The 144,179-nt window shown below is 37.3% G+C and overlaps 1 protein-coding gene, 1 long non-coding RNA gene, 2 pseudogenes and 8 gene segments (V, D, J or C); 1 reads left to right on the top strand and 11 right to left on the bottom strand.

Annotated features, from left to right (window-relative positions):
• Positions 1-37,035: 37,035 nt before the first annotated feature.
• LOC124107282 (T cell receptor alpha variable 18-like) lies at positions 37,036-37,621 on the bottom strand. The segment is given in 2 exon segments: positions 37,036-37,460; positions 37,576-37,621. Coding segments are annotated over 2 exon segments (471 nt in total).
• A 10,238-nt stretch (positions 37,622-47,859) lies between these two features.
• Positions 47,860-49,909, bottom strand: LOC124107281 (T cell receptor alpha variable 19-like). The segment is given in 3 exon segments: positions 47,860-47,898; positions 49,168-49,562; positions 49,766-49,909. Coding segments are annotated over 3 exon segments (483 nt in total).
• Positions 49,910-60,578: 10,669 nt separating this feature from the next.
• Positions 60,579-61,178, bottom strand: LOC124107271 (uncharacterized). Its single transcript, XR_006856352.1, has 2 exons — positions 61,007-61,178; positions 60,579-60,862 (listed from the first exon to the last, which is right to left on the bottom strand). It is a non-coding gene; the product is annotated as an uncharacterized LOC124107271 (long non-coding RNA).
• Positions 61,179-68,045: 6,867 nt separating this feature from the next.
• On the bottom strand, positions 68,046-68,681 carry LOC124107280 (T cell receptor alpha variable 16-like). The segment is given in 2 exon segments: positions 68,046-68,419; positions 68,541-68,681. Coding segments are annotated over 2 exon segments (471 nt in total).
• Positions 68,682-74,657: 5,976 nt separating this feature from the next.
• LOC124107267 (T cell receptor alpha variable 8-4-like) lies at positions 74,658-75,476 on the bottom strand. The segment is given in 2 exon segments: positions 74,658-75,030; positions 75,385-75,476. Coding segments are annotated over 2 exon segments (465 nt in total).
• Positions 75,477-75,543: 67 nt separating this feature from the next.
• On the top strand, positions 75,544-76,431 carry LOC124107279 (proteasome subunit alpha type-6-like; annotated as a pseudogene).
• Positions 76,432-83,644: 7,213 nt separating this feature from the next.
• Positions 83,645-84,530, bottom strand: LOC124107265 (T cell receptor alpha variable 12-2-like). The segment is given in 2 exon segments: positions 83,645-84,056; positions 84,368-84,530. Coding segments are annotated over 2 exon segments (444 nt in total).
• Positions 84,531-103,105: 18,575 nt separating this feature from the next.
• LOC124107277 (T cell receptor alpha variable 9-2-like) lies at positions 103,106-108,377 on the bottom strand (annotated as a pseudogene).
• A 326-nt stretch (positions 108,378-108,703) lies between these two features.
• On the bottom strand, positions 108,704-109,548 carry LOC124107276 (T cell receptor alpha variable 14/delta variable 4-like). The segment is given in 2 exon segments: positions 108,704-109,227; positions 109,395-109,548. Coding segments are annotated over 2 exon segments (573 nt in total).
• A 6,179-nt stretch (positions 109,549-115,727) lies between these two features.
• Positions 115,728-122,046, bottom strand: LOC131424985 (M1-specific T cell receptor alpha chain-like). The gene is made up of 3 exons (XM_058585781.1): positions 121,819-122,046; positions 121,337-121,619; positions 115,728-116,070 (listed from the first exon to the last, which is right to left on the bottom strand). The coding sequence occupies exons 1-3, from the start codon at positions 121,868-121,870 to the stop codon at positions 115,728-115,730; spliced, it is 678 nt and encodes a 225-aa protein (XP_058441764.1). The 5' UTR covers positions 121,871-122,046.
• Positions 122,047-128,196: 6,150 nt separating this feature from the next.
• Positions 128,197-129,000, bottom strand: LOC124107269 (T cell receptor alpha variable 9-1-like). The segment is given in 2 exon segments: positions 128,197-128,740; positions 128,880-129,000. Coding segments are annotated over 2 exon segments (381 nt in total).
• Positions 129,001-139,968: 10,968 nt separating this feature from the next.
• LOC124107273 (T cell receptor alpha variable 8-3-like) lies at positions 139,969-140,820 on the bottom strand. The segment is given in 2 exon segments: positions 139,969-140,500; positions 140,627-140,820. Coding segments are annotated over 2 exon segments (513 nt in total).
• Between the last annotated feature and the right edge of the window lie 3,359 nt (positions 140,821-144,179).

The raw sequence follows: 144,179 nt of genomic DNA, 5'->3' as shown, positions 1-144,179 counted from the left end.
GTTGAGAAATGTTAGGTACTACCATTGAATTCTGCTACCTCAGTTGTTAATGTCTCATCCTACTTGTGTATTATAAGTTTGATCCCCACAAATGTTCACATTTTCTGAGCACCCAGAAAGAAGTTAATGAAAGGCTTAAAAGATCTGACTGGTAAAGACATTTCATACTAAAGGGAAAAGATAAACACAGGTAAGGGATCCAGTTTAGACAGAGTGCATGTTATGACAGCTGTGGGCAGTGAAACAAGCAAATTGTACTTGGGGCAATTAGGGAGGTGGGATATAATTTTAAATACTCAAAAGTGGCTGACTGTTCTGACTTTATGTTAAGGGCTCAAACACTTGTTAATAGGTCACTAGCAACAGAAAGGCAAAATGGTGTGATGTAGAATAATTAGTATGAGTTTGAAATCTGTGAAATCTTGGTAGCCAACTCCTAAATATACAATAAAATGGCTGGGTCACATGAATAAATCTAACTAAATCCATATGAAATGCAACTCACATTCAAATTCATCTTAGCCGGATCTCCAATAGCCTTGTGACTACTTTATAACCACCTCACAAAAGTAGAATAGTAAGAGGGGAAATTTGTAGAGGAAAAGCAAGGGTCTTAACCAATCATAGTTAAAATATCTTATCTTATATAATAGTTGAAGACATTTGAGTAGCTGAAATTTCCTGTAAACAGTGTTCAGTCTGAGTAGAGACAAAGGCCTACGGCTAGAATAATGCTAACTGTGGGGATGGTGAAAAAAGCATAGGATAAAAAAGACACTGTAAGGCATCTCCCAGACTTGGATTTAAAAACGACAGTGCAGAGTCTCAGGGAGATAAAGTGTTCAAAACAGGGAGTGAAAAACACTGCAGAAGTCTGGCAACTCTAATGTGCTCTGCAAATGAGTAGCACTGGCATTTCTTTCTTTGTTTTTAAATTCGTTTTAATTAGCTATACATGACAGTAGAATGCACTTATATACTTTGATATATCATACATAGATGGGATATAATTTCTCATTTTTCTGAGTATACATATTGTAGAATCACATTGGTCATACAGTCACATACATACATACAATAATAATGTCTGTTTCATTCTACTATTTTTCTTATCCCCATACCGCTGCCTTCCCCTCTTTCACTTTCCTCTACCTAATCTAAGGTAACCTTTTTTTTTTTGCATTTCAATTAATTTTGCATTTCAATTAATACACATAAATACCACACTTTTTGTAAAACTGGGTATGGAACCACCATTTGACCCAGCTATTCCTCTCCTCAGACTATACCCAAAGGACTTAAAAACAGCATACTACAGGGACACAGCCACATCAATGTTTATAGCAGCACAATTCACAATAGCTAAACTGTGGAGCCAACCTAGATGCCCTTTATTGGATGAATGGATAAAAAAATGTGGCATATATACCCAATAGAGTTTTACTCAGCATTAAAAAAGAACAAAACCATGGCATTTGCAGGTAAATGGATGGCATAGGAGAAGATAATACTAAGTGAAGTTAGCCAATCCCCAAAAAACAGATACCAAATGTTTTCTATGATATAGGGAGGTTAACTCATACTGGGATTGGGAGAGAGAGCATGGGAGGAATAGATGAAATCTAGATAGGGAAGAGGGATGGGAGGGAAAGGGAGGGGGTAGGGGAGAAACAAGGATGGTGGAATGTGATGGACATCATTATACAAAGTACATGTATAAAGGCTTGAATTGGGTGGCAGCACTGGCATTTCTGGGGAGCTAGTCTGAGATGTGGACTCTCAAACCCTACCGTCGCTTCCCAAGTTATAATCTGCATTTTCAAATGATTCTTATGCACATTAAAATTTGAGAAACATTTGTCTGATGATGTAACTTAAAAATGTCTTTTAGATTTGGCGACAAAGAAGTCATGGATGACTTCTGCGATAACACACTCAAAGAATACAGCCTTTTAAACAAAATGCTTAAATAAAACCCATAGTTGCCTATCACGATATTCAAAATATTCTACTTCAATTAGAAAATTATTGGTCAGAGCAAGAACAAGCAAAATTGCAGCTTGAATGAGAAATCCAATCAACAGACACCAACACCTAGATGACCCAGATGTTAGAATAGCCTGACAAGGGGTTCAAAACAGACATAACTTAAAAATATTTTAACAGGCAATTATAAAAATGTTCAAAGTAAATCTAAAAATAGGATGTCTCAGTGTAGAAATAGAAGATATAAGAAGGAAATAAATGGAAATTTTAGAAGTGAGATTAAAATACTCAGAGTAAAAATTCAGTGGATGAACTCAATAGTAAAATAAATGGGCCAAGATAAACATCAATAAACTGGAAGTTATAACAATAGAAACTGCTCAATAGAAATTGAGCAACAGAAAGAAAATAGATTAAAAAAATGACCAGAGCCTCAGGGACCTGTAGTACTAGAACAGAAAGTCTAATATTTGTGTTATAAAGATCCAAAGTGAAGAATAAAAAAAAAAAAAAAGAGGCCAAGCCTGGTGGCATACATGTATGATCCCAGCAATTCAGGAGGCTGAGGCAGGAGGGTCACCACTTTCAAGGCCAGCTCAGCAACTTACCAAGGCCCTGTCTCAGAAAATTAAAATTTATAAAGAAGGGCCGTGACCTTCTGTGGCTCAGTGGTTAAGCACCTACATTGAATCCCCAGTACTCCCCAACAGAAAGAAGAAAGAATGGCTGAAATCTTCCAAATTTGGACAGTCATAAACATATAGGTTCAGGAAGTTGAAGGCAACCTAATGAGAAAATACTTAACGTAGTGGCACTCCCTCCTCCACAAAAAGTCTCAACTAAGCTTCTCTACAAATCTTCACCATATTTGATGTTAAGACTATAAGCAAAATAGTCTCTACACAAAAGTTCAATATAGCTAACCCTCCTATTTTCCTGTGTTCTATTTCACTTGGCCACTGTCCAGGAAGAAATCAGCACTCCAGGTGCTGAATGCCCCTTTACTTGTTTTTCACAAACATGTATCCAGAATAGTAATTTGTAGAAGTGTGTTTGCAAATGAAAAATGTGATAAAAAAACGACAAATCTTTTAGCAAAGCCTCTGGCCTTGAGCTAGAGCTTCACAGAGATGTCTACATTTCTAAAATAAGAGAAGTTACCAATTGGGCTCCATGGTAACAGCTGGCAGGGGGAGGAAAGAAAGGAGAGAAGAAGCTCTTCCCTTCTCAGGTGTTGTCCTTGAGGGGTTAGCTTGCCCAGAACAGTGAAAGGAAAAGCTGCTTTTATGTGAACTTCTGCAGACTGTGAACTTCTGAGCCCCTCCCCTTCCATGCTGGGTATAAAATTCTGAAACTACCTGAACTCAGGGTTCAGGGAATTGATTGACTACAGCAAAAGCTGTGCCCTCTGAACCTGGATGCATCCAAATAAAACTGTTTCCTGCTGTCTTCAGTTCCTTGCCTCGTCTGTCCCCTACAACAAACGCACTTCATGGCAACATACAGTATAGAAAAATTCTGAAAACTAAAATAGTAAAAAATTCCAAAGGCAGCCAAAGAGCAATGGTATCTTAGCCAAGGGGAAATATAATTACAATGACAGTGGATTTCTCAACAAAAGCCTGGGAGGCCAGAAGGAAGTGGCTCAGTGCTTTTTGAGTGCTGAAAGAGAACTGTCAATCAGAAGAATATAAATATGAAACTCTCCTGAAGGAATAAAGATTAAAAAAATCAAAAAACTAAGAAACATAGTCACCAAGGGACTTATCCTAAAAGAATATCAAAAGAAAGCTCTCTAAACTTAGAGAAAATGATAAAGAGGAACATTAGAATATCAGGAAAGATGAAAGAACAAAGTAAGCAAAAATGTGGATAATTTAAGTAGATTTTCCCTTTCCTCATGAATTTCCTAAATTATATGTGATGGATCAAGAAAGGCTAATATTGTCTGATGAAAGTAGCAACATATATAACAGGACATATTTAAATAGGTGTATTATGAACAGAGGAAGCTAAGTGGATGTGAAAGGAGGCAGTGTTTTTATACTTCATTCAAATGGATGAAATGAAGCACTAGTACCCTGTGATATGTGTATATAATGTAACTCTTAAAGCAACCTCTAAAAAATATAAACAGATGTATTGACAATATTACAAATTGAAATAGAATTCTGAAATATGCCAAACAACTCACAAGAAGTCAGGATGAAAAAAAAAAACAATACAAGGGGAAACCAAAAAATGCAAAGAACAAACAATAACAACAAAAAGGAAGATTTCACCCTAAAGTATGATTTAAAGTAAATACAAAGTATCTATATACTCCAATCATGATACAGATTTTCTTCTACATATACCAATGAAAAGATGGGCAGATTAAAAAACATGACTCAACTACAGCTGTTTACAAGAAACTCATCTCTAAAATTATGACATAAGTATGTTGAAAGCAAAAGATAAATTATGCAAACATTAATAAAAGGAAATTAGGATTAGCTGTATCAACATCAGACTCCCAAGAAAGAAAATTACCAGACTCAGTAAGAAATATTTTATGTTGTTTAAATATCCCAAGAAGATATAGCAATTGTAAGTGTGTTTGCATCAACTAACAGGGCTGAAAAATAAGAACAAGAAAAAACTGATAGAATTGAAAGGAGAAATAAACAAATTGAGATTTATAGACAGAAACTTCAATACTCCTCTCTCCACAACTGACAGAACAACTACATGAAGAACTCTACAATGCTGCCAACCAACAGGATATAATAGTCATTTATAGAATGTTCTCTGCAACAGCAGCAACAGAATTAGCTCTCTTTTCAAATGTTAATGGAGCATATTCCAAGTAAGATAATATCCAGGGCCATAAAGCAAATCTCAACAGATTTAATGTAAGAGAATTGAAGTTATAAAGAGTGTGTTCTCCAATCTCAGTGGAAAAAAAACTATAAATTAATAACACAAAGATAACAAGAGAATCTCCAATTACACTGAAACTAAAAAACATACTTCTTAATGATCCATGTCAAACAGGATATCTCAAGGGAAGTCAATCATAAATCAATCTTAGTGGAAATGAAAATACAATGAATAAATATTTGTAGGAAATAGCAAAAGGAGTACTGAGGTAAAATTTATAATACTAGATGCAAATATTGGAAAAAAGAACAATTTCAAATTATAATCTATGCTCTCATCTCAAGAACCTAGAAAAAGAAGAGAAAGATTTGCCCAAAGCAAGCCTAAGAAAGGAAATAATGAAGATAAAATGGAAATCAATGCAGTTGAAAATATAAATCAATAGAGAAAAAAAAGTCAGTTCTTTTCTAAGCTCAGTAAAATTTACAAAACTTCTAGCAAAACAGGCAAAGAAAAGAACAGAAACACAAATTATAAATGTCAGGGATGAAACAAGGAAGTTACTGTAAACCTTGCAGACATAAAAAGGACATTAGACAAAAAATTAAGGAAATGTGAATGAACTGTGGGCGTTTGTTAATTTTAATAAAGAAAAACCAAAGAAGTTTTTTGTCAATGGCTCTTAGAGAAATGTAAATGGAAAATATAATGAAATTTTGCTATGCACCTATTAGAATAGCTAAAACAAAGCCAGGTAGGAATGGGGCAGCAGATGGAAATGGGACAGATATGTGGGTGTTGCTGTAAGAAGGAAACTCGGGATCATACAGAGAGGGAAAGGTTCTGAACCTTGACTTTATTAGCATTCACATCCTGGTTCAGATGACTCTGTGGTTTTGCAAAGATGATCTAACCCTGGAGGAAGCTGGATGAAGGACACATGGGGCATCTCTATATTTAATCCATGTGTAGTGAAGAAAACTGTATCACTAGAGAGCCTCAAAGTAACTAGTTTATTAGATCCAAAATAACATACTTGAATTAACTATGTTTATTAAATAGTAATGAATAAAAATGTGAAATTTGAAGCTTATGTGTCTACATACACACATACACACACATATACACATACACACACACAGAGCAGTTATGTAGGACTTTGACCAGCAAACTTTTTTTTCCAGGAAGTATTATTATATCTCTGACAGTTTAGAATGACTGGCATACAAAAAGCAGACACTAATTGCCTGATAATAAAAAGCAGATTGTTTTTTAATCACCTTCACTATTGTTTTTAAAATCTCTTCCAGCAAGTCCTACTAGCGGCAACTGGGACAGACCTTTCTCGACCATTGTCCCACCCTAGGGATGTCTTTGTTAGGATGTAGGTCATTGGGTTGATTGTGAAAATCACATAGGAATAAACTGTGGAGCTGGGAAGTCAAGGACTGAGGAGGTGCAGTGTGGGTTCTGCATGTGGCCACTGAATTTCCCAGTCACTCCACACTCCATACAACCCAGCTCTCACCATCACCTTGTCCTCACAGCTGCTCTTAACAAAATCACCAATGATATCCATGATGCAAAACCCAGAGTGCCTGCTTTTCAGGCCTCATCTTACTTATACTCCACAAATCCTCCCTACAGTCTTCACTCTATTCTCCTCAACGCTCTTTACTATCATGGAAACACACATCTCTCTTTGTCTTCTGACCGTGCTCTCTGCTCCTTCTCAACTCATTTTACTGGCTCATTTCCCTCTATCTGATCTTGATTCTAAATCACCTCCCTGTCCAACTTTGTGTGCTTTCCATTAGAGAATTTCCTGCTCTCTCATGGTCTTTAAATTCCTAAAAGATCATGATTCCCAAATTTTTGTTTATATATAGGATCATTCTGTAATACAAATGTATTCAAATGTTTCATGTAATGTCAACATATATTCAAATCTCAAGCAAATTTTGAATCTCAAGCACATATCAAAGTAGAACATTTGATTTTCCCTTTCACGCCTTCCCTTTCCCATTATTATTCCCATGGGAAATGGTCCTTTGGTCTACCAGCCTGCCTGTCTCATCCCTCTTTGTGCATTCTGCAAGTCTAATATATCACAAAGTCCTATCAAATTCAGCTCCAAAAACTAGTTTGACTCTACCCATTTATACCCATTTACCACCTGCCTGCATATGGTCAATGACCTCTCCCTTCGAAAGAATCCAAACTTGGCTGAGACTCAAAACACTCCTTGGCTGGAGTCTTAGCTTGGCTAATGCCTGTCTTTCTGACATATCTCACTGTAATTGTTTTCCCAGAGAAGTTTTCTTGGACAACCAGCAACACAATCCCCACCCTACCAAAGTGGACCAGCTTCCAATTTTATAATCCTTTATGACATCCATTTTAAATTTATATTCCTTTTCATGTGTTGAAATTGTATGGTCATTTGAATTGCTTTATTGTGTGTCCATTTGCCTGATAAAACTGTGTTGCTCACTGCTGTATTAACAACAGGAAAATGTTGACAGCCTCAGATGCTGCAGTCACATGTGTAGGAGAATGTAATGCCTTTCAAACATGAATTTCCCCCTTTCTTCTTGTAATAGGGTTCATTCATTTTCATTAGCAATAGAGGTTCATTTAGACCGTTGCAAATAATCAATAGTAAAGTACTGCTTGTTAAGCTCCTTTCTATCTCACATGGCTGATTGTATGATTTATCTGCAACCTATTTTGGAAAAAAAGTGTGGAAGAAAGGTGCTTTGTATTGATGATACAACTTGGGATCTAAATGTTGAGATCTGCTCCATGAAGTCTGTCCTCAAACTTTCCTAAGTCATACTTCTGATTACCTAGGCATCCTGCTCTAGCTGAATGGAGACCCAGCTGCCTCCAGCTTTAACTTTCCTATGATCAAATCTTTCATTTATGGGAAAATTCATTTTGTGTTTTTTTTTCACCTGCACAGAGAGATTGATGACAAAGTTATGACTTGGTCAAGAAGAAGAATTAACTAGTTTTTGAAGGGATATGTTTATCTGTTTATTCAGAATGTGCTACAGAAAAGGAGTCAGCTACCAGTACTTGGGTCTTGACAGAGGCTCAAAAACACAGGAGTGGGAAAGCTTATGGTAGCAGAAAAAGAAGGAAGGAAGGGAGAAAGGGAGAGAAATATGTCATGTATGGGGAGAGTTGCATGAGAAAGGTATAGGCAGCTAATCGGAAGTGACATATCCCACGGTTAGAAGTGCATGTTTGATTTTCTCTTATTTTCTAAGTTGGATAAACCTCTAAAAATTAGTGAGAGAAGCCATACACCAAAGGCCCCATATGATATGATTCCATTTATATGAATGTACGGAATAGCAAATCCATGGAGGCCGAAAGCAGGCCTGTGCTCACCACAGCCTAAGCAGAGGTAAGAAGCTGTTTCATAAGCGTATAGTTGCTATTTGGGGTTTTGAGATTGTCTCTTGAGGTGGTTGCACTTGAAAAGGTGAACTATATGTTATATGAATTAATCTACATAATTTAAAGCTCATAAAAATTTATAGAGTAAAGAATTCACCATATAACTTTGTATAATTATATCAAGTTTTCCATATTTAATTGCTTCTACCTGGAGAGAGAGTCAATTTGGAAAAACCGCTTAATGGAAGTGCTTCCACAGCCACAGGCTAGACTGTGTGTCTGGAGCCCAGCAGAGGAATGCGGGGACCCGCTACAGATGCCTGTGGTGTACCGTGCCTAGAAGCACAGAGGTAGATGGCTGAGTCGTCAAGCTGGGAAGTGTTAATATCTAAAGTATCATGTCTTGTAAAACCATGAGGCTTTAAGACTTCCATTTGTTTGTTCCCTCTGATGTGACTGAATTAACAGCAAAGCATGGTACCTTTCCCACAGTCCTTCCTAAGCCACTGAAGAGAGTAGATGGCACTCTGAGTGTGACTACAGTTGGAAGTAAGCTATCCCCTGCTCAGGTACACAGGGCTCAGACTTCGCCTCACCTCCTGTTCACTGCTCACCCCTGTCCCAAAAGAGAACCGCAGAGAGGAGACTCCTTAGAGGTGATGATTCTTTGGAGATTTATTTTGCATTTATTTTTGTTACTCCAATCCCATCCACAACTCCCTGCCTTTCTCTCCCCTCCCTGGGAGGAACATCCCAGAGTCTGCCTGCCTTTAGCCCATTTCCAGATCCCTCTGACTCACAGTCTGGTAGTCACAGCCCAAGCAGGCTCCTCGTCTTTCCTTTACTCAGAAAGTTGGGTGATTCTTTGTTTGTCACTTCCAAAAAAGGAGACACAGTCAGAAAAAAGGAAATAAAGAAGCATTATCTACAATTTATTTAAAAGTTTCTGCCCCCATACAGATGAAAGCATGTGACATGAATTTTAGATTTAGGAGATGATACAGGTTATAAACATGGTCTAATACAAGTCTTCCTCCTGATCTAAATAAACATTTTATACATGGAGCCAGGGGAGAGAAAAGAGCATCAAAGAGGCTTATGTGTCCTGGGTCTTTTGAAGGAAGCCTGCACCTTCTTTCCTTAGAGATGTCTGGAAAGGAGAACCCCAAAGCCCCTGGCCACTTCCAGTTATGGGATAAATTCTAGTGCAGCCTGTGTGAGCTCCAATCTTCACTCTCTCTCTGTTCTCCCCACTTTGGGCCTGACCCTGGTCACAGTGAGGTTGAGTGGCCTGCTCTGTTCTCTGCCTCCCCCCTTTTTCTTTTGTTCCTACTTCCTCAGGGTTAGGTAGAAAGGAAAAGGTGAAGGAACAAACAGCAACACCTTCTTTCTGAATGGGCGCCATTCGTTGCTGCCTTCCTGGCAGATCACTGCTGACCTCTGCATATCCAGAGTTCCTGTGAGGGACTTGCAGGCCTCCCCAGGGCAAGAGTCTCCCTTCCTGTCACTCCACTCAGGAGGACCTGCCTTTCCTCCCCTCCCACGTGGAGTGCTGGCAGGACAGCTGGGCTTGTTGCACTCGGAGGCACCATGCGCCCCCAAATATTTGCTCCTCAGACCTTGCCCAGTGGAGGTATCTAAGCAGCCCATCTCCGTCTCTGTGCTCTGCACCACTCTCTGCTTTGTCTTCCTCCCAAGCAAAAGTGCATCAAAATCTCCTTCTAAAGCAGATATGCAAAGACAAAGTGCCAAGCAATTTTCCTTTTTATTCAGCAGATCTCTGTCTTTGTAAGTAACTACTTTGGGGTGTTGAACTCTCAAGTGGCTGTGAAAAATAGAAACAGTGATCATATTCCTCTCTTGACTCCCATCCATAGTTATCTCCCCACATCAGGTAAGGGAAAAGGGATATTAGTGGTGGCAGAGCCTGTTCAGTTATTTCTTCATAAACCCCAGAGGGAGTATCTGTCCAGGAACCATTCTTAGAGGAAAATGGTGGGTGCTTACTGCATTTTGGTCCCTAGCATTGGATCCTAATCACCCAATTCAAGACAACAGAAATTCTTCACAGCATATTCTATTCATCTTAATGGAAAATACTAACTGTTTGGTTCCAAAAGGGATTCTAAAATTTTTTTTTAATCTGCCAAGACAAAACAAAAACATATGCATGTATTCCCAAAAAATCACATATTATGTAATAGATAAGTAAACATGAATATATAATATGTGACATAGAGCATACACATAAAGATATAAAGAGATAGGTATGCTAATACTATTAGGTGCACTTTAGGGACAAATCAATATTAGGCTTCATATTAACCAGAATTCCCAAATATTAGGAAAAGCAAGCCCAGCTATAGGGATGGGGCAGAAGAGTAACATAGCAAGAAGTAATCATGAGTATCATTGTGGCCTCTACTGGCTATTACTATGAAATTTATAAAATGTTTTTTTATAAACACTTTTTTCTAACTCATTTAGTTAGCAAAACAAGTTTTTTTAACTTGTTTAGTTAGAAAACTATTGTGTTATGTCCTGCAAAGCAGAGCTTTATCCGTTTTGCATCCAGCTTCATCCAATATAAAGTTAAAATATTGTATAGAATTCAGAGTAGAAGTGCAAAAGAGAAATTAAATTAATTGAATAAAAGATGTTTAAACCTTAGAACAGAAGAGAAAATATTAAGGGATAATTGACTTTTGTCTTTAAAATATAAAGAAGTTTTATTTTTAATTAAAACTAAAGAATGAAACAATTTTTCATTCATAGCAGAAAATTGAAAAAATTTGTTCTGGTTAATAAATCCATAGCTAAAAGATTTGTCTCACTCTACTCCTTTCTGCTGCCTTTCAAGTCATAGATAAATTTCCCTTTGTTTATGTTGAAAACAAAAATCATTCGGAAACTCATTCGGAAACCTAAACACCATGTAATGGTATTAGGAGATGGCTGTTGGGAGGTGATTAGGTCCTGGGGCAGGACCCTCAGAAGTAGTATTGGTGTCCTTATTAAGGAGGCCCCACCAGAGCTTCCGGTCCTTCTGCCATGTGAGGGTCAGCCAGGCTAGAAGATAAGCTCTCACAGAACACAGAATCTGCCTGTGCCTTGATGTGAACTTCCCAGCCTCCAGAACTGTGGGAAATGTTTCTGTTAAAAGCTATCCAGTTTGTCATGTTTTGTTACAAGCAGACAAGATACTGCTTTTATTATTAAAACAAGAAATGTTTTTACTAATCAAATTAGGGTATGTTTTAATCAGAAACAAGAAGTTACCTGCATGGAAGCATCCCCAGGTAGGTTTTGGGTTCCCTAAGCACCTCTTATCTAAGTTAACACACAATCAATGCCTGGTCTGTACTGTCCATTGGGAAAAGCAGCAGTCTCCCAATTTCAGTGCTTTTTAAGGGAAGCTGTCCCAGTGACTTGAGCCAAAATCATCCATTCATTCACTAAACAAAAGAGACTCCTGGCCTTCTTCCACACCTATTAAATGTATGGGACTGAGGTCATTTTTAAAAATAAAGTTTTCAAATGATTCTCAAGTATACAGTAAAATTTGAGAATTTCTGTCCTAACCTGTAGTTTTTAATTTTCTAATCTCATTTCATCAAGCCTGCATCATTACTTTACCTCAAAATGTCCCTCATCTCAAAACTTACTTAAACCACAGGTTCTTATCTGAGAAACAGGTTAATATTTCACAGGTTTGAGATCATTTAATGAGTAGGTAAAGTGCTGAGTAAAGAACCTAGCCTATCATAAGTATCCCACAAAGACTAATAAGAACACTTTCGGAGACAATGATTATGGTGAAGTGCAGGAGGTAAAAACAAGAATCTTGTGATGATTTCCTTATTTCTTCCCTTAAATACATTGAACAGAGTGCAAGGCTGTCAACTCAAAGGATTAAATAGAACAAAACCAGGTGATGTGGGTAAAAGAACACTTGCATCTTTCCCTAAATCAGGAAGTTTCCGCCCCTGCTTGCCTTCTTTCCAGGCCTTCCTCATCTCCTTCCATAGAGGAGGGTTGGAGAGAGCCATTTATGAGATTAATCATTAGACTGACTTAAAAGCTAGTAATCTAGACTCCACTCCCCTCCTCCATGTCTCTTGCATTTTTAAGTTCTTACCTCCTTCTGATAATAAGGAGATCTAAATAGAGTTAATTAGTTCCCTATGATTGGCTACCTCTTTTTTTTTGTTTGTTTGTTTTCTATTTCACTCAGATGCCTAAGACTAAATCAACTGATGGCTCAGTTGTGGGAGATTTGCTCTGACACATGCTTCCCACTATTGGCATCTGTTATCCTCACCAGAAGCCCAAAGACATGGAACTGGTTGTTCTTGGACTGGAAACTCCAGAACTATCAGCAAAATAACCAATGTATTTTGTTGTAGTAATGCAAAACTGACTAGTAAGCCCCATTTAGACCTTAACTTCAGTAACATTTCCCATGTTAGAAGTAATCAAATGCTGGTTTAACTAGAAGTCCTACTTTGCGTTCTGTTTGCTTTATTGTAAATACCTTCCTCAGAAATCTTAGTAGTATTTGGATAAGATATTGAATGCTTTACTCTTGAGTTTGAGAATAATAAAAATGCTATTCAATGTTTTATAGGAGATTCTAAGCCAGTAAATAGGGCATGCTACATAATTTGTGACACTCAATGCAAAAAAAAAAAAAAAAGAAAAGAAAAGAAAGAAAGAATAGAAGGATAGAAGGAAGGCAGGCAAGGTCCAAGATGGGGCATGGAATTCAGTCTTCCACTCTTACTAGTCTGCCGCCCCAAGGGAAAACAAACTTCATGCCAGGTTGACAAACATGACACACTTAGTACATAGATGGGTGTGTAAAAAGGCCCTCTGGGAGTTGCCTAATAAAAGGGAAGGGGTGCTGTGACCTTGCCTACTCCAGAGACTCCCTGAACCACCCCATACAACCCTCCTGCTCAGGTCCCTACTGGGAGAGGAGGATACTAGGGACACACTGATAATGAGAAGCTGAGGGTAGAGTTCCAGGAGCAGCAGAAAATCCCTGGAGGAAGACAGGAAGAAGTGTAGGAAGGCACTGTGAGCTGAGGCTCCAACCCTGGGCATAGGCTCCATTATTCCATCACTCTTCATTTACAAAATATAAATTCAAAATAAAATTAAGAATTTCAACACAGTGACCTCAGAATATTAAACCCAAGTGGGGACTCTTCAGAATGTGAGGCTCTGTGAATGCACTGGTTATGTACCCATAAAGTAAGCCCTGCTACTAAGGCTGGCCAGTAGTGTAAGGGAATTAAATAAGATATAAAGATGTAAAAAAAGAACGAACCTTTCTTCATTTTTAGGTGGCATGATTTTGAGTGTTGAAAATCTGAAGGTATTCCAAAACAAATGATTAAAACGAGCTACTACATGTAGAAATTTCAATGAATACAAAGTCCAACTGGATTTCCATTCACTAGCAACAATTGGAAAATATAATTTTAACAATTTCATGTTATCACTATACATTTTGATATGGGATGTGCTAGATCACTATTCTGAGAAATAAAATCATTGGTTAGAGAAATTAAGGTGGCCCCCCAAAATGGAGAGATCATTTTTATTTTTTAAATGATTCAGTATTTTCAAGTATATATTATTACCATATCAATCCATAGATTTAATTCAATACCAATCAAAATTGCAACAGAAAATTTTATAGATATTGAAAAGGATTTAGAATTTAGAAATTGATCCTAAAATTTGCAGGGATTTGCAAAATACATAGAATAGGTAAAATAATATGGAGAAGGAGAAAGTTGAAGGGAAAACGGATGAATTTCAAATCCTACTATAAAACTAGATCAATGAGCACATTATGAAAAGGATAGAACAATAGATTAATAGATGAAATAAAACTGAGACTGCAGAACACACGTGTTCAATCAGCATCTTCATTCTTCAGGGAAAGCAAATTTGGTAAATCACTAAATCACTCTGACAAAAATGGCATTATAATTCAATGGGGGAAAGGATGGTTTTTTAATTAAATGGAACCTTGACATATTGCACATCATTACAAAAATGGTTTAAGGTGGAAGTAGGCAAAGATTTCTCAACAAGGCACACAATATACTAACATTTAAAGAAAAACATCATTAGTTATCCTTCATTAAAACTAGGAACTTCTGCATATCAAAGGATATGATGATGAAAGTGAGGAGTCCAACGATAGACTGGAGAGAGTTCACAGTACATGGTTTTGACAGGGGCTCATGGCCAGAGTATATATTTTAAAAATACCTACACATAAATACTAGACAAATGATCAAAAGACTTGAACAGGTACTGAATAGAAAAGACTATCCAGATGGTAACGGCCATATGAAAATGTGTTCAGCATCTTTATTCTTCAGGGAAAGCAAACTTTAATGACAATTTTATGAGACACCACTTCACATCACCAGAATGGCTTAGATTTAAAAACAAGCAAAGAAGAAACTGCTACCATTTCTTGGTGAGGATATACAGTAACTGGAACTCCCATATGTTGCTCAGGAGAGTGTAAAGTGGCTCAACCCTTTAGAAAAACGTTTGTCAATAAACACTATCCTAAACATATGCCTACTTCAAGATCTAGGAAGTCCATTCTGTTGGGATTACCCAAAAGTTCACGTGTCCACCAAAATACATTGAAAATATTAGTTGCTACTTCTTTCACAATGATACCAAACTGTAAATAATCCAAACAACACAAATGTGTATTTCAAGAAGTTTGAATTAAGAAGTGTGTATTCATCTGGAGGAACTCTGCATATCAATAAAAAAGAGCGAACAACTGACACAGATAGCAGCACTAATGAACACAGAGATTATGTCGTGTGAAGGAAGCCAGACATGGGAGCCTACGCTGTCCGACAGTGTCTGATCCAGTCATATGAAGTCCAAGAACAGGTGGTGGAAGTCAGAATAGTGGTTACTTAGATGGAGAGATTGGGGAGGGCATCTAAATCGGAAATGGCATGTGGAAATCTTCTGGAGTGATGGAAATTGTCCACCTGTATTGCCAACTGGTACTACATGGATATAAAAAAAAAAGCATAAAATTTCATTTAACTGTGTGCTTAACTTTTGCGTACTTTATTATATGTGTTGTAGCTGTTTTTGAAAAAAAAAGAAGAAAAAGAATAGAAATGGCTTTTTAAACAACTGAAATAGCCGTCAGAAGCATTACCTGAGAATTAAAAGCAGTTCCATCATCAGGGAGACCTGATTGGGTATGTGCAGGGCTGCTGCTAAAAGCACATTGCTGTTTGATTTTATAAGTGTGTGTGTCTATTTTAATTTGATAAAGATAGAATTTTAAAAGAAGGGAGGAAGAATTGCTGAAAGGATTGCTGAAAACCAGACAAGATGGACACTGAAAACCATCTGTTGGTCTTAACAGTCTCAAAGCCACTGGTGATACAGTGAGAGCTTCTCTTGGAGTGATGCATACAGTGGTGAGATTCAAGTGCAGGTGAAGAACAGGAACTGAGAAAATGGAAAGAATTGGTATAAAAATTCTTTCAATTAATTTTATTATGATTTAGAGGTAGGAGTGGTTGGTAATGTGGATTTCAAGAAGACTATATTAAAATGGAAAATATTCACTTATAATCACATGACCAGATTATTATGAGAAATAAAATTATTTGTTGGGAATAGTGTGTTCACCTGTGCAGCTTCTTTCCAAGTAGTCCCAGACAGACATCATGACTCTCCATATCAGAGCTATCCTTTCTGAATTTGTGTGAGGACGCTCTGGGTTATCGTAAACAACAGGTTGACCCATGAACACCCACAGGCAACTCTATGGATGCTTGAATAGTAATATCTCCCTCTCTGGCTATGTCCCAAGGCTTCGTTCTCAATTAGACAACTTGGAAAGAGGTTATACATTCTGAGCAAATACTCCTTCCAGGGGGAAAAACAGCAGAAATGCCTCTGACCTTATTCCAGAGCCCCAGATGCAGGTTTTTGATGTAGGATACAGTATCCTGGGGAGAACTGGGCACCCACAGCACAGAGGTAAGTGGCTGAGTCTTCAGGTTTAGGGGCATTGAGGTACACAGAACTTTCCTTCTTTAATAATGTAGCTCTCAATCTGTTTTTCTGCTTTTCTTCCCCAATTGAATATAGACTGAAGAGGAATCTGGGGCCTTTCCCAAGATCTTGCCTATACTCATGTAGTCCTTTAAAACTGATGTCTCTATAACTGCAGTTGCTGCTGCTACTCTCTCCTTCCTGGAGTCTCAGGGTCTCAGGACTTTGCTCCATTTGGTCTTCTCCATGCAGCCCTGCTCAGGAAAACAGAATCAGAAATGATACAAAGCCTTTAGTTCAGCAGTTTAGAAAAATCCTAGCAAGGAAATATGGGGTGACCTGGGACTAAACCCCTAACCCTCCTGAGTCTGGATGAATGTGCCATAGGGTTCTTATCTCTTAAGCTCCTACTTACAGCCAAATTGAAGCCACAAGACTAGGAAGGCACATGGCAACTTGTTCTCCATCCTGATCTCTCAGTCTTGGGAAAATTTGTAATGATTCCAAAACTTCTCTTCTCAGAGGAGCTACTTCATCTCAGATCTTGTTCTCTGATGCTTGAGAGATCTTTCTGTTGTCTGTTCAGCCAATGGAATGCAAGTCCTCTAGTTAACTTTCATGCTTTGGAACTCTATGACACTTGTGGAAGGAGGGGAGTGGAGCCACTGCCCCCTTGTGGCCACAACTGCAGTATCACAGTACTTACCTCCTGCCATCAGCCATGAAATCCACTGGGAAAAGGACAGTGTTCCTATTTGGCAAACTTAGTGAAGAAGAGATTTGAAGTCATAGTTGGAAAAACCTTCTCTTGTTTGTACTATTTAATCATGTCATTGTCCTTGGAGCAGCCTTTAAAGCTGAGCTACTACCAGAGGTTACAAGATTTAAATCCAAGTGGCAGGTGTAGTAGATAAAGTTTCTCTTTAAAATACACAAGAATATTAGAACTTTTTTTCCTAGTTCTTTGAGAATGTTGTTGGTATTTTCATGGGGATTGAATTGAATCTGTAGATGGCTTTTGGTAGTATGGTCATTCTGACAATGTTAATTCAGCCAACCAAGGAACATGGGAGGTCTTTCCATCTTCTAGGGTCTTCTTTAATGTATTTCTTCAGTTTGTTCTATAGTTTTCACTGTAGAGGTCTTTCACCTCTTTGAGTAGATTTACTTCTACTTTTTTTTGAGACTACTGTGAATAAAATTGTTTTTCTGATTTCTCTTTCAGTGGATTCATCATTGGTGTATAGAAAAGCTATTGATATTTTTAAGTTGATTATGTATCCTGCTACACTGTCAAATTTGATTATCGACTCTTGCAGCCTTCTGGTGGGTTTTTTTTTTTGTGTGTGAGGGCTTTCTAGATCATATCATCTGCAAACAGAGATTTGATTTCACCTTTTCCTGTTGGAATCCCTTCAATTTCCTTCTCTTGCCTAAGTGCTCTAGCTAAAATTTCAAGTACTATATTGAATGGGAGCAACAAGACATCCTTGTCTTGTTTTACAAGAAATACTTTTAATTTTTTCTTGTTCAATATGATGTTGGCTTTGCATTTATCACATATAGCCTTTAAAATGTTAAGGTGAGTTCCTTCTATCCCTACTTTCTTCAGTATTTTTAACATGAATGGGTGTTTAACCTTATCAAGGACCTTTTCTGCTTCTGTTGAGACGATCATGTGATTTTTATCCTTAATTCTATTTATGTGATGAATTGCACTTAGTGATTTGCATATGTTAAACCAACCTTGCAACCCTTGGATGAAACCAACTTGATCATGGTGTACAATCCTCTTAGTGTTATTTTAAAGGTAGACTGCTAATATTTTAAAGATTTTTACACTTATGTTCATCAGGGATATTGGACTACAGTTTTATTCCTTGATATGCCCTTATTGATGTTGGCATCAGGGTGAAACTAGCTACATAAAATGAATTTGGGAGTGTTTCCTCCTTTATATTCCATGGGATAACTTGAGGAAGCTTGGCATTAGTTCTTTAAATGTCTGGTAGAATTCAGCAGAGAATCCATCTAGTCCTGGGCTTTTCTTCACTGGGAGACTTTTCATTAATGTTTTAATATCATTGCTTGTTATTGATCTCTTTAGGTTTTCCCTCTCCTATGGGTTTAATTTAGGTAGGTTATATGTGTATAGAAATTGGTTCTAAAATTCACATGGAAGAGTAAAAGACCCAGAATAGCAAGCAAAAGCAATACTGAGTGATAAGAGTGATGCTGGAGGCATCACAATACCTGATCTTAAATTATACTACAGAGCTATAGTAACAAAGGTGGTATAGTATTGCATCAAAACATACATATAGACCAATAAAATAGAATAGAGGAAAAGAAGCAAATCCACATAGATATAACCATACGACCCTTGACAAAGGTGTCAAAAACACATGTCAAAGACAATCTTTTTCAATGAATGATGCTGGGATAACTGGATGTCAATATATAGAAGAATGAAACTATATTCCTATCTCTTACCCCACAGAAAAGTCAAGTCAAAGTGGATCAAAGACCAGAAATTAAAGACTTTGCATCTACTAGAAGAAAACATAGGGTCAACACATAACATTTAAATGCAGGCATTCACATCCTTTATTAGACTCCTAAAACTCGAGAAACCAAGAATCCATAAGAGGGATGCCATTGAATTAAAAAGTTCTGCATATAAAAAGAAATAAATAAGAGGATGAAGAGAGAGTCTTAAGACTGGGAGAAAATATTGGCCAGCTACTCTTTTGAAGGAGATTAATATCTAGAATATATAAAGAACTCAAATAGTTTATATCAAAAAATAAATAACCCCATCAGTAAATAGGCAAATAAACTTTACAGATATATCTCAAAAGAAAAAAATGGTCAAGAAATATATTTTAAAATATTTAACATCTTTAGGGCAGTGCAATTCAAAACTACACTGAGATTTCATCTCATTTATTTCAATGACAGCTGCCAAGGGCTGGGGTAGTAGCTCAGTGGTAGAGCATTTGCCTAGCACATGTGAGGCACTGGGTTCAATCCTCAGCATCACATAAAATTAAATGAATAAAAGAAAGGTATTGTGTCCATTTACAACTAATTTTTTTTAAAAAAAGAATAACAGCCACAAGAATGTAAATAACAATAAATGCTGTCAATGATGTGGGGGGAAAGATACACTGTTGATAGGAATGGAAATTAGTATAGCCAGTATGGAAATCAGCAAGGAGGTTCCTCAAAAGAATAAGAATGGAGCCACCATAAAACTCTCCTATTCCACTCCTTGGAATTTATCAAAAAGAACTAAATTCCACGTACTATAGCAATACATGCATATGCATATTTATAGCAGCATAATTCACAATAGTCAAGTTGTGGAACTAGCCTAAGTGCCCATCAACAAATGAAAGCATTAAGAAATATACCCAGTGGAGTTCTACTCAGCATAAGGAAGAATGAAATTATATCATTTATTGGTAAGTAGATGGAACAGGAGAACATCAAGCTAAATAAAGCAGACTCAGAAAATCAATGTTCAAATGTTCTTTCTCATATGGAAATTATAGGTAAAAAAAGAAAACAACAAAAATCTCATAAAAATAGGAGAGAGACCAGTGGGGGGAGGAAAAGGGAAAGGGGGAGGTACTGGGAAATGAAATTGATCCAATTTATGTCATGTGCAAGTGCTAATATGTCACAGTGATTCCCACTTGTATGTATAATTACAATGTACCAATAAACACATTTAAAAAATCTCACATAACAATTTCCTTCCTGTCCTATGTTCATTTGATGTTTTCAAGCCTTGCACATATACATATATTTCTTTAACAAAGTTTGCAATTAATATTATTTAAGACTGAAGAAATTCAGATAAGACGCTTTCAACAGGATGTTTACTACCAATGAACTGATGCCAACTGTTGTCTTGGGTCTCCAAGACCAAGGAATTTTGTGTCCAAGCACCCCCCACCCAAAACAAAACAAAAAGCAAACAATAAAACAAACAACAACAACAACAACAAAAACACAATAACTGAGCAGAAAAATATAAAATCTTAACAGAACTGGAGCTCTAAAAAAAGGGGGAATTCAAGTAATTTGAGGATTTGTCTAGAAAGCTCTTTTTGCAATATGCAGAGTCTTGGAAATATAAGTCAAGAATAATTTCTTTAAATAATTTTATGCATGGCTACATGGACTGAGGCCAAATATGCTTCAAAGTCAGGGTTGCAAACCTGACACATCTTAGGAGGGGAGAAGGGAAAAGCATGACAGAAGATACAAAGAGCTCTGAATTTCTGGACTTCACCATGTTTGTGTAGGTAGGGGGCTGAGAATTATCCACGCAGATTTTGTCTCACACAATATAAGTAGTGCACAATAAATGCCTTCTTTCTCATTGTCCCTCAGTATCACAGTGTTCATCATAGCAGCAACTATTCCTGTCTGTCTCTCACACACACTCAAACATTTTCAGACAAACCTATCCACACCAGTCTGTTTTCTTTAATTTTCATGCCTCAGTTTCCACTTGTACAACGGCAATATATTATATTTCAGTTTCATAATTTCAATATATTTGCAGTATTTTCCTAACACAGATTACACTGAATGAATGGTCTCATACAAAAATCTTGGCCAACTGGAACAAGTACATCCATAAGAATTACTGAAAATACTAAAACTGTGACAAAGGATCCATGCAATTTTCACATAACGAATATGTCAGAGGGTCTGCTTTTCCACTCTCTGGTCAACATATTATGTTGTCATTTTTTTTAAATCTTTTGTAATTTAATAGGTGAAAAGTGCTAATTATGAGTAACATTTTTGATTTCTCTATCATTTGTGAAGCTTAGATTTTAAAAATTTTGAATCTATTCAGAACATCTCTCTTTGAAGTCTATTCGAAATTCTGTGTTAGTTTTAGAGACAAATTTCTAGGGATCAAATATCATCTCTATGGCTTATTTTCTGTGTGATTTTAAACAAGGAGTTCAGTAACTGTGACTTTGTTTCCTCAAATGAGTAAAGGAAAAAGAACAGTGTATACCTTATAGAATTGCTACAAGCCAAATTTAAAATGTTGATTAAAACACAGATATAGAAAGATATAGATTGAATCTTTATAAACACACATTTTTATACTTATGTATAGTCAATGCATAGTGATGGCTAAACATAGCAAACAATTACTATCAGCTAATATATTATTAGTATAATTGTCCTTTGGACAGTTTATTTTCTTGTTGCTTTATGAAACCTCTTTACAAATTAAAGTCATACTTTCCTTGGGTTTTGAAACTATTTTCCATTTTGATTTTGGCTTTTTTATGGTGTATTTTCTTTTTATGTTGTTGTTGTGTTGTTCATATTAAAAGGTTTCCTAACATATACTCATTATCTATTCAAATGTAGTAACTTTTATTATGCCTTCTGAAGTTCAGGCCTTACTTATAAAGTCTGACTCACTTTAAGATTACAGAAAAAGATCTTGAAATTTTCTAGTATGTTTTATATTTAATCTTTTAAGTATACCATTTGGAATAACTTTGATCTAAGAAGTAAGAAGTCAATTCTTTTTCAAGTGTCTACCCAACAAGACTAATAGTGTCTGCTGAATTACCCATTGTTTCCCATGGTTATATTAATTTTTTAGTGATTTCCTAAGTGAAATTTGTTTCTACATCTGTCTTCTGTGTTCTCATTTACCAGTCTCAATGGTTCAGTTATGCTTTTGCTAATACAAACTACTTTTAACTATCTCAGTTTTATATTATTTAGTATATGATACAACTTGTCTCCTCTCCACTAGTATCATTCTTATGTTCCAAAATTGCTTATTATTCTGTATATTTTGTCTTCAAAATAATTTAGCATATTAATTTCAAATAAATATAAAAAACTTCAAGGTGATATTATTTTGGACAATATCAATTTACTAAGAAGATAACTACTGAGTTTAAAGAGTAGTTACCTTATGAAAATTAACCTCAATAATATTTTGGTTTAGATCTCAAGCTGTTTTTCCAAGAATCTTGAAATTAAGTAACACATGGCAAAATTACTCTTGCCTAATTTGTTTCATTTTATAGCATGCTACTGGATTTTGCAATTGAACATGTATGTAAATTTTATCACTTCACTCTGTGGAGTTAGCCATAATTTGTATCCATTCTCCCTGGACTTGTGCCAGTGGCACTCACCACCCCCATTAGCAACATCCCAGATAGAGGACATCAACTCTCAGATGTACTGCTTTGCACAGAGGATTTCCATGTATTCCTCACTCAGGTTCCCCATAGGTAGTATCCTTCTTAACTACAGTGTAACATCTAAACCAAGAAGTCAGCATTGGTACAATCCATGGAGCTCATTTAGATTCCCACAGTTTGACGTGTGTGTGTGTGTGTGTGTGTTTTTCCTTTGGTGTCAGATCTAAGAACTCGTTACCTAGCCCCTTGCAAAATAAGCTGCAGAGACTTCATTATACAACAGCATAAACACATTGTTCTTTTGTTTTAGCTTTGAGAATAAGATAATTTCTCGGATATCTACAAATCATTACATTAACTTATATACAATTTATCATTCATTCATTTTATTTAATCTTGCCATACTGCAAGCTCTGAGCCTTACAAACTGTTTTTAAATGGCAGTTTTTCTCTGTATAAATATGTGTACCCTAGATTATGTATAAATATGTGTACAAGGGCAAATGCAAGATTAGTACTATTTTCAGGGTAGGAATTAGAGAGCCAAGGAGTCACATGTGTAATGGGTAATGAATCCAAAGGGCTGATTCACAGTTTTGAGTTTTATGCAAAATTAAAAAATATTTTTCTCAAAAAATATTTTTAAGTGTTAGTTTTTATTTTGAATTATAGATTCATAGAGTTTATAAGAAAATGCACAGAGGAGTTCCATGTACTTTTCATTCAGATTCCCCATAGGTAGTATCTTTCTTAACTACAGTGTAACATCTAAATTAGGAAGTCAGCATTGGTACAATCCATGGAGCTCATTTAGATTCCCACAGTTTGATGTGTGTGTGTGTGTATGTGTGTGTCTGTGTGTGTGTGTGTCCTTTGTCTGGGATATTGCTAATGGTGGTGGTGAGTACCACTGGTACAAGTCCAGGGAGAATGGATACAAATTATGGCTAACTTCATAACTTTGTGTGTGTGTGTGTGTGTGTGTGTGTGTGTGTGTGATCAAAGAACTCCTTAACCTAGCCCCAAGAACTGAAGATTTTCTCCCAGTTTTTTAAAACAGATTTCATGGTTTTACTTTTTACATTTAAGTCCATGATCCATTTTGAATAATTTTAGTAATATTTATTTTTCAAAGATTTTTTAATGGTGAGTGACTACCCTCATTTTTAGATTTTGATATCTGTTGTAATCAAGTAACTATCCCAGCATAGCAAAATGAATATGTAGCCTGCAGGCTTCTCATAAAAGAGTCAAAACCTTTTATATTTTGAGCCTACAAATTTCCCTTACTATACTTACTACAATTTGTCTATCTCAAAAATAAGTATAAAAATACAAGACCCAAACGAAATGCTTCCTAGCCATCACTGTCTGAAATCCCTTATCATGTATCACAGGGCAATTTTCTACTATGGATTTGGAAAATGTGACATCCACCTTACAAGCATAAGTAATCCTTCCTAGCATTCTTTTAAACTTTAAAACTAAAAAAAATTAAAAAAATTGCCCATCTTTCTTGAAGTCATCAAACTAAACTAGAGGTGAGATTCTCCTTTCTTATACACAAATTCCTTTCTGATCCTTTGCACATGTTTTTCAAAGAAAAATAATCCTCTCAAAATTGTCTTAAGAATGAGAATGCCTTCTTGGAATAACTTTTTCTAGAATTGTGTATTTCCAACTGCCTTGTCTTCACAATCACATTTCCAAGGTCAAATGGTTCAGTTCCCACGATATAGTCAGGCTTCTCCTTACTGTCCCAGGGACAGAATTCAGTTTTTGCTCTCTTGGGTGAATTTTGAAAAGACCAACATTACAATTGAGGATAATACTTTGTAAAAGTCTTCTTAAGGCTCAAGAGTATGAAAGCTTTAAAAAGTTTCTTTATTGAAATAATTAAGCCTTTGGAACCAGAGTCAGAAAATTGCAAAAAAAAATCTCATTTTTCTTAAGTCCTAGGTTGCAACTTTCAGTAGTTGGAAGATCTAACCTAAAGTCAAGTAATTAAGTAGGCCAGTAAACATGAAAGAAAAAAATGCACAAAGAAGCAAAGCAAGTCTTGACAACAGTAAGACAAACAGAAAGCTTGACCTCATCTGATTATGCACTAGGACAACATCTAGTATGCAGAGCAACCCACAAGATAGGGGTCATTCCATTTGTACTCCAAAGATTAAGATAAAAAGGGAAAGATCAGGGACACAAAGAGAATTGAGGAAACTATGATTTTTTCTCTAGCCAGCCCCCCACACTACCATCCTTAACTTTAATGACTCATCTCCAGCGACAGTAACTAAATGCTTGAGACTCATATCCTAAGATAAAATCTGGAGACAAAGCCAGAGAAGAGAAGAGACAGAGGAATCCCATCCATGGGTGAAGCAAAGAAGCAATGGCATACATGCATCATAAGAGAGACTTTCAATGCATTTATTGCTTTGGAAAGAACCACACTGATAGAGAAAATCATGGCAGAGGAATAAATTACATTTTAAAAGGCCAGGGAAAGTTGGTAGAGAAGCTTGGTACAGAGATATAAATATGTGAATCATACAGGTTCAAACAAAATGAGAGAGAGAGAGAGAGAGAGAGAGAGAGAGAGAGAGAGAGAGAGAGAGGAGATGTCCCTCAAGGGTGAACTTTGCAGGTCTCCAACTGTGACAAGAAAGGAGATTAGAGTATATTCAATAGTCAGAGGGCCAATGGGCTGAGAAGTAGGTGAAAACACCAGAGAATAGTCAGAGAAGCCCAAGGAGGAGAGGTTTTTAGCAAAATAGTCACAGTTCACGTCAAAAGTTTCTGAGAGGACAATTGTGATGAGAACTTAAAATTTCTGTTTGTTTTCAACCCTTTTCTTTTGAAGGCATTGTTAGTAGAGAAATTAAAGCCAGTATCAATATACCTGATCTTTGATCCAGAAATTCTAAGGATATATGATCAATAGAACTGAGAGTGTATGTTCACCAAAGAACATGTATAAGAATATTCACATCAACACTGTAATTATAGCCAAAGTCCAAAGAAGTAAAAATGACCATTTAGCTAGATGGCTAAATAAGCAGTGATATATTCATATACCAATGGGAATAAAAAACTAAACGATCCACAATATGGATGAATCTTGGAAATATTGAGAGAAAGTCACAGGAAAGAATCCAAACTATGAAGTTCAAAAATGGACAAAATGAGTCTATCTACGAGACTGCAGTTTTCCAAGAAGGGTAGGTAGTGACCAGAGGAGAGGGTAAGGGGATGTCTGGAGAACAAAAATGGAAACAAGAAAATGCAGCAGCCCTGGTGATCTCTGAGAGGCCCCGAATTCTTTGGTTGAGCTTCCTAAAGCCCTTTTCAACAGCAGGGTATATTTGGGGTGCACATGTCCAACCAACTGTGGAAGTCCAGGTTGGAACATTCAGGTCTGGAATTTCCAGGTTTTGTAACTTTACAGATAATGTACCTAAAGATCTTACATGAATAACTCCCATTATCTAATCACATTTATCCATGTCCATAAATTCTAGTTTATTTGCAATGGATTATCTATATAAATACCCTGTATGTCTTGCTAAGTTATCCTGGATAAGTAATACAGAAAAACATATAAGAACTTTCCTGACATTTCAGATAGTAAGTCTCATCACTGTGTCCACAAGGAGTTCAACTTGGGGGCATAGAAAGCCTCAGGTGTCAAAAGAGGCAGTGAGCAAGATGCAGGCACACTATCAGTGCACTCCTGCCTAGATGGCATCTATTTATTGGAAAAATGATTTGATGGAAATATTAAAATAATTAGAGGTATGAGACCACTGAGAAAATACTATTGTGACAAGAAAGAGAACTAACTCATTGATTAAGGAAACAGGATGTGGTTTGAGGCTGTAATGGTTTGAGGAAAGATTACTGACCAAGATTTTAGGTTGCAGTTAAAACTGGTATGAAATTTTCTTAGAAAAGTTTTAGAGGACTCCTTACAGGCAAAGAACAAATAGATTAGAAGTAATATTTACATAAAATAGTACACCTATTATTTCAGGTCTGGTGTTATAAATTGTTTGCTAAATGTTGAGAATCCTCTTTTGACTGTCTCTCACCATTAATATTTCATGAACCACATTCTAGGATATATTTTTCTTATTTCAAATGTTTAACTTTTTCCTTTGTAAACCACTTGCAAGCATTTTCGTTATTAAAACATCTCTCTGGAAAACTTGATTTACTTCCTCCAGCATGCTTTTCAGAATTTCACTGTTTCATTAGCTTATCACTTGATGATGATTTAGTTACAAAATTCTACCTCTCTCTGTTTGTATCTCTCTGTCTGTCTCTCTCTTTCAGTCACAAAGACATATTCATGTTCTCCTTTCTGGAAAGCCACTTTATGCTCAGATCATTGTAATTTTCAGAAGAGGGCTAGAAATCCTTTCTAAAGGAAAATATCTTTCTGTTCAAAATTCCAGATGAAGACAAATTCACTAGGTTATTTCCCCCCAATATCATCAAACAACAGCCAGGGGACAAATTACCATTTAAGTACTTTTATGACAGGTACTCTACATATGTGTTTTGTGCAGGACTGTCTGAAATCAAGGCTAGCTAGAGACATTGGGAGCTAGATAGTAAAGAAAATCCTTCATATATAAGAGAACTTTGTGGATCAGGGAAAATCCAAAAAAGTTTAGTTGTTGTAGGATAAAAATATTCCAGGGAACAAAAATGGTGAAGGGAACCCAAGCCAGAAAGACTTAAAGATAAACTTCAGCCTGGGAATTATCTAGGGAATCATCAGTGATATGGGTTCATGTCAGCATTATTTATTACACTGAATAATTAGAACAATTTAAATAGTTGACAAAAGGGGATGAAAAATAAATAAAGTATTATAAAATCACAGTGGAAGATCATTGTTAGACTGCATGATGCTGATCTATAAGTATAAATAATAATAATAATTTTACAACATAGGGTTGGGTAAAAACATGGAAATTAAGTCGTCATATATCAGATGATTCCATTATATAGTTTTTCTGAAGTGGTAAAATTTCAGAGTGATTTTGGTTAATTTTCAGCATTCTTCCTGTATATTCTCTTCTTTTCTACCTTAAACATGTGTAACTTTCCTGATCACATATAGAGGATGTGACCAGGTCATGAAGTTAGTTTGAGAAAAATTAAAAAGCTTTATTTCTCCTTAGTATCAAGGTCTATGGTGACATTTGCTCTATGAATATCACTCCAAATCATTCATAACATGGCATGAGGCAGGGAGGAACTTAGTGGTAAGATTCCAGGGATATTTCATATCTTATATAGTGCTCAGACTAAACATGCTAGCTATTTAGGTATAGATTTGAGGTTTAGGTATAGATTTGAGGTTTAGGTATAGATTTGAGGTTTTTAAAAGTCAATTTCCTACTTTACAGTATTACCAAAAACAGTTTTTTAAATCTTTTGTCAAATAGTGTATTCTCAGATAAAAAATTGAAGATAGAAATTTTTTGATGAATAACAGTTTGGAGGGAGGGAAAAATAGAAGTTCATTGGATTAGACAAAGAGGAATGAAGGGAAGGGAGAGGTGATGGGTATAGGAAAAAGTAGAAAGAACTGGACAGCACTTTTCTATGTTCCTGTATGAATACACGACCAGTGTAACTCCATGTCATGTTCAACCACAAGAATGGGATCTAAATTAGAATAAGTTATACTCCATGTATGTATAATAAGTCAAAATGCTCTCTACTGACATGTATATCTAAAAAGAACAAATTAAAAAAAAACAGTTTGGTAATATTCTCTGAGCCATAGAGAGACAGTGTTTCCCTTAGGGTACGGTTTCCTTTATAAACCCAACCCTGTTGACAGCCTCTGCCACTTCCAGTCCACTGCCCAGGTGTTCAACCACCTGGTGTTGAGATCTGAGGGTTTTGTGGGTACCTGCTTCACTGCAGACTCTCTCAGAGCACAGAAGACTGTGATGGCGAGACTGATGGAGTTGACTAGTTTCTGTAAGTCCAGGGAAAACAGACCCTTGGTAACATTATGATCTATGAGAAGAATCATTTCCCTACTTGGTGGTTGCTTGTACCAGAATAAATAATCACTAAAACTAGTAGCTTTACAGACACAATCCAAGGTCACAGCCTCCTTCTCTAGTATAGAAATTGCAGGTTGATCTTTTGTTACCTTCTGGGACATGCTGGATCCTGAGAGAGAAAGAGACAGACATTAGACTGATTCTCCCTGTGGCATCATCCAGAGGGGTCTTGAAAATCCAGTGTAGGAGAGCTCTGATTCCCACGCCCATCACTCTACTCTCCTAAACCCCATCAGACAATAACAACCTGCCGCTGCTGCCTCCCACCCTCAGAGCCGGATCCTGAGTCTGTGGCTACCCTTGGGTTATAAGAACATTGATCCAAACAGTGAACTAATCCTCCATAGGGATTTCCCCCTCCCCCAACCCCCTTCTCTCTCTCTCTCTCTCTCTCTCTGCTCCCTGGTGCCATGTTCTCAGCTACTTTCCTCTGCCACACCTTTCCTCCATTATGTTCAGCCTCACCTTGGGCCCCCAAAATGGAGTCTGCCATCTATGGACTAAAACCTCTGAAACTATGAACTCTCAAATAAACTTTTTCGCCTTTAATTGTTCTTGTCAGGTCTTTTGGTCACAGCAATGAAAAAGCTGACTAAAACACTTACCATCCTTACCAAGCCAGATAGAGGCTGTGACTGCCCTCAGCAGACAGGGGACCTGCATGTTGGAAGCTCCTCCTGTGAATGAATGTGTTCTTCTTTGCCTCAAATCCGGGTCTGAAGGTCTGGCCTGTGCCTCAGAAGGCAGGTGCACAATGACTGAGCGGTGAGGTGCTTCTGTGTCAGAACAGGAAATGCCACTTGGTTTCATTTTCCCCGTACTCTGCCAGGGCTTTGACTTGACTGGAGAAGCTAACCTGCCTATTTGGTCTTATTGTAATTGAATAGAAAACAATCACATCTAGGCATGTATACCAGTCATATTAAATTGAAGGTCATTGGTGATTCAAATATTGGCTATATTCAGCCAATGCACCTAATGTGAACTCAGAGAAAAATACATTTTATTAGGAGTTGTGGTGACAACTGAAAATAAATGATGATCCATCTTTTCTCATGGTGTATGCTATTTGTCTACAGCAAAAATCTTTGATGAAATGTGTTCACCAATTTTTCTTCCAGATGGGAAGATAAAACTATTTACTCTCAGTCATCATAACTCTTTTTTCTACACTCCAGGTCAAAAGATTTTAGGAAAATTTACATTAGAGAAAGCTCCTTGACTGCTTACTGGTTTTATAACAAATTTCCTGAATGACAACATTTGTCCAGTTGCACCAGCCCAACAGTAATCAATAGTAAGTCTGTGCTAGGGAAAATTTGGCTTTCAGGTACTTCACCTTGCAGTCTAAATAAGAGCAGCCAAACTTGCTAGACCAGGCAACATTATTCTCTTACGTAACAAATGAAACAATTTAAAAAATCACAAACTCTTCTCTCAGCTACTGCTGCAGCAGGTGTGGATCAAAGTGCCCCCTGCCCTACAACTGGGAACACTGAAATAGCTTTGTGTTTCAGCATGAAATTTAGTGACTGATTTGCTTGATATCAATGTGCTGGTTTATAAGTGGGATTCCGTTGATTATAGCTTTTAATTGTCTATTTATGTTCTTTTCCTTAAATAAATACTTACATTTAGTGACATCTAAAGTTCTTATGAGGAGATCTGTTTTTGTTTTTTTTAAATCCAGGCTGATTCAGTTAGTATCTGTTAGTATCCCCAGGGGAAGGGATTACTGGAAAGAGGAGCAGGGTATTTTGAGGAGAAGGAAATGTTTTGAGTATTTTTTGTTATGTGGTGCATATGGTTCTCAAACATGCAAAACAGAACATGTAAGTGCATTTCATTGCAGAACAAAATTATTCATCAATAAAATATGAAAACATACACAGAGAGAATTAATTTTCTAGCTTTTTGTAGTTGTTGTAGAAATTTATTTGTACTTTCTAGTTGCTACAGAAGAGCTGTGGTCTGCTATGGTTACAAATTACTGCCAAACCCTCTGGCAGCTTCCTAAGACATGAAATCAACAAGAATTAATGTGACATTAATATGCACCAAGAATCTAGATGCACACAAGCAGAATGATTAAAGAAACTAGAATACCAACATGAAGCTCTCAGAATAAAGATCCATGGCTACACACAATAAATGAATAAATGTTATTCAGTTAAGATTGTGTCAAATAAGCCAGATATAGGAGTATACACTAAACAACATCAATGTCAATAAATTATAAAACCAATTTATTAGATGCCAGGACAGTGGTTATTGAGGTGGCAGAGAGGGAGCAGGTACAGAGTGTGCTGGCATGTGGATAATGTCCTGTTTCTTGATATTGGTGCTGGTTACCTGGGCTTTTCCAGTGTGCAAGACTATATCTAGTTTTATAAAAATTATGCATGTGTTTCTCTCTCTCTGTTATTTTACTTTTGTTCATCTTTATTTAAGGATAATTCATATAATAAAGTGAACAAATGCTTTATATTCACTTCAATGAGTTTGAGAATTTTATACACCTGTGTAGCCACCTAAAACAATATGTAGAACATTCATAGTTTCAGAATTATCCTTATTCCCCTTTCCAGTCAAACCCTTTTCCCAGAGGAAACCACATTTTTACTTCTACCATCATCATTTAGGTTTTTCTGTTATTGGACTTTATCTTAATGTAATCTGAGTAATAGCCCTTTGGATGGATGTGCCATGATTGTAACCATATTCTCCTATTGATAGACATTCGAGTTGTTTCCAATTCATGCCAACTATAAACGTTTTCATATGAGTCATTTGTGAGTCTATGTTTTTACTTCTTTACTAAATACCAACGTGTGGAATTGTTTGGCCATCACCAGTCCCCAAAACTGATTGTGCTATTTGATATTCCTACCAGCCCAGGATAAAAGGTCCAGTTGTTTCACATATTTTCCAAGGTTGAGGTCATCAGTTTGTTTTAGCCTTTCTAGTGGAGAAAAATGACATCTGAATGTGGATTTAATTTATATTGTGCTAATAACTAATAATGTCTAGGATATTTTATGGACTGGTTTAGTCAATTGAGACTGCTATAATAAAATGACAAAGGCTGGATAGCTTATGACCAGCATAAATTTATTTTTTACTGTTCGGGAGGTTGAGAAATCCAAGATCAAGTCACCAGCAGATTCAGGATCTGATGAGTACTTTGTTTCTGGTTTACACATAACAATCTTCTCACTGTGTGTTCATAGGGCGGAAAGTACAAAGAAGCTCTCTGGGGCCTTCCTTACTAGGGTAACTATTCCCATTACCAGATCACCTCTCAAAGGTCCCACCTCCAATACCATCACATTGGGGATCAGATTCTGGCATAACTTGTTTAATAGAGTCACTGCCTTGGCATCTCCTTTCAGGCCTGATATATGTTGTCTGAAATCCAGTTGTGCTCCATCACATTTGGCCTAGTTAAAACCTCCCCTCTTTGTGTGGTTATTCCTCATCTCACTCACCCCCAAACCCCACATACCTACACTACGGACCACAATAAACCACAAAGATCAACACTTTCATCAGGTAAATAAACACCTCTCTTCATGAATGTTTTTTTTTTAACCTAACCAATCCACAACCCATTTTCTTTGGGAAAGCACAGGGATAGTGTCCAAGGACTTTAGTAAAAAGATGGTCCCACAGGTCCTCTCCCTGTATCTGTCTCTGTCTCTGTTTCTGCCACTGTCTCTCTCTCCCTCCCTGCTGGTTGAACTCTATGCCACCTCCAAACTTCCCATCAGCCTCCCATTGACATCTGTAACCTCTCTGGGACCTGTGAGTAATAAATTTCTATTTTGTGCATCATAGTTTCACTTCCTCATCATGTCTCATCTGACATATGGGCCCAAAATTAGCTTTCCCCTTCTGCTAGGGCTCTCATAGAAGCTATCTTGACTCACAGAAACATTCTCTCTCTCTCTCTCTCAAAAATAAATGAGAAAGAAACCATAACCAATTAAAATCACATTAAGTTTTAAAATATAAATTTGGTTGCAGGAAGACACAAACATTTGGCCAATAGCAGTACTTATTAGTTCTCCCATTTAACTATTTTTTTATTCAATAGTTTTCTACATTTTTACTTTTAGGAATTCTTTTTACATATTATGGAAATTATCTTTTTCTAGCTCTATCTTTCTGGAACATCATTTCAGACTTTGGATTGCTTATTGATATTCCCAATACTTTCGATGAGCACAATTTTAAAAGATTTTCATATCCAATTTATCGATCTTTGTTTTCTGATTAGTGTATTTTGTCTTCATATACACATATACACACATATAATATTCAAGTTAGTGTAGTCCTTTATATATAGATGTAGACATGTTTTATATATACACATATGTATTCTTCCCTCTCCTAGACTTACACATCCCAATGCATATTGTATACATTTTACATTGGCATTTTTATCACAATTATTTCAGAATATATTTCTGATAAATTTAATTCCTACATCAATTTTTTGAGTCTGCTTCTATCAACTGTTTGCCCTTTCAACCATGGGTCACATTTTTGTTTCTTTGTACTTTTGTTGTTGTTGTTGTTTCTTTGTGCAGCTCATAATTTTTATTATATGCTAAATAATTTATATAAAGATGATAGAGATTAAACTAAATCAAATCAAATTTCCAAAAATATTCATGTTTTGTTTTCATTATTTAGAGAGAGAGAGAGAGAGAGACAGAGAGAGAGAGAGAAAGAGTGTGTGTGTGTGTGTGTGTGTGTGTGTATGTGCGCGCTGGGGTAGAGTTTGATTCAATCTAATTTACATTTCACCTGTGTGACTTAAAGGAAACAGAATCCCTTTCTTATGAACAAGCTTTCATAACTTCAGGTCTGGCAGTTTTATTTTAGTTTTACTCAGTGTGCGACTGGGACTTTCCCTCAGCAGGTTGGTATCTGAACACTGGAAAAGTTCTTGAGACCTATTTATGCTTTATAACCAGAGTAATAAACCATTCCCAAATGTGGGAGCCATTCTTTGCTTCATTGTCTGGCTGTCAGCTTTTGGGTCACTAGGGAACTCTCTTTGCTGTCTAGGATCACACTCAGCTTTTAGCATCTAGGCAAACTCTCTTTTCTGCTGCCTTGAACCAGCTTTCAGAGAGTGCACAGCTACACCCTGAAAAAGCCCCAGTGTCTGAGAAGGTTTTCTCGAACCCTCGACCTCTTTCTCAAGGCCTCAGCGGGCTACCTGTATACCCTGTTGAGACACTAGAGAAGTGTGAGTAGTATAGACTTGCTCAGCTGTGGCTCTTCAGAATTCTAACCTGTCATGCCAATCTACAGGTGACCCTTAAATATTCATTAGATGTTAGGTTGAATTCTCTTTATCTCTCTCCATAGAACCTTCCTTAATCTTTCACTATTTCACAAACAGTGAAAGCAGCCATTTTCTGGAATTGGTTCATTTAAGTTTCTTTACATCTTCAGCTTCCTGACAGTTTCTTTTGTTCTGTTTCAAATAGAACAAAACAGCTTCTGTTTAACTAAGCTTTATAGCTTATTAGGGTTATATTTGTAGTGAGGGTGAGAGTTATGCCTTCTTGTACTTTGTGTATCACAATTATATAAACAGAGACTCAAACACCACACACACACACACACACACACACACACACTCATTCTTCTCATTAATAAGGCTAGGGGTGTGGCTTACGTGGTACAGTGTTTGCCTGACTTCTGTAAGACCTTCCGTTCTATTCCCAACACTGCAAAAATTAAAAATAAAAATAGAAATAAAATTTCAAATCTCAGATCATCCTAAAATGAATTCTTTAAATCTCAGTTTCTTAGGGAATAATATTAATACTTACTACAAAGCAGAGTAATGGGACATGCGCTCATGTGGAAGGCATGTGTTAGTGTCTAAAAAGGTTAACTGCATTATGACCATTATTACATCCATCTTCCCCAAATGTGGGTGGCATCGTCTAATCTGGGAGGACCTGGATAGAACAAAAAGGAGGATGAAGGGTAATTCTATTCTCTCTGTAAGAGCTGGAATGTGTATATTCCACTCACTTGGGAGGGACATCATTGCTCTGGGCTTCAGGTTGTTGGGCTATGACTTACTCTGCCAACTTTCTTGGGCTTCCAGTTTGCATCATAGGATTCTCAATCTCCAAAGTCACACCAGCCAATTTATCCATCTGTCTATTTCCTGTTTTTTCCTGTTCCTCTGGGGAACTCTGACTAATAGAATCTTTTTAAGCACAAGATTCTTAGATCATCAAAAAGAAGACCCTTTCATGTATAAGATTCCCAGAGGTAGAAAAGTACATGTATAAAGTATTTCTTCATTGGTCTTGGTTATGGATGGGAATACATATTGGTAGTGAGGGTGTGAGTATACTTTGTGTATCACAATTATATACAGAGAGACTCAGCCCCCCCCCCCCCCACTTCTCGTTAATAAGCCTGGGGTGTGGCTTATTTGTATTCTTTAATTGTTTAATGTTACAATTAGTTTACCAATTGTTCCTTGCTTAACTTATATTTCTACCAATAAATTTCATATTTATCAATATTATGGTATATAATGTGAATACATATTCTAATAATATACTCTAATATTCTAACATGCATGCCATTCTGTGTTAGAATATGTATGCTATGTGTACATATGTATGTGTGCATATATACATCTATATCTAAAAATTGGAAAAGGTCAAGTTAATGACAATTAATGGCCAGTTTCTGAAGTCATCAAAATAGAATAGAAAGAAGTTGCCACCAGCAGAAGAAATTGAGAATATTAAGACATACTTATCTAGAAATGTACCTTATGAGCCCTTGAAAACATGTTCCCCAGGGGAGCAACAGCAGGAGTCCTGTGCCATTCAGGGTGTAGCCCAGAGGACAGAAGGCAGGTCAGCTGGGAACATGAGGAGAATTGAGTGAAGAGCATGTGGAGAGAAGTGTAAAAGGAGGAGGGAACCAACAAAGGATGCCCAGGCACCTGGGCACTGTCAGAGAGCAGTGGGGAGTCAGTACAACCCTCAAGGGATAAGGGATAAACACAGTGTCAGCAGGAGCTGGACTTGTGGAGGGGGTCTTCCTCACAGGGCTGCAGTTACAGGGTTCAGCCCATGTCAGAACCACCACATCTGAGCAGATGATGGGCAAAGAGAAACACTCAACCTCTCTTTCCTCCCACACATCTCTTGCCAGTTCATGAATCCAGTAGGATGTCAAAAAGCAAAAGAAGCCTGGTGATTCAGTTCACAGGGGTTGAATCACTACTGTATGGAGTAGGACAGAGAGTGAGGAAGAATGGATTAGGGAAAACACAAGAAAACCAGAAATAGAATAACAAGCAAGACAAGGACTGGACCCTGAGTGTCCTTTTTCCCATCTCAGTGAAGTCCTCAATTCACAGGGCAGCTGAGTCATAAGGCCCATCATAAGAACCCAAGAGAAATGTCCAGTGTTTCTTATCAGAACTCAGAGTTCATCCTGGGGTCTGAAGTTTGACTAGTGTTCAGATTATAAATTCTTGTTTTTTTATGTATTGATGCTTTGGTTTGGTTTTGGAGGTCAGACACATGGGATTTGACTTTCCATTTGACTCCCTGGTCAGTAAAGAAGGTCAATATCTTTCCTGCTGTTTGTACACGCAAACATACATGGGTGTTTCTTGTGGGAGGAATTCACAATATTTGCATTCAGATCTTTCTTGCTTTACAAATAAATGTATAAGAATATTCATATATTTACTTAATATCTAGTATTTTGTTTAAAGACTTGAGGTTTTCAAAACCTGGACTCCTTCTCCTATATCAGATGAATAATCAGAAAATATAAGCCAACCCCAGGTGCATGACTATACCATATCCTTGGGATTTAAAGGTCAGAGTGAGGGCACCAGAGACCAGACATGAAGAGGGAAAACTCCTTGGTCACAGACTTCCTGACCCTGCTGCCTCCCACCTAGTGTGTGGTGAGGAAAGGGAAGATGATGCCTCCTCTTAAGCATCTCCCCACATCAGTGTCTCCTGAACAGCTTCATGAAGTGAAGGGTTGTTGGGGAGTTGGGGTGAACTTTCTTTAGCACAGACCAAGGAGAAGCCAAGCCTACCTAAGCAGGATAATAAGACTAGCTTTTACGTACCTCGTTTGACTCCTAAAGATCTGCATGAGTAATTGAAGATCAGGGGAGATTTTAAATAGCTTGGTAGATGAGACATCTTAATAGAGATGAATCCCATGTCAGGGTTTTCCTGGAACCGTTTGATGGGAGACAAATTATGATCTGAAGGAAAGAGAAGCCTTCAGGCTGAGCACTGGCACTTCTGAAAATAAAAACTTTGGTTTTCTTTAACCCTGTTGTCAACCCTACCCTAATTCAAGATCTCCTAGGTTTCTAGGATTCAAAGTGAGATTGACTCTTGTTCTGGAGGAAAGTAAACACTGACCAGGAAGAGAAAATAACCCTCCCCTCCCAGGCCCTCCTGTGCCCCTGTGGGTTTGTGCTCAGCTCCCCCTGCAGTTCCCCTCACTGTGTCTCTCACAGCGCAGTAGTACACAGCTGAGTCTGATGTTTGGACTGCAGTTTTCTGCAGGTGGAAGGAGTTCTCCTTCTTAACAAGAGTGGCATGAAAACCTTGGTTCTCTGTCTTCTGGTTTTCTGTTGCACTCTTCAGGAGCAGCTGAGGAGCTTTATCAAGATACTGGATATACCATAAAGTGAAAACTGAATAAATGGTCTGGTAAGTGCAGTTCAAGATCATAGGTGCCCCCTCTATCAGAGTAACCAGGCCTGCTGTCTGGGTCACTGAGTCTCCATGGCTCTTTCCTAAAAATGAATGAATAAACAAATAAATCATTTGTTATATTGGACAGAAAGCTAAAGTTATCATGATTGTACAAAAATGAAATATCATTAATGATTAGGATTAAATGTTACTTACTGAACATTAAGAGGGTCAGGAGAACCGAGCAGGTGATGGAAAGCATGTTGATAGCAGGAAATGATCCTTGCCACTTGCGATATGCCAAATCTTACAGGGCTAGTCTCCAGCAGGATCTTATAGAAACTCTTCACTCACAAGCATGAGCCCCTTTCTCTACAGCAGCGGTTTCTCTTGTGACTAAAGGTAATAGGCAGGTTGAACCTCCACCTGAATGTCTGAATGGACTCTTGAAAGCAGTGCCCTCTTGTGGTCTCTATGAAAATTGCATCCTAACCTTATTAAAATTTTTAATAATATAGTACACCCCCACTCGGCTCCCCCAGCCCCCTACCTCCCAATTGACCTTTGCCAACCATTCACAGAGTGTATTAGTCAGGGTTCTTTAGAGGAAGGGAACCAACAGGAAGTATAATTATAGAAAGGGGATTTATTAGGTTGGCTTACACAACCAGAAGCTGGATAGCCATAATGACTGTCTGCAGGCTGGAGAGCTGGAGGAACAAGTAGCTACACAGTCTAAGATACAAATGCCTCAGAAAAAGAGAGATCAACAATGCTACCCTAGTCCAAGACCAAAGACTTCTGGGACCCCTGGAGAATCACTGGCATAATCTGCTTTGGATGAGTGAAGGAGCTAGAGTATGATATCCTCAGATCATCACAGCAGCAATCAAGCACCTGTTCAAGAAGAATGGAGTTTGCACCTGTGACTCCTTCCTTGTTCTTCCAACTTTTATTCCATCCAAGCCTCAAAACTATTGGATGATGCTGCCCACGCTTAGGGAGAGCCTCTACTCCAGTTTGCTGTCCCACATGCCAATCATTCCTAGACATACCTTCATTGATATACCCAGAAGGCACTTAATCTTTGACATCCAATCAAGTTGACCATTACACAGGAAATTCCAAGACCCCCAGTGGATGCTTGAAAGCACACTACTGAATTCTCTACTTTGTTTTTCATATATATATATATATATATATATATACACACACACACACATATATATATGCCATTTATTATATGGGGAATATAACAATATACACGTTGTATATAGAATATGCATATAACAAATTGCATGACACTTGGATATGTATATATATTCTCATTATGTGCATATATATTTTTTATGCTTATACACATATAAACATATATACTTATGGTAAAGTTTATAAATTAGGTATAATTTTTTTTTTGGTGCAGCACATTTCCATCAATTGGAAAAGTTTTGCATTCATGTCCCTCATCCACAAAGTTAGAGTCTTTTTCATCTTAGCAAAGCATTTATCATGCACTGTGGCAAAAACTTTTGAAATTTGAGGCACAACAGTAAAAATAGCATAAACCAATAGTAGTTATTCAACATGAACATACTTGACAAAGGAATGATTCCTATCCTGGGTGGATAGGAGCAAAGGGGCAAGGTTTTATCACACAAGTCAGAATGGTATGCAATTTAAACTTATGGAAGATTTATTTCTGGATTTTCTGTTCAGTATTTTGGGATTTTAGTTCATTTCAGGGAACTGAAAACATAGAAAGCAAAACATTCAATAAGGGGAGACTACTATAAAATAGCTTGAAGAGAAGGTATATACAAAAAAATAAACTAAGAAAGCAATGGGTTTTTGCTTTATAGATTCATAACTATATTATGATAATGTTCAATTGTTATATGCATCATTTCCTCCATGGTGAATTATTCTTAAATAATCCCAGGTATCATTTTTAAATGGAATTGTCTGAGGTCTCTTCCTTTCATGTGGCACTATGGATTCCATGTGTTGGGGTCTGGATCTTGAACTTCCCCAAAGATCATGTGTTATGGGCGTGGTTGCCAGCCTTTAAACTGTTGGGAGATGGTGGAACATTTAAATGGTGAGGCCTAGTTGAAGGTAGCTAAGTAATTGGGGGCATGTTCTTGAAGGGTACATTAGGATCCTGACATATCCCCCTCTCTCTTTTACTTCCTAGATACCATGAGGTAAGCAGGTTCCTTTGGTATATTCTTTGCCACGATATCTGTTTTGCTGTAGGCCCAAAGCCACGGCCAAGTGTACATGGACTAAAACCTCTGAAACTATGAGCCAAGATAAATTTTTCCTCCTTGTAAGTTGTTTATCTCAAGTGTTTTGTCACAGTGATGAAAAGTTAACACACTTCTGGCTAGAAAGTCCTCTCACTTCTCCTCCAATATGTCACCTGATTTATTTCTATTCATCCTGAGTCCCTATCAGCATACCACCTTATAGAGGAAACAACATCCAATGCAGTGCTTCCCAAATAATCTGTGAAGGACCAATGTTTTCCCAACACACCGTGGGGGACTGATATGTTTATAAAATACAATAAAATTAATTACTATACTTCTCTTTCACTGGTAAAGGTAGAGTGCTATAGGAATTGACCTTTAAACTAGGAAGCTGGACCAACAAGAAAATTTTCAGACACTGGACTACAGAGAGTGCAGAGATAATAATAAAAAATAAGGTGAGTCCTAAAATTGCACCAGGTATTTTTGGAGACAGTTTCTAGACAACAGCACAGGGAGAATTAACTAAAACACAGCCCAACTATCTCAATGTCTCAAGGAACAGATCAGGAGTCTGAGGATCCTAAAGCATCTAGAATTTGTGGATCAGTGTCCCAGAGAAGAGGAATTGGGGGTGGGGAATCAATTAATCAATTCCAGAGCTCACACAATGCTGGATACAGGGTGGTTTGCAGCAGCCAGGATTTAAGATACATTACCATTGATAGCTCAGAAAGGTGTTACTTAGCAGGGGGCTAAATGAGTCCTAGAATAGAGGCTCAAACAATCAAAATGATAAGCATGTTACCACCATGGCCAGAGAAATGGCCAATACAACAAAATTCAGCATTTAACAATGTAAAATATACATATCTAGCACCCAATCAAAATTATGAAGCATATGAAGCAGTATGAAAATAGAATCCATAGGCAGGAGAAAAATCAATCAATATAAAGAGACCTAAAAATAACACAAATGATAGAATTATTATAAAAGTGTTTCAAAAGAGCTTTTACAAATGTAAAGAAATATAAGAATATAAAGAGGAGAAAATGGAAAATTTTTTATGTTGGATTTTTACTCCAAGTAGAACTTCTAAAAATGAAAATAATTAGCTTAAAAAAATAAAAATACAATGGAAAGGATTAGCTGAAGATTAGAAACTGGAGGAAAACAGCTCAGCCAACTGGAAGAAAGGCTAATATAAATTGTTAAAACTGAAACAAAGAGAAAATACACTGAGGAAAAGCAATAGAGTTTATGCACTATGGTACAAAATTAAGTGCTCTGATATATGTGCAACTATCAGAAGAAGAGAACGCCGGGAATAAAAGTATTTTTTAAAATAAAGGATGAAAAATATGTTCAAGTTTAATTATAACCCACTGATACATGGGGGAAATTTTACATATACAACTAAGAGAATATGACAGTGAAAAAGGCCAGTACTTTTTAATGCCATTATACAAACAGCTTCAGTATGCAAAGGTCTCCCTAGGGGTCCCTGACCACACCTGGATGGCAGCAACCCTCTCCTGCAGCCTTGACAGGTAGGTCATGATTCTGCTGTAATTCAAGTATTTTCTTTTGGAACTCAGGGTTTAGATGCCTAATGTGACTAGCTGGGCTCTGTTCATTCCGATATTATCTGGTATTTAACTCTCTCCCTTTTATTTGTCTTATTAGGGGTCTCATGAATTTCAGTTAAAGGTACTGTTTTCTCAGTGTCTGTTGGTCTGTTGGAGTAGTTGCTTTGTACCTATTTTTATTAGTGAAACCAGCCCAGTAGATGAATTAAGAAGACTGATTTCAGGGATCATTGCTTCTCTAGGACTTAGTTTTATTTATGCAAGTTATGATCATATCATAGGAGGAAGCCATGGTGCGGCTCTCTGCTTACATAAACCATTTTGAAGCCCTGGAACTTGGCTACTGCAGACAGCTATGCTGTTTTCCAACACGGACTCTGAGGGGCAGCACTGCCCAGGTAAAAACAGTGGCCATGACTAAAATCAGTTAACACAACAATCATCTCCAGATGATAAATATTTATTTTAAGTAGGTTTTCTCACCAATTCAAATGAACTTAGACTGTTTAACTGTTACTTAAATTATCACCTAGAATATAATTACTACACAGGCAAGATTCCCTGATAAGCAGATGACCCAGCTGCTCTCACACTGTTGTGCATGCTCAGGAAGCCCTACACTCAAGCATTCATTCCAGAAGCTGACAGAGTTACCTACGATGTATAAAGCTCTGTAACAAACACATAAACAAAAAATAAATTGCTTTCAGTGGAGTGAGGAGCAGATAAGTTAAACAAATCCAATTCTGTGCCTGTGCTCCAGCTAGCCTGGACCAAGCATTTGGAATTATAAATCAGACTGGGAATAGCTGATAAATTTATCATCAGGCAAGTAAAACAAGATTGAATATCTTGGTCCAGTGTTTAGATTTGTTTCTGTCCTTCCATCTCCTCCCTCCCTCTTTTAGGCCTTTCTGTCCAGTTGCCTGACTTGGACACCTCAGGGCTCTGGCCCCGTGAGCAGGATGAAGCCTGTTGTGGGAGGACACAGCACTACGTCAGGGAGTGTCCAGACACCCTCTGTTGCTTTCTCCATTCTCTCAATTTCATCACATTAGTCCTCTGACTAAATTCCAGAGGATTTAGTATACTCTAAGTTTTGGAATAATGAAAACTCACCTTCATATTAATGTATTTTAAATTTTATTAAACTGAGCCTCAAAAATCTTAAAGTTCTCCATTTTGCTTGCTAGTTTAATTATTTAAGGAGTGGTTTCTGGACTTTGACACATTGTAAGCTGACTTAACTGTGATGAAATTGTGATACTTTAAGCCAATTGCCGTGCCCTCTGCTAGCCTCATTTGAGCCATTTTTCAATTTAAAGCCCAGGATACAGAGGTAAAATTAAGGCTTCCCTGGACTTAAAAGGGATTGTTCATTTTCCTTCCTACTCTTAAAAACTGAGTACTTTGGAGATGCAGCGATGTGTTTTTCCAACAATTCAGTCTTTGCATAGAGCAGATATGGTGTGCTATCAGTCCTTGAGCTGAGTGGGGACAGTGTTGAAATAAAATTCCTCATCTCTAGCAAGCACCTCAAGTGCCCTGTCCAGTGTTGTGAGAGACATAAAAGTATAAACTCATTTCAAACACACATAAGCTCAAACTCAGGGAACCTGCTGCAGGGAACGAGGAAGACTAGACTGAGCTCTACTCTTTTTTTTTTTTTTTTTTAAATTTATTTTTTTTTAAATTTTTTATTGTTGGCTGTTCAAAACATTACATAGTTGGCTGAGTTCACTGGATCAAGTCACTTCACCTCTCTGAACAGCAGTCTTATTTATAAAATGAGTTTAACTCTCTGTACCTTTATTTGTTTGTCCAAGTATTCTGAGAAGTACATGAGAAAATACTTATGAAAGTGCATTGTAAATTTAGGTGGCACAATTGAAACAATTCCAAAAATTGGATGAGTTATCAGAGGCAGGGATTGAGTGGCAGGACTTTCTGTAAGAAGGGAGAGATGGCTGTGGCCAAAAGTGACCAGGGATTCTTCGTGATTCAAGAATGACTGGACAATGTCCAGGATCACAAGTAAGAATGACAGCAAGCATTCAGAGAGCAATGACAGTGGGAGCAAGGGATCATAGCAGAGCTGCTGATGGAGGACAGAGGGCATTTCTCTGTCCCATTCTCAAGTTAGACTTGATTAGCTAAAGGAGAAAGGTCATGACAAAATTGTAGAGGCCATGAACAGCCTCATCAACAGGCCTATCCTTACTCCATCAGGCAGAGGATGGCCACTAACAGGTGTCAGACAGAGGAAATATGTGATTCATACCATGTTTTGTACAAGAATAAATCATTCTTTTGAGCATGGAGTAGATTACAGGGAGGAGACTCTGAAAGCAGGCAGTCCAGTTCAAATGTTGTCACAGAATACCACGTGTGAGATTCTGCAAGTCTGAACTGGACAGTACTCAGCAGGTGACAGACAGAAGTTCAAGCCTACCTGGTAACATTTTGAACTCTTGGGCCTGGGATCAGAACACCTTCCAAATATGTATAAAAATAGCTGACTTCTTTATTGAGTGAAAATTATGAAATATCTATTAAATGATGGCTCAGTGTGGGGGCAAATAGGGACATGAAAGTGGATTGAATGTGAATTGTTTTCTCAGAATTCAGTCAATAGGTAGATAAAGTATAATTTAAAAATCTTATTGAAAAAAATCTTATTGAAAAATAATATTCACTAATAAAAGTGCATAAAATGTAGTTGCCATGTTTGATGAATTTTCATAAAGTGAAGTCACCCATGTGACTATCACTTGGTTAGAGAAACTGACCATCACCAGCACCCTAGAAGCCTCCCTGCTCTAATATCTAGCAACTAGCAACTATCTCTCCATAAAATAACTACTGTCCCCAGTTCTTGGCTTATAAATTCAGACATGAGTTGTGCCTGTTTTTTACTTCTTTTGTGTCTGATGTCTTCACTCAGTAATATTGTGGGATTTGTTCCACAGTAAGTATATAGCGACGTTGTTCATTCTCTTTCCTGTATTATACTCATTATTATAATTTATACATCCTTGAAAGTGCTAATGAACACCTTGGTCATTTTCCAAATTTAAGTATTAAATTACTGATAAAATCATAGCTCTCTTTCTTGTACATGTTGTGGGAATGAATATATGCCACTATTTTTTTTTACTGGGAATATGCCTAGAAAGGGAGTTTTGGGGATCATAAGGAAATACATTTGCTCAGTTTTAGTAAACATTACCACATGTTTTACAAAGTTTGAACAGTTCCTCTTCCCTCTAGTAATTTACGATGATTGCTGTTGTTCCATGTTCTTGTCCACACTCGGTGTTGCCTATATTTTTTAGTCATGCTGTTTCTGATGGATTAATAGATAGAAATTTTAAGAATCATAGTAGAAAGTGTCAAATGACAAGTATAAAAAAAGTGTTAAATAGTGATTGGGAAGTTTAGAGGAGGAAGGAATTCATCTGTTATGTTTATGCAGGAAGACTTACAAGTCTTATAAGGATGGTGACTAAACATTCTCCAGGATCACGCCACAATTTTGTAGTTGTTCTTATAATTATGAAATAATAATGATTTCAGTTTAGACCATATCTCTCAGACAGCCAAGCAGCAAAACAGGTATCTTTCCTCACATGCTGTGCTCTTTTCCCAGAAAGTACAGACACAGGAGGTTGAAGCAGGATTGTAGCCTGAAGATGGAGAGAGAACCCTCTGTTCAATGGGGGCATGTAGGTAGATACACAGATCTGTGACCAGAAAAGGTTGCCCCCAAACTCCTGTTCTGAGCAGAAAATGAGGGGGTTTCTATGCTCTGGGACTGGATGATAACATTCTCCTGGTTTCCTGGAGCAGGTTATTAAGCTATCCCATTTACAAAACAGCTAGTACTGAAACTGGGCACAAAATAAAATGTCTTCTTTGCCAATAATCACCTCAGCTCAGGGAATAAATTATTATAGCAATCAATGATATTTCAAGTATATTGAAAAAGTGTAATCTACTCTTAAAATAAGAGGGGAGAAGCTCCATAACCTATAGAAATTAGTGTCTTACAGCTCATTTATTAATTATACAACAAAGAATTAGGTGGTTGAAAAGGTTGCACTAGTGTCAGGCATTTGTGGAAAGTAGGAAAGTAAAGAGGGATTGGGGTGAGGTTCGGAAACTCATTGTATCACATGTAATATGCGTCTGATACATATGTTCACCTTTACAAAACAAAAGAGAGAGAGAGAGAGAGAGAGAGAGAGAGAGAGAGAGAGAGAGAAGAAACAAAAGACTAATGAAAGTGAATTGTGTTCAGAATAGAAGTTATGTTAAATGAAGTGATTCAGAACCATGGACAGCTCACAGAGCACACTATCTCTACTAGCATTTGTTGTCCTTACTTTGCTTTATGAGGCTTCAGTGCCTAGCTAGGCATAGTGCCACAAATTTGCAATGGAGATAAGATGTGCAAGAATCAGAGGCTCTGAGACGTGAATATGAGGATGACTAATTTCAGGAAACTCCTGAAGAAGGAGAAGGATCATTGGGAGGCAGTAAGGAGGGGCTGGTCATTATCACCTTTTTCACAGGGACTGGAATAAGCCCCAGCTGTCCTGCAGTCTGTGCTGGCTTCATGTCCCCATCTCACCAGAGGTTCCTTGTATTAGATCCTAAGCATTGGCCTGTCCTCCTGCAATAAGTTTGCTTCATGTTATGGTTTGGATCTGGAATGTGCCCCAAAAGTTCATGAGTTTAAGGATTTGTCTCAATGCACCAATGTCTTGATGTGGGGCTTTAGGGTAGTGATTGGATCATGAGCCTGATCTAATTAGTGCATTAATCCATTAATAACTGAATGGAGCTCAGGGAGGTGGTGGAAACTTCAGGCAGGTTGGGCATGGTTGGAGGAAGGAGGTTACTGGGGTCATGCCCTTGAGGATTATATTTTGTCTCTGGCTTTCCTCTCTTTTATCCTCTTTCCTGGCTGTCATGAAATGAGCAGATTTTCTCCAACACATCTTTCCACCATGATGTTCTTCCCCACCTCAGGCCCAAAGCAATGAAGCCAACCTATCATTCAAAAATAGCTCTGAGACCATGGCCCAAATTAAACCTTTCTACCTTTAAGTTGTTTGTGTCGGGTATTTTGAAACAGCGACAAAAATCTAACACAGCTTGCCTCAGATGTGACTCAGGGACAAAGTGAAAAACATTGAATCTTGGATAACCTAATGGCACTCCCACTCTACTTTAGAGAAGGTTAAGTTTACCATGTCACTTTCTTTCATCCTTTGACATTAAGATCCAGTGCCAGTTGACACAGCATCAAGTTTGCCCCCTTTTTCAAATATATAGACAACCACATTCATGTTCATTCTTCTGTGAACACCCTGTGAGCATCTGCCTTTGCAACCTGGCTCTAGATGGGGCTCTGATGCTGAAGGAGCCCCAGACATCTACAATGTTCTTTGGTTCTTTAGGGATGGAGATCTGTCTACATTTCACAAGTGATGTTGGGCATCCTCATGCTTAGAAAACTTGTTGCTCCTCTTGCCTTAGGACTTCTCAAGAAAAGTTTTGTCATTTGGAGGTTCAGCTGGTTGGCAAAGTTCCCTGACCTAGTGTTTGTCAGGTGGGCATCGTCTATACTTCCTGATTCTCCCGCATGTAGGAAAGAAAGTTGTCTATGACTTGTGAAAGAGATCACAACCTCATATTTAAGTAGAAGCTATTTTACTTCAGGGTTAATGCCTGTCCTCTTCCTCCCTGTTTCTCCCTTCCTCCTTTTCCCACTTCTTCCTTAGCCTCTTCCCTCTTCTTTCTCTCCCTTCCTCACTTCCTCCTCCTCCTCCTCCTCCTTCTTCTCTCTCTCTCTCTCTCTTTTTTCTCTCTCTCTCCCTCTGTAGCCTACCTAAGTAGAAGAGTAGCACCTGTGTGTGGATAGCAGGCAACTTCCTGGGTCACTATCCTTTCTCCCAGCTCCCTCTAGCTTCTTGTTATTCCTGTTACACTATTTTTCAGTGTGTGGAACACCGTGGAAGATTCTATGACACCAGGTTTTCTTCTTCCAAATATAGAGGGGTAGCAAGACTTCCAGAAAGGCAGGGATCATGTCTGTCTTGTTAATCAAGGTTTCCTCAATGCTTACTATGGAAACTAATGCCTTTTGAATTAACAAATAAGCTCCACTTAAGTTCCCCAAACTGCGATACACATTGTGATACATGAAATCATGGGCGGGAAACCGATATAGTTTCATGAGATGTTAATTCATGTTTGTTTCTCTTGTGTACTTGTTTATACCTCATAATTAATAATTAAATATTTTAGACAAGTTTATATTGTGAATTAATGGTAAAGTTAAATAAGTTTTTACAATAATTGAACATACATCAAAACCACTGCATGTTCAAGGAGAAGTTTTTACCTCTACCCCAGAGGGTCTTGTATTCTAGATCTTCCTATTTTTGAATAAGCTAGAAATCTATTTTTAATATGATGTCTGATTTTTATATGTTGGCAACTGACTCAGAGGTTTGTAAAATCTTGTATGGAGTAAAAGAAATAAAATTTTTGTCCCTAGCATTTTCCAAGATACCTAAGGAAAAATATGTCTAGACAGGAAGTTGACTCTTGGAAGACCATCTAGTGTTGGTTGCCATGAAAACTGTGATTATGGCCTTGACCACTTCTCATCATCAAACTGGCACAACTTAAAGAGGAAGGATGAAGACAAGAGAATCAATAGATCAGGACAAATCTTTCCCTCTGTAGGTAGCGATAGATTTGCATGCTTTTTAGAAAATAATTTTTGTGTTTTAATTAGTTATACATGAGAGTATATATCAAATGCATATGCACTTTGATATCTCATACATAGATGGGATATATTTTCTCATTTTCCTGAATGTACATGTTGCAGAATCATATTGTTAATACAGTCACATATATACATAAAGTAATAATGTCTGTTTCATTCTACTATCTTTCCTATCCCCACATCCCGTTCTCTTCCCTCCCATCACTTCCCTCTACCTAATCTAAGGTAACGCTATTCTTCCCTAGTGCCTTCCACCTTATTGTGAATTAGCATCCTCATATTAGAGAAAACATTTGGCCTTTGGTTTTGTGGGATTGGCTTATTTCATTTAGCATGATATTCTCAAACTCCAACCATTTACTAGCAAATGCCATAATTTTTCTCTTTTTTAAAGCTGAGTAATATCCCATTCAGTATATATACCATATTTTCTTTATCCATTCATCTATTGAGGAACACCTAGGTTGGTTCCATAGTCTAGCTATTGTGAATTGTACTGCTATAACATTGATGTGGCTGTGTCCCTATAGTATGCTGATTTTATGTCATTTGGGTATAAACTAAGGAGTGGGATAGGTGGGTCAAAATGTGGTTCCATTCCTAGTTTTCTGAATCTATATACTGCTTTCCATAGTGGTTGCACCAATTTGCAGTCACACCAGATTTTTAAAAATCATAATTGTGTCAAAAAAGAGAGGTAATATGAGAAATATTTCATATATTTTCTGCTTGTTCAAGGAAGATTATTAAAATGGGTCTATATTAAACAATTTCTTTTGCCTCATGGAGTAGTTGTTCAATTTTTGAGAAAACTCAACAGAAGTCAATTACATTAAAGGTGGATTAAGGCATTCTACATAATAATAAATGTATGAATGATTCTGAAGTTTTAATAACTGTTCAATAGAATATTACATTAGGTCTGAATATAATTTATATTTTCCCTACCTCAATAAACCACCACAAGATTAATAAGTTGTATTAAGTTGCATTTTGAAAATAATTTTTGCATGTGTAATAAAAATATGTACTACATGTTCTATCTTAATCTATTGCAAAAAAACAGGAGTTACACATCCTTCTCACAAGTGAACATCTGGACATTTTACATGAACTGCACTCAGGTTTCCTTGCCAAACCCCCACCTGTGCTGACACAGACCTGCTCCTCCCTGTCTGTGGTGGGGTCTCCCCCCAGAGGCCCTAGCTCTTCTTGAGGTTTTTGTGGGACTCCCACAGGCAGTCCTCTCACTGTGGCCTCTTCCAGGGCACAGAAATACACTGCTGCATCCATGAGCTGTGAGGCTGTGATGGTGAGCTGGATGGAACTGGATGCCTTCTGGAAGTTGAGGGAATAGCGACCCTCCGTTGCGTTTTGCTCATTGTAAGAGTCCTGACGAATAAGGTAAGTTGGTTTCCCACGTGGTGGTTGTTTGTACCAAAATAAGTAATAAATATCATCACTGATTTCATACGTACAGTTAAAAGTTACAGCCTCCTTCTCCATCACAGAAATTGCAGTCTGATCTTGAGCTACCTTCTGGGCCATGCTCGTTCCTGCAGAAGAGAAGAAGAAATAGACTTAAATCCTTTATCTGGAACCACAGGACTATAAAGGGTAAAGTGACTGAGGACTCAGTGCTCTGATCTCATTGACTTTCATTCATCCCTTTGAGCCTCATTGGAGAACAACGATCTTCTCTCTGTATGGCCTTCATGCCTGAGAAAAGCCTGAGCCCTGTACTTGTTCACATCCTTACCAAGACAGATGGAGGCAATGGCTACTCCCAGCAGGCTGGTGGCTAGCATAGTGGTAGTTCTTCCCTGAGAGAAATCTTCTATGTTCTATCTCAAATCCAGATCTTAATTCTATACCTTGTGCTCAAGAGGTACAAGCAAAGTTACCAAGCTGTGTGCTACATCTGCTCCAACAGGAAATGCAATTGGCAGATATAGGGCAGGTTTGCCTGGGTCCTGTCACATGCTTCCTGTATAGCAGAAGATCCTAGATGGCCCCAAGCTCTTGCTGGGTCTCATTATAACTGATAGATTGAAAATAACAGTGGAAGTTGAATCATGTTTGACCCATTCTTTGATGGAAAATGCCGAACTTATAATTTATTTTGAATTTTAGTGAACACATGAGATAACAGGTTCATGCACCCTTTGATCTGACATATGACTCCTTTTCTGTACACAGGACAAAGTTAAAAAGTAAGCACAGAACTTTTACTTTCTAACAGAAAGAAAAAAAAAACTTTTATTGCCAGTCATGGAATTTAGCAAAAGATACATGAGAAATATTTTATTGTTGATACAATATTTTAAATCATGTTTCCTGTGTCCTCAAATTTATCAAATGTATACCTTGTCAGGTAACAGCAAGGAAGAAAAAAATATATGTGTATGTGGATACAACATAAATTCAAAAAATTCTACTCAGTGCCCAGCTACAGGAATTTCTATCTTAACTCAACTTGTGTGTTCCTGTAAATTGTCCTGCTATTTCAAACCATGTACATTGATGATGGTAGAAATTGGCCTATGATAAAACCCCCAAATATACTATTTGTAAACAGAACATTATTAAAGCCAATAGAAACACTACCAAAAATATCAGTAGAGTCCATTGGCATTTGTGCCTGTCACCAAAATCAGAAAACTTTGTAGACTTAGAATAGTACAAGTTGTATTTTACCCCTCTAAGTATAGGTTCACAGAGATAATATATTTTTGATAATACTGAGTTCATAAAAATTTTGCATTCTTGTCTTATAAATCGGTGTTTCTAACACTAGAAATAGGCATGTACTCAGTCTTCTTTTTCTATGGATTGTATTTTTTTAAAATGGCTTTAGTCTGGCTTCACAACCAAATTGAGCCAAAGGTACAGAGATTCATCTCTGAAAAGAATATATTATGCATTTATTGATTCCTTTATGTTTACTGAATGACATATAATGTGACACACACACTAACAATGAATGTGAGCAATACATCATCTTTCAATAGGAAGATAGAAGTGACCATGTTAAAGCAGATTCTTTGGAGTTCAGTCTGTGTGCAGGCCATAATCAAAATAATAACCAAATTATCCTGAAAACTTTTATCAAGTTAACAACTATAATGTCTTGGTTTGTGAATTGCTATTATCCTATTTGCCCTTAATTTGGTGAAAATAACACAAAAAAGCATCAAAATCAAAGGGCATGCTCTTATATCTGAGTAACCCAGATGGTTAGAAATATGCTTTTTTTTGGCAAAAATTGACAAATGGAATTATGTCAAACTAAAAGGCCTCTACACAGCAAAGGAAATAATAAAATGAGGAGAAAATCTACAGAATGTGAGAGAATATTTGCCAACCATTCATCTAACAGAGGGCTAAATGCAGAATATATAAGAAACTTAAAAACTTAAAAGCAAAAACCAAGTAATCTAATTTCAAAATGGCAAATTATCTGAATAGACACTTCCCCTACTCCAAAAAAAAATTAAAATGGCCAACAAATATATAAAAATATGCTCAATTAGTGAAATGCCAACCAAAACTAAAATGGGATACCATCTCACCCCAGTTAAAATGGCTATTATAAAAACAAACAAACCAACAAAATAACAGATGCTGGCAAGGATGAAGAGAAAAAAGAACACTGATGGTGGAAATGTAAATTAGTCAGCCATTATGGAGAATCATACAGAGGTTCCTCAAAAAACAAAAAGGAGAATTGTTACATGATGCAGCTATCCCACTCCTGGGTATAAATCCAAAGAAAATAAAGTGAGCATACCAAAAAGATACCCGCACATCATGTGTATGCAGATTTATTCACATTAGCTAAGATATGGAATTATCCTAGGTTTCCCTCAACAGATGAATGGATAAATAAAATAATATATATATTACTTTAAGTAAAATGAATTATACACAGAAAAACAAGTACTGCATGTTTTCTCTCATGAGTGGAAGTCTAAAAAGTTTACCTGAAAGCAGGGTAGTAATTACTAGAGATTGAGAAAAGGGTGGAAAGTATCATTAAAGGATGACAGAATTTGATCAGTGCACACTGTGTCATATAAAGAATGATCAAACTCAACCTCTTGCCAGCTACCCCCACTGATTAGATGAACTGAGTTCAAAGGAGCTGGCTGCAACCTTAAACTAAGAAAACAGTGAAAAAATCACGCAACACACTGACATGAGTTTCTCAGATCGAGGACGGGACTGCTCTGCGACCTCAAGGGTCCTTTTCCATACTGGAAGGCAAGAAAGGCTGTACCCAGAATATTTTTATTTTTATAGAGGGGACACTTAGCTTAATGAAATATTCTTCATCAAATAATTCAGGGGATACGGTTTCAAAGGGTGGTTGTCCAATTCCATTGGATAACACCCAAGTTCAGAGGTAGAGTGAACTTCTTTGTCTATAGAAGATGGAGGCCACTTGCTTCACACAGTGCTTGGTGTGCAATGCCAGACCAGACACCCCCCTTACTCAGGTTGAGAGAGGATGCTCAGCCTATGGGCAGGCAGTGCCCCCACATCAACCTATTAATTAACCCAATTAATATAGGTAAATCAAAGAAATTAAATATTACAAAATATTTTTGTCACCAAACAGAAACTCCAAATCCAAAAAAACCCCTCATATTTGTTTACATTTTTCTCTAATCAGGAAAATAATAAATTTATTTTAGACTTTGAAATCATAAATTCTGTTCAACTCTGCTGTTTTAGCAGAAACACAGCAGTGGTGGATGTATAAGTGAATGGGCATAGCTTCCTCCCAGTGAAACTCATGGGTTATCAGCACCAAAGCACCTTAGTCACGAGAATTATCAACTCTGCTTCCTCCTTCCTATCCAATATCTTAGGTGATATATTTCCTTCATTTTAAGCATCCTCTAAGAGTTATGATAATGTTCTAGGAGAGAACAAACAGCAAGATAGGGCTGAGTTTCTCAGACTTCAGCCCATGGATCTTGGGAAGCATATGGATAAATTCTTGGGGGTGTAGCAAGGGGCCAGTAACCTATGACCCAGAGGTTTTAAAACAATAGAACAACATGTCCTCTATTTTTGTAAACAGATTTTTACTGGGAAGCAGCTGTGCCCTTTAAGGAGCACACAGAACAATAGTAAAGATCATTGTTAATCAAATACTAAAAAAAAGGAGAAATTGCACATTTGTAAGTCATGTTTAGATGATTCTCAGAGAGCTTGCCAAGCTTCTTCATTACTTACTCTCAATTGGATGTATAAGAATGAGTAGGCAATTAATTGTTTTCATGCTTTTCAGAGAAAAGATGTTTCAGAAAGAAGAGAAAAATACCCTCATATTGCTATGAGGGGATCATATAGGAGGTACAAGTACCTTTCTACATTGACTAGGAGCATTTGGTGGATGAGGCTGGAGAGGTAACAAGCACCTAAGTCATGCAAGATCACATTAGGTCACATTAGGAAGTTTTTCTCCATCTTAAGAGCAAATACATATGCAGCAAAATGAAATTAAACCTCTATTTATCTGAACAAAAATAAATTCAAAGAGAATCAAAGACTTAGGCACTAGAACAGAGAACCTGTGCCTAATAGAAGAAAAAATAGGCCCAAATCTTCACCACATCAGTCTAGGATCTGACTTCCTTAACAAGACTCCTAAAGCGCAAGAAGTAAAATCAAGAATCAATAAATGGGATGGATTCAAATTAAAAAGATTCTTTTCAGCAAAGAAAACAATAAATTGAGGGGAGAGCCTACAAATTTGGAGAAACTCTTTACCACATTCACTTTCAATAAAGCATTAATCTTTAGGCTATATAGAGAACTAAAAAAAAACTTAACACCAAAAAAACAAGTAACTCAATCAATAATTGTGTTAAGGAACTGAACAGACACTTCACAGAAAAAGAAATACAATTGATTAACAAATATAAGAAAGTGTTCAACATCTCTAGCAATTAGAGAAATGCAAATCAAAACTATTCTAAGATTTTATTTCACTCCTGTCAGAATGGTAATCATCAAGAATACAGGTGACAATAAATGTTGGTGAGGATGTGGTGAAAAAGGTACACTTATACATTGCTGGTAGAACTGCAAATTGGTGCAACCATTATGGAAAGCAGAATGGAGATTCCTCAGAAAACTGGAAATGGAACCACCTTTTGACCCAGCTATCTCATTCCTTAGTTTATACCCAAAGGACTTAAAATCAACATTCTACAGGAACACAGCCACATCAATGTTTATAGCAGCTCAATTCACAATAGCTAGACTACGGAACCAACCTAGGTGTCTTCAATAGATAAATGGATAAAGAAAATGTGGCATATATACTCAATGGAATATTATTCAGCTTTAAAGAAGAGAAAAATTATGGCATTTGCCAGTAAATGGTTGGAGTTTGAGAATATCATGCTAAGCGAAATAAGCCAATCTCACAAAACCAAAGGCCAAATGTTTTCTCTAATATGAGGATGCTAATTCACAATAAGGCAGGAGGCACTAGGGAAGAATAGCATTACCTTAGATTAGGTTAGAGGGAAGTGGTGGGAGGCAAGAGGAGAGAATATGGGGATAGGAAAGATAGTAGAATGAAACAGACATTATTACTTTATGTATATTTGTGAGTAAATGACCAATATGATTCCGCAGCATGTACCCTCAGAAAAATGAGAAATTATACCCCATCTATGTATGAATATCAAAGTGCATATGCATTCTACTGTCATGTATAACTAATTAAAACAAATAACACACATCAACCTCTGAAAGAAAATGAATGTCAACCAAGAGTCTTATATCCAGCAAAATCAAGCTTTAGATTTGGTGATGAAATAAAAACCTTCTATGATAAACAGAAGCTAAAAGAATTTACAACTTGAAAGCCTGCACTATAGAACATCCTCAGCAAAATATTCCATGAAGAGAAATTGAAAAATAACAATGAAAATCAGCAAAGGGAGGTATTACACTAAAGGAAAAACCAATCAAAGGAGAAACTAAGTCTAGTTAAACACCCAAAATAAACAAAAGTGGCTGGGAATATAAATCATATCTCAAAATAACCCTGAATGTTAATGGCCTAAACTCACCAATCAAAAGACATAGACTGACAGATTGGATTAAAAAAAAGAGACCCAACGATATGCTGCCTCCAAGAGACACATCTCATAGGAAAAGACATCCACAGACTGAAGGTTGGAAAAAATCATACCACTCACATGGACTGCAGAAACAAGCAGGGGTTTCCATCCTCATATCAAATAAAGTAGACTTCAGGCCAAAGTTAATCAAAAGGTATAAATAAGGACATTTCATACTGCTTAAGGGAACCATTCAACAAGACAAAACAATAATAAATTTACATAACCCAAACAACGGAGTGTCTACATTCATCAAACAAACTCTTCTCAAGTTCAAGAGTCAAATAGACCACAACACAGTAATTCTGGGTGACTTTAACACACCTCTTTCACTAATTGATAGATCATCCAAACAAAAGCTGAAAAAAGAAACTATAGAACTCAATGATACAATCAATAACTTAGACTTAACTAACATATATAGAATATTTTGTCCTTCAACAAGTGAATATACTTTCTTCTCTGGAGCACATGGATACTTCTCTAAAATAGAACATATATTATGCCACAAAGCAACTTTTAGCAAATATAAAAATGTAGAGATGCTACCTTGAATTCTATCAGATCATAATGGAATGAAATTATAAATCAATGATAAAATAAAAAAAATAAAAGCTACTCCAATGCCTGGAGACTAAATATGCTACTGAATGAATAATGGGTTGCAGAAGACATCAAAGAGGAGATTAAAAAATTCTTAGAGGTGAATGAGATCACAGATACAATGTATTGAAATCTCTGGGACATTACAAAGGAAGCACTAAGAGGAAATTTCATTGCATGGAGTTCATTCCTTAAAAGAAGAAAAAGTCAAAAAATTAATGACTTAACATTACATCTCAAAGCCCTAGAAAGGAAGAAAAATTCAACACCAAAGCAGTAGAAGCCAGAAACTAATTATCATTAGAACTGAAATCAATGAAATTGAAAAAAAAAAGAAATAATTGAAAAAAACTGACAAAACAAAAGTTGGTTCTTTGAAAAAATAAATAGAATTGACAAACTCTTAGCAATGCTAATGAAGAGAAGGAGACAACTCCAATTACTAACATACATGATGAAAAAGGAAATACCACAACAGACACTACAGATATACAAAAGATAATTAGAAATTATTTTGAAAACTTGTACTACAATAAAATAGAGAATATTGAAAGCATTGACAAATTTCTAGAGTCATATGATTTGCCCAAATTGAATCAGGATAATATACACAATTTAAATAGGTCAATTTCAACTGATGAAATAGAAGTTGCCATCAGAAGCCTAGCAACCAAGAAAAGCCCAGCACCAGATGGTTACACAGCTGAGTTCTACAAGACCATAAAAGAAGAACTAATATCAATACTCCTCTATTTATTTCAGGAAATAGAAAAAGAGCAGCACTTCCAAACTCATTCTATGAGGACAATATCACTCTGATTCCAAAACCAGGCAAAGACACATCAAAGAAAGAAAACTATAGACCAATATCTCTAATGAACATAGATGCAAAAGTTCTCAATAAAATTCTGGCAAATTGAATACAAAAACATATCAAGAAAATGCACCACAATCAAGTGGGGCTCATACCATTGATTCAAGGTTGGCTTAACATAAGGAAATCAATAAATGTAATTCATCACATCAGTAGACTTAAAGATAAGAACCATGTGATCATTTCAATAGATGCAGAAAAAGCATTTGACAAAATACAGCACCACTTTATGTTCAAAACACTAGAAAAACTAGGGATAACAGGAACATAAAAGCTATCTATGCTAAGCCCCAGGCCAAAATCATTCTAAATGGAGAAAAATTGAAAGCATTTTCTCTTTCAATAAGACAGGGATGCCCTCTTTCTCCACTTCTATTTAACATATTTCTTGAAACACTGGCCAGAGCAATTAGACAGATGCAAGAAATTAAAGGGATACAGATAGGAAAAGAAGTACTCAAATAAGCACTATTTGCCAATGATATGATTCTACACAGAAGACCCCAAAAAATTCCACCAGAAAACTTCTAGAACTGGTAAATGAATTAAGCACGTTAGCAGGATACAAAAGAAACATCCATAAATCAAAGACATTTCTGTATATCAGTGACAAATCCTCTGAAAGGCAAACGAAAAAAAACTACCCCATTCACGATAGCCTAAAAAAAAAACTTGGGAATGAACATAACAAAAGAGGTGAAAGACCTCTACAACAAAAACTACAGAATGCCAAAGAAAAAAATTAAAGAAGACCTTAGAAGATGGAAAGATCTCCCTTGTTCTTGGCTAGGCAGAATTAATATTGTCAAAATGACCAAATTACCAAAAGTGTTATACAGACTTAATGCAATTACAATCAAAATCCCAATGGCATTCCTCATAGAAACAGAAAAAGCAATCATGAAATTTATCTGAGAAAATAGGAGACCCAGAATAGCTAAAGCAATCCCTAGCAAGAAGAGTGAAGCAGGTGGTATCACTATACCAGACTTTAAACTATACTACAGAGTACTAGTAACAAAAACAGCATGATATTGGCACCAAAATAGACTGGTAGATCAGTGGTACAGATTAGAGGACACAGAGACCTACTCACATAACTACAGTTATCTTATATTAGACAAGGCACCAAAAACATATAGTGGAGAAAAGAGCCTCTTCAACAAATGGTGCTAGGAAAACTGGAAATCCATGTGCAACAAAATGAAATTAAATCCTATCTCTCACTATGCACAAAACTTAACTCAAAGTGGATCAAGGACCTAAGAGTTAAACTAGAGACACAGTGTCTATTAGAAGAAAAAGTAGGCCCAAATCTCTATCATGTCAGATTATGCCCCAACTCCCTTTATAAGACTCCTCTAGCACAAGAATTAATATCAAGAATCAATTGGGATGGATTCAAACTAAAAAGCTTCTCAGCAAAAAAACAATCAGAGAATTTAACAGAGAGCATACAGCTTGGGAGCAAATTTTCACCACTGGCACATCAGATAGATCAGTAATCTCTAGGGTATATAAAGAACTCAAAAAAGATAAACACTAAAAAAAAACAAATAACCAGATCAATAAATGGGCTAAGGAACTGAACAGACACTTTTCAGAAGGTGATATATTATCATTCAACAAATATATGAAAAAATGTTCAACATCTCTAGCAATTAGAGAAATGCAAATCAAAATTACTGTAAGATTTCATCTCACTCAAGTCAGAGTGGAAGCTCTTAAGAATATAAACAATAATAAGTGTCGACAAGGATGTGGGGAAAAAGGCACACTCATATATTACTGTTGGGACTTCAAAATGGTGCAGCCATTATGGAAAGCAGTATGGAGATTCCTTTGAAAACTGGGAATGAAATCACCTTTTGATCCAGCTATCCCACTCCTTGGTGTACATCCAAAGGACTTAGAAACAGCATACTACAGGGACACAGCCACATCAATATTTATTTCAGCACAATAGCTAACTACAGAACCAAACTAGATGCTCCTCAGTAGATGAATTGATAAAGAAAATGTGGTATATATACACAATGAATATTACTCAGCAATAAAAGAGAACAAAATCATGGCATTTGCAGGTAAATGGATGGAGTTGGAGAATACAATGTTAAGTGAAGTTAGCCAATCCCTAAAAACTAAGTGCCAAATGTCTTCTCTGATATAAAGAGACTGATTCATAGTGAGGTTGGGAGGAGGAGCGTGGGAAGATTAGATGAACTCTAGATAGGGCAAAGGGGAGGGAGGGAAAGGGAGGGGACAAGGAGGTAAAAAAGATGGTGGAATGAGATGGACATCATTACCCTAAGTACATGTATGAAGACATGAATGATGTGAATATACTTTGTATACAACCAGAGATATGAAAATTTGTGCTGTATATGTGCAATATGATTTGTAATTCATTCTGCTATCATATATAATAAATTAGAATAATTTTTTTAAAAAAATAAATAACAGCAAATCAGGATCCAGGTGATTGGCATGGGTAAACTGTCACTCTGACAATATCACTCTCATTGCAATGCAAAAGTCAACACTGGCGTGATGGGTGTGTCAAGTGCACTGGGGCAGAGGAGCAAGGGATTAGGCTTTTAATTAGAATGTGGGGAAAATTAGGTTGTAGAGGTTGTGACATCTTTTGGAAGAATTTTAGGAGATAAATTCAACAGAACTCAGAGAAAGAACCAATAGAGTAAATAAAAACGAAAAACTATCATCGAGAAAAATAATGTTAGTCCTGACTGACAGGAACTGTGAGTTGCCTATTTAATGTCCATTTTATTCCTATTTTTTCCAAACAATTTTGATGTGGGTGACAATACAAATTAAAAAAAAATATCCTGGAACCCATGCAGTTTGGAGGGGTGCTGATTCTGGTGAGTGAAGTCCGTGGAGGCTGGTGGGTGGAGCTTTGGGAAAATACTGCCTCCCCAGCAGGTGTGCTTGTTACATTCCTTCTCTTGGCCTAAAAGGGGTAAAAAGTGGAAAGATCTCTAGCAGTTTCTTGGGAGTGTAAATCCACAGTGACACCTGAAGGACAAGAAATTTTGAGCTGAAAAGACCCCAAGACCCCGGGTCCCTCATAACATGACAAAGCCCCCTATTCTGGCTTCTTAAAGAACTGCTTTATATGAGAGAAAAGTAACTTTCTTGTTAAAAAGTAAACTCCTCCTTGGGTTTTCTGTAATGAGAAGCTCTGCCAATCTTTAAATAAGGCTAATGATGTTCATTAAATATACAAACTCATCACTCATCAGAGCCTGAGTGAGCCAGCACTGAGCCGAATAATCCAGATCTCCAGGGGTGCTCTGGGTGACTCTATCACAGGAGATACTGACAGGTCAAGGTGAGGCTTTTGGGAGCCATAGCCTCCTTCCACATTTCCCCTGCCCTCTGCATCCTTTTCATCAAGCATGCACATAAATATGAATGTCCTGACTCCCTTCACACATTTTCAATAGTGTCAAATCTGTGTCAAGAAAACTATAGTCAGTGTTTGTTTATTTTAGTAGGAGTGAAGATAAATAGATGTACTTGATCCTAGAAGCCCACCTTTACAGCCCAGCATTTTAGGATCTGCGGTTGAGAATTTACTTTCTTCCTGAGTTAGAACATGAAGGATCTTTTGGGCTCAGTGATCTAAATCCTTCACCTTGAATGAGGCTAGAAGACTGCTATACTAAGGATGAGCCTGAGGACATGGAGCCAGGATGGGCAGAACTGAGCCTGGCATTGCAGTTCCCATTCCATATTTCATGACCTTTGTCCTATTTCAAGATGCTTCAAAAAAAAAAAAAAAAAAAAGCCACGGATTTGAACGGTCTCCCTTCCCTCCTTCATGGAGGATGTGAAACCACCAAGTCCACCCATGGAGAGGGCTTCTGGGAAGCAGCCCTGGCAGGGTTTGCGTCAGGGCTGCAGGTGCCTGCTGATCACTGTGCATCTGTAGCACAGAAGTAAGTGGAAGCATCTGCAGCCTGGGAAGCCGTGATGGACAGGACGCTTCTTTTGGTGGAGGTGTCCAGGGTGGCTGTTAGTCTTCCACTGTGTTTTTCTTTCTCATTTGAACGTATTAAAATCACCAGAGCAGGACTTTTACCTGAGTCCTGTCTGTACCACTGCAGGTTGTTAGTACTAGTTTTATAACTGCAGTTCATGGTGGCATTTTGTCCCTCCTGGATGCTCAGGACCCAAGAACTCTCTTCTTGTTGTTGGCTGTTCACCACTAGGCAGAAATGAGGCAAGAGACCAGATGTTAGTAACTGAATTTTCAAATCCCATTTCCAAAATCACAGGCAGACTCATCTCTCTGGCAAGTGGGCTCTAAACTAGGGTCTCCCTATTCCCATCTCCACCAGACCCCACTCACTGGCCAGCTGAAGCCACAGAGTCACCAAACACACTCCCAGGAGTTTCTGCATCTTTCTTCCTTATTGGGATCACAGGAGGGACAGCTTTGGGACCTGAAAGGCAGCCAGGTCCCTCAGTCAGAAGAGTTAGTTCCCATTACTGAAAAATTTTGGTCTTTCAGTCCCTCCCCCTCCCACAGTCTCTCTCTTTTTTTTTAACCCAAACCATCAGCAGCAAGCTCAATCCTTTGTTTTGAACACAAGGTTGAAATCAGATCTGAGGAGAGGGAGGCACTGCCATCTGGTGGTAGCAACATCATCCTGCTGATGGAATGTGCTCTGTCTGGATGGTGAAGTGTGCAGAGCTGACCCTGAGGAAACTGGAAAGCTAGTCCATTCTCTGCCTGCGTTGAACTCTGGTTCCAGCTTGCAGTAAAAGCAGATACGTTGAATTTAGGTAAGAACTCAATGAAGGAAGAATGTGGGAGCTCAAAAAGTAATGGATATCTTTGAGAAGCACTGTTAAGTTGCCTACAATTATGACATCTGAAAATGTATGGACAAGCTTCCTCTTTGCTGGAATGAGACTATTTGTAAGTCAGAGCTTTTACTAATTAGAAATAGATGGCAGAATACAACAGTCACTAGTATGGCAATATGTAAAAACGTGGATGTGTAACCGATGTGATTCTGCAATTTGTATACGGGGTAAAAATGGGAGTTCATAACCCACTTGAATCAAATGTATGAAATATGATATGTCAAGAGCTTTGTAATTTATTGAACAAACAATAAAAAAGAAAAAAGAAATAGAAATGGACTTTGAATGAATTGAATAGAAAAAAAAAAACAAATTAGTGAATACCACGTTTGCCTCGGAATCCCCAATAGGTCAGGGAACTGGACTCAGATCTACCAAGTAAGGGCAGCACAGAAAGTCTGGGGAAGTCCTCCTATTAGCATCCATGGGCTCCTCTTCTGAGCTCCAGCCTCTGCAGGTGGTACCTGCCAACCTGCTCAGGCAAGATAACTTAAGCAGCTGAAATTCCACAGTATTTGCTGCCCTATCACCTCTGTGTTGTTGTAATTACCTCCCTTCTCAAAAATCCTTTCTTTTTTCATAAGTAACTCTTGAGTCAACATTGGGAACAATGCATCTGACTGCTGGGGCCTAGTTGTGTGCCCACATCTAACTGCACCATAGTCTGCCTATAGGTACTTCATTACCAGCTTGCTAGGGCTGCATTACAAAGTACCAAAGATTAGGTGGCCTAAACAACAAAATCTACTTTTTCACAGTTCTGGAGGATTTAAGTCAAAATTCCAGGTGTCAAAAGCTATGGTTTCTCCTGAGGACTATCTCCTCAGCTTGCAGATGGCCACCTTCTCACTGTGTCCTCATATGAATCACCTTCTGCCTGTGCTATCTATGCCCTAATCAATCACCCCTTCCTACATTGATACAGGTCATTTTGGATGAGAGCCACTCTAAGGACCTTATTTTAACAAAATCACCTCTTTATTTTATTTTATTTTATAAAATATTTTATTTTAGTTTGGTTTTATTTTATTTTGGTTCTTTTTAGTTATACATAACAGTAGAATCCATTTTGACACAATTATACAAGCATGGAATATACCTTGTTCCAATTCAGACCCCAGTACCTCTCCTTCCTTTTCCCTCTTCCCACCCCTACTCCCTTCCCTCTATTGATCTTTCTGCCATTTACCCACAGTTATTTTTTAATTTAATTTATTTTGGATGTCCACAATGGTGAGATTCACTGTGGTATATTCGTATATGTATATAAGATAGTTATGTCAGATTAATTCCACTGTCTTTCCTTTTCCTATCCCTCATTCCTCTTTGTCTATTTCACTGAACTTCAATTCCCTGCCCTTATTGTGATTTAGCTTCCACATATCAGAGAAAACATTCAATCTTTTGATTTTGAGGGATTCACTTATTTCACTTAGCATTATTGTTTCCAGATCCATCCATTTAACAACAAATGACACAAAGTCATTATTTCTTATGGTTGAGTAATATTCTGAGTGTATGTATGTCACATTTTTTAATGCATTCATCTGTTGAAGGTACCTAGGTTGGCTCCATAGCTTAGCTATTGTGAATTGTGCTGCAATAAACATTAAAAATACTCATCTTTTAAAGGGCCTATCTCCAATACAGTCACTTTCTGAAGTGGTCATCCTTGGGGCTTCAACATATGAATTTTGTGGAAATATAATTTAGTGCATAGTAAAGAGTAGCTGGCACTTTCAGTTTCTATGGTAGGAGACAGGAGGGCACAGGGAGAGGAGAAGCTTTGCTGTCCTGCCATAGAGGTCAAATTGAGATCCACCCACTCAGGAGCTGCCCATGTGTCCTCTGGGCTTATTTTCTCTTGATTGTAAAATATGGATAATAACAATCCAGTGCTACATTTTCAAAGTTGTGGAAAGTTAATGATGAGATAATAAAGTTCCATTTAGAGCAGGGCTTGATGCCTCAAAACTTGGTACTGCTTCAAGAAAATAAGTCCTGATGCTAAACAGTAAAAAGATTGGCAAAAATCTTCTAGAAAATTTTGTAAATGTTTCAGTATTGAATTCAAGATATTCCTTGTGGAAAAAGAGTTAGTGATTGGGAAGAGGGGAAAGAAGGAAGAAAAACAAGGAGGAAGGCTGGGTGGGGGATGTAGCTCAGTGGTAGAGTAATTGCCTGGTATAAATTGAGGCCCTGGGTTCAATCCCCAGCACAGGGGAGGAGAAGGAGAAAAAGTGAAGGAGAACAAGGAAGAGAGTCTTGGCTGGAGGATGTGTGGACCAGAGAGTGCCAAGAGAAAAGCCTGCAGGAAGGTCTGGGTCGGCTCACAGCCAACACAAATTCATGTTTGTTAGTATAAAGCTAAGAAAAATTGGAGTCTTTTGAGCAAGGACCTGATGTTATCTTAAATGTTGAAATTTTAATCTTCCTGCTTTCTGCTAGATAGTTGAAAACTTGAAAAACTTTTCCAGGAAATATAGAATAATGATCAAAAGATGTCCCCTGACTCTAAGAAATCCTGAGACTTGTCTAATGTCAACTACAAGAGGGCAGGCATCTAGTTATCTTAAAAGTGGTATGTATTCAGCTATACATGCCAAAAGGATCCAGACTCTGGAAAGGAGAGCTGTGAGGTGAGAAATTTTATTGTACCTTTGAGTACTGAAACATGAGAACAAATTCTCATTCACAAATGAATAAGTGAAGAAAGAATAAAAGGTAATTAGTACCTAGTGTTTCTTCTAGGAACCCAAGTATGAATCAATATAAAATATTCATTGATATAACACATCAAGTTAAAAAATCCATATGCTTCGCAAGATAACAAAAAATAACCAATTTCAAAATATTTTTCTCAACATAGTTTCAAGAAATTAAAAATTAAGTATCTAGTCTTGTTACAAGATAAGGCATATTTATTGAAAACCATCGATAAATATTATGACAAATAATAAAAAAAAAAACAAGTGACACTTAAAGGAAGGGGTGGGGACGGAGCTTAGGGGTACAATGACTTCTTAGCATCCACAAGGCCCTGGGTTCATCCCCAGGAGTGGAGATAAAAAGTTATGACAAAAGATTATGATTACTCATATATATTCATTAAATGGTTGCTCAACAATGACCTTGTAACAGTATAATAGAAAAGAAAGATTTTATTCATAATACCAACTACATTTAAATGTATAAGAAGGAAAAATAGAGAGACTGAAAAGTTTTTCAAAGAAATATAAAGCAAAGAGAAATGTATATTTTATACAATAATAGCAATTAATGTTGATCAAATATTAATGAGATGTAAATTTTAAAGTTTGCAGCACTTGAAAAATAACTTTTAAATTTAATATAACACTAACCAGAAAAAGAAAAAAATTCAACCAAAGCAAATACAAATAATGTATCTTTAATATAATTTTTGAAAAAAATGGATTCTGAGTATAACATTTTTTCCTTCTTATCTAAAAAAGTTAAGAATGATAACTATTATATGTAGAATTCATTAATGTTTGTAGGACATAGCTATGCTGAGATAGTTCCTCACCTCCAATCCTAGAGGACATTTGTCAGACCTTTTTGTATGCCTCACAATTGTTATTCACCCTAAATAAATGGTAAAGTCCTATAAGCTCACAGTTAAATAAAAAGAAAATTACCTTCAGTAGAGAATCAGGTTATTTCCCACTGAAACAGAAAATGCTAGAATAGCACTTGTCAAACTGTATATCTTAGGTCCACTGAAATATCTGAGAGTATTTCTGTATCAGATAATCTGCATAATGAAAATAATTTTTTTATCATAACACTAAGATATAGTTCAGGGGTTTCACTGTGTTGACATTTGTACTGATGGTACAAACACAACTGTTGTCATCTTAGGTAAAATCAGTGACCCTAAAACATGCTAATAGCCTTGCGTGTATGCATCGCCACAGAAAGAGACCCACCATGTATTTGCAAAAGAAAAAAAAAAAGTTTCGCTTAAGTATGTCCTTGATAAAGAAATGAAAAAAAAAAAGATGTATCTTTTCTTTTAAGTGTACTCCTTTTTACTATTCTACGTGATGAAGCAGATGGTGCTTGCAGCACCTCTGAAGTCTTAAGCATGACAGGGTCTTCGGAAGAGCACTGGAGCATGGTTTGCAGTGGGAGCAGCAAGCTGCCTTTCCATAGAACTCTATTTTTTTTTTCACTTGAAAGTAGGAGCACAGCCTAGCAGGTTTGGGTAGTTGCTAGACATTTTCTTGAAAATGAAAGATTTGAGCTAACAATTTGGCAGACAAGTGACTGGTTGTTGTCGATGATATTTTGAGCATTCATGTGAATTTTAAATATTTAACAAATTCACATCTATTAACATGGATTTGATACTTTCCCAATTCTTCATGGTATTTCTGAAAATATTGGTGATAATAACAGTGCAATTTTAAAATATGTTTTAGAATTATTATGTACCCACAGGAAGTTCCTAAAATATTTATAGAGTCGTATGTCCTCTTCACTATCTTCCTCCAATGGTGAGATTTTTTAAATAGAATTGTAGTACAATATGAAAACCAGGAATTGACATTGTTCAGATACACTAAGGGATTACTTGAGGGTTTTTGTTTTTGTTTTTCTTTTACTATTAAATTTGAGAGTTCCTTATTTGTTCTAGCTACAGGGCCTCTGCCATGTATGTGATTTACAGAATGTTCTCCTTGTCAGTAAGTTACCTTTCATCCTCTTAACAGGGTCTTCCACAATGCTGAAAGTTTTAATTTTGATGAGTTCAATTTAATCTCTTTTTTTTTCATGGATTGTGCTTTTGGTGTTACAAGGTTTTTCTTCATAACAAATAAAAAGGTCAGATCATTGAGAACTCAGACCTTTGAGAAAGAAGATTTTGGTGATTCCATGACAGAGGAATAAAAATAGAAACTAAAAGAATGATATAGTCTATATCAATTGCAGACTCATAAACAAATCTTAAATCAAGGAATATAGTAGTATATTTTTTATTTTCTCTTTGTCCATTGTATTTATATGTTCCTATTTGTATATATTTCTTCTCCTTCTCCTCTATCCTTCTCCTTTTTTCTTTTCCCCCAGCATAATTATTTTTATGCAGATAACTGGTAACTAACTTCACAATGTAGTCTGAATGTAGAACTCCTTCTGAATTTTAAAAGTGACTTTAGAGCCAGAGATTCACACAGTAAATGTTGGGACTATGGATTTCCTCATTTTGGGGGAAAATGAGGGAAAAAACCTTTTTCACTTGTTCAGAGTCCTCTTTAGCTTGTTAAGTGGAACAACAATACACTGTTATTGGGATGAGCAGATGTGTATATAGAGGTGCATATGAAAGATCAGCCAGAGGGATGAGGTTGGCCAATTACCAATTAATTTTCTCCTAGCTCTAAATTTGTCCATCATTCCCTTTTTATGATATGGGATGTGGACCCTGTAATTGTTTCTCCTTTGCCAACTGGTATGATAAGGAGCTTTGTCTTTAACTGTGGCTGGAAGGACACTGAAGGAAAAAGAGGCTTCTTTTCTCTGCTGCTGATGTGTTTCCGGTTCTCTTGTCCACCCTTCAGTGCTTGGCTAGCCTGGGACTCCCAGGGATGTGCCCCTCTAGCAGGTGTGTGACAGTCCTCCGGATGGTTTCTTGGCAAGTCTTCATAAGCACCCAAGCAAGTACAGCAGCACACCTTTGCCAGCTTTTTGTAAATTGTACTGGATCCTGGTAGGTATTTTACCACTTAGCAATAGTTTTTCTCTGGCACCTTTGCAAACTTCTCCACCACTTAGCAGACTACAGCTGCACATTCCCAATGAGGTCTGAATCTTAGTTCTGGCTGGAGGGATCCAGAGTGTGCTTGTACCAATGTGTTCCTTCCTTGGGAGTCTGCCTTGGTCCTGGAGTTGAGAGCTTCTCCTTACATGTGCAATTCCTACATTCTTTAGAGTCCTTTCCCCTTTTAATAGCTAATCTCCTTCTATTATTCAGTAATTTTCACATTAATTTTTTCTTGTCCAAATTACTGTGTTGTATTTTTACCCTTTGGCTAGACCTTGGCTAAAGTAGGAGTCTGTGAAATATAGAGAAGAAAGAGATCATTAGATACAGAGAGATCAGCAATCAGAAGCCATGAACCAGCCTAGAGCTAATAAGGAGTTGCACTGGGGATGTAATGAAGAACACATGAGGGATGGTTGGGGTGGCAGGGGAGTTAGAAAGATAAGACTATACCACTTACACCTGGACAGTCTCTCTGGCTTTTTTTTTTTTTTTTTTTTTTTTTTTTTTTTTTTTGCTGTGCTATGCCATTTTTACTTCAAAAGTTTCTTTGGTGGGTGCTTCTAGAAAGAATAAATACATTTTTTTTTTCAAAAACCCAAATTTAAGCAGAGTAGGTGATGAGACTTTTTAAAACCAATCATTGAGGTCCATCGGAAGCTAACTGATCCATGATAAGATACTGTATCTTAGAGGCACACTCAATGCCAAGCTCTGGAGGAAGAATGCCTCACTGGGACCACAGACAGAGCTGACAGGAAGCACTTTGTGTCACTCTGAAGGGTTTGTGCTCGGCTTCCCCTGCAAGCGCAGTTGCTGTGCCACTCAGAGCACAGTAGTATGTGGCTGAGTCGTCCAAATGAGATGAGGGTTTCTGCAGGTGGAAGGACTTCTCCCCTCTGTCGAGAGCAGCTGTGAATCCTTTGGTTCTATCGCTTGAGGTGTGTTTCAGGAGGACCTGGAGGCCTTGTCCAGGGTACTGGACATACCAGAAGAGCACAGGGCTCCCCGTATAGGAGTAGTTGCACTTCACCTGCACCAGGGCCCCTTCAAAGACAGCGATGTGGTCCTCTGGCTGGGTCACTGTCTGGGCTCTGATTCCTCCTGAATACCAATTATGGATCAGGAAAAAAAAAAACTAATTAGACCGTGGAGAACAATGCTTTAAACTGATTCTACATCACAGTTCACCGGCAGACAGAATGAAAAGCACCTTTTTACTCACCGAATGTGAGTATCATCACGAGCACTGATATGAGGATGGGCGTCATGTCCGAACCACAGGGACACAGCAGGTTCTGTTCTGGAAACAATTCAGCCATACGGACCCTCTGACAGCGCACCGAGAGTTTAACCACTCTGCGCTGCAAAATGCTCCTCAGCGAGCCGGGTTTGCCTTCTGGTTTTCTATGATAGTTCAAGTTGCTCAGCATCTCCCTCTAGAGACCAAAAGCGGCACTGCAGACAACCTCAGACTTCAGGAAGTCTTCAAATTCTCAAAACAGTTCCTTCTCATTTAATATGACAAAATATAATGTAGACTAAGTAAAAAAGAATGTCATTAGAAAGCCATACATAAGCATCTCAATGCAACATAGTAGAAAGTCCAAACAGCAATACTTACAGAAATCTAGTTAAAATAAAAATTAGAAAAATGTGTTATATTTGCTAAAACATGTCATTGTGAATGAAGAGTCATTTAGATGTTAAGCAATAAATTTGGGTGCCTACTTTAATAACTGTTAAAAATAAATTTCAAATGGATATAAAAGTTAATATTTTTAAATAAGATAAAGGAAAAGACAAACTTTTTAAGATTTAAAATGGCCTTGGATTTTCTAAGCAAGATATTCTGAGAGCATAAGCACAAATATAGATATAATAAATTTTATGAAAAATTTATATAAAGGCATTTTAATTAAATTTTGAAACATTATGAGATCAAGTGACTTTCCATCTATCTTCATTGATTCTGACACAGAAAATGGCCCTTTATAATTTTAGTTCTACACATTAAAAATTAAATAGGCCACAAACAGAGGAATTCTTGAATGAACATTCTAGAAAGATGGTAGATTGAAAATGTGCATGCTTTCCTGTCCTTGACTAAGGGCTTCTCTGGCCACCATTCAGACTTAAGTGTGGTAACCCGTTTGGGAATTGGATATAAATCTGGGCTTAAGCAGTAGGGAATCCCAGGATGAGGGGCAGGAAACTACTGTTCATAGAGAGCTTGTGCTGAGGAGATGATGAACCTCTATAAAGGAAACATTATCTTAAGAGAATGTCTTCTCTTGCTCCCCAAATAGCTGAGAAGAAAGTAACAAAGAGACTGGGTCTCATCTGTTCTTAAATAAAGAGGAATGCGAGGAAGTCTGGGAGCAAAGGCATTGTCTTCCAGTTTTTCATCAGGAGCTGACATCACCCATCAGATAACCTCCACTCACAGTGCCCTAAAATTTCAGGAGGGGAAGAGAGAAAGGGAAAGAATCCCTCAGAGAGAATTAGGTGCCTCAATGGGTCTAGTATAGCCTGAAAGAAAGATCATCATTAGAGGCCCAATGTTCTTTGCCAAGAAAATCAGAACATGTAACATAAAAAGTGGTTAACAATTCATTTGTAGGAAAGATTTCACAAAGAACATCTCATTGAATGCTTTGTTTAGTCCTCTAGAAAAGCAAGTACAACTAAATGAAAATAGAACTCTGTAAACCTAGGACAAATTCTGTAAACCATCATGGATATGTAAAATGCCTCCAATGAGACTTTGATTGCTGGAATGGGAAATAGGACCTGTATACCATGGCCAATTTGACCTCATTTCCATCTTCCTTCTTCCCCTGTCCAATACCTTCCCATTCATTTTGCAGGTCCTTTCTTCTCTATTGACGTGAAGTAATGACCACAGATTGGTTGGTTTGTGTGTTTTTGTAGTAAAAACTTACAACATTAAATTTACCATTAGCCATTTTTAGGTATACAATTCAGTAGTGTTAAATATTTTCACATTGTGGTGTGATGAGTCTCCAGGAATTTTAACTTACAGCACTGAAACTCTTTTGAGTTGTGAGGCACAGACCACATTTCAAATCAATTAAGTGTGTCCTCTTTTTTATCTCCCTTTATTTTTCTTTTTTTTCCTGTCCCTCAATATTTTAATTGTTTTCTCTCATTTCTTCTCATCTTCTTTGTCCTGTTTTTCTAATCTCAGAAGAGGTATGAGAGAACATAGAAATCACTGGAATAGTTTTGGAGCCAGAATAGGACTCATATATTAGATTTTTAGTTAAAAATTCAAAGGTGTAAAAAGCTAGTGTCAATGTTTTTACTGGGGATTCCAGCTTTACCATGGCCCTCACTGATTCCTGTTCTCAGTTCTGCTAGGACAGTCATCACTATTTAGGCCATCTCAATTACAGACCTTCCTTGCAGATGAATACGAGAAATTCCCCCTGTTCTGGTATGTGACACTTCAGGAACTCACTGCTACTAACTCTCAACCAAATTTTCACCAAGATTCAGGAAACCTCAGCATGATAAAGGTCATATATGAAAAGCCACAGCTAATATCACACTTATGTGAAAAGCTGAAAGCTTCTCCTCTAAGATAAGAAACAAGGTAAGAACCCTTAGTCTCATCACGCTTATTCAACACAGTGCTGGAAGATCTCCTTGGAGCATTTAGGCAAAAATAAATAAATAAATAGATAAATAAATAAATAAAATCCAAGTTAGAAAGGAAATTAAATTATATCTGTTTGCAGATGACATGATTTTCTTTGTAAAATAATCCCTTTAAAGCCCTTAAACTGTTGAAATAGTCAAATTTGTTAACTTGTGGGAAACAAAATCAATACACAAAACTCAGTTACATTTCTTTATACTAACAATTAATTATCCAAAATGAAATTAATAAACAGTCCTATTTCCAATACCTTCAAAAATTAAAATGAAATATTTACAAATAAATCTGAAGAGATAAAAGACTTGCACACTGAAAACTACAAAACAGTGATGAAAGAAATTAAAGAAGATACAAGTACATGAAAAGATATCTGATGTTAATGGTTTGGAAGATTTTTCATTGTTAAAAATATCCATAAATGCCAAAGGAATTTATATAGTCAATGTAATCACTATCAAAATTTTCACATAAATAAAAAATAATATCTAATTCTTAAGAATCATATGAAAAGCTGGATGCAGTGGCACATGCCTGTAATCTTTGAACATGGCAAGTTCAAATATAGCCTCAGCAACTTTGTGAAGCTCTAAGCAATTCAGCAAGAACCTGTCTCTAAATAAAATATTTAAAAAGGGCTGCAGAGGTGGCTCAGTGGTTATATGCCCCTGGGTCCAATCCCCAGAACCAAAAAGAAAAATCATATGGAATGACAAAGGACCAAGAATAACAAGGAGAAAGAATAAAGCTGAAGGTCTCATACCTCCTGGTTTCAGAACACATTACAAAGCTGTAATATTTTTTAAAAAATAGTACTGTCATTAAGACAGACATATAAACCAATGGACCAGAACAGACAGCTCAGAAATAACCCCTGCATATACCCTCAACTGATCTTTATCAAGGGCATCAAGAATATGCAACAGGAAAAGAAAGTCTCTTCAGCAAATTGTCTTGGGAAAACTGGATCATCCACTTGCAAATGAATGATATTGGACCTTCAGCTTTTACCATACACAAAAGTCAACTCAAAATGGCTTAAGACTTAAATGTAAGACTTAAAAAATGTAAGACTTCTAGGAAAAAAAACACAGTAAAAGTTCTTGCCATTGGCCTTGGCAATGTCTAATTCTTGGATATGATATTCATAGAAGCAGAGAATAGACTAGTGGTTGTCAGGGGATAAGGGGAGTGTGAATGGGGAGATACTGGTCTATGAATACCAAGTTTCAATTACACACAATGATAAATTTCTAGAGATCTGCTGTATGTGCCTCTATATAATGATACTGAATTGTAGGCTTACAATTTTGCTGAAATATAGTAGACCTATGTTAAGTGTTCTTTCCACAATTAAAAAAAATCATGTCCCTGAAAAATGTAAATCTAAGTGAAATAAACAATCATAAAAGACATAATGAAGGGACAAATGTTCTGTCAGAAAAACTCTAAACTAAAATAAAAATGGGTACAATGTAAAGCTGGAAGAAGTGACACACTTAGAGGAAACTCGAGTATATCTGCAGCCAAAGACACCAAAGGGGGAACTTGAGTCTTTGATGCAATAGGAGAGGAGGAGGCCCAGTCTGAATAATATCTTTTAATACAGACCTTAACCCTCTTTTGTTCAATTAATGGCATTTTTACAAGTTGGGGGGTCTCACTGTATAGCCCAGGCCAGTCTCATGCAATCCTCTTATCTCAGCTTCCCAAGTAGCTGGAACATGCATGATTGGAAAATGCATGCTTTAATGGCTCTAGAGATACAATTATAATAAGGCAAGAATCCCACTTCCTCTGTTATGGTTATGTCCCCCAAAGTCTCATGCAAGGAGAGGTGGAGCTTTTAGAAAATGATTGAGTCATCAAAGGAGTAATCAATCATGGCTGAATGAACTATGGGAAGTGAAGGGAACTGTAGGATGCAGGACCTAGTTGCAGGGGTGGGTCAGGGGGCATACCCTAGAAGGGTTTTTCTTCTCTCCAGTTCCCCTGCCTCCACTCCCTGGTTTCAATGAGCTGAGATACCTTGCTCTGCCATGTCCTTCCACCAGGATGCTCTGCCCTGACCTCAAGCCTAGAGCAATGGAATCAGTTGACTGTGGGCTGAATCCTCTGAAATGATGAGACACAATAAATCTTTCCTCTCCTAAGTTGCTCATGGCAGATATTTTGGTAACAGTGATTAAAAAATCTGAACTAATTCAATCACATTTTAAAAAGTAGATTTAGGTTATTGTACATTTTACTTATCTACTTATTATTTATTTTGGGACCATCAATTGAACCCAGGCTCTCTTAACCATTGATCCACATCCCAGCCCATTTTTAAATTTCTTTTATTTTTATTTATTTTTTTTGAGACAGGGTCTTGTTAAGTTGCTCAGGGCCCTGCTAAGTTGCTGAGGCTGACTTTGAACTTGAGATCCTCCTGCCTGAGCCTCCCAAGCCACAGGGATTACAGGTGTGCATTACCATGTCCAGCAGTTGCATATATTTTTAAGAAATGAAATGATTCATAATTTCTGTCAGTAATTTCATAAATTATGAAATGCTGAGATAAAAAATCTTAACTTCTGCATGTGTAGACTTTTCATAATCTTACATTTTTTAATCCTACCATTTGAACTAAAACACAAAAGCAATTTGAAATCATAAGTGTATTATATCTATTTCTTAAACATGTTGGATTTTTATATAATTGTCTCAGAGTAAATAAAAATGGTTTCTTGCATTTGATATCCCTGTGAGAACTGATGTAATGTCTGATACTGTGAACTTTGGTAGTGAAGGTCTATCTTCCTATTAATGTTGTTAATGTGCTTTGAAAGAATAAAAATGTTTTTCAAGTGTTTACTTTTATATTATACCATGAATTAGAATAACTTCTTACAAGGGAATAACTAAGGGTTTTTCACTACTTTAGTCTCTTTTATTTGATTTCCTTTTATGGGATAATTGTCTCAAATTTTTCATATGAAAATCACTGGACTAACTATTTCAAAACAGATTACAACTGAATGGCTTTTAGTTTTCCTATCTCATCAAAATTATGTTTAATTTGATAATTGGTTCTGTAATACAAAATGAGAAATATAGATATTTGTCTAAATTACTTTAAAATGTCAATATCACACAGTGAGATATTATGTATGTGCAAGAAGTTAAGCTTCCAATCTAGATTTAGAGTCTATAGTGCACTGATTGAGAATCTATACCCTAAAGGTTGTTGTAAATGAGAATCTAGGCTGCACAGCTTGCCTACTAACACAAACAAGTATCCATGTATTGATCAACACCTGAGGCAATGCTAATCATCATAGTGGATGCTAGAAATGAGTTTTTAAAATAAAGGTGATGTTTCTTTTTTTAACTTCAGAGCCCTTATAGATATGATGTGCGTTCTTAGCCCTTATAGATATGATGTGTGTTCTTCAGAGTGTAGGTGTGGGGTGGGAGTTGGGGCATGAAGTTGTGGGGGACAGAGGTCCCTCCTAAAAAAATCATCATAAGACTTTCATCTGGGACACAGCCAGTCTAAAGGTGACAGAACACAGACATGGAGGCAACTATTCAGGTGACAAACACTCTCAGAGGCTCAGTCCACCCTGCCATCTTGGGCTGCACAGAAATTGAAACTCCCCAGCTTGAGCCTGTGTGTCACAGAAAGTCCCCTGTGTCAGGAGGTTTATGCTCAGCTCCCCCTGCAGCCCCAGGCACTGTGTCACTCAAAGCACATAAGTACTCAGCTGAGTCGCTCCAATGGGCTGAGGGCTTCCTCAGGTGGAAGGAGGTTTCATTCTTCCTAAGTTCAGCCTGGAAACCATTGATGCCTGTCACCAGGGTGGCCTCTGACGCGTACTTCAGGAGGAGCTGGAGGCCTTGGCTGGGGCGTTGCTGGTACCAGAAGAGATAGGGTGATACAGAAGATGAGTAGCTGCACCTCAGCTGCAGAGGGGCTCCTTCAGAGACCAGGACGTGGCGGTCAGGCTGGGTCACTGACTGGGCTCCGCTTCCTCCTGCAACATTGATGCTGAGTAAGGAAAAGCAGCGCAGAGCTGGCTGTGGAGAAGACGCCTCTCTCTCCAGTTCCAATCAAAACAGGGGCTCTTTGGTGGGATGGGAGAGGGAACAGCATGTACTCACTCAGGGTGAAAACCATCGCGAGCACTGGCAGGAGCAGCAGGAGCATGGCTGGTGGGGAAAGCTACAGGGATCCGCGGGTGGGAAGGTCGCGGTGGCTGAGCCTCTGGGACACTGAGTGGAGAGGGGGCGCTGCACGAGTCCCTTGCTTGGACAAGTTTCAGAAACGGTTAGAAAGAGGCTTTCCTTTAAGCAGTGTGGATGCTCTCTGATCCCCTGTTTTAGCGACAGGTCCCTTAACTACATCAGTGAGGAAGCATCAGCCAGGGGCAGGGAGGAGGGGCTCCGCGGCTGAAGAGGATGTTCAGTGAGAACTGACGCCTCCTTGTGCAACATCGCCCTCTGGAGGCCTGAGGCGGGACGGGGATCTAGACAGGCTGTGCCCTTCCCATGTCAAGGTGTGATGTGCCAACTTCGAGGGAATGTGCGTGTCCCTTTCAGAATCTGTGATGATGTCACCTTCTGCAGCACATGGGACTTAATCTTACAGTACATAAAAATTAAAATAGGAGAGAATAAATGGAGCCCAGAGCTGGTTTGAAGTAGTGGCTTCACCAAGTGTCTGACAGTTGCAGTGTCCATTTTGACCAACTTAGCCTTTTTTCACTGGAGGGCTGGTCTTAGCAATTGGAATATGCTTTTAAGCTATCATTCAGGGTGGCTTACATGAATAGGGAAAGACCATGTAATAATTGTCACACAGAAGAAAGTACCTGACAAATTATTGGACTCAATCAAGGTGACTGAAAACACTGGCTGAATGATGACTGGAGGACAGCCTACAGCAGATCCCAGGTATAGAGGGCATGCTCTGAGGCTTGTAGTTGGAAATGCATATGTGGATATGGGATTGCTATGGATATACTGTGTAAAAGACTTGCTTATCTTTTCAAATCTACACAGAGAATGCAGACAAGAGACTGGTGTGGTTGTTATATGATTATAATCGGTATAAACAAAGAATAAGGACCTCAGGTGTACAAGTGTGGTCCTACAGGTTACCACTATTGGTTTCAAGCCACTGCAGCAGGAGTTAAACAGACAGGGTCAACCAGCTTCATGGAAAAAAGTGAAGAGGAAATTTGATTGAACATTTGAACAGAGAGTGGAAACTGCAATTTCATGCCTGTCTACTGTTCTATTCATTGATTTTAAACCTTCAGAAATAGACGTTGGAGTAGTTATATTTGAAAATTCTAAATTTGTGATTCTGAATTGAACAGAGATTGAAGCTCACTTTGTTGCTCTAGCAGAGAGACTTAACATTGTCATTATTTTACCAAATCCATAATGCTTCTTGCTAGTGTGTTTGGTAACAACAAACCAACATTATGCAGGCCCCTGGATTGATAAAGGAACCTCTATCATTCCTCCTACTTTTAAATTTAATGATTTAAATTTAATGATTTAAATCATTAAAACAAACAAACAAAAGGTGATTTTGGAAAAACAGAAGGAACCGTAATTTGCCTAACTGAAAAATTAGTCACAGGAAAACACTATTCTAGATTCTAGAATATTGATGAGATATTTCATATTATTTTTGCAAAACCATTAATCAGAGAGAGGGATCAAGATCAGTAGCCTTGGCCTGAGGTGAGAATGGCCCTTGTTGCTGAAAGTGAGCATGAAAGTGAGGAAAAGAGATTATTTCTTTATTTGTTGCTGAAGGAAAAAGGCTAAATTAGATGAGTGACTCGCTAAGAATCATCCTAGATAACATTTTGAGCGTATCAGCAATGCAAATTAACAAAGGTTATAATTTTCCTTGTCAAGTAGAAAGAGTGATAGCCTCCTTGGTTTCAGGTCAACAAGTTTGATGTTTCTTAAGGCTATGAGAAAATCACTCAAGTACCACATTTTTAAGTAGAGAAAGTGAGAGCCCTGTTCCCTTGTCAATGGCCAGAAGAGACTGGTATATTATGCATAATTATGGAGACACTGAACTAAAAGGAAGATTTTTTTTTATTTTTTATTTTTTTTTATTGGTTGTTCAAAACATTACAAAGCTCTTGACATATCATATTTCATACATTAGATTCAAGTTGGTTATGAACTCCCAATTTTACCCCAAATACAGATTGCAGAATCACATCGGTTACACATCCACATTTTTACATAATGCCCTATTAGTAACTGTTGTATTCTGCTACCTTTCCTATCCTCTACTATCCCCCCTTCCCTCCCCTCCCATCTTCTCTCTCTACCCCATCTACTGTAATTCATTTCTCTCCTTGTTTATTTTCCCATTCCCCTCACAACCTCTTATATGTAATTTTGTATAACAATGAGGGTCTCCATCCATTACCATGCAATTTCCCTTTTCTCTCCCTTTCCCTCCCACCTCATGTATCTGTTTAATGTTAATCTTTTCTTCCTGCTCTTCCTCCCTGCTCTGTTCTTAGTTGCTCTCATTATATCAAAGAAGACATTTGGTATTTGTTTTTTAGGGATTGGCTAGCTTCACTAAGCATAATCTGCTCTAGTGCCATCCATTTCCCTGCAAATTCCATGATTTTGTCATTTTTTAGTGCTGCGTAATACTCCATGGTGTATAAATGCCACATTTTTTTTATCCATTCATCTATTGAAGGGCATCTGGGTTGGTTCCACAGTCTAGCAATTGTGAATTGTGCTGCTATGAACATCAATGTAGCAGTATCCCTGTAGTACGCTCTTTTAAGGTTTTCAGGGAATAGTCCGAGAAGGGCAATAGCTGGGTCAAATGGTGGTTCCATTCCCAGCTTTCCCAGGAATCTCCATACTGCTTTCCAAATTGGCCGCACCAGTTTGCAGTCCCACCAGCAATGTACAAGAGTACCCTTTTCCCCACATCCTCTCCAGCACTTGTTGTTGTTTGACTTCATAATGGCTGCCAATCTTACTGGAGTGAGATGGTATCTTAGGGTGGTTTTGATTTGCATTTCTCTGACTGCTAGAGATGGTGAGCATTTTTTCATGTACTTGTTGATTGATTGTATGTCCTCCTCTGAGAAGTGTCTGTTCAGGTCTTTGGCCCATTTGTTGATTGGGTTATTTGTTATCTTATTGTTTAATTTTTTGAGTTCTTTGTATACTCTGGATATTAGGGATCTATCTGAAGTGTGAGGAGTAAAAATTTGTTCCCATGATGTAGGCTCCCTATTTACCTCTCTTATTGTTTCTCTTGCTGAGAAAAAACTTTTCAGTTTGAGTAAGTCCCATTTGTTGATTCCTGTTATTAACTTTTGTGCTATGGGTGTCCTATTAAGGAATTTGGAGCCCGACCCCACAATATGTAGATCGGAGCCAACTTTTTCTTCTATCAGACGCAGAGTCTCTGATTTGATATCTAGCTCCTTGATCCACTTTGAGTTAACTTTTGTGCATGGCGAGAGGAGGGGATTCAGTTTCATTTTGTTGCATATGGATTTCCAGTTTTCCCAATACCATTTGTTGAAGATGCTATCCTTCCTCCATTGCATGCTTTTAGCTCCTTTATCAAATATAAGATAGTTGTAGCTTTGTGGATTGGTCTCTGTGTCCTCTATTCTGTACCATTGGTCCACCCGCCTGTTTTGGTACCAGTACCATGCTGTTTTTGTTACTATTGCTCTGTAATATAGTTTTAAATCTGGTATCGCTATACCGCCTGATTCACACTTCCTGTTTAGAATTGCTTTGGCTATTCTAGGTCTTTTATTTTTTCCATATGAATTTCATGATTGCTTTATCTATTTCTACAAGAAATGCCGTTGGGGGCTGGGGAGGTGGCTCAAGCGGGAGCCCCCTCGCCTGGCATGCGTGCGGCCTGGGTTCGATCCTCAGCACCACATACAAACAAAGATGTTGTGTCCGCCGATAACTAAAAAATAAATATTAAAAAAATTCTCTCTCTCTCTCTCTCTCTCTCTCTCTCTCTCTCTCTCCCTCTCTCACTCTCTCTTTAAAAAAAAAAAAAAAGAAATGCCGTTGGGATTTTGATTGGCATTGCATTAAACCTATAGAGAACATTTGGTAATATCGCCATTTTGATGATGTTAGTTCTGCCTATCCATGAACAGGGTATATTTTTCCATCTTCTAAGATCTTCTTCTTCTTCTCTTTTTAGGGTTTTGTAGTTTTCATTGTATAAATCTTTCACCTCTTTTGTTAGGTTGATTCCCAAGTATTTTATTTTTTTTGAAGATATTGTGAATGGAGTGTTTTTCCTCATTTCCGTTTCAGAAGTTTTGTTGCTGATATACAGGAATGCCTTTGATTTATGCGTGTTGATTTTATATCCTGCCACTTTGCTGAATTCATTTATTAGTTCTAGTAGTTTTTTTGTAGACCCTTTTGGGTCTTCTAGGTACAGAATCATGTCATCTGCAAATAGTGATAATTTAAGTTCTTCTAAAAGGAAGATTGACAGAGGTCCATCTATAGAGAAACTGAAGTAGAATTATAAGGGAGAAGAAGAAATGAAAAAATATATTTTCATATCTTCTTATGATATATATATATATATATATATACACACACACACACACACACATATATTTATATCTGTTTCTTGAAAGAAGAATAGACAACAAAGTAAATCTACATGAACTCAATAAGGCAGGAGTGAGTGCCACCAACAGACTAGAAAATGAAGGGAACTTGTGGGAGGTACAGAAGACAAAGGAGAGGTTGTCAGTGACCCTCATCTGAGTTAAGCACACAGTAGTCCCATACAGGTGGGAAACAGGGCCAAACAAAAGCAATCTGCTCTATGGCCTAATGATAAGCAAACTCTTTCCCATCCAACTTATTGTAGCATAAAGATTATTGGAACCTAAAAGTGAAATACATAACCAAATAAGAAGAGAATGGGGGTGAAATGAGAATCTGGCCATCAGGGATCCTTTTCATAAAGTCAAAACAATTTCTTTGTGAGAACTACACTGACTGCTACCAATCTGAAAGCATTTCTCTCTTGTTTTCTGATCTATGTCTTCATCCTGCATATCAATTTTCTTTCATGTGTAAGACCAAATATAGTCAGCTTGGAATTTTAAGTGTTACTAGCATGTGCTGCTGATTAAAAATTTCCAGTTAAGCATATGTAATCATTTCTTATATTTCCAAAATTCCCACTAAAATGGAATTTGAAAATATAAACAGGATGAACCTAAATCCATAATGGTAAGATAATTACCAGAAGAAAGGTATTAACATTCATAAGATGGAAAGTAGACAACAGCCCCACTGATGGATGAAAAAGAGAAACAAAAAGCACAGCCCAGAATGAGCTGTATGAAGATCACAGTGGGAGAGTGAGTGAAGGAAACCAGTTCCACCAGACCCTGGAGCGGCTCTGGGCTGAGAGAGAGTAGGTGTGCTGGAGGGCAGGAGGGAAGGACACAAGAGAACAGACTGAATGTGAGTGTGTGAAGGGGACAGCAGCCTCCCTCTGTGCCCTCCATCTGCTGCTGTGCTTGTGTGTGAGGAGCAGAGTAGGACAGTCCCATCCAGACACTCAGTTCTCACTAAATTGCAATGAGCCATCTGGGAAGGTGAAGATTTTGATGTGAGTAGTTGACAGAGTTCGTCCATCTTCAAACTGATATACAAGGAAGAAAAGGAGCAACTGAACTGCCTGTTGCCTGCTCTGGCATCCTAATGATGAGCCTGCCTATTCATGTGCATGCCCACAGTCCATACTGCCAGCCAACCCCACTTAAGAAGGCACCTTGTGGGAAGTGTACCCTGATACCCAGTCTTTCATTCTTAACAGTACTCGAAGAAGAGAATAATGTTAGCCATTCACAAGTGTATGTGGTGGGATCTCTTCCTGCATGTCTTTCTATATATGAAAGCCCAAAATGATCAACTCTGATTATCAGAGGCTTAGTGTCATAAAATCATTCCCAAAATAAACTGAGATAAAAACATGCTGCTTTTTTTTTTGTTAATAGGTGTCTTAAATTATTTCAACTGTTGAAGAATGGTAAGACCAGATATAAAACCCATTAAATGGATGATGAAATTAAAACATAGTATATAGTAATTAGAAAGTCTATACTTAAGTGAATGCTCCCCATGTTCTTGGAGAATTGCATGGTATAGTGGACACTGTTGGTGTTTAGCCTAAATCTCCTTTCCCAGGCCAGTGCAGGTAATACCCAGATGATATGAATGTTGACTACTCTTGGTTCACAGTTGGTCCTTCCACTCTCTGCCATTGACCCGTAGAGTATACCTCTACTCCAAGAAAGACCATGGCCAATGACCTCAATACTTTAATCTTGTGCACAAAAGATCAGCAGTCTAGCCTTATCTCAAGGTGGAAGGGATCAGATTTGTGGAAAAATTCATGCCCCAGAGCTCCCCAAGAGGTCAGGTTAAAACAAGACTACTTACATTCATACTTAGCAATTCTCCCTCTGAACTTGCTTTCCTTGATAAATTATGGGCAAAAGAGCTTTAGTTCAGGTTATCCTCTTAAGAAACTCAACTAACAACAATGTGTTATTTCATAAATTCTGAAACCAATCTTAAGATGTATGTGAGTACAGGGTAAAATCAAATGGCCCATAAGTAACATAACAGATGCTTGAACCAACTCTACAGCCTTGATTCATTTCTGAATGCCATGATATCAGAAAGCACACATTCAAAGTAAGTCTAGAATTTAAGGATCTTAATTAGAGCTCAACATTCTGCTCTTATTCACTGCCTTCCAGTTCTTTCTTCCACGACATGCAAATCTTTGTTTGGTTTTTAATTCTTCTGATGGAGAATATGAAGCAAATCCTGATTGGGTTATATCCATTTAGCCAATGACTATATGAACAGAACTGAACAAATTTTTTTTCTATTTTTCCCCATATTTTTATTGGTGCATTATAGTTGTACATAGTGGTGGGATTTGCTACTACATATTATATTCATATATGACATCATATAACAATATAATTCCCCAGTATTCTTTCCCTTCTTCCCTCTCCTGGTCTCTTTCCTGTACTTTACTGATCTCCCTTCAATTTTCATGAGATTCCCGTCTGGCACTTTTTCTTTCCTTTTTCCTCTCTAGTTTCCATGAGAGAAAACACATGGCTCTTGACTTTCTGCATTTGGCTTATTTTGCATGACATAATGTTTTCAAGCTCCATACATATTTCTGAAAATAACATAACTTCATATCTCCTATAGTTGAATAAAACTCCACTGTGTGTATACACACCACATTACCTTTATCCATTCATTTGTTGATGGACACCTAGGCTGATTCCATAGTTTGATTATTGTATTGCTTTAAGCATGGATATACATATATCACTATAATATGATTTTTATTCTTTATGATAAATACTCTGGAGTGGTATAGCTGAGTCATATGGTGGTTCCATGTTTCCTTTTTTGATAAACCTCCATACTGATTTCCATAGTGGTTATACTAACTTACAATCCCACCAACAGTGTAAAGTGTTCCTTTTTTCTCTCCAGCACTTATTATTGTTTTTCTTATTGATGACTACCATTGTGACTGGTGTGAGATGAAATCGCGACATAGTTTTGGTTTGCATTTCCCTAATGGCTAATGATTTTGAACATTTCTCATATATTTGTTAGCCATTTGTATTTTAAGAAAAATATATTTTTCCTATTTATGTATTGGGTTATTTGGGTTTCTTTTTTTTTTGGTGTTAAATTTTTTGAGTTCTTTGTATATTCTAGATATTAATCTCCTGAACAGAAATCTTAATTCATTTGCAATTTTTTTCCTGGACTATCTACACAATTATGTTTAACAGACATGTTGTAAAACAATACGTTTTACAAAAGAATGAAGTTTAATTTTTTTTTCCTGTAACACAACTTAATGTCTATTACAAGGTCTTATTTCCATCAGAGCACAAATAGTATTACTAGACTTGTGTAGATGGCCAAGCAAATCCATAGAGCCCTGGAGTCCAAGGAGGGAAACATTCATATGATCTTCAGTGTTTCCAACTCTCTTCACCAACATTTGCTGAAAGACTCAATACTTGTCATCTTTGACAGCTGATTCATGCAGGACTTGCTCTCCATAATGAAGCCCCTTGGTGTCTTTTAGACCCTTTCTCAGGGTTCCTTTGCTGGAAATCTAGAGTTATTCTGTGGTTCCATGCCCCACTGTTGGTGGGGCTCTCTAAGACTATGGCATCTGCTCCCCATCTCTCTGTACCTCACCCCAGTGCAGGTAACAAAGTTTCAAGGATCAGGCCAGGGATTCTGAGTTCTATTTGGCCTTTACTCAAGAAGAGCAACATGGACTCTCTCTGACTTTTGATCTCTGCAACCATCTGAGCTTCTTGTTTCTCACCCTCTCACTCTAGTCCTTCCTCCTACCCATCAAATGTCCAGGAGAGGAGTTGCAGCTGAGAATGGAGATGAGACGGGAGATCAGAAGTAAAATAATTTGGGCTTACACACTTTCCCAAATTGGATTTTTTCATGACTCCTTTCTTCCCTTTGCATTTCTGTTTTGGGATTACACTCCTAATGCAATGTTTATTACTCTTAATTCCCAGCACATTTAGAGCCCAAAAGACTCTCTGTTCTGTGGTCTGTGCTCTACCTCAGAACTCCTGGGCCAGTAGGTTTCTGTGCAGCTGCAGGTGCCTGGGGAGCACTGTGTGCTTACTGCATAGAGGTAGGTGGCTGAGTCACTGAGCTGAGAGCCTCTGATATGCAGGAAAAGATGCCGGTTGGCTTTTTCAAGCTGTGCTGTGAATCTTCCTTCACCTTTTTCACCATTGGAATATATGGATATTAGCAACTTAGGACCTTTCCCAGGATATTGTCTGTACCAGAAGAAATACTGAGAAGCACTGTCACTGTAAGTGCAGTTGAGAGAGGCCACAGATCCTTCTGGAACACTGAGGGCTGCAGGACTCTGCTCCACTGCCTTCTGTTGGCTGTGCACCCCTGTGCAAAAAGACAATGGTCCAAAATATCACAAATCTCTTGACATATTATATTTCATACATTTGATTCAAGCGGATTATGAACTCCCATTTTTACCCCTTATGTAAATAAATAAGTAAATAAATAAATAAATTAAAAACCAAAAAGACAATGGTCCAAGAAGGGTGTTTGGGTAGTGGACACTCTTCAGGAGGCCTACCACCCTCCCCTAGTTAGAAGGTAAAACCATTCATGTTTCTACCCATGGGCCTAGAGTAGTTGATAACTTCAAATATTGTTCTTTATGATCCCAAAGAAATGCCCAAACTCACAGCTCAGCTGAAGCCACAGGATCAGTAGTAAAACACTCAAGAATTTCATCATTCTTTTCTCCCCTGGTTCTAAGGAATCAGACGTTAAACCCTAAAAAGAAAAAACAACAAAACAAAACAAAAAACCTGAGTTTCATTTAGACATTTCTAATTCTGAGACATAAAAAAGAATCTCTTCTCCCAAATAGAAAAAAAGAGGTGTTTCACCACCCGTGATGCATCTCAAAGCCACTCCCCCTCTGTTCTCTCCTCCTCCCTTCTCTCTCTCTCTCTCTCTCTCTCTCTCATGCAGGCACAGGCACTTAAACATCTTTCCTTAGTGTCTCTGAGAAGATACTGCCATCTTGTGGACTCATCATAGTGATCAAAGAAATATTTGAAATGCAGACCCTTCTATGTACACTGTCAAAAGTTTGATACTTTAGTTAAACTAAAAATTTAGTAAACATTTTCTTCAAGTCAATGTGTGTGTGTTTATATATTCATATTTTATAGCAAATGGCCACCTTTTCTGAGTAAGAGCTGTTATTTCAAATAACCACTTTTCTGCACTGGAAACCATTCTTAACAGTTCTATTATAGAAATCTGAGATTTTGCAATTTAAGGAGTATTTCATATTGCATAGTTCTTCTCCTTGTACAGCCAGACACCTCCCATACCAGTTTCTCATCTTCAATTTTTAAAGAATTTGCTTGTAATCCCGAAGAATCCTTTCAAAATAGAATGTGTTTTCTTTAGTATCTTGAAAATACACAAGATTTCTTTCTTTTTTAAATTATATTTTATTGGTTCTTCTTAGTTATATGTGACAGTAAAATTCATTTTGATAAAATTATACAAGCATAGGATATATCATATTCTAATTAGGACCCCATTCTTGGTGGGATTCACTTAGGTATTTCAGAATGGTTTTAAATCTGGCTTAACAAGCATGGTTCCACATCAAAGTCCAGGCAACATTTTTAAGCAAGGCCAGCACTAGAGGACCTTGAAAAGTTTCCTTCCATTTTGTACTAACTACATGCCTGTGTCCAAACAGCACTTACTTGGGTCATGCAGGAGGGATGGAGCTGCCTTTAGCTCCTAGACTCTAAAATAATTCCATGTGTCTGTTCATCTGTCTAATTTCTCTCATTCCCCTTTCTTTAATAAAACCTGATATCTAAGTATTGGCCTTTGAAAGCTGAGGATCTGTTCTCTCTCTCCTTCTGCATTTCCATCCTTGTTCATCCAGCCAGAACTATCAGAGGGATATTGAAGTCAGAAACTCAGTTGAACCAACAGACAAACAAACACACACAGCTCACATTCCACCTTTATCCCACAAACTGCTTCATTACTTTAGAGGAGGTATTGGCTGGGAACCAGAAAAACTGCAGGTCCTTCTATACTCATGAGCCATGTAATCAAATCCACCAACAATGGCACCATCAGACACTTCCCTTTCTACCAAATGAACGGGAAACAGCATGCTATAGGAAGATGCTGATATTGAAATCCTTTTCTTCTACAGAATGTTATACTTGGCAAAAAGAGCAATATTCATTTCTCAGTAAATGTGAAAACCAAAGGAATAATGACAGCAGCCAAAGATGGCAGCCACTATGGCCTTGAAAATGTTTAAAAATGAAACATAAAGATTTAACAATAAGATGTGACCCAGAAGAAGAGTCTTTGTAAAAAGTACCTTTGTTGGTATGATTTGAGACAACTACAAAAAAAATGGCCTAATAGATCCAATGTGGTGGCAGACCTAAGAACCACATAAGTATAGGCAAAATGACAAGAATTCATTTTGCATCAACCTTATCCTATAAAAGCTTCTATGTCTAATGACATCTAAAAGAGAAGTCAAAATACTTCAGGTTCCTGAAGGATGCTATTATGGCAAACAAAAAGGAAAACTACTGATTTATCAGTTTTGGTCGCTATTTCTTCATGTATTTTTTCTCATCCTTTACTTTTTCCCTTCTCTTCTGTGATTCCCATTATACTTACATCTGTATATTTTATAATGTCTCACAGATCTCTTTGACTTTATTCATTTTTCTTTTTTTTTCTGTACTCCACAAACTGGATAAATTCAATTGATGTATCTTCAAGTTTAAGAATTTTTCCTCTTGTGTGCCCAACTATGTTATTGAATACCTCCAGTAAAATTTTTTAGAGATCAGTTTCTCTGGGTAGCCATTTTTCTTTCCCGATGACATTCTGGGATATGTAGAATGTAGGCAAGTTCTTTGCATTAGTGCTTGCAGGAGCCACCTGACAGGTCAAAGAAGTCAAGGACTATTCATTGATACCAAGGGCTTTGTCTACCCCATACCACTCTGAATAAATACAACCTCATCTGATAATAAGATCCACTAAGTTCCTGACAGCATCAGAAATCCACAATGGAATGTATGTTGCCATTTAAAGACTATCTTTGAGCCAGTAGTGGGAAGATTGTTTTCTTGGTTGTTGTAAACTTTATGTGGTGTTTGGTTGGAGCAGACTGGTTATTGTTTTAAATTTTTCTATCTGCCTTTTCATGGGCCTTTTGTTAGAGAGAGCATATTTGTCTTGGGGCTTATTGTCTGCACCCACTGTCAATTTCAGGTTACTGGTTTCTGCAGGATTCAGGTGGGTTATATAAATAAGAGAAAATTTGGGGAACTCACCATTTTTTCATTCCTCAAGTCCAAGTTCTTCAGCATGTCTGCCTGCTTCCCTCCATCTTTTGAGGTCTTCTTATGCCTTATTTTTACATAGTGTCCAGGACTTTAGCTATACGTAGGAAGGAATACAAGAAAGCATGTGTACTGCAACTTTCTGAAAGTGGAAGGCATAGGACGCTTGCTTCTTTCTCTCACCTAAAACCTCAGGACACCTTGGTTGGGACAGCATTCTTCTAGCAACATGGTCAGAAAATTGGATTTTGGTTGAGCCAGCTGGATTCTTTTGTTTATATGGTCCTCAGTCATGAGAATAACTATCATTTATTTGAGTTCACTGCTCTACAAATTCCTATATAGTGTCAGGAGAGGGCCAGATGGTGACTATTATGTAAGTGTCATGAAAATGCCCTTATCTCTCTTGCTCTTTTTCTTTCTAAACAGAAGTTTTGGGTATGAATAAAAAAAATTACAAAAAAAGTGACTGAAGTAATACTGATTTTGTGCTGTTGGAGAAAAGCAATAACTCTGTCACCTAAAAAGAGAAAGCAAGCCCTAACCTCTTTGAGATGGTGAGCTTAATATTTTCTTTGCTACAACAAGCACCGTGACCTAGCATAATAACAACATGCTCTGCTGGAGTGAAGCAGTAGCTGCAGCTGGCAATCTGACCTACTCCTGGTTTGTTATCCCTTCCATAGTCCATGAAAATAGTAAACTCAAGTGAAGATGGCTTCTCCTGTGCTGTTCTGCTACATCAATGGCAACCCCAGCCTGAGTGAGCTTTCCCATACAGTACATCACATGAATCAGGACAATCTTTTCTCTATCTGTCTAATATAAATGTTTATTTTTTCATCATGTCTCACTAGTCCTGGCTTAGACCATGGATGCCTACAGAGGTTGCAAACGTCCAGTAACACTACTCTGACATTAAAGTGATATAATGCCAACCTCAATAAAGTTTAAAAATGAATCCTGGACAGGATTGACCTTTCCCTTCAGGTTTTATGCTTATCTCTGGGAAAAGGGGGCCATAGAATATTTCTAATGATGGCTGATTTGGGGTCTCTTCTTGGCAATTAAACCAAAGATCAATACATCATTCCAAATTCCCTTGCATTGGTCATAATGGATAACACTATATTCTAGATTCCTCTACTCTGGAGTCATGATTATGGTTAATACCACAGATCAGTTTCATCCTGATGCTTAGAGTTCTGCTGAAATAGCTTTAATTAAAAACAGACAAATTGAATGCATTCAGTCTCAGCTTCTGTCAGATTAATTGGAATGAAGTGGCATGCTTATGAAAAAACATCCTAAACTCTAACAGAGTATAAGACCAGGAATGGATATTGTTGAACAACAGTCCACGATGAGTCCCTTTTACCCCTATATGCCTTACTGAGTTTACCAATACTGTTAGATTATAATCAGTCTTCCTGGATAATTTCTCTGAGCTAAGCTTGCAGCAAGCAACATCGAGAGTTGGGGAGGTAGCAACCTTTGAGACAAAGAGCAAACACGCTTACTGTATTCTATTGAAGCAGGAAATTCTGCAAGCGCAGAGTTCCTCAGCTGTGTCACAATACCACTGCATGCATATATAGGTCTGTACCCATTATATACCCTCTTTGGGACATAAAGAAAATGACAACTGAAGCAAATATACCAGTGCTTATGCTGTTTGCTCTGCTCTTAATAATAAAGTCCTTTATCTCTGACCCAGGAGTCTTGTGTCTTTACTAGTGATATCAATGAAACAACAACTTGGCTTTAAAAAGGGTGAAGTGCAGGACCTACAACCCCTCTCTCTCTACTAAACTAAAATTTTGAATTACTTTGAGAAGCATAAGTTTCCCAAAACAGGCCTGAAATGAGCCATTTTTGGAGGATCTCATGTATGGCCTCTTATGGGAATTAAGCATCACTTCTAATAAAATACACGAGCAATTTTCTGACATAATTTAATGAAATAAAGACTCCTGTGAAATTATTGCTTCACACTCAGATGACTATTAATTTGTGAGGAGCAGACTAGCCACCACATACATAGTAAAATTAGGATGATTATTAACCAGTCCATTGATCACAGCAATAATCTTTAACCATATCCTTTTATAATCTAATCTTCTACAAAACGTCTACCAAGGCTAATTATTTGAATTTGTTTCCTGAGGAGTCTTTTAGCTTGTAGTAACATGAAATAAAACTTTGACAGGTGCTCATAATTATTTGACTTGAGAAGTTTCTTTTACACCTACCCACATCTTCTAGTTATGTCTTTTGATTTCTTTTTTGACACTTTCCCATTGGGTTACTAGCCTCAGAGTTGACTCAGTCCTTCTAATTACATCTGATAATGTGAGTTCAGTTGGGAGAGGAAAGGCAGAAACCCTGAGCGGATCTGGTTATTTAACAAAGCCTTCAGGCACAGGAAGGCGTGGATCTGAGTCTGGGGGAAAGTGCTGGAGAGAACCGTGTCACACCATGAGATGAGCCAGAAATCATGCACTAAGTTGGAGTTTCTAGGGTGGGAACGAGGGGAAGGGAAATGGGAGGAAGAAAGGAGAGCCAAGCAACATCATTCATTCATCCATTCTCCATTCCTTCAGTAGGTATTTCTGTACTGGCTATATGGGCAACTCAAGAGTCCAGACACTAAGTAAGGGTGTGAATTAAACAATTACCTTTGACTTCATAATACTCATATTCTAATTAGAAGGATAAACATTAAACACATTGACAAATCAATAACAGAATTTGTATGTTATCATTCTTACCATAAGGAAGAACGTAACTTGAGTGCTCTGATTGCATAGGGGAGGACTATAGATGGCTACTTTACTGAAGAAGAGCAGAAGAAGTCAGCAGGCTTCTCCACAGTAGAGATGTCTGAACAGAGACCTACAGGAATAGAAGAAGTCAGGCTGGCTATGATTTGGGGGAATAGCATTTCACATGGAAAGAGTAAGACTAAATATGGGAAAAGGCATGGTGAGTTCAGCAAATTGAAGGGAGAACTGTATTATTGCTACACAAAAGGCCAGGAAAGAAAAGGTAAGAGCTGAAACTGAAAGGTCAGGCAAGATCCAAAATATGTGGAGTCTCATATATCACAGACTGAAGTTTGCATTTCATCCTAGGAGCAATATAAAGCCACTGAGGCACTTGGGGAAAGTAGAGGTAGGTTGGGGTTCACACTTTAAAAAGTTACTTTTGAAACTTATCAGATCAGTGCTTTTCCAAGTTTTGAGTGGCGGAAACTCCTGGGGGATCTTGTTAGCATGCAGACTTCAGTTCCATAGATCTGGGGGAGCCAGATACTGCTCTCCCTCACTCAGAGGAGCAAAGCCATGTGCAGTAGATGCCTGAGAGAAAGAGGGGACAGTGAGAAGGTAATTTGGACCAAAACAATGCTTTTCAAACTTTCCTAAAACAAACTTTACTGTATTGAAGAATAATTATTGTGTTTGATGGACTCTGATGTTTTCTAATCTTGTTTTTAACCACAAAATGTATAATTTCACAGGTTAATAGGAAAGAAAATTAAAATACTGTGAAAATGTTAACAAAATGACTACTTTAAATAATGTCCATAACTTGTAAAGTATTGGAAAATATGCATAATCTTCTGCTACTTTTGAAATCATAGTTTGGTAAAAAAATATCTTCATGAAATTAGGCATTCAGTGTAATGTGCTTTACCTTATTCAAATTACTCTATTTCCATTAAACTATAGTTTGATAATGTTCATTTTTATGATATCATCTACAATACTGGATAATTAAAGAGTATCATGTATTTTTTAAATAATGTATTTAAAAAGATACATCCATATAAGGGAACAATGCAATCATTTAAAATTATGCCCTCAACAGATTTCCTGACATGGAAATATTTAAATACAATGTGGAGAGAGAGATATGTAATAAGACCCTCTTACAAAAAAATACAATCATATGTGTACACACAAAAATGTTTAAATGATAATAATTATCATTTGTAGATTATGCAATTTTGAGAGTTTTCTATTTTTATATGAATGCTTATATCTTCTAATTTATGCAAAATAACATGTATAATTGAATAATAAGAAAATGTTATTTAGTTTAAACTAATGACCCACGATTCCCTTCAAATTCTGGATGTTACATTACATCTTTGGTGAAAGAATCAATTGCCAAGGGGTCATAAAGCCTGATTTCTACTCCCAGCTTCCATTTCTGTAAGTCATGCTTTGAGTAAGCAAAGTCATGATTGTGGATACCAATTCTTTTATGAATTAAAAAAAATTCATGGGCTAGGTCAGTGTTTCCTAACGTGATTGATACTGGGGATGAACTTTTTCATTGTGATACATATGTTATATTTTAATTTGTATTAGGAAAAATATATAATCAACACATCAGATATATGATTTTACAAACAGTATAAATTAAAACCAGGATAATTTGATGTAGTTATTTTTTAAAGTCTACTTAATACTAAATTAAATAAATAATGGTATAGGTAGTATACAGAGGGAGAAATATTATGGAGATTATGAACAAATGTATAAAGTGCTAGTAAGGGGGCAGCTTGATGAAAACTTACTTCATGAACTCAGCTGACTTATTTCAGGAACTCAGTTGAGCCATGTTGGGTCTACCTTCCTATGAAAGGACAGCACAGTAGACACTGTGGGTCAACAGGCCTAAGTGTGACATAATCTGCAATGAGGAATGAGACAATAACCAATGAAAAGTGAATTCAGTATAAACTCAGGTTCATCACAGAAGGAGTATTATCCTTCATGCTTTGGAGATGGAGATTATAAAGATAATCCTCTCTAGAAATAAAACTGCTCACTCCTCCCAAGTCGAGGCCTGTGTCTCAAGGCCCAGTTGAAGGGGTTGTAGCACAGGTGCAGGTGCTTGGGGCCCACAGTGTCGCAAAGCATAGAAAGAGGTGGCTGAATCTACAACATGAGAGGCTGAGATATTCAAAACACTATATCTTATTTTTCCCAAGGAGTTCTTTAAAGTCTTTGTCTGCCTGATATTTGTGGCTGGACTGAATTAAAGTCAAAGATTAAAGTCCTTTCCCAGGATACTATTGGAACCAATGGAAGTTGAGAACCATTCTCTCTTGAGAATTGCAATTGAGATGCCAAGTGTCCTCTCCTGGACACTCAGGAATGGAGGGCTCTGCTCCAACATATGCAGGCTGCTCACCCCTGTTTAAACAAAGAACCCACACAGAGGAGATTCATTAATGATTGGCTACTTTTTGAAGATATGCTTACTTTTCAAAGTCTCCACAAATGAGCATGGTACCTCTAACCCACTCTTCTATAACTTTCAGACTTATGAAGCTGATTAGTATGATCTACTCTTTTTATTGATTTCTTCAAAGTCACCAACTGAAGAGCATAGCTGCCAAGAGAAAATCACAAGTGTAACTCCTAAGAACCCCTCCAATTTTCTGTCCATCAGACTGACTGGGGGCACTGGTCAGGGTCTGAGAGCCCTTAAACACCAACAATCCAAATAGCAACAGTGACATTGAGAGAAGCTGAGAGCCTCCCTAGCCAACCAGATACTAGATCACTCCTATATTCCAGAAACCCTGATCTCTGAAGAGGTAACCACGAAAGGACCAGGTGCAGATGCACTACAGAGCTAAACTAGGGTTTGCTCCCTAGGTTGTTCTCTTTTGTTTTTTCTTCTAAAATTTATTTATTTATTTTTTGGTTTTAGGTGGACATGATAGCTTTATTTTATTTTTATGTGGTGCTGAGGATCGAACCCAGTGCCCCACACATACTAGGGGAGCGCACTACCACTTGAGCCGCATCCCCAAACCTTCTATAATTTTTGAGCAGTTAACATTCATGAAAAGCACCCCTCTCCCTGAAGGAAAGCCCAGGAAACATGTTTCTTTTCCTTTCCTTTGTTTTTTCCCCTTTCCTTTCCAATTCAAGAATCTGATAAGTGAGCTTCCAGATATGAATCTTGTTTTAGGCACTGTAGCACAGTGTAATGATGATATGAATCAGCCTAACTCCATAAAACTTATGTGGATCCACCTTAGAATTTACCTTAAATTACACCAGAAGAAAGAAATTATGTCCTATGCATAAAGACTATGAGGTAAAGAAAACAAACAAGAAAGATATTTCAGTCAGTTGGAAAGGATAAGGCCACACTGAAGTGAAGTGTGACTCTCAGCCATAAATGTGGTAAAAGGAGAGTGGATACCAGGAAAGTCAGAAGTTAAGCCTTAATCCATACTTAATTTTTCTTGTTATTTTTTCTTAAATTACCTTTATTTAATTATCTCATTTATGTCCATGAATAGCCAATTTTAGTTGAAGATTATTTTATAATAACAATTTAATAATTTAATTAAATTCATAAATTCAGTCCTTAAAACCATTGGTTCCAATAGTATCCCAGGAGGTATATATTATTAAAGATGATGAAGTGTAGGTGCTCTAGGTCTGAATAATTCCGTCCATGGTCACATCACTTAGTAAGTGACAGATACTCCACTTCAGTGCTTATGCCCTTCACTCACCATATGAAACCTGCCAGTCATTAACATAAGCAAAGTCAGTGCCTGTGTCGAAACGTGATATTCCTCAGAGGAAACTGAACACAATGACAAATCCAGAGTCAAATCTTGTGGGACAAACTCTTTTGGTGTCTGTATTTAACTGTTTTATTCATTTGGCTGTACTCCTTATGCCTAAAAAAAATCTGTCATTTGTTGTATTTAATAAATAATTATATAATGGTTAAGTTGAATGTGTGTGTCTGTCCTTCAAAATCTAATGATATTTTCTACTTCCTTCATAAAGCTTCCTCTGGTCTTTTTTTTTTTAATGTCACAGTGATATCTTGCGAATACTTTTAAAAATTGGGACTTGAGCTGGGTGTGTTGGCACATGCCTGTAATCCCAGCAGCTTGGGAGGCTGAGGCAGGAGGATCACAAGTTCAAACCTAGCCCCATCAACATAATGAAGCCCTAAGCAACTCAATGAAACCCTGTCTCTAAATGAAATACAAAATAGGGCTGAAGATGTGGCTCAGTGGTCTAGTGCCCCTGGGTTCAACTCCAAGTGCCCCCCCCCAAAAAAAAACTCCACAAAACTTGGGGCTGAGAATGTGGCTCTGCAGTACAGTGCTTGCCTAGCATGCATGAGGCCCTGGGTTCAATTCCTAGCACCACCAAAAGCAACTTATTTGTTCCATGTACTTGGAATTTTACCTGTTGGTTAAATTCTTATGCATTTTTATCTTGTTCCTCAATTCACAAGTTTCTTGTGATAATTTAATTCAGGGTAAAACAGTATTTTATTTTGCTTATCAGTAGGGTCAAAGACCCCAATGTAGTACATTGTGCATATGAAAACTTCATAATTTGAGTATGCATTTTTTCATGTTAATGATTAGCCAACAGGAAGATAATTCTTTGCTCCTAGAATACAAGCAATTTCTATTTTTTATTATATAAGTGTTCATGATAGTTGTTACTAATACTTATTGAGCACTAATTTGAGTCAGAATTCCACTGTATTAATTCATTTAATCCCTACAATAACTTAGAGTGAGAGAAGTTAGCAAGTTGGCCAAGGTTACACAAAGAGAGGCATTCAAGGTGATATTCAAACACAAGCAAGTTGGCTACTAAGTCCTTGTTCTTAGCCACTCACCTTAAGCTTCTTATTTTTGCTTCAGAATCAACAAACCACATGGTAAATGATGTTGCTCCCTAAATGTGAATTAATATCCCTGACTCAGCAGCACAGCACTATTTGGTTTCAAGGATATCGTCAGAATGAGCACACTGAAAGAAGGTGCAGACCAAACACTTTTTTTTTGTCCTTATTGATCTCCAAGAAAGGATAGAATAAAGTTTGGGAGAGAGAATGCCAAAGGGATACTGCTAAGAACCCTACTCAGTTTTGAATGAGTGACTTCTGTCAGTTGACACATTAATTCACTTGTATGATAGGACAATTTTTTTTCATAAGTCCTCCTCTATAAATAATTACTAGGAAATAAAAGAACTTGGGGTGGTATTTGGGGAATGTTGTAATAATGAATTTAGATTTGCACCTAAAAGAAATTTTTTAGAAAAGTTTAAAATTTTAATACATTAACTGAGGGAAAACTGAATCAGAGAATAATTTTCAGCAAATTAAAAAAAGTTAAATTTGATCCTTTTGCTATTATGAAAGTATTTTGCTGAGCCTTTTAGGGTAGCTAGCAGGCTCTCAGAGCCTCCACGGATCCTCAGTGAGATTCAGTAAGCACAATGGAAACATCCAGAGTTCTGAGGGCTACCATCTCATCACACAGAAGCTGAGTTCCTGCTGCTCATGCAGGCATAAGGCATAAGGGTCTGGAGATACCTAAGTCTTCTTTTCAGAAAAAGCAGGAATGTATTCTCTGGTCTCTAGTATTGGGTGCACACCTCTGGTGATGATTCAAGTACTGATTTACTAATGGAGAATTCTTCTACATCTGCTCCCATGTTCTCAGAAACAAATAAACAAGCAGAAGCAGGATGTCATCCCAAAAGAAGCTGATGAGTTCTGTAAATTTACAAGTGCCACCTTGTTATGGGGCAGTCCATACTGGTGAGCTGGAGGACAAAGTGGAATTACCTTTTTTGATAAATTTCTTGGATAATCTACTTCTTTTCATTCCTGTACTTGAATCCATTCTTACTTTCTTGAGGTTTGTTTTTTTTTTACGTGCACATTTATATTTTAATGAGTTATAAATAACTTATGCAGGTATGCTAGTAGGAAATCTGAGCTTTAATTTTTTTACTCTACTTATTTGGAGGGTGAGTTAGGACAGGAAAAAGTATCTAATGGCTGAACATACCTAGACTTACTTTTAGCTAGATTTACTTTACTTTTAGCTTCAGAATTCAATTTTAAAATATTGGCATTTGAGTAAAACCCAGACTGATCATAATGAACAGTCCAGGTCCTGGCTTCATTTATTTAAGAGGTAACACTTTACTAAGCTTTGGAAATGAACTATTTAATGCCTGAGTGTATATCCTGCCTATTTCTCTCAGTCAATATCTGCCTTCCTCATAAATACTTGTCTACTCTAATTCTTACACGATATTTAAATTTCTCCAAATATCCCATAAAGGAACTTCACAGCTGATTTGTTCAAACCAGTGTTCACAATTGCATGGAGGCATTCTGTTCCTTAGTGCTTTTCTGGGACACTGACAGTGAAAGCACCTGGCACAGTCACTCTGCTGTCTTAACAGTGTCTGGGACTGCCAGCATCATGAGGGCAGAGCAGTCTGAGCAGAATGTCCTCCAGAGGAGCAGTGGTGGAAAGCAGCAGAAGAGTTAGTGCAGCTCTGGAGAGGCGACTGGAAGTGCAGCAGTGTTAAATTGGCAAAGCAGCTGAGGACCAAGTATCTGTCCAGGGAAAGGAAATTGATCAGAAATCGATATCAGCCACATTAACCCTTTCCCCTTCCACTTACTCGCATTCTATTAGGTAGCTGGGTCCCTCCCAGACTGAGCTGCTTTCTCCTTTTGAACCCAAACTGTCATCTACTTCAGTAGCAGCAACACAGCATGACAGCATTACCCCTGGGAACAGCCAAATGCAGCAGCTAACCTTCTGTGCGGAGTGAGGATATATTAGCTAGGTTCAAGCTTAAACCCAGTCATGTCTGAGAGGAATACCAGATCGCTCGTGAACTGGTGTATAACATCAAATATAATGTCCCTGCTCCTCCACCTCCCAAGCCTCCTCAACAGATCTCCAGGTGCAGGTTTGTGTGCTGGCAGCAAGTGCCTGGGGAGCACGGTGCGCCCACCACACAGATGTAGGAGGTGGTGTCGCTGAGCTGAGAGGCTGCAATGTGCAGGGAGCTGTGCTTGGCAGTTGAATTCAGAATTGCTGTGTACCTTCCATTTGATATTTTGCTCTCACTGTAATTCATGATTGCCAGAGTAAAAGGCCTTCTCCCCAAGTCCTGTTTGTACCACCTCAGGTTGTTAAAGGGGCTCACAGTATAATTGCATTGAAGAGTGCAGTTCTCTCCCTGCAGGATGGTTAGGGACAGAGGACTCTGTTCCACCTGGGTTCTTCCACTCGACCCTATTCAGAAAGCAACATGAGATTCAAGAGATCCGTCCGCAGTCTTAATGCTTTCTAATCTGCCTCCCTTCTTTACTCTCCATGTGAATCCCAGGCGAACTAGAAGACGACCCCATTCTCTTCCCTTCTCCTACCCCAATGAAGGACACCTTTACCCCAAGTCCTAGGAAAATGTTTCCTATGTAAACCTGGCTGAAACTCCCCACTGACTTACAACAAAAATAAAGCCACAAAATCACCAAAACTATCCCCAGACTCTTCTCCATTCTTATTCAGCAGCAGCAGCCTCTAAAACTGACTCATCTACTCAACATCTTCTCTTCTTTGCAACATTAATCAAAGGGATTCTGGGGAAACATGCCCCACCAATCAGAGATCAGACCAACTACACACTTGCTCCCACAGACAGAGCTAGTGCAAACACTGCCATCCTGGGGTCAGAGCTGGAGCGCTCAATACCTCAGACTAAGCTTAGCTTTTTCCAGGTTTCTTCTTACTATTTGTGAGGGGATATAGAATATAAGCTCTGGCATGTCTATATAAACACAGCAGATTAGTTATTAAGACATATATCTGAGGACTTCAGTCCTCAATTTTGGCTTTCTACGATATTGGATAGGAGAGTTAAACTTTAACTTTTTCATCTGAAAATAGGTATGGTAACAACAAAATATTTTTGAAAGATTTTAAAAAGATGATTCATGTAAAGAGCTAATGGAAGTAGCTAGCATGAACTTAGCCTTCAAGTTCTATGTAAGCTCCCGTAGGACGAGAAGTTTTCTCTTTTTTATTCTCCACTACATCTTCAGTTTCTAGAGTGAAGTCTATAGAGAAATAGGTAGGTACATCATAAATTTTTACTGGAATGAATGAATGAATGGTAATTTTTGATTTGGTAGTGATTTTTATCATTCGTTAGTAATTCAGCAATTACTCTTTGTTTATTTGTTCTAATTAGTTATACATGATGGTAGAATGCATTTTGACATATCATACATAAATGGAGTATAACTTCTCATTCTTCTGGTTGTACATGATGCACAGTTACACAGGTCTTACAGTCATATAGGGTAATATAGGGTGATAATGTGCATATAGGGTAATAATGTCTGATTGATTCTACTATCATTCCTACCCCATACCCCCTCTCCTCCCTTCACTCCCCTCCGTCTAATCCAAAGTACCTCTGTTCTTCCCTAGCACCCCTGTTATTGTGAGTTAGCACACACATATCAGAGGAAATATTTGGCCTTTGGTTCTTTGAGACTTGCTTATTTTGCTTAGCATGATATTCTCTAGTTCCATTCATTTACCATCAAATGCTATAATTTCATTCTTCTATAAGGCTGAGTAATATTCCATTTTTTTGTGTATAGACTATTGTGTATATATACCAATTTCTTTATCCATTTATCTTCAACAATTTTTCTTAAAGGTGTAATATATGCTGAGGATTATAAGGTTTGGTAATATGTTGGAGGAACGTTGAAGGTTTAAAATTTCTCTCTTATTATATATTCTATTTTCTCAGTGAATAGGAAGCCAATGAAGAGGAGATAATATGGGGATTATGGGAAGTTTGAGATGTAATGCACATAGAGATTGAAAGATATATATATATATATATATATATATATATATATATATATATATATCCATTCTTATTCAGCAGCAGCAGCCTCTAAAACTGACTCGTCTACTCAACATCTTCTTTCTAATCTGCTTCCATTCTTTACTCCCAATGTGAATCCTAGGGAAAAAAAAATATATATATATATTTTTAAAAAAATTAAAAAACTCATGTGTTATTCTCATATAAGACAAATTAGATTTTTATGAAAAAATTATTGGAGGTGTGCAATGATTGATTTTTTGTTTCCGCTTGGCTAGGCCATGGTGCCCAGATATTTGTTCTAATGCTAGTGAAGAGGTCAATGTGATGGCATTTTTAAAGGAGATTAACACTTAAATCAATATAATGTGAGCAAATCAGATTACTCTCCATAATGTGGGTGGATCCCATCTATCAGTTGAAAACCTTAAGAGAAAAATACTGAATTCATCTAAGGAAAAAGAAATTCTGCCTCCAGACTACTTCAAACTTGAGCTGAAAATCAACTTTTACCTTGGTATCCAGTCTAATAGCCTGTCTATAGAAATTGAACTTGCCAGTCCCCCAAGTTGCATGAACTAATTCCTCAAAGTAAATCTACATTGTAGATAAATACAGAAAGAAACATATGAAATATTGAAAGACATACATATATAGATAGATACAGATCTAACAGTTTTAAATTAATATGAAGCTAAATATTATAGATTGTTTATCACTTTTACATACTTTTGTGAGTATTTGTTATACTTCAAAATAAAATAATTGTTAAAATTATTTTAAAATTCATGACCATATTGTAATCCACAGAAACAATTGATCCCTCAGAGATGCTGCCTTGGTTTGAATGTGTCCCATGAAGTTCAGGTGTTGGAAATTTAATGCCAATGCAACAGTGGTCTCTAATATTTGTCATTAGAACTTTACCCTCACAAATGGAGTAATGTCATTAAAATGCAAAACTACAACACAGGAGAAAATTAGATGATCACGCACGCAATGACTTATTACACACAACACAGACGGCAAGATTCATGAAAGAAATCATTGATAAGCTATATTTCCTGAAAATCAGAAACTTCTGCTCTGTGGAAGACAATGCCAAAGAAAACAAGAAGACAAGCCATTATCTGGGGAAAATATTGTAAAAGAAACATCTGATTAAGGACTGCAATCCAAAACACACAAAGAAGCCTTAATAGTCAAACACAGAATAACAAAAAATTCATTAATAAATGATCAAAGGACTTAACAGGTACTTCATTATAAAAAAATAAAATGAGAAACATAAAAAGATGCTCCACTTCATATTCCATTAGGAAAATGCAAAGTAATAATAACAGTGCTGTACACCTAGTAGAATGGCCAAAATATAGAACATGGCAACACCAAATGCTGGTGAGGATGCAGAGAAACAGGAGCTTGCATTTATGCTGGTGGGAATGTAAAATGGTGTGGCCTTTTTGGGAGAGAGTTCAGCAGCTTCTTATATGCTATTTCCAAATGACCCACCAATCATGCTCCTATACACACACACACACACAAAAAAAAAAAAAAAAACAAAAACAACCCCAAAACCCCCAAAACAAAAAACATACAAACAAACAAAAAACAATAACAACAGAGTAGTTGAAAACATGTCGACACCAAAACCTTCACAGAGATGTTTATAGCAACCTTATTCATAACTGACAAAATTTGGGAGCAAATGATATACCTGCCTACAGATGGATGGATAATAAACTGTGCTATGTTCAGAAAATGGAATATTATTCAGTGTTTGAACTAATGAGCTCTCACACCATGAAAGACATTGAGAAAAATTCAATGCACCTTACTAAGTGAATGAAGTTGATGCAGAAAGGCAGCATACTTTATGATTTCAATTAAATGACAGTCTGGAAAAGGTGAATTATAAAAACCATAGGTCAATGGTTGCCAGTGTTTGGGCTGGCAATGGAATGAATAGGCAGATCACAGAATGTTTAGAGCAGTGAAAGTATTCTGTATGACACTACAGTGGTAGATATATGTCATTAAACATTTGTCCATATGATACAAAACACCAAAGGTGATGCCTGCTGTAAACCTTAGACTTTATGTGACTATGATGTGTGAATAAAGTTCATGCATTGCAGTGAGTCTACCCTCTGGTGGAGGATGCTGGTAATGGGTGAGCCTGAAGGGAGCAGTGGCTAGGGTATGTATGTGAGAAATCTCTGGATACACTTCTCAATTTTCCTGTAACTTAAAACTACTCTAAAATAATTTAGTCTTTAGAAATCAGAGTGCAGAGTTGCTAATATGTGATGGCTACAACAAAGGAAGATATGAAAAAAAAGACAATAATATTTAAAGTGGGCAGATATATGAATGGATAATATACAGAGAAAAATAAAAATGAGTTAAATATGTTAAACTACATCTGATTTATAATTAAATTAATTACAGATGGAGATGAAAGCTGAATTATTAAGCAAAAATTGAAAACCTTGATAATACAGAAGGTTTGGGGGAAACAGGTATTCTTCCCATTCACTGTTGCTGATGGTGTAGGTTCGTGAAACTTACCCAGAGGACAATTTGGTGAACCATAGACTCATACAGACTACTATAAATATGTCCCTTTTCTTGAATAATAGTTTACTTTTCTACATTGAGTAATTTACTATGATATTTTTCTATTTTAATTATTTGGCTCTCGTAATTTTTAAGGTGGTAATCCCCATTCATCAAAGACGTTTTCAATTTTCTTTCAATTTTCGTCTGGTTTGGGGAAGTGATTATTGCTTATTATAGAGGTGGTGACAGAGACTGTGGATGGATTGCTACATAGACATTTTCTCACTAGGTCTTCCTCTTTTCATCCTCTCTTTTAAATACTTTCAACACACACACACACACACACACACACACACACAGCACCAGTTTCCCCAGTGATTTGAGGATATTGTTGCATTTGATTTTGAATCTTTCTCACCACAGTTCATACACACATGTGATGCCCCTTGGTAGCTTCTTTCCCTAGTTCCAGGTTTCATCTTCATTGGTTTGCCATGAAAGCTTTCATTCCTCCATATACTTCTCAGCCCCTAAAATTTTGTTGACATAGCTTGTCATCTCCTTTTCTATACTCTGTGAGTTTGTGCCTTTTCAATTTCTTATGGCATTTCACAAGGATACAGGATAAAAATATCTGCTTAGCTTTTTATTTCCACTGAAACTTAACTCATTTGAGCCTCTGTTAGAAAGAAAACCAATCTATGTAATTGGCCAGAGCTGCTCATCATTTGGACATGGGACATATCTTCAATTATGCCTTACTCCCTCCCTGTCTTTTAAACACCAGCCTGTGTCTACCAACTGATTTATCAAAACAGAAATCCTTCCTATATATGATGTAAATCCCTTTCCCCTCTATTATTCAAGAAAAGGGACATATTTATAGTAGTCTGTATGATTCTACGGTTCACCAAATTGTCCTCTGGGTAAGTTTCACGAACCTACACCATCAGCAACAGTGAATGGGAAGAATACCTGTTTCCCCCAAACCTTCTGTATTATCAAGGTTTTCAATTTTTTCTTAATAATTCAGCTTTCATATCCATCTGTAATTAATTTAATTATAAATTATTGCATGTGAAATTCTGTTCTTCCTCCTTTCCTCTTTCCCTTCTTTCTCCATTAAGAATCTTAGAGCTGGGCACAGTGGTGCACACTTGTAATCCCAGCTACCCAAGAGACTGGGGCAGGAATAACCCACGTTGGAGGCCATCCTGGGAAACTTAGGAAGATCCTGTCTCAAAAAGTAAAAAGGGCTGGGGGTGTAGCTCTGTGGTAGAGACCATTTGGGCCCAATCCTTAGTATCACAACATAATTAATTAATTAATTAATTAATCTTGGAAGAACCCTGGTTATTTGGGGTTGTAGCCCTCCTAGTACATCTCTTTCCATACTCTGTTAGGGGATATTATGAAGATGCCACTTTCTCTGGCATATTTGGTTCTCTAACAATAGAACATGTCACAGCAATGTCTTCCAAGAGAAGCTGGAACAAAATGTGGAATTTTGTCTGCAAGGACAAGCGAGAAGATCATTTCATTGTTTATGTAGTTTACTTTGAAACTACTTTGTCTCTGAATGAAGAGCTGTCTTTCATTAATGAAGAGTGGATTGGGGAATGGCCACTTCTTCTTCTTCTGTTCGGGATATGTGTATGATTTTTCATTAGCCAGAGAAACTGAGGGGAACCCACCGTAGGTGTGCAGAAACCAGAGTGAATACCAGAGGCAGACACTCAGCAGTCAGATTCCTGGTTGCTGCTCAGAGTTAGTGCTCAGCTCCCCCTGCAGTTTCTGCCACTGTGTCACCCAGGGCACAGTAGTACACAGCCGAGTCTGACTCTTGGACACAGTCTTTCTCCAAGTGGAAGGAGGTGGCTTCTTTATTGTACGTGGCTTGAAAACCTCTGTTGCTGCCCTTATCATTGGCCTTTGAGACTCTGAAGAGGAGCTGTAGACCTTCTCCAGGGTACTGAAAATACCAGAACAGAGAAGGGTACCCTGTGGCTGTATAAGTACAGTTGATAGTCAGGAAAGACCCTTCTGACACGGTCATTTTATCTTCTATCTGGGTCACTGAGTCTCCATGGATCCCTCCTGGTGGAAAAAAGAAATCTGGATCACCCTGAGATAAAACTCTTAGGTAAACTTATGATTAAAGATTTTGTTGACATCATATAAAAAGCAATTGCAACTTTAAAAGGAATTTTACTTACCCAGAAGGAGTATCACAGTCACTATGCATGGAGAAGCATTCATCTTGAGTGTCACAGAAATAATGTTCTTGATTCTGAACGTGAAGAAGATTGACCTCACAGTGAAATGAAAAGTCTAAACCCACAATTCACCCAGGAAGTGAGCTAGTGAGAGGGAGCTGCACCCCCTGGTGGGCAGGGACTGAAATGGGAAGAATGATTTCCTAAACTCCTTTCAGAAGTCAGAACTATGGCTTTATCTCAGACCTTTACAAAGCACCATCAGTCTTCACATGGCCCTTGTAAATCTAAGCGACAGCTCTCATAACCTCTAAGGGATTTTTTGTTCTTAAAACTACCTGATTTTTGGAAAATCACAACAATAAATAAAATATACAACTTGATATGATTATTACTTAATAAGATCAAAAATTTATAAAGATTTTTTATTTTTTAGCAAGTCAAGGAAGAAAGGATTTAGAAACATGAAAGCAGCTGAAAATTCAGGGAAGTGTCTATTTCTGTCCTGGTTATAACTCAATAATCTTAGAGAATGAGCTGTGGGACTGTGGGGTGGGGCAGGAATAGGAGGTGGGCATGAGCCTCTCTTGGCCTCATCATTCACTAAATGTGTACTTTGGGCAAATCACTAATTGTTTTATGCCAAAAAACTATTTTTCAAGATAGTGATTATGATATTGCCTTTCCTATTATTTGACACTTTAAAGACTCTTTCTGAACTGAAATTCTTTAATAGAGCACCCCAGGAGGCCTCTATAGTTGAAAAAAATCAGTTGCCTTGATTATTTTAATACAGGTCATTATACTTATGTAACTATTGAGAGCCAAGCTACAACCCATTGAAATTTCATGAAGGGTTTTGGGATGAAATCATAGGAAGTAATAAGAATTCCAGTTGTTATTGAGGGATTCTATGTTTTTCAGCACTGTGTCCCACATGTAGAGGAGTGAAAAAGACATTTCCTAAGTACACAATTCATATTTTTAAGTGAAACAAAAATAATGAATAGGTGGCATTTGGTTGAGAAATCACAATCTGGAAGGCTATATTTCCTCTTTTCTAAAATAATATCAGTTTTAGGGATGTTTTCTACTTAATAAGAAATTTTCAGCAGAGAAGCCACAGGATCTAACTAATATTCAAATAATCCTGAATTTCAGAATCATTGAAAAATGTGAATCATAGGCAGAATAAATACCATAATTTAAGTTATTGAATTGCTAGAGAATAATCAGAGATCGACGTCTAATGCCCCCATTATTTCACGGAGAGCAAGCTTAGGTGGCCAGCTGTGTAAATAAAGTGAGTACTAATGCTGGACTGTAACAGAGGTCAAGACTGAAGGTTCTTGAGACTCTCCATCTTTTCACAGAGATGGAGGCCTAGCCCAGTATGTATTCTGGAATTCACTCTCCACAGAGTTGAATAGAGGAGCCCATGAGTCCAGAGTAAAAATGTGAATAGTTTGTTATTTTTCCAAATGTATTTCATAATTCCTTTTTCTATTTCTATAATAAATGATGATGGGATTGTAATTGAAATCACATTGACTCTGTACAGCACTTTGGCTAGTATGGCTATATTAATTTTGCCTATCCAAGAGCACAGGAGATCTTTCCATTTTCTATGGTCTTCTTCAATTTCTTTTTTTAGTCCCTAGGTTTTCTAGTGTTTTGAACATTAAAGGGTTCTGTATTTTGTCAAATGATTTCTCTACATCAACTGATATAATCATATGATTCTTATCTTTAAGTCTATTGATGTGATGAATTATATTTAGTGTTATTTATCTTTAGTGTTCTGTAGTTTTCATTGTAGAGGACTCTCACTTCTTTTGTTGACTTCCAAGTATATTTTTTGAGGCTATTGTAAGTGGGATAATATTCCTAATTTCTCTTTCAGAAGATGCATCACTGATTTATAGAAATGTATTTGATTTATGGGTATTGATTTTATATCCTGCTAGTTTGTCAGCAAATAATGATAGTTTGAGTTCTTCTTTTCCTATTTGTATCCCTTTAATTTCTTTCATTTAATTGCTCTGGCTAGCATTTCAAAGACTATGTTGAATAGAAGTGGTGAAAGAGAGCATCCCTGTCTTGCTCCAGTTTTTAGAGAGAATGCTTTGAATTTTTCTTCATTTAGAATGGCATTGACCTTGGGTTTGGCATAAATAACTTTTACAATGTTGAGGTATGTTCCTCCTGTCCCTAGTTTTTCTAGTGTTTTGAAGATGAAAAGATTCTGTATTTTGTCAAACGCTTTCTCTGCATCAATTGATATAATCATATGATACTTATCTTTAAGTATATTGATGTGATGAATTATATTTATTGATTTCTGTATGTTGATCAAAACTTTCATCCCTGGAATAAAACCCACTTGATCATCCAGAATAGCCAAAGCAATCCTTAGCAAGAAGAGTGAAGCAGAAGTCATCACAATACCAGACCTTAAACTATACTATAAAGCTATAGTAACAAAAACAGCATAATATTGGCACCAAAATAGATTGCAGACCAATGTTACAGAATAGAAGACTACAGAGACAACCCACATAAATACAGTTATCTTATACTGGACAAAGGCACCAAAAACATATATTAGAGCAAAGAGCTTCTTCAACAAATGGTGCTGGGAGAACTGGAAATCCCATATGCAGCAAAATGAAAATAAACCCCTGTCTCTCACCGTGCACTAAACTTAACTCAAAGTGGATCAAGGACCTAGGAATTAGACCAGAGACCCTGTGCCTAATTGAGGAAAAAGTAGGCCCAAATCTTTATCTCTTTCAGATTGAGCCATGACTTCCTTAACAAGACTCCTAAAGTACAATAAATAAAATCAAGAATTAATAAATGGGTTGGACTCAAACTAAAAAGCTCAGCAAAAGAAACAATCAATGAAGTGAAGAGAGATGCTATAGAATGGAACACATTTTTTGCCACATGCATGTCAGATAGAGCATTAATCTCCAGGACATATAAAGAACTCAAAAAACTTAACATAAAAAACAAACAAACAACCCAATGAATAAATGGGATAAGAAGCTGAACAGACACTTCTTAGAAGAAGATATCCATTTGATCAACAAACATGAAAAAATGTTCAACATATCTAGTAATTAGAGAAATGCAAATCAAAACTACTCTAAGATTTCATGCCACACCAGTCAGAATGGCAGTTATCAAGAATAGAGACAATAATAACTGTTGGCGAGGATGTGGGGGGAAAATACACTCATACATTGTTGGTGGGACTGTAAATTGGTGCAACCACTCTGGAATGGAGTATACAGTTTCCTTAGAAAATTTGGAATGGAACTACCATTTGATCCAGCTATCCCATGCCTCCATCTATACCCAAAGGACTTAAAATCAGCATGCAATAGTAATGCAGCCACATCAATTCATAGCAGCTCAATTCACAATAGCTAAACTGTGGAAGCAACCTAGATACCCTTTAATAGATGAATGGATAAAGAAACTGTGATATATATACACAATGGAATATTACTCAGCATTAAAAGAGAGTAAAATTATGGCCTTTTCAGGTAAATGAATGGAGTTGGAGAATATCATGCTAAGCGAAGTAAGCCAATCCCCCCAAGCCAAAGGCCGAATGTTCTCTCTGATAAGCGGATGCTGATTCATAATGGGGTAAAGGGAATGGGAAAAAAGGAGAAATTTTGATTGGGCAAAGGAGAGGGAAATGTGGGGAGAGGTCATGGGGGAAGAAAGATGGTGGAATGAGATGGAAATCATTATCCTAGGTACATGTATGACTGCACATATTGTGCGATGCTATATTTTGTACAACCAAAGAAATGAAAAGTTGTGCTGCAATTGTGTACAATGAATCAAAATATATTATTCTGTCTTATATACTAATTTAAATAAATAAATAAATAAATAAAAATAATATGAATAGTTTGCCACTTAAGACTTAAGTAAGAATTTCAGGCCCAGTTATTCTTTGAATTCATATTCTTTCTCTCTCTCTCTTTTATCTTCCAAATCATGTCAAAACCGATGCAGAACTATACCAGAAAGGAATTCTAAAAAATAAGCTACACATTTCTATTCTGATATATGGGGGAAATGAAAAATAGGTTGGAATGATGCTGAGTTATTAAAAAAAAACAAAACAGCATAGAGCTTCAGTTTTTCAGAGTGAAGAGTTCAAGAGGTGAATGGTTGCACAACAAGGTGAATGTACTTAATACCACTGAACTGTACAATGATTCAGGCAGTCAACTTCATATTGTTTCTTTTACCATAATTTAAAATAGTTTTTTAAAAATGTATGATATTTTTCTTGCTTTCTAATTTCAACATAAGAGGATTTTGCAATATGAAGAAACTTATTGACCAGCCCCTACCATTATCATTTTAGGGCATGAGAAAGCAGAGTAGAGGTGGAAGAAGGAAACCATAGAGAAAGAGGATGTGGGGTTGTGGAATATGGATGGAGCACAGAGGGCTTGGGGTGTGCTTTCAGAGGAAAGGTGAAAAGAAGGACAAGAGCAGAGGAAAGAGATTTCATGCTCTATCCCCTCACGAAGCCCCTCTAAGAGCCTGTAATTACTGGTCATTTTATGAATAAAGTTGGTAGAGGGCAGGCAAACTCAAGAGTATAGAAATTGAGCTCCTTCAAGCTAGAGGTTTTAATAAGGCCATTAATCAAATGAACTCTTAGCTCAAAATTAGTCATAGTAGGCACTCAATGAAATTTTTTTCAATAAATGGACATATAAATAAATACAATTTCTAAAACTCAAGCTGCTTTCTATTAATATATATAGAAATTACCTGTGAGCACATTTAATTCACAGCACCCAAATCTAAATCTAAATAATCAATTGAATAGTAAAACAAGATGGTCATTTTGAAAAGGAAACATACAGAGAGATTCCAAGTCCTTCTTTATTTAAAACAATGCCTGTAACATCATGTTTAACCAATAAATACTTGTTAGATGGATTGGCCTGGATATCTAAAAATTCATACAAATTTTACTGATTTTTCACTCATATGTTTTTCAACTGCTTTAGCCAATTCTTTGGCATTCTATCAGATATCCAAATGGCAAGTTAATTATTGTGACTGTTCATCAAAAAAAATTCTGTCTCAACCTTCAACCTAAAGATTCAGGAATATGGCTGGCTTTGATTAGTGAGAACCCTGATGTGGTCTATGAACCTAGAGAGGGTTTCCTCAGAGTGAGTGTTTTCCCTCCAGCCCCGGACATGAGCTGCCACCTGGTCACTTCCTGTCTGGGGTGGTAATTTTCTGGCTTGGTTCCTACAGCAGGTGGGTATCTCAGGCAGACCCTTGGGTTTTTGTACGACTGCTTCCAACAGTTCTCTCACCGTGGCTCTCAGAGCACAGAAATACACCGCTGAGTCCCCCAGCTGTGAGGCTGAGATGACAAGCTGGATGGATTTGCTTGCCTTCTGGAAATTCAGTGAGTAACGGCCTTTTGCGGCATTCTTCTGGCTGTAAGAGTTCTGAAGGATGAGGAAGACCATCCCCCCACTGCTGGGCTGCTTGTACCAGAGGAGACCATAACGTGTCTCACTGGTGTCATAGGAGCAGAGCAGGCTCACATCCTCCTTCTCCTGCACCCACATGGCTGGCTGGGCCTGAGTCACCTTCTGGGCAAAACTTGATCCTGAAGGGAAAAGGACAGAATCAGAAAGTTTAGGGATAAGTGGTGGGGAACAAAAAAGTTCATTTTTGCTTCCTGCTATCCCTCCCTCCCAAAGTCCCTGTAAGACTACCCTATCCCCCAGTCCCTAGGTCACAGATGAGGCCCCTTCCCGCAAGGACCATCCCTACTCAGCCACATGGACGCCATGACCAGCTTCAGTAGCCTGGGCAGCACCATGATGGTGTTCTTTTTCTGGATGCAAAGTATCTTTTTCTTCTTTGACTTCAGGGCTCTGCACTGGGAGGGGAGCCCCACAGGGTGAGGGAGGAACTACTGGGCTATGAGCTGCTGCACCACCAGAACAGGAAACAGAGGCTTCCTTTTATAGCAAGTTGACATGGTCATGTCAAACTTCTGTACCCTGGGTGACAGTCCCTCCAACCCAGACCCACTTCTGAATTAACGACTCTTAATTGGAAAACCATTAAATGTGACAACAAACTCGGACATATTGGAAGAAAATTATTCAACCAACTGCTGCTACACTCAGTCATTGCATCTGTGATGGCACTGGGAGGAGGCACTTAAAACACTGTCGTGATGGAGGAAGGGTGGGAGAAGGAAAGGGAACAGCCATCTCCAGGAGCCCTTAGAGATGAGTCCCCAGCGGCAGATTCATTTTACCACTAAAAACCTGGGACCACACAAGGTCTTCTTGCTTTTGTGACAGTGTTGCCCTGGCTGAGTGTTTCCTCTGCTCTGCTCCTCTCCTCTGAAGATGCCCTCCTTGACCCTATTCCTGTGAGAAAGGCCCAAGGCCCACAGATTTCAGGGAAGAAAAACCACTGAAGATGTCCATCAAAACAGAAAGCAAATGACATGGCCCAGGTAAGAGAACTGTGCAGCAGCTGAGACCAGAAATCTGCATTGAAAGGATAAATGTCTCAAAGGCGTCAGCAGACCTCATGTCCTACTGTGAGGAGCACTGCCAGGAGTGACCCTTTGCTGACAGGAATACTGACTTCAGAAAACACTTTCAAGGATAAAAACAAAACAACAACAACAACAATAAAATGCATCATCTTATAGTGGAGGAGTGTAACAGTTCTTCCCCTGTTCTCAGCAAAGCAAATCCTGAGCAGCTCCTTGAAGAGATTTGCCTCCAGCTTATTTGGTAACTACTGCTATAACTAAAATGATCTTCTCTGGGAATAGTGGACTTTGAAGTCTTTTTTTTTCAAGTTGTCCGGTCTTTAAAATACCCTTTACTGACTTAATACAGAATAACAATCTTGATTTCCGTTTGGTAACTATGGTAAGTTAGCCTGGGTTTTCTTAAAAACAAATGAGATGTTTCAAATATACAGTTAATTCAGATGTGTCAAGGCCTAAATTGCCTAAGCACTTGTCAAATTAAAAAGCCAAGAATAACTTCAGTCCTGAAACCTTTATATCATATTATATTCTTAATAAATTTTGTGCTGACCTGTATTCTATACAAGGAAAAGGGGTGTGTTTTGCAAATGGGTCTTCATATATATTCATATGAAAGCTTATTTCCTCATCAAAACTCCATTTTCTATGTAACATCCAGTTCCTCAACCCCAGAAGTTGTATTTATCTTGAGCTGTTTAGGTAGAAAACAATCCTTCTTTTCATTTTTATTGTGCAAAAAATAACGAATGAACATCCCAAAGATTAAAGGAAAAAAAATGAGGTGCAACATTTATGTATCCTGACACCTATGTGTGCTGTTGCTTATACTAAGGCAGAAATCAATCACTTTATCAATAGAAGTTAGAGTTATTTGGACTAGTCACTGAAGCTCTTTGAACCTGCCTGTGGAATAGCACTTTGCCTATGGCTTTATAATGTTGATCCAGTTGCCCATATTGGACCAAACAGCAGAAGAAAACCTTTAAATTCTCTTTGCTAATACATTTAGCATGAAGCCCTCAAATATCAAGTCCTCTTATCAAGGTCCCCTTCCCTTCTTTTTTTAGTTTTTCTCTCCCAGTTCTGTTCATAAAGATTAGACACCAGAACTTGGTTAGTAGGTTATCAAATAATTAAATCTGTCATTTGTCATTTTCCTTTTACCTCAACTGGGAACCTAAATAAGTTCCTATATTCTGTATGCCCTGGCCTGCATGAAAGGTGTCCTGGACACCTCCTTAGGGCAGTTGATCATGGCATCAGGAATTATGAAAAACCTTTCTTTTTTTTTTGTAAAGAGTAAAAAGAAGGCCATGTCCTAGAGATATTACTAAACAACATGGCAAAGAACATTGATCCACTGCTTATCATAAGTTATTTCTTGGCAGAGAAGCCAAAGCTTGTGATTTTCACAAAGTAATTTTAGCATTGTCTAGATTGGTTGAAGCATATTCAGATTTTGCGCTGGAATCTCCATTAAATCTGATGATACCACATATGGTACAACTGTTCTGCTCTCTACAAACATCCAACATTTTTATATCAGACATATTATTAATTTCTTCTCATAATGTTGAGTTCTACTACACTTCTCATTGAAGGAAATCTCATAACTGCTACAAGAAGTATTCCTGTCTAGAACAGATATTTTGACATTCTCATGGTGAATTTTGAAAAGAGATCATGCCCTTACTCGGAAATTTTACTTTTCTCACCACCTGTCATATGAAAATGTGGAAATAGCAAATGGAGAATAAAACTGAAATGAATTACTGCATCAGACATGCTTGAACTCCCAGGACTGATATTATTCATTCCTTCCTTAAGCTCTCATGGCCCTGCTTTTTCCCCACATGCAAAGCCATAGTTTTCTTGCTATGTTCTGGTCACCATTAGGCACATGTCACTCCCAAGTCATACATATCCTTTTCTTGTACACACATAAGGAGATACATAAACTCATGTTACTCCATCTTTTCATCAACATGTCAACAGGTTGCAGTTCCTGGATTTTCATTTAATCACCTTTACATGAACTAAAACTGAATGATTTCGTATCAGAAAACAATGTTGAGAAATATCCCTTTGAACCTGTGGAAACAACCTCATTAAATGCCATTTAATACCAGTTCAGAAAATAAAGTTCAAGGAATTGATCCTTGGTTTTATTTTACCAACAACTGTGACACATCCATCCTTAAATGACAGGTATCAAAAGTAACTCACTTTAACAATCTTAATGAAGCGTCTCCAGAATGTTTCCACAAGCAGACAGTCCATAGGAATTTAGTCCTAACCCAAGATCCTTATCACAATAATGCACTTTCGTGAAGTAGACCATGCATCTAAGACCATCAAAACAGAATGCTGAAGATAATAGGAATTACTGATCGTCATATTCTCTTTAGCAGTACTTTGTTTCTTTTATTTTTTATTTTCTCACTTTAATGAAAGAATGCTATATATTTTTAGTTTATATTACTTTATTATTTTAATAATAAAATAAATGTTTTGGTGTAGGCTTTACATGAGGCAATCACCGCACTAATGCTAAAATTCAGCTCTACAAAATCATAGCTGGTGCAACAAACCTAAAGAACTGTTGATTATACCATTCAATGTCACTTCTTGGAAATTCCAAATAATAACCCAGTTCTCAATTTATATAGGTAAAATGAATTTTGATTAATAAAATTAGGCTGATTATATGAATCTGTGTAACCTCATCTGAATCTCTCCATTTTCAACTGCCACAATGGCTTTTGACTATGTTATTTTGTTTATATTTTGGAGAAATAGAAGTCAAATATCCAAGGAAATTTAAACACTTCAACTGATGTTTTAAAAATGGCACAAAAAATTTAACATGTGCTTTCTCTAACCAAGAATCAGACTCCTTAAAAGATTATATATCCTGTGTTTTCACTCATATAACATTCTGAAAAAGATAAAATTAGAAAAGAACAGATGAGGGTTTGTGAGGATTTGGGATGAGAGGGTGTGATTACAGTAGGAGCGCCCAAGAGATTCCACGGTGACTTTTCTGTGTTGTGAAGGAGCAATGGTTACTCAAATATATTCTGTGTCCTATAATTCAGTAGTCTCAGAACTGTACACCAAGAGTGTTAATTTTTCTATTTAATATTTAAGAATAAAAATTTAAAACACTGAGAAAATACAATAATTGTTTCTTTTCTTCTGACTGGACTGTGTGTAATACAAATATTATTTTCTCAACATGAAAAAGAAAAGCTGCAGTTATGTCAACTGTGGTAGGAAAATAACAACCCCCCCCCTTGCCCCCCCCCCAAATTTAGGTATGGCTGATTCCCTGTTACCTTATATTTTGATTAAGTTGAAGATCCTCAAATGGGGAGAGTATCTTACATTGAATGAATCTTAAATGCATTCATGTCGCACCTCCTTCTCAAAAAGAGAGAGACGTGACAATGAGAGGGAGATGCCAGGGTGATGATGGAGACAGAATCAGGAGGAGGCAGCCACAAGCCCAGAAATGCTGACACCATCAAAGATGAGAGAGGAGATTTCCCATTCCAGTCCAGAGAAACTGATTTCAGCATTGGCCCTCCAGAACCAGGAAAGGAAAAATATTTCTTATGTTTAAGCCAAGAACTTTGTTATAGAGGCAAAAGAAAAAACAGATACTAACCATGTTGTGGGTTAAAACTTAAAAATGTTTGGATCTGAAATAACTGGGTACTGACCCTGCACACTGTGGCTAGAGATGTTTTTGTTTTGTTGGGTAAATTGTCATTTCATAAGACACAGCAGTTGAGCCAATGATAATTATGCCCTCTCTCTTATAACCAAGAGGTAAACGAATAAAATGTAAGCCTTGATTCCCTCTCACTTCAATATTAGTCTTGGGGAAACCAATCAAGAGTCAATGTGCTTCTCCAGGACATGATCAAGTGATATATGGAGAGATGTAAAGAAAAGCCAGATGAGACTTGGGCTACAATACTGACCTTTCTTGTTCAGATTTTTTAAACCTAATTCATTCTAAAAACAATAATTACAACTAAATTAGCTGATAACCAATGTTCATAATTCAGCCAAGGGAGATAATTGTCACCATGCCAACCTAAATTACAACCATTGTTAGGAAGAGTTGGGGCTCTTAAAATGCAACTACCTTTGACCAGAGGTGGAAAATTAGGGAATTAATTATTTACATAATTTCTTTTTTGTGTGAATTTATTAACAACATAAAAAGATGTACATTTTTTAAAACAGGCTAGTGATAATAATGTTTGATTTAATTAAAACATGAAGCAAAGATAGGATTGTAGCAAGCTATCTGTAAATTAACCACTAACCAAATTCCTTCTGTTATCCACTAATAAGGCAATAGAATAAGATGGTGGGAAAAATATATATAAAATGTTTTTCACATCCACCAGAAATAAAGATAAAGGAGCAATAAAGATCAGATGTTACATGGCTGTATAACCAATGTGATCCTGCAATCTGTACATGTGGAAAAATAAGAATTCCTACCCCATTTGAATCAAATGAATGATATATCAAGATCATTGTAGTGTTTTGAGCAACTAATAAAAAAATTAAAAAAAAGATTAGATGTTGAGGAATAAATTTAACTGTGCTAAAAATTGGAAATTTATAAAGAAGTTCTTAGATAAGTGGAAATAAATAATATTACTTTAAAATAAATCATACTATATATATTTGAAATTCATAAAAGGATGTTATAAGACACATATAAATAGTAAAATCTCCATAAACTAAAGCAAATTAACATACCTGCAGTTTTACATGGTAACTCTTTTGTGTGTTTTAGACAAGAACTTCTAAAATCTACTTATTTGACAAAAATCCTTACTACATTATAATTTCATTAACTAGGGTCTTTATATTAAACAGATCTCTGAGCTTGTTGATCCCACATATCTATTTCTTTGTATCCTTTGATCAAATACTAGCAACAGATTAGTGACAGAATTATCAATTTCATATTTTACATAAATTTGATATTTGGCATATAATGTTTTGTTATCAGAAAAAAGTAACAAATACAATTATCTAAAGAGCCAAAAGCCCACACCTAGCAAGGATTATGAATGTGATACTAAGAAGTTATTTTATGAAGGGATTCTGAACTTCAAATATAGGCTCATCATTAAAGCTTGTATTTGAAGAAGATGCATCACTAATTAATTACTCTTAAGAAACTATTAATCACAGTCTTAGGATTGCTGAACACATGGCAATGCCTTGATTCGGGTTGCCCAAAGAGGGCATAGAATCTCTTTGCCCCTTGCACCAGACTTCATCCTATGCATCTCTATCCATCTGTTTGTATTTCACTATGTGTATGTATGTTGAAACATCATGTTGTATACCTTAAATATATAATTTATAAAATAATTATTAAGCAACAGAATATTATTAAGCCAACAAAATATTCTAACTTATTCTGGATCATTATGAACCTAACCTTATTATTACATGCTTTTAATATTAAAGTGCTAGTTTCCACTTGCAAACAAACAATATGACAAATGTTATACTTGAAAGTCTGTGTTAAGGGAAGTAGGTGGGGCTCAGCTCAGTTGCAGGTTTGAGTATAGGCTGCAGGTGTCTGGGAAGCATCGCGCATCAGCTGCACAGAAGTAGACAGCTGAGTCTCCAGGCTGGGTGGCTGCGAAGTTCAGGGAGAAGTGTTTGGCTCTCTTATCCAACACAGCAATGAATCTTTGGACTTGATTTATCTCCTTATTTGAACGAATGTCTATAGTGATCCTGGGACCTTTTCCAGCTTCTTGCTTATACCAAGGGAAGTAAGATGAACGACTGTCTGAGTAAGTACAGTTGATAACAGCACTGTCTCCCTCCTGGACACTCAGGGTAGAAGGGTGCTGCTCCACCTTCTCTCCTCGGCTCACACTTATGTGGAAAGAAAATTAAAAAAAAAAAAAGATGATGTGAGCATGTCATGACTGTTCAGAAGTTTTTCATCAATAACTAGGAAAAACCTGCATAAAGCCAGTCTTCTTCCCAGATGTGTAAATAACATCTACTATTATACCCTGTTGCCCCAAATTCTCAACTCACAATTCAGATGTAGCCATAAGACCATGAATAAAGCAGAAGTAGAGATCTTCATTGTTCTTTCCAATTAAGATTAATCCAGACTTGCAATCTACCCAGGAGAGCTACTTCTGTTACCTGTTGTTCCGCTTTTTTCTCTAACAATTATAGTGGCTTCTCTCATTGTCTACTCAGCCAATTAAAAAAAAAAGTTTATTTATTCAGAATCCACTGCAATGAACCCACCACCTATTCTGCACCAACTGAGGTAGACTGTCCCCTAGTGGTCACATCCTCACATCCTTAACTACTTAACTCTGGTGAGTCCCCTTTTGGGACTCAGACATTTAGAAGTAGAAGCAGGTCTTAAATCAGAGATTAGATATAGAGATCATGTCATTATTAATAAACTGTAAATAGGTAGAAGATGTTGGTATTTATTCAACAATGGGCTGAGTTTACATGTTTGAAGTTAAGGAAACATCATAATTCATGCTCTTAGACAAAGAAAAAATACTATGACTTTCCTTTTCAGCCAAATCTACTTTTAAGAATTGTCCATTGAAAAGAAAAATTATTCTGAAAAGGAACATGTAAGCCAAAGATCAGGATATATGAAGTGCATCATCTCAGACTCTGCTCCTTCAAGCCTGGCCTTGTCCATGACCTTGTCATTACCAGAGAACAAGCAGTACCAATAATCCAACCATGGCATCTTCCTTCAACAAAGATGGTATTGGAAAAAAAAGTAAAGATCATTTCTTAATGGTAAGGGAGCAGGGCGATAAGTTCTTGAGTTATTAATACTTCAAATTTGGGAACAGTTTGACCTATAGATTGGGTTGATTTGCAATGATGAATATGATACTTTAAGAGACCTTCTCCTATTTCTGTGTGGCTTGTATTCTTCAAAGTCCTAAAAAACAAGAGGTTCTCAAGAACTATCAAGCTACAAATTCAAAAGCTGCAACCACATCTAAGTTTTTCTTGATGCAATTTCCTGCTATCAAAATGGATATGTCCTTAAATACAATGACTGACATATTTTCCCTGGAGTTTCCTCTAGCCCATGAACCAATCCTCCTGGCATGAACTTCTGCTGCCTTGACCACTATTTTTCCCCCCAAATTAAACGATGATGTTTTTCCCCCAAAAACATCAAAAAAGTTATTCAGTCCTATTAGTTTCCAGAGATGTTTTATATATATATAAAATATGTATATAATATATGCATATATAAAATATAATATATATATATATATATATATATATATATATATTTTCCCTAGACAAAATCTAGGGAAACCCAAATATTGCCTCTATGCTGGAATAATACAAATAGAAAATAGAAATCTGGCCCTAAGGAACTGACCATGAGAAATGTTTTCTGGGAAACCAAGAAACAATTTCCATGAAGTGAAAGTCCTTTCTTGTGACTTGTACTCTATAGTACTTTGGAGTTATAGAGAATATTTTTTACCCTTCTATTACTTATCACACCCTTGAAAACTGAAAGACAGCTTTGATTACAAACATCAACTCAAAATATAAATGTATGTATACACATATAAAATATATATTTTCACATATTTAACATATTTATATTTAAGATTGTTCTATTCTCTCACCCATTCCTGTGATAGAATTCTCTAGTCCCTCATTAAGCATCTTTTCTTGAAGACAGATACTTTGGGTCAATATTTGCCCTTTTGAGTTATGGTATCACCCAGAAAAGGATTTTTCTAGCATCTTTATGAACCGTCAGTTTCAGGAGGACGATGTTCATCTCAGTATCTCAATTTCAGTGACTATTTTTGCTGACAATGATTGATGCTTATTATTTATCTATCCTTCTTTCAGGTGATGTCCACCTGGGATATTTAATACATTGCCACTTTTAGTAAAGTCTTTAGAGATCATCTGGGTATGGCCCATTACTCATCCTCCCACAGCAGCCAACAAATAATGGACTGACTTGCTGGTAGAATAACAGAGATCAGCCTGAGTCTCCTCCTTTCCTGTCCGAAGTGTCAAACCTTTTCACAAAACGAAACTCTCTACTCTGGCAGTTATACTACCGAAACCAAGGCTTTCCCAGACTTACACTGCAGAGCTCATAGTGATTGGGCTCCATGAGGAAGATTTTCTTTGCTCAGCAATATGGTTCTGCAGGAGTGAGGCAGGAGATGGAATGTCAAGGAGAAGTGGGACAACACAGTTTCTTTCCATTACCACTCATTTGTTTGCTAATTGGTTTATACTGACATCTTGCATATCATTTCTGCCTTTAAAATGAAGTTGGATTAATGGATTTCTAATCATCATTATGACTCTGAATTTCTTTTATGCAATATAACAGAAAATGTCCTTAACTATGGATGTGTGAGTCATGAGATGGTTTGAGAGCAGTGAGAAATTGTCCTGCATCATGAAATTTCAAGACCATTTTCATGTTTTTATGCAACCTATTATGTCTAAGGTTACCCTAACCAATCCTTGGGCCTATTCAGAAGTAAAGACAATATCCTTAGGATAAATTCCTATCTATAGCATCCATGATAGATGATGCATCCAGGAAGGACTAAATCCATAGTATCATAGAATAAAAAAAAAGACTTTTCTAAGTATAAAGTTCATCACAAGCAGCAATATGGGGATGGACTACACAAATGAGCCGTGGGTAAACAGGATGTTCCTTTCTGAAAATCTGTATAATATAGCTTTCCTGAAGAGAACACAAACACACACACACACACACACACACACACACACACCCCTCAGCAACTTGTAAAACCTGGATAAGGTGAAAGATTTACTAATATGTAAAACAACAGCAACAAAAAAATTAATAAACACTTTCTTAAACATTCTGTTTGTTTTCTGACTTCAAACACCCTCCTTTCCAGCATAGTTTAGGAATTAAAGATTCCAAACTGGCTGGCTATAAAATTTGTGGGATGAAGTACAAAATGAAAATTTGGGATCCCTTGCTCAGGAAGCAAAAAAAGTGCTATTAAATATTGTAATATATACTTTTCAATGTTGCAAACCAATTTATTACAAAAAAAGGGCTGCCTACATTTATAAAAACCATCCTTTCACTTACAGAACCATAAAATTACCATCAAAATTTCTTTTTAATTTATTTTTGGCTATTAGTCATTCTTGTTTTGGTTCTAACTAGATATACATGATAGCAAAATGCATTTTGATTAATTATACACAGATGGAGCACAACTTTTCATTTCTCTGGTTGAACATGATGTAGAGTTGCACCAAAAGTGCAGTCATACATGTACCTAGGGTAATGATGTCCATCTCATTCCACCATCATTCCTGCCCCCATATCCCTTCCCCTTCCCTACCTCCCTTTTGGCCAGTGAAAGTTCCTTCATTCTCCCCATGGCACACCCCCACTATTATGGATCAGCATCCACTTATCAGAGAAAATATTAGGCCTTTGATTTTTTTTGGATTGGCTTACTTTGCTTAGCATGATATTCTCCAACTCCATCCATTTACCTGCAGATGCCATAATTTTATTCTCTTTTAATGCTGAGTAATATTCCATTGGGTATATGTACCACGGTTTCTTTATCCATTCATCTGCTAAAGGGCATCTAGTTTGCGTCCACAGTTTAGCTATTGTGAATTGAGCTTCTATGAACATTGATGTGACTGTGTCACTATAGTATGCTGCTTTTAAGTCCTTTGGGTATAGACCAGAGGAGTGGGATAGCTGGGTCAAATGGTGGTTTCATTCCAAGTTTTCTAAAAAACATCCATACTGCTTAGTGGTTGTACATTGCAACCAGCAATGTATGAGTGTACCTTTTAGAACTCTTTATACAAAATACTGTATAACTTAGAAAAAAATGGGATTTATAATAATACCTATAATTAACAATAGAAATCTTATAATTGCAAAAAAATAGTGTCATAAAAAGTTTATATAAAAACTAATATAACTTTCTGAATATGATATGTTGATTAATCATTAAGACTTTTCTGGCTTGTTCTTCTTTAATTTAACTTATTAGATTTTCAAGATTTAATATTTTAGCAACCTTCAAGCACTGTAATTGAAAGCACATTAGATAGTCTTGGTAAACAGAAATATTGCAACTGAATTTTTGAAAATTTCTGATTTTGAAAAATAATACAACAGACACTAGAGCTCTAAAGAGTATTTTATAAACTATGACTGTATTCACATAATTAAATGATAAATTAGCATGAAATTTGAATTTGAGTAAGTCTAATGTTGATGTTTCTAGTGGAACAATTTTTCTAAGACAATTTTACTCCTCAAACCAATTATTTTCTTGTGAGTCTGAATTTAATTTGAAATGTAAATTTATATATCAGCATTTAAATGTTTCCTTTGACATTTTCTGTTACTTGTGGAGATCTGATAAACTGACAGAGGTGTTATGATTTGTGTACAGTTCAAAATGTTTGTTTATGCATCCAATTGCTATATCCTCCATTATAAGAAAAAGTAATTTTAAAAATATTTTCTGTGGAAATGCTTGGCTTATCTGAAATTTCACATGAAAATAGTACTCTACTCCATCAGGCAACTGTCCTTATATTTAAGAGCTTGCATATGCTCCTGTACCAAGCCTTTACATCTCTCCTCTGCTCATGCACATGCTCCAACCTCTTATCCACACACACACCCACATACACACAATGTCACAGCTTCTCATTACCTTTCCTGGAAAACTGAACAATCTGCAAATAACTGGAAAACACTGAGTCATCTCTTTGTAGACAATCATTGTTTTTCAAGTCTTTTTCATCACAATAATTTAGATGTCATTTATAAGCTCTGCCAGGGGATCTGTTTTAACAGTACTTTGGGTTTTGACAACCTTATCAATTGCTCTAAGCTTAATTAAGAAATTTTCCCTACAAAGTGTTTCTGGGAGGAAAAGGGCCCCATCCAAATGGGATGGCAATGCCGATATGTCTCCTATTAGCAGAGGTAACAATGCTATGATGTGAATCAGGACACCCAAAGTGTGCAGACACTGCTGTGCAAGCCTCCCTGAGGCAGAGGCTGTGGCTGCAGGTGCAGCTGCAGTTTAGGGACAGGCTGCAGGTCCCCTGGGAGCACTGTGCCTCTGCTGCACAGAGGTAGGTGCCTGAGTCTTCCAGCTGGGAGGTGGAGATATGCAGGGTGCTGTAGCGCTCCTTAGCATCCGCTGTTGCCTTTAACCTTCCCTCCTGCTTTGTCCCCTGAGTCAGGAAAAACAGACTTATGAGGCCACCATCAGGTTTCTGTCGGAACCACTGCACTTTGTTCATGGTGGTGGAAAATTTGCACATCAGAGTAGGGCTGGTTCCCTCCTGGATCCTCAGGGCAGAAGGACTCTGCTCCACCTGCTGCCCTCTCACCCCTGCTTGGAAAGAGAAAAGCAAACTCAGCTGGTGTCACTGGAGAAGAATCCATGACCAGTTCACAAACCTGCAGAATATCCCAGGAAACACCCTGAGGATGGAGGACAGGGAGGGGACTTGGTTCCAGCTCTCCCTGTCCTCCCTCACACCATCAGCCCTACAACACCCCCAGCCCCATCTGGGAGGAACCCGACTCACAGCAAAGCTGCACCCACAGAAGCCCCAGAAGAGCCCCCAGTCCCCTCTGCATGGCTGCTGGCCTGGCTGCTGGGTCTTCTCCCTGCTTTGCAGGTGTCAGGTCTTGGGCCAGAGAAGGTTGCTCTTCCAGGCAACAGGTTCCACCTGACTCCCTGAGCACCAGTCACATCTGAGCTCTGTCCTGTTCCTAACAGGAAGCTCCACCCCCAGTGGCCTAGGGAGACAGCAGTGGTGGCTCCAGAATTGTGTGAGGACAGTGCATGGGGTAGGGGGTGATGTTTCAGGTGAATGAAAATAAAAGGGCTTTTTCATTTTTTTTAACAGTTTATACAAAAGAATTTTTTTTTGAAAAGTGTCTGAGAAAGGAGGATGATGCTTCAGGGAAGAAGCAATGTCTCAACTGGGTGTAGTGGAGCCTCGAAGAGTCACAGGAAGAGTATGCCCATTTCCCAAGTCACATAGTTTGACGAAGGTTTTTGAGCAATCAATTATATAAAAATTCTAATAAAATAAAGTATTTGAGAGCGTGCAATGCATATTAAAAAGTGGACAAACTTCCTTGAAATCAGAAGATCATGATCTACATTGGAAATGTTGGAGTCTGGCTTATTCAAAGAGAAACAGCATATATGTATGTTATTTACCCTGATTTATTTTACACCTCTTCCCTTTTTCTGTCCAACCCTTTTCCCTACACCTTGCAGGCCACACAGCAGATTCCAATGAGGCCACATATTACTGGTCAAGATAAATAGTGTCCTCTCCTTTTTCTTCTTCCATTTTTATTTCTTACTTTCCCCTTTTTCTTCTTATCTCTTTATTCTTCTACCTTCTATTTTCAGCAAACATATATGAAAATACAGGATATTAGGAGTATTAGAAAATTTTCTAATTTGGTAAATTTTGGAAATTTTATTTATAAAAAAATTAAATGAAAAGAGTGATGGAGATGTTTTCTATCAAACTTCTGTGTTTACAGTGCCCAGTAAAATTCCAATTTTCTCACCTCTGCTCAGAGAATCATCTTTCCAAAGGATTTATAGACATAGGGCTATCAATGAATATAGATACAGGCTCTAGCTTTCTGAGGTTTTATATAGAATGGCAGAGCTGAAGGCCTGAGATGAACTTTACAATACCACCCACTGCCCCTGTCTCTGACATGACTGGCTCACATGTTCTCTGGTTTCCTGTCTTAACTGTTCACCCTGTGGGATCTTCAGAATAAGTCATTCCTGACATAGCCTGCAGTGCCCCCTGGTGGACTGAAACCATTAACAAAGGCCTCAGAACACCAACCAAGTCCTCAGCAATCACTTAGCCCAACCTCCATTGACTGCATGTTACACACATAAAATTTAGAGTAATTAAAAGAACAAAAATAGACTTTACATTTTCTAAAAGACTAAATAAAAAGGAAAACTTTATCAAAGAAACAGAAAACAGACTAAAAAAAGTAAATAATCAAGAGTACACCAAGCAACATAAAATTATTAAAACCAAATCCAACCATCAATATTCAAATCTCATGAAAAATTATCTGATCGAATTAAAATTAAAAATATTGCTATATATTGTTTCATAGAAAATAACCAGGAAAGCTTAACATATACGATAAGATTCTTCCTGCTCTTTCTGTGGGAGAGGACTGGAACCCTCTCCCTCACCCACTAAACCCAAGAAACCATGGAAGACACATCCCCAAAGTATTTCAATTCCAATAGTAAAGGAGAAGTCAAGATAAGAGAAATTTAGCGAAAATAACTCCTGTGAGGTAAAATATGAGTCAACAGGGGAAAAAAAACAGGTAAATAAAGAATTCATATACATGCAGAAAAGAGAATTGGGAACAAATGAAAAATGAGTTAAAGATAAAAGATAAAATACCAAGAATAAATGATGCTGGAGTTACAGAAACTAAAAATGGAAAATTCCATAACCCTGAGACAGCAAAGGAGAACAGTGACACGTCTGAATAACAGCTTTTACATTTTTGTTGCTGGTGCCTCTATCTCCTTTCTTTTACAATTTGGAATATTTTATGAAGTATTTGTAATTGCATGTTGCTGGGCTCTCTAGAAACACTTAAGAGAAGGGGGTAAAATCTCATTAATTATTTATTTATATAGGATCTGAAATATGTACAGTGTTGGATCAGGGAGGTTTCAACAGTATTGTTCATGAACTCACCATTTATTCACCTGGAGGATTGCTATGGATTGAATTGCTACCACTCAAAATTTATATGTTGAATCCCTAACCCCAAGAACCTCAGAAACTGGTGTCATGGGAAAAGGTTTTATAGCCGTCATTTTAGGTAAAATGAAGTCAGATAGGTGGGCTCCACCTCAAAATGACTGGTGTTCCCAGAAGAGGAGGAAATTTGGGTACAGGCATGCACATCCTCAGAAGAAGGCCATGTGAGGAGTCAGTGAAGGTGTCATCTGCTTACCAAGGAAAGACGCCTCAGGAGAACTAATCCTGCTGAAAGCTTGACCTTGGACTTCCTGCCTCCAGAACTTGGAGAAAATAAATGTCTGTCATTTAATCTATACAGTCTGTGGCTTCTTGTTTTGGTGGCCTTAGAAAACAAATACAGGAGTGCATTTTAAATATCCTATTATATGAAACTGATGACAAAGAGCAATTTAGAGTTACACTATACATATAGAATATCTTGCACATTCCAACATTTTACCTTTTATAGCTGTGCTGACTACACTTGCATTTGTCTTCCAAATAATAGTTCTCCCTTATCTTTTCTATCCCTGTGAGAACTGTGTCTTGAAGGCTAAAATATCCTAAACAGTTTTGTCGGAATGCTAGAAAGAGTGGAAGTTTGTACTGAAAATGTTACGTATTTGGTATTCAACAACAAATTGGTGAAATTTTCTTCGTAAATTACTACCAAGCTTTTCAGTATTTTAATTCATTGTTTAGTGAAAAGTGTCATTAAATCTGAAAATTCTCTGGATTAACTGTTGAGAAAAGACTACAATTGTATGATTCACAGATCTTCGAACTTGTAAGAAAAATTATCTAAAATTTGTTCAGAGTATCTGTATATCACTTGCCAAGGACGAATGAATATATCAACTTACTAGGGTATATAATTAACATTAAAGTATTTTTTTTTGTACTGGGGATTGAACCCAGGGGTAGTTAACCACTGAACCACATCCCCAGTCCTTTTTTAATATTTTATTTAGAGACAGGGTCTTGCTAAGTTGTTCAGGGCCTTGCTAAGTTGCTGAGGTTGGCTTACATTGAATCTTTTTAAATGAAGACCATGGTATGTCAAGAATGTGCTAGTTAATTTAAGTATCCCCTCTGAGGAGAATCAATTGATCCAGTGAGGAACACAAACTCCAGGAGTGGCAACTGCCATTGTGACAGAATTCCACCACAGAGAAGACCATTATTTAGCCACCCACAATTTGATGAATGCCTGAATTCCTAAATATCATAAGGAGTATCAGATATTGAGTCCAAAGTAGTGGCACTTCAATAGCACAATAAATATTAGAAGTGGAGTTTTTAATAAAGGTATTTAACAGGGGTTTGACTAAAATGTTTTTGAGACATCCCATATTGACAGAATATGCAAATCTAGGTTAGCCTATACTTCTGTGCTTATAAGATGGCAGCAACAAATAACCTCTAAAAGATTCTGTGTCCAGCCAGGGGTGGACACAGTGGAATGTATAAAAATTTACATTATATTTGTATAGTAAGATACTACTCAGCAATAATAGTAATGAATGATGGATCCTCATGAGAACATTAGTGAACTTCAAAAACATGTTGAGCAAAAGAAACCAGGAATTAAAACCTACCAGACCACCATAGATTTTAATTTCTAAAAACAATGAAGGTAAATCTATGGTGGTAGAAATAAGAACTTCTATTGCCTCCAGAAGGTGGGTTGCCTGGAAAGGGTTACAAGAAAACTTTCTGCTGATGAAAGATTTATTATGTGTCAAGATTGCTTTCAAATTATTGCTTCCTTCTTGTTCTGTTTTTAAGAAATAGGAAATCAAAAGTAAGTGATTAAGACAGTTGGTTGCATTTGAGAAAATTAACTGGAATAATGATCTTCAGACATTTCCACTGGTAAGTGATTGAGTGCCTATTTGTGTTGTAAGTTAAAATATTTTTAACGATTGATCACAGTGCTAGGATTTGGCTGGATTGGTACAATGCTTGCCTAGCATGCACAAGGCCCTGAGTTCAATTGCCAGCTCTGAAAAAAAAAAGTTACAATTTGCCTAGATGGTATTATTTTGGTGTCAAAAACTTTGAAAAGTCAAAATTAATTTCATTGTCATAAAAATTTTATAATATTTCTAAATTCTTCTTAATATAATTATTAAAGCAATAAAAATAAATAAAGGAAGATTTTTATTTTATTATTTCTTAAGCTGGAGTGGGGAGGTGAGAAGAAGGAGGATGATCTCCAGTTGTTTATGGTCCTTGATGCATGGATAAATCTGGTCCAATCAGGAGAAAAACACCATTAATAATTCATGCAAGGATAAATTTAATACAAAAAATTTTAACTGTAACAGGAGATCATGTCAAAAAAGTAAATTGAAGTTTATGATTTTGCCAGACTTACAGTAAGCTATTTTGTTGTTAGCTTTAAAGAAAGGAATACTTTAAAAACTCTCTTGCCATATATTCATATAATAAAATTTAAATAAAAGCTAAATATAAGAGGAACTGAAGGCCTCACAAATCAGAGCACAGAAATTCATGCAATTTCCCTATTTTCAACTTAAGCCATCACCCCACACTCAGGTTTCTTTGGTGTCCCCCAAATCATAGGCTGTTTCCAAAGAATAAACCTTAGTCTCTTGTATTTTGTGAATGACAGTTGCTATTGTAAAAGGTGGTGGAGGACACATAGGGGTTGCACTGCTACTTAAAAAGTGTTTTAAGCAATTCTCCTGTTTTAGGGCACATAACCCTCCAAACAGCGTCATCTCCCAATATCTAAAAGGAAAAAGTATCACAAGCAAAATATTCTTTATGACCCAATAAACTGATATACATCATGCAGCTGTGATAGACAAGGTAAAAGAAAATCTCCACTATTACAAAGACAATAAGATACCTGCCCTTAAATCCAAAGGCACATCTTTTTAAACCATCCTTCTTCTCTTATAGTCCTGGCAACCATCCTTCCCCTTTTGTATAAGAAACGACTTAACTACATGGGGGATGCTGGCATTCCCTTCCTGACCAATTACAGATAAGAAATTCAATTTTCCTTTTCCAGACTCTGGACACTGCCTCTCTATCTTGGCATCATCTCACAGAGAAATTATTATTCTTACTGAGAAAAGGGTGGGTATCTCTACATATTTTGGGTAGTGGCTAATCTATTTTGGAGTTCTGCCACGTATGTATGCCATATAATTAACCCAAGAAAATAAAGAAGTGTTCCATTTTCTCTTTCTTGTGGAAAGACTTATAGGGAGGTGACCAGTGCCTCATTGGGGGGTTCTTCTTCCTGGCAAGGAAGGTGTAAGCCACCTAAAAATTAAAGTCTAAATTAGTGAAGGAAAAAAGACAAAGTTGGAAAGATAGTTTCAAAAAGGTGGAGCCTCTGATAGGTCCAGTCCACATAAGAGCTGGAGCTAGACAATTAGAAAATGGCTCTCTTGGTTTATTTAAAGGGGTACATCAAAGGCAGGGATAAAGTTTCAGGAGTGGAGTCTTGCTTCTTGATGTCTTGCAGTCAGCAGGTTGATTGGCATCTTGGCAGGTCACGCCCATCTCTGAGGGGCTGTGTGGCTGGGTGGTTGTGCCAGGTCACCCCATCTCCAGTGTTGTATGGGACCAGGCAGCGTGGCATAGAAATTCACAATGTTTTTGGGCGATCTTACTCTGTGGGATTGCCACGGGAAGTTCCCAAACACCAGATGTTGCTATTCACTAGGCTGCGATGCTGATGTAGTCCATACATAGCCCACAGATGGCTTTTAACAAAAATGTAAATTCTCCTTCTCCTTCCTTTCGTATATTTTTTTTCTTTAAGAATGGACTGTTGGGCTGGGGATGTGACTCAGTGGTAGAGCAATTGCCTAGCATGCATGAACCCCTGGGTTCAATCCCTAGTACCATAAAAAACGGGACCTATTGTTTCTTTGGATGATTCCCTCAGAAATCACCAGCTTATCAAAGACATTACACATCTGCACCATCATATACCACAGCTGTCTCTGAACACAATATACTCCTACATATCCTGGGAGAAGATCAAGGAGATAGAATTACATTCAAGGGTGAACATAAAGAACATTTCCTTCATTGGGAAGTTCTATCTTTTTGAAATCATGTATTTCTAGCATGGTTGAGGAACTATGGTGACAGACTGTTTTTACCCTCACTGTTAAGGCATCTTGTTTGAGGCTTGTTTACTTCTTGTTCTTTTGAAGTGTTCTAGGGTTTGGTTTAGATGACTTTGATAGCATAGCACTGCCTGGGTGGATGTCAGATGGCTATGATAGCAGAGTAGTTCCTGGTCCCCAAACCAGAGAGATCTAAGGCAGATGCTCAGCCGCCAGGCCCCTGGTTGCTACTCAGAGTTTGTGCTCAGCTCCCCCTGCAGATTCTGCCACTGTGTCACTCAGAGCACAGTAGTACACAGCCGAGTCTGACTCTTGAATGGAAGCTTTCTTCAAGTGGAAGGAGGAAGTTTCTTTATTGTACGTGGCTTCAAAACCTTTGTTGCTGCCCTTCTCATTGGCTTTTGAGACTCTAAAAAGGAGCTGTGGACCTTCTCCAGTATATTGGACATACCAGAATAGGGCAGGATACTGTGAGGTTTCATAGGAACAGTTCACAGTCAGGGAAGTCCCTTCAGAGATGATCACCTGACCTTCTGTCTGGGTCACCGAGTCACCATTGCTTCCTCCTGAGAAGAAAAAAATAATAACTCAGTGCAGGGTGCCTTCATCACGGTTAGCGTTCTGCCTCTTAGAGAAATATTGGTTAAAAATTGCATCAGCATGGTGGAACCAAACACTCTAAGCTCTATATGCCATTTTCCTTACCAAACATTAAGACTAATACAATCACTGGTCCTGGGGCACAGTTCATTTTCAGAGCCTCTGCAGTCCTTGGATCCTGAATTCACAGTGTAAGGAAAGGTTCAGGTCACAGTGAGGATTCTTGTGAGTTCAGAAGTAAAACAGGAAGTGTGTGTGTGTGTGTGTGTGTGTGTGTGTGTTAGAAGTGCACCCCCTTGTGGGCAGGATTGGAAACTCAGTGGATTGCTGACCTGCTCTCTCCAGTCAGTATTGTAGCTCTGCTTCTGGCTTCTTTTCTAAGACACCTGTTAGCTGTCAGATGGCCTATCACAATTCACATAATAGTTGGTATTTTTCACAAGCTTATTTTTGCCCTGTACATCAGATTCCTTGGAAACTCCATGCCATGCCATTTCTAAAAAGAATTTAATTTTACCTTTCCTTATTTAGCCATTTTTGTCCACTCTGTGAGCCACTGAAAAATCATCTGAGCAAGTTTTAGGATAAAATCAGAGGAATGTCAACCCATGTTTAATCACCAGTACATGACTTTGGATAGCAGAGACTTTAAATTTTGACCAGTCTTGTTATTCCCACTCATGTAACAATGTCAGAAACTTAGCAGGAGGTTAACAAATATTCTTAAATGTAAAGGAAGTTGAGGACACTCCCTCTCTGAGTATCATCTTGCTGTATAAATGTGTAAATTTATAAATTAAGTTGAAGAAATCCACTATTTAAAATATCACATTACTTCACATTTAAAAAGACATTAATTATAAAAGATGCAATTTAATAATTTTTAAAAAAGAAATTTTATATTACATGTATATTGATTAAAAATTGAAAAATAGCTGAGGATGTAGCTCAGTGGTGGAGTGCTTGCCTAGCATGCATGGGTTCAATCTGTAGCACCAGAATTGAAAAAGATATAGCTCTTATTATGAAGAAATGTAGTAATGAACATTATTACATCCTTATAAAATTATCTGGCATCATTTTCTTCTGCCCTAGGATTTTAATCATGCCTAGATAATGTGATTAGCCTATGCACATCAGGCAAATTCGTTACTGTTTGTGGCTTCAAAACTGTTGTTGTTCTGATACTAAATCTTTCATGTAAATTTTACCTCAAGTGTGCTCTCTTAACCCTGTCACCCTAGAAACCCTCAGTGCTCTCTTCAAATGTCCACTGCCAACATTATTGACCAATTGAGGTGAATAAAATTATTGTTCTTACACAACAGAAAACTCACAGAACTTGGGTTTTTCTGAAGAAACCAAAAAATGAATTCAATCTTAGCTTCCAGGATGGGTAGATGTGTCTGCTGCTGTGATGAATCATCTCATAGCCAGGCAACAGACAATATTTAGCTAGTGATCAATTTTAAAATACAGATTTGGAGGTATCTCCACTTACTTATAAAAATAAATCTTTAAAATTAAAAAAAAAAATCTCAGGTGGTTTGTGGTGCAGCCATTGTGATACAAGTTTGCAAAATGATCTTTAGGGACACTGACCAAGTGAGGCACTCCTGGGTTCAGAACAGAAGGAGATTCTAATGCACACAGGGTTTTAAAACAAGTATTCTGCTTGATAGAACTGAAGTGACCAAAGCAAAACCAAAATGCATTTCCAGGAAGATGGAGGAATGGGGAGATCGCTTCCCTGGTGGCTCCAAGAAAAGCAGACAGGTGGCTTTTCAGCAAGGTGGGTGAATGAAGAAAATTAGGGGGGACTTTACTGGAATTTAATACTGGACACTCAAAACAGATCAGGGACTCAGGTGATTGAATGAAATAAAATAAGAGGAAAAATCCCCAGCCCCATAGCTGCGTCAGCAAGTGAAGGCACAAGCCAGAACAGTCCTTCCATGAACACAGTACAGCAATAAAGGAATTAAAGGAAGCCTCATTCTCAGGAGGACTGAGACTTCTGGGGACATGGAGAGTTTAGAAATCAGAGTCATTGCCCAAATAAACAATAAGCTGTACTGCACAATATCCTCATAAAGAAAAAAAGACACCATCTCTTCCCAAGCCAGGTAGAAGACAACAGAAGGAATTATTTTGCAGCTGAGAAATAAGCCAGGAAAATGCGTACTGCATGACAGAGAGTGTGCCTAAGTGACAGGAGAAAATCAAACATGGAGAGAGGTTTACAAAGGGTAATACTGTTCATGGTAACCCATCTGGCTTCCCACTCCCCTTCCAATCCAGCTGCTTGCAGGACCAATGGGGAGAGAAGTTCCTGACCAGGAATTTGAAAGGGTGAGGGCAGGAGAGATTGAGTTTGGAGACTGAATCACAGACCAGGAATCATGGAGTGCACAGGTAACATATTGGATTAAGATTAGGCTCCTACACCACATGAGTGGAACCCAAAGGATATTTCTGGGTGTTTTCTTCCAGCATGGACCAGCAATTACTGGGTCCTGGAGGTGCTCTGACTTAAAATCTCCAGACCAACTGGCATTCAGCCAAGAGACTGGAGATACTTAAACCTACACCCTGCCTCCAGGAATTCCTCCTCCAGGATTAACCTTCTTATCCTAGAAACCACACCCACCCTAAGGTGGGAGCAAGCATCACACTTGCTGCAAATGCATTTAACTTCTGAGAAAGGAAGCTGAGAATATTTTGAACTCCAAGAGAAACAATTGTTCAATTTTTCATCAAGATCTTTTCCCCCCTTTTTCTCTTACATTTCTATCATTTTGAAACCAATTATTTTTCATGCATCAGTTTATTGAGGACTGGGATGTGTGAATAGTATATTTCAGTTTTGTTTTATAGCCTTTTTAAATTTTTTTTTCGATTTTTAATTTTTATTTCATATATATTTTTTCTCTTCCTTATTTGTTTGCCTTGAATCTCTTTCTCTCTTTTCTCCTGCTAGCAGCCAACCTCTTATCATTCACTCTTTTACTCTTCCTGTAATTTTTTATTCTATATTCTCTCCTCCTCCCTCAAGAACACCACTTCTGTTCTCTCTTTGTCCAGCATTTGAAATTGTAAGCACTTTGGCAAACTTACTGTTTTCATTGTAGGTAACAATTGAACACAACATTTCTGTTTATTGTGACAAAAATGCACACAGCATAGTAGGAGCTATTTGGTTTAATGTGGTATTTTTTTTTTTTTGCATTGTTTGCTATTATTATTTGTCTCCCCCTTAAAGACAAAATACTGGAAATTTTCAGGGAAATTGTAAGTCTACAGGGTAGACACACTACTAGATGGGTAGACATAAAGAACAATATGGAAAAAACAAGGGTGAAAATCACCCCCCCCCAAAACCAAGATACTCCAATGATAGATCCATTGACTCCCAGTGAAAGAAATGACAGAGAAAGAGTTTAGAATATATATAATTAAACAGGTTTGCAAGGTAAACGACAATGTAAGTAGTGAAATCATAGATAAAATTCAGGTGGTGAAAGATCACTTCAATAAAGAGGTAGAGATTCTGAAAAGAAATCAAGCAGAAATCCTTGAGATGAAGGAATCAATAAAATGAATTAAAAATTCAATGGGAAGCATGACCAATAGATAGACCACTTGGAAGACAGAACTTCAGGCAATGAAGACAAACTATATAATCTGGAAAACAAAGCTGAAAACGGAGAAAAGATGTTAGGAGACCATGCACAGAACTTCCAAAAAATATGGAACAACCTGAAAAGATCAAATTTCAGATTTATCAGGATAGATAAAGGTTTGGAGATACAAAGAAAAGGAAGGCACAATCTTTCCAATTAAATAATATCCGAAAAATTCCCAAACCTAAAGAATGAAATGGAAAATCAAATACAGGAGGCTTATAGGACCCCAAATGTCCAAAACTAGAACAGACTCACACCAAGGTATATTATTAAGAAAATGTCTACCATATGGAATAGGATAGAATTTTGTAGGCTACCAGAGAAACATGACAGATTTCATCTAGAGGGAAACCAATATGGATCTCAGCTGATCTCTCAAACCAAACTAGCTTGAGAAGAAGGTGAATAAAGAATTTAGCATTTGTTTATATGTTCCAACTAGGAATAATATTCCTATTACTTCGGCATTCTCTTCATGGTGCAGATGTCTCTAGCTTCAAATAATCCCAGGCACAACTTTGAAGTGGAATAGTCTGAGGCCTCTTCCTTGCACATGTCCCTGTGGGTCCATTGGGTGCCTGGAGTGTCCTCTCCCTCTCCTCCAGCCCACCACCTCATTCAACACCACCCCAGTCAGCATGCCATTTCATAGAAACATTATGTATTGTGATTCTCAATCTGTAGAGAAGGACCAGTGTTTTCCCAACACATCATGGACTGATACATTTGTAAATACAATAAAAACAAGTTTCTGAGATGTCTGATTCACTGATAGGTTGAGTGCTATAGGGATTGACCTTCACACTCACTTTTAAATTGGGCTGACTTGCACACATGTGAAGGAACCTCAAAGCTAAGAGGTCTTGGAATAATATATACCAAGCTCTGAAAGAAAATGGATGCCAACCAAGAGTTCTATACCCAACAAAAGTAAGCTTCATATTGGAAGATGAAACAAAAACCTTCCACAATAAACAAAAGTTAAAAAAAAGTCACAACTAGAAAGCCTGCACCACAGAACATTCTCAGCAAAATATTCCTTGAAGATGAAATGGAAAAAAAGTGAAAACCAGAAAAAGGGAGAGCTACACTAAAGACTGGCTAAATAGTAAATCAAAAAAAAAACACTAATTCAAGTTATAAACTAGAAATAAACCTGGGAATACAAATCATATCTCAATAATAACTTTGAATGCTAATAGCCTAAACTCATCAATCAAAAAACATAGACTGGCAGATTGGATTAGAAAATAAGAGCCAACAATATGCTGTCTCCAAGAGACTCACCTCATAGGCAAAAACATCCACAGATTGAAGGTGAAAGGATAGGATAAAACATATCACTCACATGGGTCATGTAAACAAGCAGGGATTTCTATCCTCATATCAGATAAAGTGGACATACACAATATAAACAGATCAATTTTAAGCAGTGAAATAGAAAACACCAGCAACAATAAATATTGGCAAGGATGTGGGGAAAAAGGGACACTCATATATTACTGATGGGACTGCAAATTGGTACAACCACTATGGAAAGCAGTATGGAGATTCCTCAGAAAACTTGGAGTGAAATCACCATTTGACCTGGTTATCCCACTCCTCAGTTCATACCCACAAAGGACTTAATCAGTGTATTACAGTGACACAGCCATATCAATAACTGTAGCAGCTCAATTCACAACAACTAAACTATGGAACCAACCTAGGTGCCCAACAGAAGAATGGATAAAGAAAATGTGATATATATATATATATATATATATATATATATATATATAGAGAGAGAGAGAGAGAGAGAGAGAGAGAGAGATTGGAATATTTGTGCGCTCTAAGAAAGAATGAAATTAGGGCATTTGCAGGTAAATGGATGGAGCTAGAGAATATCAGGCTAAGTGAAATAAGCTAATCCCAAGAAAACAAAAGCAGAATGTTACCTCTGATATGTGTGATAATTCACAATAAGGGGGAGGGGTTAGGGAAGAATAGAAGTACTTTGGATTAGACAGAGGGGAAAGAAGGGAAGGGAGGGGAAATGGGAATAGAAAAGATAGTATAAGAATCAAACATTATTATCCTATGTGCATGTATGGTTTTGTGGCTAATGTAATTCTACATCATGTACCACTAGAAGAATTAGAAGTTATACTCAATGTACGTATAACATGAGAAAATACATTCTATTTTCATATATAACTAATTAGAATAAATAAGACACACACACACACTTAAACTGTTCTTACCTGTTCGATTTATAATATGAAGGCTTAATGATGAAGTGATTAACTGTAGAGAAGGAAGGATGCCTTTTTTTTCTGCCAAGCCCTACCAGTGTTTATCCTTGGACATGGAAGCCTTTTTCAATGTGTTTCCTGGAAACTTTAACTCTCATGAATTCAGAGAAGGCAACTATATGGTTCTACATAAGGTATAAACACTAACAGGCTCGGGGTACAAAATTAATTTTCGATGCTGTTCAGGTTCATACTCACTTCTCTCTTTTCCCTAATCCTATATCGATCTCTGAATAAGCAGTGTCTTCCTCCTTTCCCAGCTCTTTTGACTCATCAAACCTACTCTGCCTGAAATCTAAGCAGAAACAGAGTGAAACACGTGATTTTCCATGATTTAATTTTTCAAGTTAATCTTGTCCCTTGTGCTTTAGCTATCTTCTGTTCCTCTGAGAGAATCTGAGTTCCACACTGAGATAGATAAATGTCATAGGAGAACCACAGGCACTCAAATTGTAGCCAGGTTTGAGTGGAATGCAGTAGTACATACAGATCAATCACATAAATTGCACCAGCTAAATCCCAGTTGGAGTTGTTCAGACAGCCCGACTTCAAGAGCTCAGAAGCTGTGCTTCAGGACTTGGATTCACTCTGATGTATTTGTCAAGAGTCAGCCAGGAAACCAGAGAATCCAGTCCTTCCTTATACTAAGTGATATGTAGTTGAAACAGTGAAACTATTATAATTCTGTTTTGTAAATAGAAGGTCCCTCTTATAATTCAAGCAGACAGCAGCTGAATGTGGACTATAGTTTTATAATAATTTATAATGTTTTATAAATTTATATTTAGAATTTTTGTCATTTTTCAGAGTAATGGCTCTGAACATGAAAAGAAACCCCATACATCAAAGGTGAAAATTAAGGTAATGACTAATTCATTTTCTCTACTACATGCAGACTTTAAGACTTGGTGTCCTTGCTTGAAGCTCTGAAGATCTGCCATATTCACATAATAAATTGCCACATAAGTGCTGTTGAATGAGTGTGTAATAAATGACAGAAGAAATTTGCTTTGTAAAATTGAGGTGAAGAGTGAGACTTTCCCAGTATAAATATGTGACTCTTATTTCTCAATCAATACACTCTTTAAAAATTCTGAATTCCATGCCTCCTAGTCCTATTCCTTCCTTTTCTCATCCGTGGTCTCTCATTTATGATAACAATAGTTCCCTAATGCTTGAAGCTGAGCATCTAACCCCTGCTTCACTGAATATAATGAAAGAAAAATTTGAGGAATCTCTGGATTGGGAGAGTTTAATATGCAAGAGGTTAAGTTTTTTTTTTCTTTTTCTTTCTCTTTGTTTTCTAAGCTGGGTTATTCTATTGTCAATTTGGTTAAACAGGAAAACACATTTCCGGTAATCCTCTTATTCTTGTGGTTCTGAGTATAAAAGTGACTATGCACAATATTTGGAAGGCAGTCAGGAAGTGGCACAGTTCTCTTTAGAACAACTCCTTGGTCAGAAATGGGAAAGGCCCAGGGTTTTGGCTGATCCCATTTTGTTCTTCCTTTTTACCTGGCAACAAATAACTAACTCCAAGGCACTTATAGTTGTCATCATCACAATACTTCTTGAATAATTAGGATATCACAAGAACAGCTACAACAACTTGCTCCTGAATCCCATGCTATTCACAACAACTAATTAGTAATTGTGATGTTACAGTCTTTCAGGATGTATCACCACCCTCACTGACCCTGAATAATGGGATCATTGTTAGCATCAGGTTATGAATAATTTAATAAGAATTCTGTGTATTATCTTCCTAGGATCACCTTGGTACCAAATCTCTTACAATGAGTTCCTCGAGAAGCCAATCCTGAAAGAAGGATTGAGGGCAAGTAGTTTATTTGGGAAATTCAGGAATCACAGGTAAAGAAAGAAGAGGGCAAGTAAAAGAAGGAATATCAATATCCTCATAAGGATGTGAGGAAATAGGAGTTTTTTTTTATTTGCTGATGAAAGCCAAAATTGACAAGAATATTTTGGGGAGCAATTTGGCAAACACTAGTAAAATTTTAAAAGTACAAATCATGTAATCCAGCAAATACCACTCCCAGTTATACAATAAGACATTCTTTGCCTACACATAAGAAAACATCTGTAATTATATTCCTTGTAGAATTTTTTAAATTAAAAAACTGGTAACCCCCTTTTAATAAAGGACTAACAAAATTCTTTCTCCTTTTACATGAAAAAAATTAGGTTAACTTGTCTCTCTTCCTCTGGAAATCTGATGAAGGTAGAATGACAGCTATCTTTCTAGGTAACATTGCTAGAGTAGAAATGATCCTTACCTAGAAATTGTATCTGGCCATAAATGACCTATGAATTCTTGGTGGGTTCCATAGCTCTGGGTCAGTGATTTGTGCAACTGATATGGGAGACTTTGGTTTCTGTTTGGGACCTGAGGCCTGTTTGGTCTTGTTCATTCACATTTGAGACCTTGACATGGGAGGAGGGGAGGAAGGAGTTGTTAAAAGAATAAAAAGTCCAAGAACTGTGGACTGCTAAAATTAATACCTATGTGGCCTGTTGAGCTTTGCACATTTGACTGTTTAGTTAAGCTGGAGACCATTACAGATGGTATCACACAATCCAAATGTCCATTAGGAAGGGAATATGGTATCTTCAAAAATGGAGATACAGCATAGCAACTAAAACTGTATATCTACATGTATTAATGTTTTATATCTCAAAAATATTTACTGTGAAAAAAAGTAATTTTTACAATTACATATGATATAGGATAGACCCCATGTAAATTAAAAAAAATACAAAATAAAGAGCCACACATTGTTTACAAATATATATGTATTAGAGGGATAGAAACATGCACTTGAGAAACTAGTTTTTTATTATTTGTTTTTAATGAGAGTACAGGAGGGAATGAGATCAAGGAAGAAAAATAAGAAATAATAATTTTAATAGTAATATTTTATTTCTTTCTAAAAATTTGAAGCAGGACTTTTGAGCATATTAATTTGAAGAAATATAATGTTATTTTTAAATATATTGCAATATGTTCCTATGGAAAATATAACTATGTCTAAATATTTGGGGCTTTCTAATTCTATTCTATATCTGTGTATTATGTAAAGTTTTCACATGTATAAAATAATTATATAAATAAAACTGCTTTGGTATCCCAGGCAGGGTTGCTGGAGTAAAGATGGGGAATACTTTTCCAGATGTTTGAGGTATCTGATTCCAGGAATTGTATTTCATAACTTTCAGTCTGGAATTGAAAATATAATATAACATTTCTCCTCATAAGTACTGTGCCAAGTATCCACTTGCAGTCATTTGTAGCGTGGCCTGTGTCCTTGAGTCTCATGGAGAGAATCAGCCTCTCAGAAACAGTAGAGAAAGAAGTCTGAAGAACAAAACATTAAATAAGCATACATTACTCATGAATAATTATTTTTGTATGTATGGTTGTGGAGATCAACCCAGGACTTTGCAAATTTTAGGCAAGTGATCTAACACTGAGCTACATCTCCAGCCTCTCATGAATAATTTTATTATCTTACCTCATTTCCTGAAATTCTTTAAATTCATATACCACAAATAGCCATATCAATATGATTTAAAAAATAATGCTGATCCTATTTGGCTAAGGAAAATAATTGTGCACAATCCACTATTATTCTCCATATCTTTAATTTCCTATAATCTTCATCTCTTAATCATGACAGCACTAGGAAGTACAACAAAAATCCCAACTCTCCTCCTCCTCCTCTTGATTCTCCTTCAATATCCTCAAATTTTAGAATACAAAGAATAAAAAATTATGGCTTTTTCCTCCTAGCCAGGGGAAAGCTTTTTCCTCCTAGCCAGGGGAAAGATCTTTTACTGCCACTGCAGATACTTAATTAGTTAATCTTCAGGGACCAAATGTTGCTAAACTTTGCTTATTTTATAATATAATATTATGTAATATTATATTTTATAATAACTATATTGTTATTGTAGTAAGGCTAAACAGATAAGACACAATTTATAAAAGTCCAACTGTGAAATCATATGAAAACAGAATGAGGGTAAAAAAAAAAGAGAGCAATGATAATATTAGTGAAAATTTCACTATCTTACCAATTTTAAAGATTTCTGATGTGGGTATTTTAGAATTTAAGATACCAACAAAATAAGCATTGACTTTCATAACTGGGGAAAACAAAACAAGCTTTTCTATAAAATAATGGAATTTGGTACTTAGATTTGGCATCTTTTCTCTCCTTAATAGTCCCTTTAAAAAATGCTAAAGAGTTTGAGTTCTTCACTGTTCTTTCTTCAATCCTCCTAATTTATCATTTATGTCTGCATGTTCTAAGCCATTCACCATCACACTTGATCTCCTCCTTTCTAATTAAGGCTCCTAAAAATGTGAGAAAATAACTAACAGAGAGGGGTCAGAGAAAAGGCTCCAGGAAAACTACCTTAAAATTACCAAGTTAGGAAGGTAGTGCTATAGAAGAATGGCCCAAGACAGAGCTGAAGCAGCCGGCATAGTCTTGATAATGGGTTCTTGCCATCACACTGGAAAGATTGCAGACAGGTTGCTCAGAGTAGCAGGCATGGGTTTATTAGAAGGGACAGGAAAAGGGAATAAAGGGACACTCCTAAGGAAGAGAATGGGTCCACTCAGCGAAGAGAAAAACAGTGCACTCCTCTTGTCCTCCAGTTTTATTAAGGGTCTCAGAGAAGTTTCCAGAGACTCCCTCTAGGTCCACCTCTTGACTTCTGAGGGCAGTATTTCATCAAACTTCCAAGCCCATGGAGGGGAGATCTGACTTTTATAATGACATGCTAAAGATCCAAGGCCATGCTGGGTCACTTTGGCCTCACTGACTTGTCCTTACAGATTTTATGGTTTGGGGGCTTTGTTCTTTATTACTTTATCTTCCTGATTTCTGGAATGTGATCGGTGTCAAGGCCACAAAGCCCTCCTTTCAGGGTAGTTTAAATTCTACTAATGAGCAAGGAAGAACCTTTTGGGCCTTCCTTTCTCCTGCAGATAACAAACTTTTAGCTGAAGAATGTAACATATGCAATTAACTTAAGCCAGGAAGCTCTGCAGGCAATTTGCTTTTTATAAGAAAGTATATGGGGTCAGCACAGCAGGCCCAGTTTATAGAATTATCCCCTTCACCTCAAGTCCCCCATTGCTCATGTTTAGTAAAGGAGAATTACCTTTTGTCTTGGATGTTTAAAAAATAGAATGATGAATGAAAAGCAAACCTCTTCTGTGCTATGTCACATTCCTTAAGTTCAGCCACTTAAGTATTTATCACCCACGCTGGCTCAGCAAGTCCTGGGAGCCTACACACTGTGGAATAAGAGCACCATGGCTTGTACGATGTCAGAATCCAAAATCTCCCAGACACAGTTCTCCTCCCTGTAATATCACAAAGTTTATGTTCAGCTCCCCCTGCAGCCCCAGTCACTGTGGCAACCAGAACACAGAAGTACTCAGCTGAGTCGCTCCAGTGCACAGAGGGTTTCCTCAGGTTGAAGGAAGATTCACTCTTCTTAGCTTCTGCCTCAAAGCCTTTGATGCCTTGAACCAGGGTATTTCCTGAAATGTACTTGAGGAGAGGCTGGAGGCCTTGGTTGGGGTACTGGACATACCAGAAGAGAGAAAACGAACCACCATAGGAATAGTTGCAGGCCAGTTCCAGAGCGTTTCCTTCAGAAATAGTGACCTGCCTGTCAGGCTGGGTCACTGACTGAGCTCTGGAATCTCCTGCAAAATTAATGTTATGTCAGTAAGTGCCAGGAAGGCTTTACTATAGAAAGTACTTTTACTAAGATTTGAATCAGAAAGCAATGGCTTAGGTGGATCTAGGGAACATCAAGCAATTGTACTCACTCAGAGCATAATGTATCCCTAGGAATAGGATAAGTATGAAGTGCATGGCCGACCACTGAGAATGCTGAAGGCGGCTTTCTGGAAAATTTCCTCCTAGTGAGCAGGAAAGTGGCTGAGAAGCCCAGCTCTTGGAAAAAGATGGTGTGAGAAAGGTTGGGCTAGACACATCCCTTGCTTAGGCACAATAACAAAAACTGATGAAATGCTCCCCAGTGCCATCTGCCCCCCAGATTTTCCTCATTTGTCCCTTCCTTAGAGGACTCGGTGAGGGTCCTCCAATCAGCAGCAGGTAGGAGGGACTGAGCTGAAAGCGCTGATCAAGGGAAGCAGGGACTTCTGGCCTGGGTAACATCGCCCTCTGGAGGTCGGATAAAAAATGACGATACAGACTGCCCACAGGAAGCTAATCTGTGCTTTCCTTTTGTTCAGAGTTATGCAAAAACTTTCACTGACTATTTCTTTCTTTCCTAATAGATGCTTGGTCAACCTCTGTAGCAGATTGAATTAAACCTAGCTTTAATGAAAAATAGGGACTGTAAAACGAAGAACAAATTTACTTTAGAGAAAATGATCACACAACAAAACTAATCGATTTTGGATTCCATTACCACTGTCGTGCTTGGGCAGAGACATTGAGATCAACTTCCCTCCATTGAGCTATGGATGGCCTTGTTGGCAGTGAGCATCCTGCCAAGGAGGAAAGATTGTGGTAGGATGTGTAAACAATTACCTTGACTGGTGAAAATTAAAACTAGATTAGCAGTCTAGAACATGGGCCCTCACCTAGGAAAATTAAGTTAGAGTATCTTTGACTACTTCAAGCAGAATTAAGAAGATTCAGTGGCTTTCTTTAGATCAACAACAATAATATAATATCAATTAATACATTAATCTACTCTGAACGTGACTGGTGTATGATATCCAATTCTGGATGCCTCATCATCAAAGGAGCATTGATAGGCCAGAGCATTTACAGATGAGATAGGCCAACTGATGAAAGCATTGTAAAATCAAACATAAATAATGTTGGAAGGATTTAAGGCCAGTGTAAAAGTAAATTTGCATTAACTGCAGAACCCTGGGAGTATCAGTGCCAGAGCAGAGCCAGGAGAAACTTCTCAGAGGCATAGAACATAGTGGAGAAATCTGATCATGAAACCCAACTTAGGAAGCAGAAGTTTTTTGTGGGTGAAAGTCAGGTCTTGTAAAATGAGGGTAGTGTTGATTGTGGCCAAGAGCAAAGTCATTCCTATGAAAGTGAAGCCTTTTCTTTTCACCCACTTGAGGTGTTAGACACATGGAGCTATCAATATAGGTAGCCAGCAAGCGGCTTTCCATCAGTCTAATAGGACTCTTTTTCTTAAGTTGGATATATTCTTTCCCAGAGATGTGATTATTCCTAGCAACATGAGTCAACTCTGTTCTGAGGATCTGCATTTTTCAGCTTCTTTTTGTGTGTACATTGTCTCTTATTCATGTCTTAGTTTAAGAACTTAAACGTCCATGGAAAATACTTCTGATTCTAGATATCAGATGATCGCACCTGCTCAGGGATCCATCTCGCCAAAATCCCTATTAATGAAAGAAGAAAAATATAAATCCAGTGATGGTTAAACCAGAGAAATGAAAGCCACTGTGTAGCTTTCTGGCAATCAGTCCATGAGAAGACTGCTGAAATGGAAATCCTAAGTAGATCTTCAATTGATATCAGTTGTGGAGATTCAAGATCAAGGAGACTCAGAAATAAATCACTTTGGAATCCATCTAAGTAAAGATGTGAAAGACCTCTACAATGGAAACCTCAGAACACTAAAGAAAGAAATTGAAGAAGACTTTAGAAGATGGAAATATCTCCCATGCTATTGGATAGGCAGAATTAACATTATCAAAATGGACATACTACCAAAATTGTTATACAGATTTAGGGCAATTTCTATTAAAATCTCAATGACATTCTTTATAGAATTAGAAAAAGTAATCATGAAATTCATTTGGGAAAATAAGAGACCCAGAATAGCCAAAGCAATCCTTAGCAAGATGAGTGAAGCAGGAGGCATCATAATACCAGACCTTAAATTATTCTACAGAGACATAGTAACAAAAACAGCATGGTATTGGCACCAAAATAGAAATGTAGACCAATGGTACAAAATAGAAGACACAGAGACAAACCCACATAAATAAAGTTATCTCACATAAGACAAAGGTGCCCAAAACATACACTGGAGGAAATGATAGCCTATTGAACAAATGGTGCTGGAAGAATTGGAAATCCATATGTAGCAAAATAAAATTAAACCTCTATCTCTCACCCTGCACAAAGATCAACTCAAAGTGGATCAAAGACTCAGGCACTAGAATAGAGACCCTGCACCTAATCAAAGGAAAAAGTAGGCCCAAATCAACATCATGTAGGCTTAGGATCTGACTTCCTCAACAAGACTCCCAAAGCACAAAAAGTAAAATAAATGGGATGGATTCAAACCAAAAAGCTTCTTCTCAGCAAAGGAAACAATAATATTCACAAAGAACCCACAGAATTGGAGAAAAACTTTACCACATTTACCTCAGAGCATTAATCTCCAGCATATAAAAGGAACAGAAAAAAATCAACACCAAAAAAAACAAAAAACACAAATAACCAATCAATAAATAGGCATAGGAACTGAACAGACACTTCATAGAAGAAGAAATACAATTGCTCAACAAACATGAAAAAAACGTTCATCATCTCTAGGGATTAGAGAAATGCAAATCAAAACTACTCTAAGATTTCATCTCACTCCAGTCAAGATGGCTATTATCAAGAATAGAAGCAATAAGATTTGGCAAGGGGAAAGAGGAAAAAGGCACACTCATACATTGCTGATGGGACTGCAAATTGGTGCAACCACTATGGGAAGCAGTATGGAAATTCCTCAGAAAACTGGGACTGGAACCACCGTTTGACCCAGCTATCCCACTCCTTGGTTTATACCCAAAGGGCTTAATATCACCATACTACAGTGATGCAGCCACATCAATGTTTATAGGAGCTCAATTCACAATAGCTAAGCTATGGAAACAACCTAGATGCCCTTCAACAGATGAATTGATAAAGAAAATGTGGTCCATATACACAATGGAATATTACTCAGCCTTAAAAAAGAATGGAATTATGGGATTTGCAGGTAAATGGGTGGAACTAGAGAATGATACTAAGTATGATACTAGTAGGATACAAACCAAAGGCTAAATGTTTTCTCTGATAAGCAGATACTGATCCATAGTAGGAATGAGGTAGGGAAGAATGAAGGAACTTTGGATTGTGTAGCCGTGACTGAGGGGAGGGGTGGGGTTGTGGGGATGGAAAGGATGGTAGAATGAAACTGATATTATTGCCCTATGTAAATGTATGATTACATTACTGGCATGACTCTACATCATGTACAGCCAGAGGAATGAGAAGTTGTGCTCCATTTGTGTACAATGTGTCAAAATGCATTCAACTATCATGTATAACTAATTAGAACAAATTTTTAAAAATTAAAACTTAAAAAAAATCAAGGAGATT

Source organism: Marmota monax, unplaced genomic scaffold (assembly GCF_021218885.2).
Source record: "Marmota monax isolate L192 unplaced genomic scaffold, Marmota_monax_Labrador192_F-V1.1 WCK01_AAM20220418_F8-fsc00079, whole genome shotgun sequence".
Classification (NCBI taxonomy): Eukaryota; Metazoa; Chordata; class Mammalia; order Rodentia; family Sciuridae; genus Marmota; species Marmota monax.
Note: the sequence above shows the minus strand (reverse complement) of the source record. Positions and strands in the feature narration are given on the sequence as shown.

Bases quoted from the DNA above. Each gene is read 5' to 3' on its own strand.
- LOC131424985 (XM_058585781.1), bottom strand. From the start codon at position 121,870: ATGCAGAGGGGACTGGGGGCTCTTCTGGGGCTTCTGTGGGTGCAGCTT. The intron at 121,620-121,818 runs GTGAGTCGGGTT...CTTTCCAAGCAG, and splicing joins TCTGTGGGTGCAGCTTTGCT to GGGTGAGAGGGCAGCAGGTG. The intron at 116,071-121,336 runs GTGCTCCCAGGG...TTTCCACATAAG, and splicing joins CTCTGTGCAGCAGAGGCACA to TGTGAGCCGAGGAGAGAAGG.